Source organism: Aulonocara sp. 'chitande type north' Nkhata Bay, linkage group LG2, assembly GCF_057382095.1.
Source record: "Aulonocara sp. 'chitande type north' Nkhata Bay isolate Kocher_YH1m ecotype deep benthic linkage group LG2, A_spYH_male_GT1.1, whole genome shotgun sequence".
In the NCBI taxonomy this organism is placed as follows: Eukaryota; Metazoa; Chordata; class Actinopteri; order Cichliformes; family Cichlidae; genus Aulonocara; species Aulonocara sp. 'chitande type north' Nkhata Bay.
The window spans coordinates 3,606,807-3,732,901 of NC_141345.1; the positions used below are offsets into that span (position 1 = coordinate 3,606,807).

Here is a 126,095-nt window from a genome sequence, read left to right on the forward strand (position 1 = left end):
AAAACTACACATTTACTTATTTTAACATTTTGGCACAGGTGAGACATTTTAACCCTCACATCAATAATAAAGACATGATAAATAACTGAAAAGGCAAAGGAATGCTTGACTTCAAAGGAACGAATTGGCCACACCTGTCATTTGAAGCGACTACTTTCAGCATTTTGTATATTTGGAAAGACTTTCCCTCTCACTTGATGAAAGTTGATGAAACAGTCATTTTACTTGATTACCATCGTCCAGGCACACGTTAGCAAACAGTGTATGGCCTCAGATACACCATTTAGGAGTAGCATTTAAACCTTGTGCCTAAAATTCTGTAGTTCCCCCTTGTGATATCAAAACAAGTTCTCAAGCCAATCCTGAATCATTTTTGCCATGCAGCAATGAGCATTATGGGGTTTAAAGAGGCTCCTGCCTTTGGGGAACGCCAGTGAAACTCAAGGGATTTGTATGGGATCTGCAGTTTTCTATGAATATGTCACACTAACATTTCCATGAAAGCAGAAAACGGACTTTTCTAGCAGAACATCATCCACAGTCATGCTGCCTTGGGTCACTTGTTTCCTTCCCATAGTGCATTTTGCTGCATCTCTTCCACAGATAAATGCACATGGCTGTCAGGATGATGTCAAAGAAAATGTGATACAGCCATGGTCCGTAGTCTAGTGATGACGTTTGTGTACCATTTAAAAGCATTTTCAGAGCAAGACAGGGGTCAGCCTGAGTACTCTGGCTAGACTGTTGCTTCATAGATATGCTTGTACCGCCATTTGCTCCCCATACGCATTAATGAGCCCATGACCCTTCCGCTGTCTGTATTTAACCACTTTTTGTAGGTACTGACCAAACTCTGAACCCCCTCTTTTGTGTGTTAAGATATATCAACCTCATGCACCAGCTTTATCAATTTATTTATTTATTTATTTATTTAGGACAGTGCATGTTAATGAACATAAATGTAAAAAAAAAATTACATGAATGTAAACATACCAGATTATAGCCAAGGGCTAATTTCCATCTGTTTCCATCAATCATGTTTGGCTTTGCTTTTCAGTGACATCTGGTAAAATGGAAAAACACTAGAATCATTAAGATGGTCATTTTGATTCTTTTGGCATTTTAAAATTATGTAATTCTGTTAGAAAAAAACGCTATCATGTATTTTGTGACTTTTCCTAAATGGGTTTATTCGTCATCTGGTGAATTTTTGGTCTGTGTGGGTTACAAAGAAAAAATGACAACGATTTGATGACAGTCATTTTGACCTTCATAGAAATTGATGTAAAAAGCTCTGCTCAGCCGTCACAGCAAGCCTGGTTGCTGAGCAACACGTATAGTTTAAACAAATTTAGAAATGAAGGCCACTATATCATGACCCATAGCTAGCTTGATGTCATTGATAGATAAATATATAAAGGGCTAGAGTTAGATAATGGACAAAAAATTATTACAGGGCTGAATGGGTCTGGGATGGTCGGGGAAAAGTCGAGCAGAATGGAAAATCGGAAAGCGGACAGGTTGCTGTCTGTACAAAGCAGTGGGGAACCTTAGTTCAACCAAGCACAGTACAGACTGTGGGAAACTAATCGAAAGCAAGTAAAGGGTGAAATCCAGAGCAGACCGACTGAATCAGGCCTCAGAAGCAGAGCTAAGAAGGTGAATGGCTGAAGACTGGGATGGAGCAGAGTGGATGAGGGATGACAGAGGCCATCAGTCTGGTGATGCTGAGGCACTGATGTACAGTGGGAAAAACCTTCGCTCTTCTAATTTTATAATAATTTTTAAAAATGTGTCCCTTATTTTGTTGTTGCAAACTATAATGTAAGTTTTAAAATGTGGTCAATGACCTATTCAGTCTGTTTCACAGTGAAATTCAAATGTATGTTTTTTGTTGTAAGTCCTGTGATCTCATTTGTATGTGATACAAACACACCGCAACAACGTGATGGTATACATGCTACTAAACTGATGGAACTCATCATTATACCATGGTGTTAGTGTGTGTAGCCATTTACCTGACCATTTGCCAGGTTTCAAAACTGGCGTGTTTGATTCTTGCAAAGGTGTTGCTCTCATGACTTATTCAGTAACATCGCTCCCCGGCCAATCAGTGGCATGCAGGCTGTAGATGTCACATTCTCGGCTCAACTCAGGTCACTTGGAACACCAGCCAAGTAGATACTAAAAAGTACCTGGTACCAGGTACTACCGCCTAATTTAAAACCATAAAAACTGAGCGTGGTCAAGCTGAGCCAAACAGGTACTAGTAGAAAGAGGCCTCAAGTGGCAACACCTCAACAGGTACCAAAGTATTTATATTTAAATAAATAAATACAGTAAAACAGTAATGAAAGGGAAAAGACTAGTAGTTTATTTCATGTGAGCAATTTTGCAAGACCAAGTTACTGTGTTTGCATTGCAGGATCAGTTGTCAGATATAAGATGCTAACCCTAAACCTACAACCCTTAAAAATCTAACCCAACCCTTAATTCCCTGATGTAACCCTATCCCTAAAGCCAGAACTTCTATAGGCAAACAGTAAATATCTCTATTTATATTTTACAATTAAATTGATTTTTTCCCTCTCAGTTTTAGCTAGAATACCATATGGAAACTTTACAAATTTATTACAATTTATTGTTTGATAGCGCTGAAGTTTGGTTATGCGTTTTGGCAAAGCTGTGTGTGTCTTAATTCATTCTGCAAACAAATACATCCACTTTATTATAATACTGTTACAAGGAACAAAAGTGACTCATGCACAAAACTCAGTACTTTACAAATCACTTGCAAAAACAAACACTGCATTCAAAACAATGTTATCTCTTTCAAGAAGAAAACACATAAGAGTAGACATGTCTAAGAACACCAGTGTTGTTAATAGAAAATACTATGATGAGCAAAAAACAAGACTGCTAACCTTATCAGCAGGCCTTTAATATCTTGCTGTAGCCTGTGGTAAACTTGTTTCATATTTAAGTGATAGAACATATTATTTATTCCAGAAATGTCAGCAAAGAAGTTGGTTATGTAAAACATCATTTATATAGCGATGAGTGAAATTTATAAAAACTCCATCTACATCATCTCATTACAATGTAGCCACAGAATCCCACAGAATCACAGGTAATTCTTTTCCTGGCCAAGCAGTGATGAAAGTATTGCCTGATGTAACAAATCCAGCCTTTGTATGCTTCAGTAGTTAAATCCCCTCATGAGTCTTCATTGTTTGTAGGAGTGGTATGCACTCATGGGGATTGTTCCTTCCAGCAGAATGCTGAAAACTTACACTCAAAAGATTTGATAAATTGCACACATGCTATTGAATGAAATACAGGACAATGTGCATATCCGATGGACCAGTTATATAGTAGAACAAGCTGGGAAAGAGTTTATATCATGTAACGTAGTTAAAGAACATGGGCTATCACAGTAGCTAGGCTAAGAAGAGAGAGCAAAAAGAGAGCAAAATTATGGCTTCATGTTGAGAATGACCACCACAGATGTGATGTTTCCTTTGAGAGTGTTGATGGAGAACTATAGAGATTAGTGCCAGGGATGACGTGTGACAGAAGGATAGCAGCAAGGCGGGAGGAAATGGGGAAGACTATGTAGAAGGTTCATGGATGTAGTGAAGTAGGATATGCAGAGGGTTCACGTGACAGAAGAGAATGATAGAGATAGGGTGAAAGGGAGGCAGATGTCCTACTGTGGTGACCAAAGGGAGCAGCTAAAAGAAGAAGAGGTCTGAGTATGTGCATAACTATTCACTATCTAAGTTCGTCATTTATAATAAGTCACACTGTTGACAAGACAAATCAAAATAAAATAATCAGTCAGAGTGATAGTGTGAAAGCTATTTCCACAGTAGTACACCACTTGTATAAACAGAGACAGTCACTTAGCGAGAAAAGAATAATATGACACAGAAAGCACAACAAAGCTGCAATTGGAGGGAGGGAGAAAGTGATCGTGCATAAGAGATAAGAGCAGGAGATAGCAGAGAAGAGAGCCATGAGAGAAACTGAGAAGGCATTGTGACTATGTGAAAAGGGGGGAGGGAAACAGTGTAGAATATTGAGGGATGAAAGAGCTCAAAATAAATGGGTTGGAAAGACTCTCATTGTAATTTTTTGGATCAACAGTACTAATAATCCAGGCATCATGACTGGACCAAGCTTAAGTATGGGCTAGCTATTACTCACAGTTACTAAAAAGTGTAACTGTTACATCCTGTTTTAGTAATTTCCAATCATTAAAGTGAGCAGTTTACCTTTAAGTTTGGGTTTTGATGTGATAACTTTAACCAAAATATTAAAAACATCAGGGATATATCCAAAATCAAGTAAGTATTGCCAATGTAAGAAGGGAAAGAGAATTCAGTGGAAAAATCTGTTGATGAAAATCATCAGCAGTAAGAAGGCACTACTTGAAAACTGAGAACTACTTTTTCTTTCTTGAAAGGTCATAGCTGTAATGAGAGTCATACTGAGTTAGTATTCTCTTTCATATCTATAGATGTGTTTGTTTTCCTTTCTTAATGTTCTTAATCTTTTTGGTGGACACATCTAATACCAGTACAGGGATTAAGATGGTACAGATACAGCAGATTTTTTTCTGAGTTGGGAAACCAGCAACATCCTTGCTGCCTTTACAGAATTGTTTTGATTCTTATGGCCAGCCTGTGATTAAAAAAAGAGGATAACCTTAGATGTAGCTTTATATTTGCCCGTTTTTCACTGTAAACTTCCTTTCACTCTTTTATGTTCCCCCTCAGCTTTCATGTCTTTAAATCCTCACACCATTCTCCTGCCATATATTTGATGTCAAAACCACGAATTTGCAAGGATATAATATGCAGAAGAAGAAATAGATTTCTGTCTTTTTTTTTCTTAGCCTATTCCACCAACATGATAAGGGCAGCAGTATTGATTAAATCCCTGACCTCGTCTTGTGCATGTCAGTCCTACAGGATATTAAAGCTGCACTTTTATTTTTGACTAGGACACGCATCATAGATGGCATCTTCAGCATCTTCTGTTTTAGTCTTGTTGTTTACCACTGATAAATGTTCAGTGTGATATCAAAACATTATGACACATTTCATGTGTCCTCACTCTGTAATTTTTCTCAGATATTCTGAAAATATCCGCTCACATCTGTCTGATCAGGCATCTTACAGTTAGATTAGATTAGTTGTCATTACTTTTTGCTTTTTTTTATTTATTATTCCTTATGTCTCATATATCATTTGATAAACGTGTTCCATGGTAATAGAAGTAATGGAGGACCAACAAAAACATCCTCACACAGCTGTTTACCAAATGCTGTGCTATTAAGTAGCAGAATAGAGGAAGAATACATTTATGCTGCAGGTTTAATGCATATTGGATGCAGCTGCTCCCTGCATGCCAATTCTTAGTCTCTTATTATTGCTGGGCTGCATTATAAAAGAGGTGAGTGCTGCTTGCCTGACTCGCTCACTCCTAGTTACATAACACCTGACCTCATCCACTGCAGTGAGGCAAGAGCTGGGATTCCCTCCTGCACGTGGAAATAAGCAGTGGGGAGAAAGGAGTGAGACAGAGAGGAGGAAGGGGGAAAACCATGTTGCATAAAGAAAATAAGGGTGGTCACTGATGCAAGGAGAATGTAACAGAAAGGTTTACTCACATCCCTTCAAAATGCAGATTAAATGTCATCATCCTAAATGGATTCTGTTAACTAAAACAACACCAAGAAATGAGTAATAGTTGATTCTTGACTCTAATGGACATCTTTAATATACTTTGTTCAGTATGAGTGACTGACCGTGGAAATTCAATAATAAGAAGGGGTGATTCACAGTGATGGAGATGACAAAGTGAGTAGTTAACCATGGGAATAGTGAGCCAAGTGTTTCCTATGGTCCTGAGGGCTCAGCTTGGCTTTCTATGATCGGTTTGATTGATGTGTGTTTCATTGTACTGAAGCAACTCCAGCTGGAACAGGTAAAGAAGTAGTGACAGAAAAAATTGGAAGATTGTTTTTGTTTTTCAAATGTACCACAGTTGCATAACACCTCATGCCAGTTATTTGGACAGCTATTGAATGAATCCAATTAAACAAAACAACAAACAAACAAAATTGACTTTAAGACAGAAAAATAATTGATGATGTAAGAATGGATAAAATTTATTTATATAGCAATCTGGTTGCAAAGTGTTCCAGAGACTTACACAGAGCCCCAAAGACAGCAATATCTGTTGGATATAACACAGGAAGAGTTTTAATTGCATACTATGTTCACATGGACCTCACAAAAATGTTTCAGCATGTCCCATATTCATGAAATGTTCACACATTTTTTTTTTTAAGAAAATGATGTAACATCTTTTTTCTTTGGCATGGTGTGGAGGAGAGTGCCTGAAAAGACAAAAGACAGTGAGGACATGACCTCGGATAGTGGTTGCTATTTGAACTTGCAATATCAAAGTGGATGAAATGTTTCTGATCCACTTCTCATACATAAGTTCTCAAACAACTAACATGTGTTGTTTTTCCCATGCAACGGTAAACTCTCACAACAATCAGACAATAAAAGAAAAGCAGGAATAAAAATATAGCTGGTCTTTTATCCATTACGTCCCCTGTTGTGATATAGTCAATGCTGGGTTTCTTATTCAAAAAGATACTGTATCACATGTCACTTGTTACATTTCTTAAAAGTGATGCAGTGCATTACTTATTTATGTTACTTGTTGAAGAAAGTAATTTGTTACATTACTCATTACTTTCTCGTTCCTCCGTAAAATCATCTCAAATGCATTGTTACAGAATTACTAGTTAACAATGAAAACCTTAGGCTACTGTTGCACACCGACACAAATCTCTATCTGGATAAGGACATGCATACAATCTTTCTTTTAGTGTTTATTTAGGAACACAAAGCCGACAACACAAAGCAAAACAGCCCAAAGAGACTTTAAAGTGATCAGCGCAGTGTTTCTACTTTAGAAACGTGAAACAAAAGTAAACAATGTGAAGCGTAATGTGTAATGTGATGACAATAATGTGTTGCTTTGTAACATGTTACATCCAGCATCCATCTTTTTTAATTGTTTAATACTGTGCACAATTTAAAAGATGTATATTATCACACCTTTTGAGAATCATTTTGTCTAATGTACATAAAAATAGGCCTTCTAAAGATTGTCTAATGTATATAAAATCAGACCTTCAAAAGATGGTATTATACATTTTATGTTAATTAGCTGCACAAAAAGATGATCTAACATCTTTGACAAGAAACATCAGGCTTTGGTGTCAGTTCCTCAGTTTAAAGAGGAAGAGCTTCATGCCAGATAACATTTTCCACTGACATTTAATTATCCTTCAGGGAGAAATGCATTTTTAATGAGCTGGAGATAGAAGCTGTCTCTAGACTTTAACCTTAATAGACAAAGAGACAAAACAGCCACAAGGAAATACTGTAATTTATTTTAATTTTTGCTGGTTTTGTGCAAAAATGACACCAGGCATTTAGTGATCACATCCTAATCACATGCAACAACAAGAAGATCATGTGGATTAATTGCTAAACTAGTGTTTCCTTATGTGTATTGACCTTATGTGGGTTTCCTGTCCCTTTTTTATTTGTTCCATTTCCACTTTTTTTTTTACTTTAACTTAACTTTAACTAATTCTCAAATCACTTCAAAGAGCGCTCTTATAATATCTTAAAGCTGAGAATATAAAATCACATTAATGAGGACTTTGTCAAACCTTAAGAAGTGAAATGTACCACCTTTATTCACAGCTTATATAAAGTTATCTTTTGTGCATGTGTTGCTGTATTTTTATCCCCTTCAGACTTAATCCAGTTTTCCTTGTGCCTTGAGAATAGGTATGCCAGAAACCTGTACTCTGTTGTTGCAGCTGCATGTAGAGCACGCTTTAAACTAAATTCAAATTTCCGTGTTTCAAATGTTCCAAAATGCCATTCACTGCCAGTTTTAAATAAGCTATAGAAGTAACGGTATCAACTCCCATTTATATAAGCATTTCACATTTTACTGATGACTCAAAGCACTTTCCATGTGGTGTTTTATTCTATATGCTTTAAGCCTTCATCTACTTCAACTCAATGGACAATTGAGAATCATCAGTGAATTTAACATGCATGTCTTTGGACTGGAGGAGGAAGCTGAAGTACCCAGAGAGAGCCCATGCAAGCACAGGGAAGGATCCATGGAGTATATCACTGTGAGGTGGCGGTCCAATACTGCTGTGAAACTAACCTGGCCAGCATTAAAAAAAAGACAAAAATTATGTTAATGCTGACTATAATTAAAATAAAACTACGCTATTACACATTTTCAAATTGAAATTTAAATTCCCATGCTGCGATAAACACTTTAAAAACACAAATACTTACATTTTGTGACCAGCTGGCATGACCAAAACAAGGACATAACCCCAGCAGTACATGGGAAGTTGGCAAACATTGGTGCCTCCAGTTTTCTTCCTATTATAGAACTAAACAGGTATTTTGCTAGCTGGTGCATTTACCTCTTGGAACAAACATTCACACCCACACATGTATGCACATATAATATGGTGTGACTGTGTGGCAGGCCAAACATTGTTTCTCCTTACATTGTCCCTAATTCACATCCAAAGCTGCTCAGTGTTACTAACTGGATATTATTCATGAAATAATGGATTGTTCTCTTTGTCTGGATTATGGTTATGTTAATCTGACTTTCCTGACTGAGACTGAAATATGTGACTCTTGTTGGTGGGTTAAATCGCTTTGGAGCTTTTCTGATGCTACATTGACCATCTTTTTTTCTCTCTTTAGTCTAATTGCTCATAATGTATTATGCAGTCTTTGACATACAGGTGGACTGCGTGCAAAACATAAACCCAGTGCAAATGATGCCAGGTAAAACATCCAGAAGGTCATGATGTACAGCAGACAGATGTGCAAATTAATACACCATTACTGGATTTTACAAACATTGCTTAGATGGGACAAAGGGTTTTAAAAAATGGATTTTCCATCAGCTTTTGTGTAATTTGGCATACTGTGTGGTCTAATTCTGTTATCTAATTATGAAAAAATGCATTATGCTGTAACTAAAAGCTTAGATGATGACGCAATTTCCCTGTTTGCTAGCCTTGAAAGTAGCAACACAGTTTTTCGGTAATACTCGGTAGGTGTGGTTGTTTCCAAGGTTATTTAAGAACTTGCCAGAATTGCTCTGGTAACTAAGATCATCCTATTAGCTTTCTGTTCATGTAATTCCAGATTAACTCAGGTCAGTTACCTACTGTAAGATATTAAGGGTTTGAATACAAATCGAAAAAGCTGCCTGCCTTTCTTTCTTTCTTTCTTTCTTTCTTTCTTTCTTTCTTTCTTTCTTTCTTTCTTTCTTTCTTTCTTTCTTTCTTTCTTCCTTTCTTTCTTTCTTTCTTTCTTTCTTTCTTTCTTTCTTTTGCACTTGATCTCTGCATTTGATTTAATTGAACAATGACCATGATGTGGATTTATTGACTTTATTAAAACCAAAAAAATGGTTCAACATATTTAAGAAGTGTGACGGGAAAAGAGAAAGCCCCACCAAGGCGTTACAACTGTCTGCTGATGTCAGTGTACTAGACACCAAAACTGGGGAATATTACTTTTAAGGAGTTATGTTTTCTATCTAATTTGGCATTCAGCATAACTACTGTAAATCGTCAGCACTCTGTAGGAACTATGACCCATAATATTAGACCAGAAAAGAAGAAACAAATCAGATGATCCTCTATGTACAACCACTCGGTGATGGTGGGAAGGAAAAACTCCCCTTTTACAGGAAGAAACGCTGACTGAATCTGCTACCATTGACTGGAGGTGCATTCATCCAACCAACTTACTTTTACCATTTTCCAGCTCCTATCTCCATAAACAATCCATATTAAATAAAATTAAGAAGAAGACGCTACACAATACCAACACTGTACCTTTAATGGTGATGTCTGCAGCTATTTGTAGTGGGTGTTCTCAGCGTACATTCTGTGGGCAGTGTGTCTTTTTTGTCTTTTCTATCCCTGGTGCTCTGATACGGTGGTAGCACTGATAAGCCGAGGTGTAAGACACTTTCTGCTGAGGGTAAAATGTTGAGAATGAAGTTGTTGCTTTTCCTGTGCCTACCAGGGCACATGGGGAGGATGATGGAAGAGAGGTTTTCAGAGGGACAAAATAACAGCTAACTCTATTTGGATTCTCTGCTCTCAAAGGGCACTGAGGTGCTGAGGGCCTGGCAGGTTTGGCACATTGAGGATTAGCAGCAATGCGTTCCATTCGATTTAATTCCTCGACCTGACACTTTTTCCTTGTATGAGCTGAAGGCCTGCAGAATGTTAGTCAGCTTATGTTTCTAACTGTTGCCACCTGATAAACACTTTTTGGGTTTTGTTTTGTTTTTCATGTGAAAGCTCAGGCATATACATGCCAGGACTATACAGTGTTTTTACAATGACTAAACCCAAGTGTCAATCATTTCTGCTGTTTTTCCTCAGAAGGTCTTATGCACAACTTTCTTTCTTCATGCTAGCAGATGTATTTTTTTATCTGTTACTTTTTTTTCCCCACTCCAGCCTCTTTCGTCCTTAATATCGCCAGGGTTTGGAGCTATATAGCTTAGCATTATTCAAGTGTGTTATCTGCAGTTTGCTTCTTAATTTGTTTTGGTTTAGTCTGCTCTCAGGAATTTCAACTTGTTAAAAAATAAATAAATAAATAAAGGTTAGCGTGAAAATAGACCACTTCGTAACAAAGCACAACTTCCATTTACCCATTTCATCTGCAAATAATTGTACTGAGTAAACAATTCGTAAATTGTCCACAGCAAAATGACAAACAGAGAACGAGGAGCTGCAGCTGTCCCTCGTGGGAGGTTTCTCCACCAGCGAGTCAATTAAATTCAGTTGTCTGTGCTGCACTTAACTCATTTTGCTGTAAGTAACACCGTGTGCAGAATGTAAGGAGAAAAAAAAGAACTTTGATAATACGAGTAATTTCATGTGTTGGCTTCCTGACTGGGTAGAATTTTTTTCCCCCACCCAATAAACGAGCCGCCACACGTATTCTTTAGTAACCTTGGTTACAAAGGAAAGTCTAATCGCAATGGATAAAACTGGTAAATCTAAAGATCGATGCATATCTTCTATATGTTTTGTAGGGTTTTCATGGCTATTTTGAAGTACTAATGAGTAGTAACCAGTAATATGCACTTTAATAACAAATAGCATTAAAAGAACAAGTGTGGCCCTGCCATTAGTTTTTTATGAAGCACATTATAGTGACATTCATTTAATTTCTGTTTGGGTAACTAATGTTTGCCTGAGAATTAAAACTGAGCGACAGCACAATAGTGATGGAAATGACAAAGACCAACAGAAACGAGAGACTGGGTGAGAAAAAGGAAGCCAGTCAGCCTGTGGTGGAAGTGATAAAGGGTAATGAGTTATAGCATTCACAGGTACATGGTGATCACATATATCACAGCTCCGTCAGCTCTGGCTGATTCGTGACAGAATATTTCTGCCTGATCTCACTCACAATCTCAAATGATTATACACTGAAGTGGCAATGGCTTTGCTTGAAGTCTATATGTGTGTGGCTGTGTTTGAATTAGACACTCTGTTTTGGGGGGGCTCCATGCAGACTTATCAGTCTATCCAAGTGAAAATAAGAGTAACTGGTCTGCGAAGGAGAGAAAGAGAGAAAGTGGCTTCTTTTCAGATCAACATCTCTGAACAAAGCCGGAAGCCTCCGTTAATGAATTGGACTGTCCCATACTAATGAATGGAGTCTAGAGATGGGCAAAGGAAATGAAGGGAGTAGGGGGATGTCAAACTACATGAACGATGAAGTCGCTCATATCAGGGCCCATATTACAGAAGCCTATTAGTCCTCCTGTCTCTGATGGCAATGGGCGTAATGAGGTAGTCTCCAAAGACCAGATTGATGCCTGTTTTAACACTCACACTCCAAGGATGATGAGAGAGCTTATTCTGAAGATGAACAATGGGCTGTGATAACCAGAAAAAGTCTTGTTTGCTCCTGGAGTGTTGTATAATTACAGAACTTAAACTTTATCCCAGAGTATGAATTTCTTTAAGTTCATTTTTAAAATCTTGACATGCGACATTGCAATCAGAGGAATGTGACCCTATGTTAAGCAAGATGCCATTTCTCATATTGAGAGGTTTTATCATATTACAAATAAACTTGGTAGGTTAACACACTGTAATGCCGTCATTTGGAGTATTCTTCCCTAACTTAGTTTTCTCAACTGCCTTAGGTGATTATCCCAGCAACCCTGCGACCCTGTTAAGGATAAGTGGAAGAGAATGGATAGATGGATATTTTATTGTTATTAATATTAAGTAAAGACTTTTTGAATCATTTTTACTATGACCAACTCATATTTAGCTCCTTGGAAAAAGGCAAACGCATTATTGCTTACATAATAATTTTACTCAGCTAAACCAGCACTTATTCAGGCAACAGGAAAGGTTACAGCTGTGAAGCGATTTCCAAATACCCAGTCTTCTACCACATTGAAAAGATATTGATTTTTTTTGATAGAATAAGCCCTTTAGGCCTGTGTAACACTCAGAGGCAATTAAAGGCTTTTTCCACCTAGGTATGACACATTGATGTTCACAGACAAGAAAGATGCCAGGAATTAGTTTATGTTCAAGAGTTTCTCAAGGGTGAATGTATTTCTGGGTACAATAAAACACAGATTTATTGTTTAATTGTAACAATCTAGTGTTCTGTATGACTGCAATAGCTAATGAGTGTAATAAATGAAGTAAACGACTGAACAAAGAAGAGGACTGACACATTTTAAAAGTATATCTTAATATAAATATTTTATTCAGTGCATTTTTGTGTATACAACAAATAATAAACAACTGGAAGTTATCAGCCAGCCACAATGTCTGCCTGTATATGTTGTTTCATCAGAGTATCTGTCTGGTAGTTTGGAACACATGATCCAACATGGGTTAATACACATAGCCTACATCATGCAGCTCTAGACCAGAATTTCCCTGCCTTCTCCCATGCAACAGATAGGTTCACCTAATAAAGACCACCTCCAGAGGAAACCAAGAAAAGAAAGTCTCCCAGAAGCATGTACCAGAAGGAAGTTATGTAGCTGAAGGGAAGCGTACATAGCCCACAAAAGGGTCCTTTTTGTACATATGTGTTTGTACATGCCCAGTGCAAGAAAGGGAAGATGTTCATTTTTGTATGACTTTATCTTTTTTTTTCTTCACTTTTACAAATATGACGTGTCCTATAAAATGTTAAGCCACCTAAAAGTCCACAGTATTTTTTTTAAATATAGAAAATATTGTCACCACAATAAGTTACTCAAACACATAACAAGCATCCTGGGAAGGGTCATTCACCATCCTATGGTGAAGTGTATCAGTCAATAGAAGTCGACAAAAAAGGATGGTTGGGGTTTCGAAGTATGACACAAGCACAAAGGGAGGAACCGATTACGAGGACAAGAGCTAGAGACATTGTGACACTGTGGTAACAGAAGGGAATGGGGACACAGGATAGTCGTTTCATACCTCAGTCATCGAGTGTATCATCAAAAAGCACGTCAAGCACGCTGCCAACTCCAAAGTGGTTAAAATCACTTCCTTTGTCTTTCTTTTTTCTTTTTTCACAAACCTTTGCTTTCTCTCATCAAAAATGTACAATAAAAAAACAAAAAGATCCAGCTTTGCTTTTATACTGACTTGGCTTTCAGCGGCTTAAAGGGACACTCTTTTTCTGTCTTTGGTTTGCTGGAACCATTTTTCATTAATGAACAAAGATGCAAATGCTTAACGATGGCAAGGGAAGAGAACAAGAAGGAACATAATCAGTTATTAAACAAAATCTCACAGCTAATTCAGAAAATTAGCAAAAACTAAGGTGCAGCTGTGGCATCTCCAAATTTTTAAAAAAATAAAATAAAGGAAAAGGTAAAACTGCAAGAGAGCCACACTGCCCCTTATATCTCAGGTCAGTTGTACATAGGCTTCATTTTCCCATGCTAGAGAGCTCAGTCTCTGAGCGTGTGCACTAGGACGCAGGAGAGCTACCATCTGGCTGGCCACAGTCTCAGTAGCACTAGGCTGTACCATACCAGGGAGTTTATAGGCTTTGTATTCACAGAAGCATGGATGAGACAGAGATCAGGGCTTGTACGGTACCACTGCAACCTTGTAGACCAGCACCATTACTGACTGCCCTGAACACCTGCATGTCTAACTTCCCGTCCCTGTCTAACAGATACACGTGGGCTTGGTGTCTGCATGAAGAAAACTTACTGTGCACAGTAAAGTAATTACCAAAATAAGATAAAAATGAGCTAACTGGTATGCAATCATCACAAAAATAGAGTGTCTAAGGTCGTCAATAAACCTCAAGCCCAAAAATAACGTTTTAATCAGTTCCTTAATTCCAGAATGATCTATGTGCTGTTAAGTTTCTTACTGTTGATACTGTTTTGATGATGACCGACCAGGATGATAGGTGCTTTTGATTGACGGTGTCTGGTTGTTTATGTGTGATTTGTTGTCCTAGCTAGTCCTGAACCGCTGATCGGAGAAACAAGTCTGCTTGGATTCATGCTCTGCTAGAGGTAAGGTTTCACGGTTCGGCCCCAGGCCTGGGTTGGGCTACCAGGCTACGTTGATTCGTTCTGGCTCACAGCTTTCCCTCCATTGAGTACTGCTGAGGCACTCCGACTCTTGGTGGGTGTGCCACTGCCAGAGCGGGAGAACTCTGTCAAGTCGTGGAGAGATGGCTCTCTGTACATTGCAACTGTGAAAACACAAGAAAAATGCAAATCAGGCAAACTGACATGTTTTAACAATATTAGTGAAAGAGGCAGTGTTTTGTCCACTGGTTAAATGTCTGTTTAACCAGTTGTAACCATTATATTTCCAGATCAAAATACTGCCGAATATAGTAATTTCATGAGATGTTATCTGTCTCACTTGTCACCATCCTGGATTACATCATCCATTACGGCAATTAGCCTAAAAAAGGAGAGCTACCACAGCTGAATTACTGTCTCAGGCAGTAATAGGTGGCAGCTAGGGAGGATAGCAAAGTTTAATTGTTTAGTCAGCTTATTAATCAGATCATAAGCTATAATTACTCCTATCACCAGAAATACAAAACTTGTCTTTTTTCATTACTTTCAAACATAAATATCATCATGTACCCAGGAAAAAAACAGATAATATCTATGTATAACATGTTATTGTTGCTGTGCTGTTTGTTTTCTGTGATCTCACCATAGTTGTTCTTGCTTGACAATTGTTTTTGCACTATTTTAGCACATAAACATTAAAATTTGATAAATAAAGAGATTTACATTTTAAAAACCTGTGTCAGTTGATTAATGGTTCAAAATTAGCTCAGTATCGCTAAGAGACCATCCTTCTGCACACACATAAAACTACCTGCTATATTATTGTTTAAATGACAAAATAATTATTTGTCTTAGTCTTTTCTATGCATTAAAAACCTGTTCATCTAATATTTTGTGACGTTATGGAAGATTGCTCTCAGCTTATCTGTCCAAGTACTTTTTGGCACCACGTTATAGTTCCCTCCAAACTGCTGAATCAAGTAGACCCTCTTGGTGCTGAAGTAAAAAGAAAAATCTTATATTCACAGCATGACATTATAAATTCAAGAGTTGCTAGTGCTTCAGCTTTGCTGTGTGTGCAGCACTGGTCCAGTCTGCATTTAACAGCACCTTTTTCAGGAGAAATATCAGTAATCTGAGGTTCATAGTCTTTGGTTTCAGGATGTTGTCAACATCCTTCTGCCTAGCATGCTATTTGATGTTCATTCCTCAGGGAGTTTGTGGCTGAAACAGCAAACCCAGTCCTTCAGACACTTTACTTAGTCCAGCATTTTTTGTGTCAGCGGCAATCCAGTGCCCATCCTTGTATAAAAACATAAATCATTGGGAGGATTCGGTTGGGAAACTGCTGATTGGTTCCAGTCTTGTTTGTAACAGCAGGCTATTCTGTTATTACAGTGATAAGTGGCTGACCTCAACATTACGGTACTAGATCATTGCTATCCTCAACACCTCTGCTATTTTATGTATTTAAACCCAGAACTAACCATATTGTCATTTTTCACATTTCTCCAAACAAATCACCTAGTAGATGCTACTCCACATAAAAGCAGGTGTTTGCTTCATGTATCAGGAGTTTTTGGGAGAGTTTTAAGAGGCTTTTCCACTTGGACTTGAAATGACACGAGCTAAACTCGCTACATCCAGAGGAACACAGTATGAGAGGCTGTAGGCTGAGGCTCACAGAGTGCAACCAGAAGAGCAGTGAGTAATGTCTGAAAGAGATGTCATCGCCAGTGTTGAGACAGATTCTTAATTGGTGCCCTGTAACACTTCTCCCTCTGAATGATTTCAGAGGGAATGATTCTCCAGTGCAAAGTTATTTCCAATCAACTCGCTACATCTGAAATTCAAATGAAGATTTAATAAATATTGTGCACTACAGGATACTTTAAAGTTTGTACACAAGAAGGAGTATTACAATAGTGTCTCATATTATATTTGCTATTGAAAAAAAGAAAAAAAAAAACTATATTTCCTCTCCAAGTTAAAATGCAGCCACAGTCGATAGTTTTCGGTATCAGTTACAATTACTGTGTCACATAGCCTCGATCTATCCTCGTTATTCAATTCTTCTCTTTCTCTGTATTTGTCTGTCAGCATAAAGCAAGCCAGTCATTCACCAGCTGTTTCTCTTCAGTGTGTTTGAGACCCTCTGGATGGCCTGTTAAATGAAGGTGAAAAGCTATTATCGTGATCTCAGAGGGCAAATATGGGTTCTTAATAAGATGCTGGCTGGGGGAGCTTCCCTAAAGACACAAGAACCAACGATTCAGCAAATAGAAGAAATGAAAAAATTAACTCTAAACTGGAATATAAAGCACTCTACCGCAGCTGAAATACTGAAGAAAATTCCTCATATACTACTAAGGTATTCTTTTGTGTTAAGATGATGTTTTATGATTTGGTTCTTTATTGCCATTAAAAACGTAATATTTTAGGGGGGGATTTAACGTGGGTGAGTGGCAGATTTGACCCCAGGCATCTGCAATAGCCCTAGAGCTTATAGGTCACCTGCTTAACCCAGTAAGGTACACCAGCACCCGAGCGATGGCCAACTTGATGCTGTCTATGATTGCATAATAACAATAACAACTTCCTCAAAGCAAGCAAATGCACACTTATATTGCCAATATCTTCGACTTTAAGAGGTGTGCATAACAGCTGAGTCCTTATAAAAAATCTTCCTCATTCAGTCACTTTTGTCAGTTATTTGCAAAGTTTACATTGTGTGACAATCAAATTGTTCGAAGTGAAGAATACGGCCAGCGAAAGTACGTTCCAAGGACATGCACTTGGATAATTAAGCAGAGTTTAAGAGCCAAACAAACTTTCACACGACTGTATTCTGACAGAGACAATGTTTAGCAGGTGAAAAAGGACAATTTGAAACATTTTGTCTTGTTGCTGTTGCTAGCTATTATTACTGGACAAAAACATTTTTGTAAAGTGTCAGGTTGTCTACAAAAATAAAAATGAAAAATGAAAAATGAAAAATGTCAAAGCAGAATCCCAATTTGGCTGAAAACACAGAAAAATGAAATTTTCAGTCAAAGTCAAGCTTCAACATTCCAACCAGCTTCTTGGTCGTTTGCTTTCAACTGTGTACTCAGCTGAAGTGAAAATAAACTGAACTGTGAAAATTTCTACTTTACAGGAACAAAGACCTGCTATTACATCAGAATATGCCAATAACTGTGTTTCATGTGCAACCATCTGATGTGCCACAATCTCAAACGTGAAATTTGAGCTGCAAAGCAAAGATGGGTTCAAGACTAAGCACAACAATCTATCTCTTCTCCAGTTCTACAAACTATGTATGAATATGAACAATTTCCCCATTTTGAGGAGGTGGTTCTGAACCAATCTGAACCAAGTTCAAGCTGCAATTATCATCATCAGTACTACCATCACACTTCAGACACCCACCCAAAAAAAGGTTGGTCCAGCCACTGCATTTCAGAGACTAGTGTGAAATACAATATGTGGGGAATATCTGGCTTTTGAAGAATGTTACAAAAATTTAAATGCCTCTTAATAGGAAAAAAGACTACCATTGATTTAATATTCAATCTTAACATAATTTTAAAAATTATAAACATAATTTTTTTCCAAAACAGCCAGTGTAAAGCCAACCACGTACCGCATTTAATGCAATATAATGCTAACGTATTAATGTAAGTTTGACATGCTGCCATGTTTATGACATTTTTATGAGTTATGTTGGTAAAATTAATGTTAAGCTGTCACAGCAATTTCTCAAATGACTGCAATTTTGTTTTAAAAATTCACAACTGCATCAGTGACACTTAATAACAGGAGCTGTAAACATTCAGCGAGACTCCCTCATACTCAAGACTCGTGTCATAGTTTTGGCACATCCTTAAAAGTAAATTTTTATATTTAAACTTGATTATCTAAATTCAGATCATTATTTTAAAGCTCAAAAATACAGAACCAGATGACAGGATCTAAACTGCACTTAACAGTCAACAATATAAAGAAACTGCCCTCTGCATTGTTTTGAGTATTTTGCACTGCAAGCCTTTGATTTCTTACTGAGACAAAAAATGAAGACCAGGGTGTTTTTCTTTTGTCTCACTAAAAAGAAAACAGTCTCTCTCTCTTTGTCTATCCCTCTCTCTTCTTTCTGAAAGGTAAATCTGTGTCTTGTCAAAGATGAAAGGACTGTGGCCTGTTTCCTCTGTTGCTCACGGCCACATTACCACATACATATTCTTTATGGGTGGGGTTCTCAGTGAATTTACAGTCCTGCATGGGGACTGCTAGTGAAAAGTGTCAGCCTCGCTCCGCATTGTGCCTGCAATGGAGTGTGACCAGCTTGAGGAAGCTATTGAATAGGTTAATGTAAAATTCTCTGAAGAAAATGCTTAGTGTAAAGGAGCCATATAGAAAACAATGCACTTAGTTTTTAGCCAATAATATCTACAAAAAGGTCTAAAATATAAATAAAATGAAAATGGGCTAATTGAATGGGAAAACTGATACCTTTTTGAAAAGCAACCATTTTGCAAAGTAGTGTTGTGTGTACATACTTGATTATATGCCAGTATTCTCTCTCTATTATTTCTGTTACTTGTCAGTATTTTTCATTTTCAGGGAAGACTACAGTAATAATAGCTACTGTTACCTCTTACACTTTTGAATATAAGCAATTAGAACATTAATGCAACCAGGTATGGATAATACATTCCACAAACTAGTTCCTATCATATAACAGATATATTCTGAACCTTAGTAAAAAGTAAAAGCTCTGGAAAGGCCTACCTTTTAGAGGTTTGGGAAGAAAGTGGGCTGCTGGCTTGTTCTTCTTGACATGATTCCCCTTCATGATTTCTCCTTCCTTGTTCAGACCGAGGTACCAGCCCCTGCCCGACTGCTGCTGCCGGTATATCATGGAGGAGTATGTCACATAATAGTTCTCGAACACTGACTCCTTGAATTTGCACTCCGGTGTAAAGTGTTCCTGTCAGAGGATGAAGACAATCAGATATACAGGTAGTTGGACAGTAGTCTACGAGATCTAACGTTAATTTAAACTATATCTATAAATGGAAGCAGATGAAATAAATAGTTAATTACTTGATAGTGAAACCTAATCATGCTACATGTGCTGCAAGTTCGACAAGAACTGTATCTTAAGTTTCAAGCGTCTGCTTTAATGTGCCATGATAATCTTCTAAAATCTATCCGTTCCATTTACTGTAGTGAAGAATGTAGCATAGATAACAGTGATATGACAGATATAGAAGAGTATTAATAAAACATACAGGCAGATTGAATACTATATTCTTATTTGGTCCTAGCTGTTAAATATGTATGAGAAGATCATTATCTTTCTGAGTTAGGGAACTTTATGTGTACTTGAAGTTGCACATGCATCTTTTAAGGTTTTTTGAATACTTCTTTTCTCTGTCACTGATCTACTGGGTGTGGCAGTTTTGAAGTTCATCTTCTGGACTCCATACTGTGCAAGAGTTCATATGCCCTTTGAGTTAGGTTTAGTATCTAGCACTTGTATGGGTTTTTCTCATTATTGCTACAACAGCATCACTGAGGCTTATTTCCCCTGAGACAAGTGCCTATGTGTGCGTGCATGTGTGTGTGTGTGTGTGTGTATGTGTGTGTGTGTTGGTGGTGGTGGTGGGGGTATGTGCTTAGCTGAATGTTTGCAGTGTTTGTGGAGCTGCTTGGATGGTAAGCACAGAAAACAGTGTCTAATCTGTTAGGAGACAATTTCCCTTGAGAGAGATCAAGGGACAGTGCGTAAGACTGTGCATAAGGCAAGTAGGGCAAGTCACTGGTGATTGTTCCCGCTTTAGAGTTTTCTTCTTTGGACACTTTGAAAATGGAAGTACATAAAGTGCATGCAAACACCAGCATGTGCACAGTTAGTCATATGTAGAATAACCAGTAAAAAATAAGGATGCCTCTCACAGATTAGAGTTAGACTCAGTCTTAATCCAAGTTTAAAAAAAACCCAAAACATGACAGGTGAAAGTGATGACGTGTCTCCAAGGCCAGCAACCCAGTGTGAGAGCATGACAAACAACATGTCACTACCAGACACAGTCATCTGCAACAGCGTATCTTTTTTTTTTTTAACAGTTCAACAGTGTCACTTTTGTGAGCAGTAACAGGACTTCAAAAGGCGGAATGTCATGTGTGATGGTTTGGTTTGAAGCGTGTATACAAGACAGTTAAAGCACACAAAAGACTGGAATTTGTTGAACTTGTTAAAACAGCTCTACCACACCACACTGAGCCTTTTGTCACACAAAGCCTCAGAAGTTACTCAAGACATAAAATCTACACCTAGCTACAGTAACTGAGAACCAAGCTCATTTATCACCCCCTCTCACTGATTTAGCCTTCACAGACCATGCATCAAAAATCTCTAAAAGAAGCAGAGTGAAAGTGAAAGAAAGATGATGACACATCACCTTAATAAGATGTATCCAGTAAGCTCAGACCTAGTTCTCAGTTTTGCTTCAGCATCATGAGTACCAAAATTCTACTGATAGATCAATGTTTCCACTACCATTGCAATAAGAGACAGACTCTTTTTTGCATATCTTATGTAATTTACAGTCACACTAGTCTCTCTCCTTGCCTCCATTCTGGGCTTTTCCGACTTTGTGTCTATGTGTGTGTCTTTCTACCATGGGTCGAACTACCCAATTACCAGAGTTACTAATAATCTTGTATTCAAATGCGTGAAAACATATTAAAGGCTTTTTTTTGCTTTGTATATTATCACAATCATCTAGCTTTCAAAAATAAAAATTAGAGTGTAAGATCTTCAGTCATGTCCGTGCAGCTGTAGGCGGGCCTATAAGTTTAAGCAGTTATGTAAGTGGCTTCAGTGTGTTCTTACTGGATACCCAAAGATCATGCTTTATTTTTAAAAGAGCTAGAAACTCCACATCAGGAGGTTTGAGGTTTGAGGGGTGGTTACAGAGCAAGTCACAGGTTTTTCAGTCTAAAGACTGGAGTTTGCTTCCTGATTTTTGCAGTTTATCCATTTTTTCTTTCCAATTTTTTTTTTTTTTTTTACCACTTGTTATAATTATTCCTTCTTAGCATTGCATTGGAACCTACTATAAGAAAATATGTTTGCATGTTTTTAAGTTAAAATATGCCCCCTTGTGATGCAAAGGGTCCTTTTCCATGCATCTTTTAGGTTGGAAACCTCTCTCTCACTACTTAAGACCAGTGTGTCAGGACACAGATGAAAATGTCACCCTGTGCATAATTTTGAGATACCAGAAGTTTTGACAAATCAGCATTTAAGGCCTCAAGGAGGAGAAAAAAAACAGCATATCTCAATTGCAGCAGCCTCCTTCAGCAGGACAGTCACTCAATGAACTACAAAAACTACTTTGAACACAGAGCACAATGATCCATGGGTTGAAGTAGAACAAGCCTGAGCTGGCAATCCATTAGCAGGGGCACAAGGGGCAACATACATAATATGCTGGTGGTTTTAATGTTGTGGCTGACCAGTGTAGAAAGACTAAGCAGCAGACATCTCAGTTATGCACGAGCAGCAATTGGAACCAGAACAATAAGCTACTCTGAAGCCAAGAGTTCTGTTCTACCTTTAATAACGAGCCCATGTGGGTTTGGCTCATTACTCTCCTCCTGGAGAAGAATAAGTCCGAGTCTATTGATAAACAGACAGATACAGACACACGCACAGTTAGAGCCAGGATGGAGGAGAGGCTATTGGCCATTACAACTGTATCTGAACCGATCTCTGGACAGAAGCCTCGCTCAAACTGACGCAAAGAGGGGCCAAAATGGCAGGGGATCCCCATTTCTATTCTAACAAGACTGTGATAGACAGAAACATTCAGACTCTTTGGAGTTTGCTCCAGTAGCATTTTCTTCAGTCAATAGCATGCTGATTGTTCACTAAAACCAATCTCCCAGTGAAAAAATAAGAAAATCTTGCATCACTTTAATCACGACTCGACTGCTAGACGAAGCAGGGGGAAATCACTTTAAAAATAGAAAGCAGCCTTGTCATCTCTCTCAAAGCATTTCTCTATGGTGGATTGGCTAAATAGACCTTTAATGATTCCATAGCGCTGCATGGCCTTTTCAATGTGCAGCTATGAAAAGTCATTTTCCTAATGCTTCACAGCTGGCAACCTTACTTGGAAAAAGTTCAGAAAAGCTGTTTCACAGATACCAGAAATGGCTGAAGTAAATCAGATGAAGTAAGTCTCCCGTGTGTTTGATATAACCTGGACAACTACCCCTGCTGTGCTAGTACATCACCTTGTTCCTAATAATGAAGCCTGGAACTGTTAATAAATTTTTTACATTTAATACAAATGGAAAAAAAAAATCTGTCCTTGTCTATTCATATATTCCTTCTAAAGAAGCTTTGTAAAGGATGCTTTTATTTAACTTTATAGACCCTCTTTGTATTAGCATGCTCTTTGACATGCCTGGTAGGCAGAATAGAGATGGAGAATTAAAGGTTATCTTTTCACGATTTATTATCATGAAAAGAGTCCCTTTTTATTCACACATTTTTAAAAAATATTTCCCTGTTCATTAATTACACATTGAATTGTATGATTTGTGGTTCACAGGTTGGCTACCCATATATTCTATGTTATAAAAAAGATGTCATACTAGTAATTCTTAGTTAGTAATTGAATTTTTTTGTGTAGTTTTTTTTATCATTATTAAAACTTCACAGCGTTCATACTTAGGTTTATTAAATTTTGCATTTTGAAAACGACAAATGAGCTCTCATTTCAGCAGTCACAAGCTTATCCAAATGTAGTCTTATAAACAAAAGGCTTTTATTGTCAAATAATATTGCATACAGAGAACCGTCTGCTGTTTTACAACAGCTGAAGGCATGGTAGTATTGCCTGAGCACGGTCTAATAACTGCCTGTAGGAGGGAGACATTTAAAAGCTGATGAAGTGTTAAACATACTGTGCTAAAGGATGTTTCCTTGTCATTTTAAAAAATACATTGACATGCATGGAAAGACCCACAATCTCCATCTGGGGAACCTGCACACACACACACACACACACACACACACACACACACACACACACACACACACACACAATTAAACAAATCAAAAGTGGTATGGGTAACCGTTAAATGAGTATTCCATTAGCAAAGCAATCATGTCAAGAAACACTGTCAGTTACGATGCACTCTTAAATTGTTTGCTTCAGGGGAGCAATTGCAGCCCAGTAATGTTTTTCTGATCCAATCAGCTGGAGGAGAAATACTAGCATAATGGAACTGATCTCCTCTGTAAATATACTGGCTGGATTTCGACGAGACAAGACAAGCCAAATCAATGCTATGTGCGTATTCAGCTGCCATATCAAAACAAAAATGACACCAATTATACCAGTGCATTCAGAACTGAGTGTTGTTCTTTGCAGACACATTAATTCACAGTGACTGACTGGGCAGTGGAGGCAAATCTTACTAAAACTGTTTTTTCACTGCCAGTGAAACTGGACTAAAAGGGTTTTTTCTGGGGTTTTTTTTTAACTTTAGCTAAAGAAGAAGAACATACTGCCAGTGGTGTTCAGTTGTTTGGGGATAAATTGAGATTTTTAATCTAGTGGAAAAGACCCTTGCAAATACCAAACACAAACAGGCACACCCACACAGGGTACACATTTAATTTACAAGCACAAGCACATACACACAGCACAAAGTAGTTAATGACACAGCTCAATGGAGTGAAACCATACAGCAGTGGCTATTTACCAAAGGTATTGTGCTTGCTAAATAGCTGAAAAGGCGAGCGCCAACCACATATCAAACAGGAGTGCACTAAAACACAAATACATAATGTACAAGGACATAATACACTTCTTTGATACCCTTCTATCTGTAATTTTATTTGCTGTGCAGTGCTAGTTCTGAAGAGCGTTCATGGGATATTTTCTGTAATTACAATTTACAGATGACTCTTGAGTGCCCCACATGCTGACAGCTTGTATTTGTGATTGCTGACACAAACCTCACAGGCAGTAGATTGTCATGAAAAGTGAGAAAAGATTTTTTTTTACTACAAACACATGTTTTGGTTACATTTTAAAGAATAAAACATGCCCTTTAATGGCCTCTGAAGAAAAATATTCTGAGTTAAAATGCATTTCTAAACATAAACTAAAATAGTAAGTGAGACTTCAAAAAGAACCTTTTTCTTTTCCAACCCACTCTTCTGATGATCTGTCCTTTAACTTTTGTATTTTTTGGCACTTTTTAAATGAGCATGCAGGACTTCACAGAATGTATGACCATTGTATAGATTTAAATGTCAGGTATTTTAGCCTATAAACTTCAGTAGTTGCCTGATAAATATCTTCACCCCAAGAGCCCTGAACTCTCCATTTTACACGTATGCTCACACACAGCAGTCTAGACGAGACTCAACTGGAGCCATAGTGACTCACACTAATTCAAATTTGACCCACCAGAAAATTAATAACACCACTTCTAAGGCACCTCGTGAGATATGTGCACACACCTTAGCTCAGCATCTAAAAACATGCTTGCAGATCTGAAACTATATCAGCAAGGATTGTTTTATCCATATTAAAAAGCAGTGAGTTGGTAACTGCATGTTTTTGTTGATTCTTTTAGATTATACCTACAACAGTTATTCCTTGTTAATAATATTAGTCGAATTCTAATGCTAAACATGCTTCATTAATTCTGACAAAGGAGAGAAGCAAACAGAAAAATAGAGGATAGTAAAGTAAATTACATATTAATTGGATCTTCCTCTCCCACACGTTAACACTGATAGATGAATATATTTTCACTGGTGCATTCTGTCTCACCCACACATGTGCATTCTTTTTTCTCACTTTTCATTTCTCTCACACTACCTTTTTCTTGGTGTATGTCTCCTGCTCCTAAATGTACGGAACACGTCGTAATGTATGATCAAATACACAGGGAGGCAAAGCAGTCTATGCTCCAAAAGGTATTCACTTATTGGGATCAAAGGAAATGCAGAGCACTGGTTGAATCTAAAAATGCATATACATTTATAATAAATGACAAAATAATATTAGTGTCTAAAATGTAATCTGTAATCTGCCTATATATGAATTTCGGGAATCCCCTTTGTTTTATTACAAACGTGTTTCCACACTTATTTATGCACAAACCAATGAATGCAGAATAACTATATAACTATATCTATAATATAGCAGCACCACTCAATTCCCAACCCAGAGCACATTATCTGCTGTTCCACTGTTGATTAGGATTCTCCCTACAATAACTGACTCCTGGCTTAATGTGTGGCTAGAAGCCAACACTTTACCAGAGCAGCTATCCCAACAACACAAATACTAATTGTTGGCTTTCCATTCACTTCAGTTTCATTTCTAATTTAGCTGAAATAGAAAACTCAACAACCCAATACTTATCTGCATTCATACAATTTAAAAAAGAACAAAAAACAAAACAAAAAACTACTCTATTTGATCTGAGCTCTTTTATATCTCTTTATATCTATTACATATAAAACAGCATATGTAAAATACTGTTTTAGCATTTTGCCCTGGGATTCCCTCATTGGATAGAAACTGAGCTTTCAATATGGTGATCCAGATACTTGTTTCCCTAAAAGATGTAAATATATATAACTCACATCATCCCACAACATCTTTTTCACTTATAACACTGATCATGCCGCCAGACTCAGCCAGAATCTCACCAGGATGAGAAACAAATGGGGTAAAATTACATTACACACCATCTAGTGTTGTAATGACTCATTATCTATGCAGATGTCTTACCAGTGGAAAGTTCTTAGTGTGATTATATAGACTTTGAATTGGATTTTGAGTTCAACAAGAAGGCATCAGTCAAACATTTCAGGAAACCTGGTCAGAAAGTTTGGAATAAATGAATATCATCTGCATAGAAGTGACAGAACCAGAAGTACCACCGTCAAATAGTCTATTTTGTAAACGGGTTTTAAAATGTTATTTCAAATTCACAACAGAGTTGTTGCAATCAAATACAACACATGTAACCAAGACTGAAATGTAAAAAAAAATGCATACTATGCCAATCTAAGGCAATAGATTGAGAGTGTTTGCTAGCGCTGTCCTTAGAAAACGTCGTTTTTACCGTTTCTTGCCGCTGTAAACGCCACAGTTTTGTTCAGAAAAAGTTGAAATGGAGATTCTGGGTCGCTGCATCTTGTTGCTGTGTCATCTTAAATCAGTCGTGTGATTTTGACACGCCGGCGCGTCCATCGACCCCAGAGGGTTCATTTTCATATAACAACTATTGTTATGTTTTTAATTTTCAGTCTGTTTTTTGAGGTCATTATTTTTATGCTAACATTATTTTTTAATGCAGACACTTTCTCCTCAGTGATGTTTTTTTCCCTTCAACTTCTGTTAATGTTTTGGCATGTAGGAAAGGTGTTAATAGAAGGGGATAGCCAGAGCACAATTTCCATATAATCTGCATAAAATTTGCATAAATCAGAGTGATTGTCACTCTTCCTGTCTGACGTCTGCCTAAAGCACGGATATATTCAAGCCTACAAACTGATGGAATGGTAAGAAAATATTTTAATAGATAAAGTGAGTATCTCAGAGACTTTCAGTAAAGACTGAAGGCTGTTGAAACTTTCTCACTTGACTGTAGATTTTTTTAAAAGGTCATATTCATATCATCTCAAATGAGTTTAAGTCTTTGCTAGAGCTGCTGGTTTGAATCTAACTGTTTTTTTGCAATGCCACCTCTGCAACAGGCCAATCATTTTGTTTTAATACATATAAATTGACTGGGTTATAGTTTACTTTTAATTTGCCAGCTAGCATTATTGCTTGCTTGGTCGTGGCTCAGGCAGTAGAGCAGGTCATTTACTAATTATAAAGTTGGTGCTTTAATCCATGGCTGCTCCAGTCTGTATGCCAAAGTATTCCTGGGCAACATACTGAACCTTGATTCGTCAAAGCATGAATGTGTGTGAATGTTACATAGAAAGCACTTAGGCATAGAAACAAATGACTGAACTGTTGAATGAAACATGTATTATAAAGTACCTTAAGTGCTCAAGTAGAATAGCAAAGCACTATATAAGAACCAGTTTATTTACTGTATGTACACATACTAAATTCTGCCTTACTGGATGTTGAACCTGCCAGATATTTTACATGTTTGTAAGACATTGTATAGCAGCAGTAATACTGGCCTCTAAGAGGGATATCAAAGGCTTATCTGCCTTTTACTATGGGTTAATTAGCAAACATAATTGAGTTAATGTTAGTTAATGCTCAAGTGGATCTCTGTAAAATGTGCATATGTTTATTAGTCAAGCAAACTTTACGCCTGATCCATTTTATTTTAGGGGGAAAAACTGCAAAGACAAACAGACACACTTGCAGCTTGGAAGTTCCACATGAATTCATAGTAGCAATTGCTTTGTCAGGGAGCCAAAGGCTTAAGGCTGATATCGGCTTAAGAAGAATGTCCCAGTATGTCGTAAACAGCATGCAAACTATCCCTGGATTGCCAAACTTTCTTCAGTCCCTCCCACCACCACTTAACCTTCACACCAAAGCACCAGCAAATCTTTGTTCAGTACCAAAAAGAAACTTCCAGAGCTGCAAAATAAAGCCAACACAAAAGTGGAAAAACCTGGAGTTTAGTTTCTCCAAATGGTAATCAGACTCCACAGACTTTCATGTTGAAATGTCCAGCTTAGCAGCGCTGAAGAATTATATTTACGTCAGGTACAGAAGACATTTTTGGCTCTGTGGATAGTTTCCTTTTTCATGGGATGATCATTAAAGTGGACTTATCTGTGTGCTGTTAGTGGCTTTAGGATCATTTTAATGGATTATGTGACTTATGTCATGGCTTTTGTTTTGGTACAGTCAACTAAAAAGTTTATGTCTTAGTTTTGGTGAGTGAAATTTCAGTATTTTGTTACTTTAGTTTGTTACTTGGCAACAATTAGCTGATATGTCTGACTATGCATTGTAGCCATACAGTAATGATTGCAACTTGCTAACCAAGATAGCAAACAATAAATGATAAATTTGCATTCCACTTTTCATCCGTCCAAGTTCACTTGTGGCTCCAAAAAATCAACAGAGGCCAAAATATTAATCACGATGGTGTGTGTGAAGTACAAAACCAGCGAGTGACTGTGGCTACATATTTTATGCTGCTCAGTCCTTTTCAATATTTTCTTTTCACATTTAAGGTTTTAGCTCTATTGCCAATTTCAAATTTAAAGTAATGGTGTCAGCTCCATATAAACCTATTTATTAAGTGGTGCTTGTGTGTGTGAAAGAGTACATTCAGGCCAGAGACAGAGTGGCCAGGAGGTTTGATCGTCTTCTTTGTTCATCTCATTATTTTCAAAATGTGTAACAGATAATTTGTCAGCAGCAACTGCAGAGTAAAAAGTCACAAGATCATTAGGTTTGTTGTTTCCAAGCTAGATGCCATTAATTATTTGGGAGACCTTTTACCATAAAGAACAATTCTTAGTAATTTGATTATGAAGACATTCTGTCTACAAGGAATGTGTACATGGAAGCCCTCTGGGTGCACATCTAACCAGCCTGTCAGTCTTCTTAGTGGCACCTGCCACTGAGAGGTAGTACGGTGGTGGCATTTGCAAAAAAAAAAAAAAAAAAAACCCACTAACAGGGGTAGGCAAACAACTGAATGATGCACTTTTTCACTGCTAAACCTGCTTACACACTCCTTGAACTCCTTATTCATGTTAAATTACATCATTTTTTGTTTCGTTTTGTTGTGTTTTTCTTTTTAGTCAGGCTTAGTATGATGTGTCTTACCGATGTGTACAGGAAGCCCTCACTGTTCATAGCCAGATAGAGTTTGGTCTGCACCCCCTGGATGGCCACAACTCGTAGCCCCACTGGAATAAGGTTGAACATGGCTAGAAAGAGATTGGACAAGAGAAACAAATGATAACAAATTTATTCTGCAAACAGTGCACTTATGTTAAACAATATATATGGTAAATAACAAAAAATGTCAATGTAAACCAATTACAATATTGTTTTATGATTTTATTGTTTCACTGATATTACAGCAGCAATGTCATCTAACAGTAAATGGGGTTACTATGGCCACAAGTGCAGGAGGACATGTCATGCTGTTTTTAGTAACTGTAGTCAAAGCACAGTCAGTACAGCAAAATGCAATCATTGAGAATCATTGAAGAATCCACTGGTAACGGTAACAAAGAAAGCAACCATATGTTTATTGTTTTAGCTCTTGTGTTGCTAATTCTGCATTCACATCTAAGAAAGAAAAAGAAAACCTTGCATAACTTTGGATGCATAGACCACATACAAACACACACACACACACATATATAAAAACCTGTCTATGACCGGAGGGCTGAAAGCAAATTGTGAGGTTGACAGAGCCAGCGGCAGCCCGGCTGCTGTGTAGTATATCTCTACCTAATTAGTGTTAGCCTGTATAGTGTGTGTGTGTGTGTGTGTGTGTGTGTGTGTGTGTGTGTGTGTGTGTGTGTGTGTGTGTGTGTGTGTGTGTGCGCACACGTGTAGATTTCATAAGTTGCTGGCACTGAACACCGCAGGCTGACTAGAGGAAAGCACATGAATGTCCACCTGAGAGTCTCCATGCTTGCTTCTGTTCCCAAAAAAGGAAACTTCTCGCCTATTGTACTGACTATTGTTGGACACACTCCCAAATTCCACTGCCACTGCTGTGGGTTGTTGTTGTAACATTTGATGGTACTAAATAAAGCAAGTAAAGTCCATAGAAAAATAATGTTTCTCTTAAATTTCCCCTTTTGAGTGTCAAGCGTTTATGTTATCACATTATAAGAACTTTTCGATTTAGACACACGAGAAGACAAAGTAAACTTCTGTCAGTTGAGCTGTGAGTCAGTGTGCTTCCTTACTATAGATCCTCTTGTCAGCCACTTAGTAGATCTGTAAAGTCCTTAGAGCAAAGCACACTATATGGGTTTTATGATAGGCTATTTCTTTTGCTCTTAATAAAAAAAAACCCTACTGACTCCCTTCTCTCTGGGTTTTTTATTATATACAATGCTCAAAGGCATGTGTGATATATTTACTTTGTACTGCATTTTCAGGTCATTTCTGGTCCTGTGAAAAGCCCCAGAACCAGTCACTCTCTAGTTCTGTCTCTTTCTTATCTCTCTACTCCTTCTCTTCTTTTAATCCATATTTTTGTTTCCATCTTCAGTCGCCACATGAAGTATTCTTCCGAAAATACACTCTTGTCTGTTCTAATATCCTTATTGACATGTTTCAAATCATCTATCCCAGCTATCCTTCTGCTTAATGCTAATGAATTTTGTTTATGCATGGTGGATGCTCTCCCATGCATCCACAATTTTCAGAGACATTCTTAGGTGCTTGTGTAGTTGAGTCAGTGCAGAGTAAAAAGTCACAAGCCCATTAGGCTTGTTGTTTCTGAGCTTGGAGCCATTAATCAGGAGACATTTACCATAATCTTCAGTAATTTGATTATGAAGACATTCCGTCAACAATGATTGTGTACATGCAAGACCTTTGGGTGCACATCCAACCATCCTGTCAGTCTTCTTAGTGACGCCTGCCACTGAGAAGCACTGCAATGGTGACATTTGGAAAGAAAAACACTAGCAGGGCCATTGTTAGGCAAACAGCTGAATTATGCATGACTCGTTCACTCTTGGACCTGCTCACATACTTGTCTATTATAATATCTGTTATGACATGTTTCAAATAATCCATCCCATGAGTGTATTTTCCAGCCATTTAAAATGACACATGAATTAGATGGTGACTTGGCTAATCAAAAGTAATATATGAGAGCTGCTTATATTCTTAAAGTACTTTGGTAAAGTCTAGTTTATAATGTCCATATTATACAACAGTTATCATACTTTTTCTCTAATCTATTCATTATATAATCAGACCTTCTGTTTATTTCTCCTAACAACTCTAACTCTTGCTCACTGCTGCTGAATGCTGCATTTGTATGGTAGATTTTCTTTCATGCAATTCTCAGTGAGATTTGTAGTATATTTAAGTCAAATTGTTAATTAACTTGTCTGGCTAAAGATGCATCCCCTCTCAAACAGAAATGAAGACCGTCATCATTAATGCAGCTTTCAAAAAGATGGCACTAAAAATCATAACGCTCTATATTGAAGACGTAAAAATTACAGTCTGGTGCATGTTGATGTTTTATACAGCTCAAACGTAGGACCTACCACAGAGTTTCTGCAGTATTTTTAGGTGTACTCTAACTTATGCATTTAAGCTGATAAATATGATTGCCAAATATATATTTGGTGATTTTGGACCTCTGTAATTGTATTTGGACCTGTGTAATTCAATTTTGCATCGACTATTCCTTGTCTGTAATTTTGACCTGATTTGATGGCTCCTTTTCTCTAAAACCTCTTGCTGTTCTTGTCTTTGTAATTGCACCCTTCTCACTGCATCATTCCACTGAGTTTTCTGCCACGATACTCCCACCAAGATGCGCACGTACGCATCTGCACTCTACTTCATTTCAGAAGGATTACCAGCTGGTTTACTGATGGGGATTTTCGAGAGGTGAAACTCAATTACTTCTTGGATCCTAGAAACACCTGAGCACACTGGAGAGGATGATAGGTCTACCACCCACTCACAGACCTTTCCTGCTGCACAGAGGAATATGGAGTAAGAAGGGCGAGGAGGCCTGAGGGATAGTTTTCACAATTGCTTGCAAGCTGTCTAAGTTCCACGTACTAACAGCCATGAAGTCACAGAACAGTCAAATTTTAAATACTTTCTTTTACTCATTCTGGGAGCAACATGACAGCAATTAGAGTAGCCTGAATATGACAATATGACAAAGTATTGAAGCTTAAAAGGAAGCTGCGGTGACAACAGTGTAAGGCACTTCTGTGGTGAGATTAGTGTTGAACTAGTGACTCGTTGGTTGAGGAAAGTGGGTTACTTAAAAAAAACCAAAAGACTGAATTAGATAAATAATAAATAAGATTCTTGTGATGTGATTTGACTATGTACGACATAACTGATGTGTTACCCATTAGGAGCCGTGCCAATTAGTTTGCCCTTTGGGATTTAGAGTATCTAAAATTATGGATTCAAACATCTAAATCTATTTACAAAAATGAGGTATGAATGCCTCAAGATTGACAATAGTGTGTATGCTGAACCGTAAAATGCCCTCCTTCTTTCCTCCCCAAAAATGAGTTGTCTCATTGTAGTGCTTGATTTTCCTACTAGGTTTTCTTAGTTGTGATACAACACAAGAAAATATCTGATACTGTATAATATTGGAGGAAAAATCCATATTATTCTGTGAGACGTGTATGTCTTATTTGTGCCACTGGTTTAACAGCCACACTTGGTCTTCTAAACAAGTGGAAGTAGCAAACATCAAATCTTTGTTTGTTTTTTGGTTTGATTTTTGTTTTGTATTGTTTTGTTTTTTCTGTGTATCTGTGTGTGTGTGTACACATTTAAGAAGGTCCTCTCCCACCATCACAAGACACCAGTAGCTCCAAGAGGACTGTGCTCTCCGTCACCATGGAGACAAGCGCACCCAGCGCCTAACAACGCTATTTTTGGAGCAGTGCAAAGAGCTTCACTCTTTTTCCTTTTCCTATTCAGCAGCAATCTTTTTTTTTTTTCCTCAAAACTATTTTAGTCCCATAATGCAGGTCAGTTGTTGCATAAGTTAATAAAAATGAGACCATCCAGATATTATGGGTGGGGTGGTCTGTGTAAGAAGTGAAGTGCAACATTTTGTGGGTGCATGTTTGTTTAAAACGTTTCATAAGCTTTGCTTATACTACTGTACGGTGTGCTCTGTGTATTATGGAACTTGATATTCTTATATTTAACCCTTGTGTGGTGTTCGTATTTTTGTTACTCAGCCAGTGTTCATGGGTCTGGTGGACCCGCTAGAGTTTTGGCTTTCCAAATTAACACTATCAAACAATTTTATGTTAAATTACTCAACAGATGTTTACTTCATCCCAATTACAAGACATATGAACAGCAAACATGGTTAATTTTTTCCCTTTACCTTTGTTAGATCACATTTATGAATTAATGTGCTTCTCGTTTTTCTTTTATATAAAATATTATAAATAAATCAGTTATAATCAAGTGGAGTGAGTGGAAAGACACAACACATTTACACGTGAAAAAATAATTAATTGTTTAATTTTTCTTTTGAAAAAAACTGAACACGGGTCTCACAGACCCGAACACCATACAAGGGTTAAGAAACAAACTTCACAGGACATTATAAGGTATTGCTCTGCTTAGAAAACATCCTACATCCACAGAGTTGCTATTTATATGTAGGAGACACCAAGGGACTCAATGAATACTAATTCAAAGGCCTCAGTAGTGTTTACATCCACTTAATGGTGAGATTACACAGCACTGAACAAATCCTGTTTCACAGAATACTGTGCACACTTTTCCCACATTGTTAGATGTTATTTTCACTCAGCAGCTATTTTATAATTTTAATCTTTCAGGGATATGTAGTAGTGCTCATTGCACCATCTAATTAAAAGTTGGTCAGTGTCTGTTGTATTGTTACGAGACAACTGCCTGTGCTATTCCACTTCCATTGATCTCTTTAATCAATTGGAAAACAAAGAGCTAGTGGGTGTGTGGCAACGAAAGGAATGCATCCACACATAGTGTAAGGCAAAACTAGATCTCATGACAGAGGCAGTGTGTAGGTGTGAAAAGCCAGTTATGACTTGTGTTCAGTTTGGAAAAGGATGATTTTGATTAGATCAAATTAAACAGGGTCACTACTTCACCGCTTAGTTTGTATACTTGCAAACATGTATACAAACTTAATATTTTCTATGTAATAAGAAATATTTAATGGCAAAAAAAATCAAGATCCATTTTGAACAGTTTAAAATGCTGCTCTCTATTAGAGTTAAAAGAAATTCAGCATTTAAAGTCAAGGTCAAGGTCAGATTTATTTATATAGCACATTTCCAACAGCCGATGCTGCACAAAGTGCTTAACAATAACAATAAAATTAAAAACTACAGTGTAATACAATAATAACAATAGAAACAATAAAATAGAAGAATTGAAACAATACTAACTAATTCAGATAAATCCAAAATGCTTGGGTCATAATGTGTTAAAAGCCAGAGCGTAAAAGTGTGTCTTTAGTAAAGATTTAAATTGCTCAAGAGTTTGAGCAGATCTAATATTAAAGGGGAGACTATTCCAAAGTCTGGGACCTGCCACAGAGAAGGATCTATCACCACGAGATTTGAGGTTAGTCCGTGGAATGGACAACAATAGTTTTGAACTAGATCTCGTGGGTTTTCCTGGAGCATAGGCAGAGAGGAGCTCTGACAAGTAGGGGGGGGCTCGGGCGTTGAGTGACTTAAAAACAAAAAGTAAGAGTTTAAATTGGATCCTGTAGGGGACAGGGAGCCAGTGTAAGGAGGCTAAAATTGGGGTTATATGCTCTCTCCGTTTGGTACCGGTTAGCAGGCGAGCAGCAGCATTCTGAACCATCTGAAGGCGATGGATGGTGGCATGATCTAGGCCATAATACAATGAATTGCAGTAGTCCAATCTGCAAGTAAGAAAAAGGTGGATGATACGCTCGAAGACGTCAGCCGGAAGGTATGGCTTTATCCTGGCTAGCTGTCTTAGCTGAAAAAAACAGGACTGAACTACTGCACTCACCTGCTTGTTCAATTTAAAAGAACCATCAATGTAAACTCCGAGGTTTTTTACATGTGTTTTACAATACGAGGAGAGGGTACCCAACGTGCTGTCGATATGATTGAAATTGCCAAAAATGACAACCTCAGTTTTGTTTTCGTTTAGCTGTAAAAAATTTAATGATAACCACTGTTTAACGTCGTCAAGGCAGCGTAATAAGAGCTGCGGTTGATCTGATCCTGATTTTAAAGGTAGATAAATCTGTAGATCATCCGCAAAGCAATGAAATGAAATGCTGTACCGCGAGAAGATGGAGCCCAATGGCAGCAAATAGAGTGCGAAGAGGGCGGGACCCAAAATAGAGCCTTGAGGAACGCCGTATTTAAGAGGAGCTAATTTGGAGTTGTGGGGGCCCATATTGACATAAAAGAACCTTTCTGTCAAGTAGGAGCGAAACCACTGAAGGGCAGATCCTTCAGATCCTTCAAGCCTAAGAAACCCACAAATAAGGAGAAAAAATATATATATCAGCTCTCCTATAGCAGTTTAAGGAACATGGGCTTTATGACAAACCTGAAACAGTCTTGACACACTGCAAGATGAATATAAGTGGTGTAACCTCAATTATAGTACATAGTATAGCACAGTGCTGATAAAAGGTAAAGTGGGTGCATGATTGAAAAATAAGTGGAATCCATACACCAGTACAATGGAGTGAAACTTACTGTAACCATTGTCCTCCTCCTTTGTTCCATCAATGGTTCCATCTGCCTGCAACTGCAGGTGGAAACCTTGTCGACTGTAGAGTTTCGTCACAATCCCCTTCAGCTGGGGCTCTGTGGAAGAAGAGAGCAGAGAGGAGGACACAAGGATGAAACCACAGAGTACAAGGTGGAAGATAAAGTCGTTCGTAGGTTTGTAATGGGACATACTGCCGCTTGCATTGTACTCTTTCCAACAGCTTTTCAGCTATTAAAACCACAAATAAAAGAAAACAAAATAAATCATTTGAGTCGACAGGTAATTAATGAGGCTGAGTGGCACACGTGATGGGAGATTTAAAAAAAGGAGAAATAGTCACAAATGAATGTGATGTTGTGAGACACCTGTCAGTCAAACAAATGCAACCAAAATGAGCAAAAACATGCTGGAAGGAGTATATTAACTTACTTTGCTCTCACCTTCTCGTGAAAAGGAATTAGAGACTACTGTAATTATGTCTTTCTAGACAGCATTAGAGACAGATTCTGGCCTCAGTTAGAGAAGCTGCAGTCAGACACGTTCAACTGACCATTTAAATGGTAAACTATTTAAAAGGTATTTAAATGGCAAACTATTAAGAGCTACAGTTATATCAAATTGTGTTGTGTCAACATTTTAAAAAGCATTATTTCTGTCTTTCGTCTGCAAAATCTAAGGGCCAGTAGCTTGACAACAGAGATGAGATCAAAGATGGACAAGAGTATCCAAATAAGAAATTGGTTCTGAGGGCATGAAGTGATTTAAAATGGCTGAAATTATGCAAGTAACCCCTCTTTCTCAATCCATGTTTCTTGTCAGTCTCTACTCCATCAGACCTGCCCAACAGATGGACAGCTACAAAAGTAAAAAGGAATGCTAATAAAAAATCTAAACTTCAATGAAAAATGGTATATTAAATGCTCTCAAAATGTTTGAGGCACACTTTAAGAGACAAATAGCACCGCAAATTACAGCGCATAATATTTCTGTCTAATTTTGCATGGTAAGGAAAGCGTTAGAGTTCTGAAATATCTGTTGAAAGCCTTGTGTTCTTTTGACCGTGTTCATCAAAAGTATGGTCTTAAAAAAATGATAGTTTTAAATATTAAATCTGTTTTGCCTGTCTGAGTTACATTAGTGTCTGATAAGTGCTAAGTGCTCTTCAGTCTTTGGTTACTGTCCCAAGTGGAGTGTCCTTTACTGTTGTTAACCACACCATTCAGCTGTCCTATCATCTCATCCATCTTTCAGTGCTGTGATCACCAGCCTTACTAAGGTTGCTTTCGCTGCGCCAGGGTTTATTCAGTCTATAGAGTGGGGATAGCGTAATAATTGTGGTATAAAACTTTGCACAAAGACATAAAGGAGCCTAAATGCATTAGCTCTACAGCCGCATGTACATATAATGTATTTCCTTAAAGATGAGGCACCATATACCTGCCAAAAAGACAACACCCATTGCTTTCCCTACAGGATAACTGGAAATTGGATGTTAGAAAGATGCACAAACTGCAGGATAGTCAAAGTGTTATATAACCGCATGTCTTAACTTTCAGGTGAATTATACACAGAATTACAACAACAACAACTTGAAAATGAGTGAATTGGATAGAATAAAGTGGGAAGAAAATACAGAGATGAACGTTGTAAGGCTATAGGGTCATACCCACAAACATAAGGAGACTGTTTGCAAGATGTGATGCCACTGCAATAATGCAAGAAATTGCAGCCACTTTGGACTTGGATTTACATCTCACAGTAGAACTACATACCTAAAATACAGGAAATTCTTAAAAATACTGTATCTGCCAATGCTTTTATTCCTGCTGGATAAGTTTCAACAACAAAGCATTTGGCAACAGCATGCAGGAAATATTATTTGGAGCTAATTGTGAGGTTTGCTTAAAATTCTAAATGAAAGTTGGGACCTGCTTATTTAAATGTGTGCATCTGAAGTTTAATATTAATCTGTTTTTAAGTTCTGCCATCCTGGAAACCAAATATTATATCCATTTTGGAAACTAAAAAGAGTGAAATTTATATTACTTTTGATGGAGTGATTATCCAGATTAATTGGAACAGTAAATCTTATTAATTTGTGACAGTGAAGTCTTATGTGATTGATCACCTAAGCCTTTTTTACATCTAGTTCAGTAGATAGGCAACGAGCGATTGGTTTGATTTATTATTTGAGATGCAAGGCGACTTCTGTGTTGATACACTTGATAAGCATGCCTTTCAATCTTGCACCAACTTTTTCATCCATCTTTTCCGAGAAAGTGAGCGTTACATAGTAAATATCTTTTTTAACTGCAAAAAATGGCACTCGTAATAAGAAAGGTGATGATCAGAGTGATCAAAAATGTGAGAGCCTGATGAAATTGGAACAACAGACCTGGTCGTCTCCTTCGCCTTTTCTTGGAACCAAAGAGTTTGACTCGTGAAAAAACGTTCAGTCGACTTGGTTTTTCACAGCTTCCTTTGGTTTTACTGGGGCTGCTAACGCAACGGCAGGCATTAGACTTCTCCCGCTCCCTCGCCTGCCTTTTCTGCCTTATGAGGGAGCTGGCAATCGCTGCCGCCATAGCCAGTTTGGCAGCTCTCTGGGGGAAAAACTTCCTGAGAAACGGGGAAGATATCACCCCCTTTGAATCCAAGAGATTGAGGGGAAATGTCCAGAATCCGATGCAACAACAACAACGATGTGTTAAATATGGGCTACTATAGAGCTTTCAAAGTGCACTCTAGTGAAAATGGAATAGTCCCAGGGGTGCAGCGAAGATGGCTAGATGATGTCCACATGGATCATTTTGATCATTAATTTAGTCGCTTTTCAGAAACTGTCCGTTGTAGCCTCGAGAAAAAAGTGAAACGTAACGAAAAGGATAAAAAACAAACGTTCCATCCGAAGCTGTACAAAGACTTTGGTCTCACAGCACATTGCATCTTCTTCCGAATGTATCATTTTCTCGGTATCACAACAAATGCGCACAAATACAGTTTGGTGAGCAGTTTTCCGCTAAACTACATGGTCGCACACATGGTAGTCGTGAATGAAGCTCGCTGCGTAGTCATAGGATGGAAACACCTGTTTGCAGACGCCTGGGGAGTGTGCAGTGCTCGTTATCTGATTTCCCTAATCTCTTGCTGTAGCTGCTACTGTTAAGAAAAAACAACAACAACAACGAGAAAAACAAGGAAAGGAAAAAGGATTCAGACCGCTTTCGCAGATGATGTAAACGAATAACAACAGAGATCTCATTGTTTTTCTCTTTTTTGTTGAATCGAAGCAAGACAAGGTAACAGCAGGAGCTCCCTCATTCTGGGTCAGTATCCGAGACCGGCTCAACCACAAACTCAGCTGATCTACCGAGAGCATCCCACCTACAACCAAGAGAATGAGCAGTGGGGAGGAGGGAGAGGACGGGGAGTCTAACTGGTGAGACACAAACCAAGTCAGTGTGCACACTCACACACGTTTGACTTAAAGTAGTGATAATTCATATTAGGAGAAAGGTACGTAGACGTGTGGAGGCGGAAAGTCCAGAGAGAAAGCGAAAGAGAGCGAGAGAGAGAGAGAGAGAGAGAGAGAGAGAGAGAGAGAGAGAGAGAACGAGTAGATGAAGAGAGAGAGAGAGAGAGAGCATATTAGAGACCTTTCTGGTTTCACTTGACAGAAGTGAACAGAAAGTTACTCAAAAACTACCAATATAACTCATTTTCCCCTATGGAAATATGAGAAAACAGCATGTGAAAAATAAATCCCGTATTTTAAACTGAGGAGAGAACGAACTCCCAGCCACATACTACTTGAATTATATGCATTTTATACATTTAAAGTTGTAGTATTATTAAATATTTGTTATTTCCAATGCCCACCTAAAGGTGCAGATGACTGTAAAGAATAAAACCGTCAACTGTTCAGTTAATGTAAAATGAAAATAATGTATTAAGACCCAACCAACAAAATGACAGTAGATTAACCATCAGCATGTATCCTTAAAATGTCATAAATCCTCACTTAACACTAAACATCAAATTGAACAAATTGAAATCACCCCAATCTAAAACCCTTTCCACCAACATCGTGGTGAAATTTTCATTTCTTAATGTTACAGGAGCTACAGGTGAATTATGAATTGACTTTATGAAAATCGAAACTTAGTGTCAAACGTAGTGTCAGAAAAAAAAACCGTAGTCTGGAATCTAAAGCTGAAAACAACTTGCCACGGTTTTGTTGTTTTCAAGCCTGACTTACAGCGTCCGTTGCTTTACTGAGAATATTTAACAGACTAACCAATGCTGCCATCTAGAGTTCTCAAGAAAATATTTTTTTAAGTAATTAATATTTTATTTATATCCACTGCTTTATAAATGAGACCAGTAGGCCTAACACACGTCAAGTTTATAACTAGCGTTGAATAAATATGAGTTTGCGCATAACTAAGTGTAAAATCTGGGGAAGTAGAAGTGCAATAAAATCAACTGAAAGGCATTTAGAATTAAGCTCGACAGAGTATAACCCCTTTTTTTCATAATTCTGAAAATAACTCGCTTAAAAATACCACATTTGAAAAAAGTTTGTTCAAACAAGATAAAATCAGTGAAGCACATAAGCGAAGATGAGATCCCCAGACCTTTTTATGTGTGTGTTGTTGTTGTTTTTGGAGCGATCTCCACTTCAGCACCATGGACAGCAACTTAAATGCAGTAGGATACAAATAAATGGACCAAATAGACCAGACGACAAAACACAATAATCGACTTTACTAGAAACTCTTTTACAAAAAAAGAGAGAAATAAATACGAGTTTAGTCCCAATAATTAAAGATAATTGCTTTTTCTTTTCCTTTTTTCAAAGCAGCATAAATTCTAAAACAAAATAAACAGCCTACCTGAAACTGATTTTCTCAAGGGAAAAGTCATATTTTCTCAACAGCGTAGCCAAAGCAGTGACTTGGATACTTGCAGTCCTTGGGTGGTGAAGTGAAGGCGAGTAGACGATATATTCAGCAAAGTTCAAACCATTGTCAGACAACTGTCAGAGGCGTAGTGAAAGAAAAAGCATCGAGGCGTGGCCACCAACAGGAAGATCGTTATAGGACATTAGCGACAGGCCATTATGACTTCTAAAAAGCTCATTAAAGATTAATTTAGAGGTCTTTTTTGTGCGCCAAAAACGTACGTGTATTCAATGTATTGCTCCGCTCGGAGGGGAAGTCGGACGAGCGGGGAGCAGATTGAAGACAAATGAACAAAAAAACGCAGGCGAAGCTTGTACTTCCTTCTTGGGGCAGTGCAGACTGTTCTCATATTACAAAGAAATGTGTAAAATGATCCGATAATGCATTGACTAAACCTGTTATACAGGCCTGTCTACTTTCGACGGAAAAATATCGATAAGCATTCAGCAGAGACAACAGTACACATTAGACAAAGTGTATTTTGTCCGTATTTGCACTCAGTTCCTTGAAACTGTTCCTTTCTCAAAATGCCCAGTAACACTGAGGCTGACCAAATATAAGATGGGATTGTTATTCATTATTGCAGTATACATTTCTCTCAGTGCAAACCACGAAGCATGCTCTATTGGTTTAATTATACCATTTAATTTGGGTCAAAGTACAGCAAAATACAGTGAAAAGGGACTTGATCGCGAACGGGCCTAAAACCGAGAGCAGAGTGACGAGAACTACAACCTGAGTGATGAGGGCAGTGTACCCTGACTGACCATGTGCGCTTTCTTAACACTAGATGGAGCAAGTGGCCAGGCTATGGGGCAATCAATGCACCCGAAAGGGAAAAACCTACATTTGTCTTTGTAAGTGATTTTAAATTTAGTATACAGTAATAGAGAAACACTTAAGCTCTAATCTAAACTTAAATCCATAATGTAATAAGATGGAGTATGTCTATACTATTATACCAGACATGCCCCCATATTTTAAGGGCCAGTAATTGTCTCCTTTTTCTCCTTAAGGCATAGTTACATTTAAAATCAACACACTACAACTGACTTATACTGTTGTTGTTGTTACAAACAATATGGAATATTGTAAGATTACACCTTTAGCTACTACAGATTATTTAGTTAAATGAAATACCTAACACCAACATGGCGAAACAAACAAATCATCAAGGTCAAGAGTGCAAAAAAATGAAAAAAATCATAGTAAGTCTTCCCTAATGAAATTCATATATAAATAGATTTCAGGGGTTTTGTGGGCCCTGAATCAGAAAATATACATTTACTGGGAGGTGGAGTGAAACAATTATAACCGTGTTACATTACAGTGGTCTGCTAGAAAAGCTTGGATACCATAATTCACATGGATATTAGTGAGTTTGACACGTACCACCCACTAGAACATTCGTGCACACTAAGCACACCCACCATGATAAAAGCACTCCCAGACAGGAACAGCCTCTCCCAACTGGAAAATGTGCCATCACACTACAAAAATAGCTCTGAAGCGACTTGAGGAATTGATCCAGCCTCCAAACCCCCCAGATCCCAACTTAGTCTGGACGTTTCTGAACAAGATGGATTCACAGGGGCACCACCTTGCAACCTAGAGAGCCCAAAGAATCTGATGTGTCCTAGGCCCAAAAACCACTGTAAACCCACAACCCTGTGTCCACGTCCGATTGATTGAGAATTGTTTGAGAAAAAGAAGGAAAACTTGCACAATACATATTAGGTAATCACTTTGATTGCTTTGATAGATAACTGTAAATTGTTCGCACTCAGTTACAATATACTGATTTACAAGAGAGGGGCTCAAATGGGGTGAGAGTTGAAAATATTTAATTTTTCCATTCACCATCTTCAATGTGCTTCATAGATAGCTCAATATAATGGTCTAGAAACAAAACTAACCTTTAACCTCGCATGTTCTAACAGTATAGGACTGCTAACAAAATATAATTATAATATTAACATATTATATCAGTAACAAATACCCTTTAGAGGGTCATTATCTGTATAGCAGTTTGCACCATAATGTATGCTAGCTGTAGGGGACATTTTCACTGTGATTAATATCGCAATGCAAAACCAAATATTGGCTGTTGTAATCAATTCTGCATACTTTTCATATTTCCTTTCATTTCCTTCCTCCTCACTTGAAAGGCTAAGCTTTTTAAACAACAGAATTACAGATACAGACAAGAAATATTTTACGTTGAAAATGTGAATTAACATACTGTAGCTATGCTGTGGTTGTCAAGAAGCATTTTGTGATTTTTATCTTTACTTTACTTACTTTACTTTGTAATACTGTACGCAACAAAGGACTAACTAAATAATGAAGCAACTAGTTAAGCTGATCGGACTTGGCATGGTCTGTGACTCTTGCAAGTTAAATAGGAGTAGTTTATAAGTGAAACGTTACAATATACTGTATGTTTAGGAGATTTGCTGAATATTAATATGCACAGTATTGTACATGCCATAAAAACAACTCAATCACAGTGGGAAAGGGGAATATTAAAACTCTGTCCAATCTTATTTATACAATGCAGCATACATTACCCACATCTGGTACTATCCAAAGCCTCTAATTCTGCCCATGGGTAAACACAGAACAGCAGCTTTCACCAATAATCTCACGTTTTGCGTCAGTTGTCCTACTATTGATAAAGCCAGACCATCACTCAAGCAAACAGTGTTGCAAATCTGGAGATGACTGGATTTATCACTGACAGTTAGCAAGACAGAGTGAGGTGATGAGAGTCGAGCTGCTGTGTACAAGCACACGAGATACAAAGAAGGTCCCTCTTGCTGTAGTGCTTATCTTTGTAGCAGCCCTTCTATGAAGGAAAGGTGGGATTGGGTGTGGGGATGTGCAGTGGCACAATAAACAATGCTAACAATAAAATAAAGTTATATTTTATAATGCTTCTTTAAATCTTGAATCCATCATTTTTGTTTGAGAAGATATTTCAGAATAAAACATACCTCTACTCCACTTTTGTCTTTGTATACTGTATATATATAAATATTTTTTTTGTAGGACAAAAGTGCAATATAGCTGTACTGTGCTCATTTGAAGTCTTGCTCTCATGAATTATGCTGTCATAAAATCAACAGATTGGCGATAACACAGCAATCTCTGGCTTTTGTCCAAATGCAAAATCTGTTCCTTTCTCAACAACAGAAAGAAACAGAGTGACCTCTGTAAACAACACCTATAGACACAGTAAATAAGACAAGTCAGTAAAACACAAGGGCACACACAAACACAGAAGCTGTCTGTCTGTGTATGTGTTTGGATGCTCGTGTAGCAGTATGCCCTGGGTACATTAATTATTGTAGTGCCCCAGAATGCCAGTCTACTGTAACCTCCCTGGGGCACCTTGCCTCTGCTTTGCCCACACACATGCATTCATACACAAAGGAAGACTGAGAAAATAGCTTAAAATAGCTAAAAACATACAACTTTGATAGTATCTGTCACAACTGTAGTAATGCAGAGTCTATAGGGTAGTCTGCCTGCACCAGAATCTTAGAACAGAAAACATACAGCATACTTTTTCCCCATTTCCTTTAATTTTCTGTAATATACGTAAATGTTTACATTAATATCTAGATTATCTTTACTTATATTTAAACTATAAAAGATGTTTAAAAGCCAGGACTTGGGGGGGGGGGGGGGGGGGGGGGGCAAGAATGTTTGTCCTGTGTATACATGTAACTGTCCAGCAACCACAAAAGAAACCCAAAGGGTCACCCTAGTGCTCCATCATCTCTGGCAAAAAAGGGTTAAACATCAGAGGAAAACTAGAAGATAGCGTGTGTATTCCCAAGGTTGAGTGCTGTGTTAACCTTTATATTATTAAATATCACCCAACAATTAAAGCTATCTCAGCTTTTTAATAACCCAAGGCTGTCATGATAACACCTAGCTCTTAATCATTTTTTCAAATTGTGAAAGAAAATTGGCCTCCAAGGGCAAACACTGAAAAAACTACAGCGGTTAACCTTGCCAGTGGTGTTTAATAGTGGGCAAAGTTGCATGGTACGATGTGCTACTGACTGTATAAAGATATTTAATGTCAAAGTAAATTGTTATCTTCACGCACCATTTCAAATGGCAATAAGAGGATATTTAACCTTTTTGTACAGCGCGAGGGGATTAAGTGAAACATTATAAGGGAGACAGGAACAGTCTCATAAGCTCAGAGGGTTGCTGCTCTAATCATTTAGCTCTTTGGCAACATTCTCCTGGCTTTCTGCTCTTTGCGTGCGTGTGGGTAACAGTCACTCCACTCCAACAGCAGCTTGCAGCATGCTAGGCCACCAGTGCCATAGTGATACCACGCATTGCCATGGAGACCGCACATACGTAATAGGGTGTGTGTGTGTGTGTGTGTGTGTGTGTGCCTGTGTGTGAAAGAGAGACAGTGAGAGAGAGAATGGGGGTTGGGTTTTACAGAAAACTATCATTCACTCAATGTTTCAGTAGAGCATGGTTCTACAAGTCAGTCATGGGTGACTGGCAGACCCATAGCAATAATCGCGTGATCTCTCCAACTCTTTCTGAACCAGAGGGCTGTGCTCACTGTATGAAACCAAGGAGTCGGTAGACTGAAACTAGAGGACAATCTATTATTCCTTCCCGTGGATGATTCAGGATCATGTCTAAAGCCCCACCATGGGAACCAATATCTATTTTTTCACAAGCTTATATGCTAAAACATTTCCACAGTGGCTGTAATGCCTAAACAGCTGATGCAATTTGAAAAAGTTTGCACCTCCGTTAGAATTATTAAAATGGTGTCGTAGTCCAAATATTTATAGACCCAAGCGCCTTTTTCACTGTCTTTAAGTAATTTACATTAATTGACAAGGTATGTTTGCTTTTAGTTGGAGTGAAAATACGATAAAATATATATTTTTAAACATCTAAAAGGCATTAAGAAGATCATCTCTGAGCTTTTTCCAAGTCTGCTTCTCATTAAATCACCAGTTCCATCTCCACCTCTCTTTTAAATGCTAAAGCTAATTAGGAACAGACGGAATGCCTGGCATTTGTCAGCTAACCTCTCCCCTTTTGTACAACAACCATCTTCAAAGTCTTTATCTGCTGATTAGCACTGCCATATTTCCTCTCACACAGATGACTACTAAGCTTTTTTGTACCCAAGTGACAGGAAAATAATTCTAATTCATATATCAATGGAAGCTAAATATGGCAGTGAGACATAGGACCTGAGCACTCTGCCAGACACTTTGTGCCTGTTTGTTTGATAGCAATACAGATAGATGTGGAGATTCACTCCTGGGTAATTGCCATCATTTAGATGTTTATTTGCATTCTGAAAATTTGCAGCTAAACGTGAGGAATAAAATTAGACAAAGATTGTAATTGTGATTTTCAAATAATATGACATTGATATTTGTGATGTTATTTAATTAAGTATTTAACTTATATTAACTATTGAATATAACAAATGCTGCCATTGTGATGGTACAAACAGCACAGAGATTAGGCCATCTTTCTGCTTTTTACTGAGTGTTTAACTCATTTAGTTGTCTGATTTGTAGAGAAGAAATATTATATTTTTAGAGTCAATTACAGCCTTTCATTCAAATTAGGAAGGATGCAATGCTTAAGTTTTTAAAAATAAAATGACTGACCTTGAGGTGTATAATACGTCCCGATTAAAAATCCTCTTCAGTGTGTGACAGTTTATATGTTTGTTTAGACATAACATGTCCTTTACAGATGTTTGATATACTTCACAAAAAAAAAACACAGAATAATACAAAGAATACACTGTTGGATCTGTTTCTCTGACTGTAGCTGTCACTTGTTAATTTACATTTAGACAAATTAACAAGTGACAGCTTTCGCTGGGAGCATACTCAGGGCTTTCATGTTCTCTGACCTTTGCTCCTATTGTGCCTCAAAATGTGAGCACATGCCTCTGTTCCAGTCTGAGCATATGTGTGTACAATATGTGTGTAAAGGTTCCTAGGCTGTAATGATGTGGCAAAATCTCTGTCATGGTGTAAGAAATAGCAGCATCCTGCTCTGGATGACTAATGGGGCAAATGTTCCCTCATTATTTCAGCACATATATAAATATGAAACGATTAGCTAAAGAGACTACCAGTTTTCTTGTCCTCTTACCCTTACTTCTTTTCGGACTTCAAAGATGAGGATGATTGCTGATGATTTGCTAAAAAATCTCCAAGTCACAGACCCTGAAGACCTTAGAGTTAAATCATGCCAATAAAAAAACTCATTAACCAGCTCTGGCATGCCTTATTTGACCCTCAAGGTGCTCTAAGCAGGTTTGCAGAAAAGTAGGATGTATGAAAAATGTAAATTGAAATGTAGCATCTATGTTTTACGCTGGCACATATTTGTGCAGTGTATGTAGATGAGTCATGCATTGCATGACCCTGCAGTTTTCAGGTCCCACGTGAATTATGGCTGAATCATAACTAACTCTGCCGGAGGCAAAGGAGAGGTTCTTAAAAGCTTCAGTGACAGATTGCTGTGCACGGAGTCCTAAGCAATGTGACTGTGAATGTTAAAACTGCAGAAACTGTTCTTACAAAAATAAAGCTATAATACAATAATCATTTAATAAACTGCACTCAGGTCAGGTTATATGAAATAAAGTTTAGCTCCAGAGGAATGTGGAGGACCAAGTTCATAGCAAATCACAGGCTTAGATTAATATAAAATACCATATATTATTTTTAAGTCTTTTTTTTCTTTCATTAATACTTAACTCCACATTGCTTTTCAGTTGGCCATTTAAGGCAGGGTACTAGGAAGAAAAGATTATACACCATGATTTAGATGTGCATCAACTTGAATATACTTCTAGCTGGCCAAAACTAATAGGAGTCTCTAAATGCCTGTTATCAGAACAAAGTCCAGCATCTGTCCTTGCCAGCATCACAACAGGAGTTAGCTGGAGGAGGGAATCAAGTGCAGGAGATGCTCCCTTGCCAAAACGGATGGTTGAACAGTCACATGGGTGAATCATAGCTAGATAAGTCAGTCGAAGCCCTTGGGCAATATCCATCATGATGAGACAGCTACGAGAAGATGGAAAGAAAATAAATGACTAAAACACTTTGATTTTCTTTCAGCTAATCTCCCCTTCAGTACCCTGAAAATGGGCTCCTGTCAAAGTGAAGAGGGACATCTGGTATCAAACATGGGATATGCAATATTAGTGGCTTCACTCGTCTTCTAAAGTGATGGGTAAGCCACCGTACTGTACATACATGATATTTCCCAAATAAGCAAAATTGCACATTACATAAAGTGACTTATAGAGCATGAGATTTACAGCTTTCATACTACATGTTGGATGAACATAAATATATCATTAACTGCTATTTCTATGGAACAGTGACCATGGTGCTCATTGAGATATGAAACCAACCAAGACGTTTTTTAGCCGATCAATAGAGAGTAGCGCGTGTCTGAAAGAGGATATAGAGAACTCGAGGATGTATGTTGCAGAGTTTCTGAAAGTTTGTATAAAAAGCTTCATGCTAATTATACCCCATCAAGTAGGAGCAGTCTTCGTCCCAGAATACTGTAAGTGAAGTGATGTTGTCCTACATAGTTTTTTCTCCAGTACGACACATCAAGGATGAGTATGGAGTGTGATTAAAAGCATCATCTCAGACACCGGCTGGCTTAAACTGTCTGCTTACTGATGGAGACACAAAGAAAAGCTCAGAGTCTGGCAGAGCTCAAGGTCATGCTTCCTTCTTTTAAGAGTTGCTAACTTTAGACACATTTATTTTCTTGAAGGATGGGCTCTGTCTAAAAACAGATGATGAAAGCAAAAACATTTCTATTGATTAAGCTAAAACTACACTTACACCTAATATCGTGTCGCGATTTGTAAATTAAAAGATTAACTCTTACTTGAGATAAAAATGTTTTCTTGTCTTGTGTTTTTTAATAAGGAAGAACACTGATAATTGTCTGTATCTTTGTCATTTTGTGGCAACTTGTCTCTGTTTTTATAAGTTTGAGTTTTATTTTGTAACTGTGTTTTGTGTTTATACGTCCCTCTTTTCTTTTGCTTCCTTCACAGCTCTGTGTATACCATTTTCAATGTACACTCCCACCTTCTTTGCACTTTTTTTCCAGAAGTTATTAAGGAACTCTTTTATTTCACTATCTGTCAATTTGCCTGCAAGGAGATTTTTTAGCATTAATCAGGTCTCTGTCCTTAGAAAACCCCACTAACTGGCATCAAGAATAACTGAACATTATGCAATGAGGTCAAATGTGCAGTGCAGCGAACTGGATGTGAACAATATGAAGCTCAATTTAGTCTGGCCACGCACTCTGGGTTTCTAATGCACCTGATACATGTCCTCATGAAAGGTCTTGGTTTTTCATTTCCCTGGGGGGAAGCTGCGGTGCAGTGGCGTGTCATGAAACCTCATTAAGGTTCATAGACAGGAAAGATCAAAAGAATGGCTCTTGTCGTGCATACAGTAAGTGATGAGTGGTTGTACTGTATATGGCATCCCAATTATTATTAAAATTATGATAGTGTTTACAAAAGATCCGAATGTATGTGAACATGCCAGTGTGATTGCACGGTGTCAGATTAGGATGGATTTTTTCAGTTTACTTAAAAGTGTTAGAAGGAACAGATTGACTAAGCTGAAAATGACATGACAGGGGACATGAGTCAACTGATGGAAGTGGGTGGGTAAATAGGTCATGTTCCCTATCCAACACAGAGTCTCTCAGCTTTCAGTTCCATACCCCCATTCCTGTTAGTGAAGTTAGCACATAGAAAAATCAATGTAAGCATAATGAAAATGAATGGCAGTGGGCTAGTGTTTGACATATACTGGTGGGAGGAACCCTACACAGAAAAGATGGAACAAAACAAAACACTAAAGCAGCAGTGGTGCTCTGTGGTCTGAAGCAGGCATATATCAAAGAACAGAATTAGATTTGGAGAATCATACCAAAGTCTTCAGACAAGATTTTTTACATTACATGCTGAGTGGTCAAGTAAGGAGTTTTTAGCAACCTTTAAACCTGAACAAAAGTGTCAAAATAAAGCAGATTTAAGGGTGATAGCATGTTTTTTAAGTGTGAATTGTTCTAAAGAATCAGAAAAAATGTGTTAAATAATAAAGGACAAACTTATGTGTGCTAAAGCTACACTAATAATTAGCTGTTCACAATTTTTCCCAAAGTATTGTTTTCTAAGAACTATAAATTAGACTATTTGGTAGCAATGACATGCTGGCCTGACTTCACTCAACATGCTCTTATATTAATAAGAAGTCTCTTAGTACTGCTGAATCATATTTGTAGCACAGACCATGGGGAAAAGGCCACTGGAGAATCTTAGCATGACCTGCGACATGCACCATCATCCTGGGTCAATGTGTGTGTTTGCAACTGAGGAGATAACATCAGGAGATTATAACATATTAACCAACGCTTTGGCAGTCGTAGCAGATTAGGGAAGGGATGTTTTGTTGGACTGGCCTGATGTGGTGATGGTTTATGTGTGATGTTCAGTGCTGCTGATGGACTGCCTCACTGTCTATGTGATTGCTACCCATTACATCATTCTGTGGCCTGTGACATCCTACTCACACACATCAATAGGGACAAGCAAAGCGTACACTCATCATACCTACTATTCATCATACACAGAAGAAGCACTCGTGTTATTACAATACACGAGCGGTGCCTCTCAGTTGATTTGGCTGCAAACAGTGCCCACTTGTACACAAAAAAACTAGCCGATTGGATATTTATCAATGTACTACCAACCTGCGTTAATGCAAACAGTTACAGCTTTTGCTACTCCTGTTCAGATACAGAAAAAACAGGCGGTGAGAGAGTGGTGAGGTCATGTCCCACTTCCTGCATTAACAAAAAGTAATGTAAGCTATTATTAGTGGAGGAGCACTGAATCTTTATTAACCTCATTCACATACGATGAATGACTAAGCCCTCTGCAAATAGTAAACAAAAGTGGATGGATTCTAGTTGAATAATGGAAGGTAAAACGGTACTAAGTTTTAACATTTCCTTCTTTCCTTTTTTGTAATTCTAAAAACTGGTACTGTTTGTACTGTAGATGCTGGATGGGAGGGCTCAACTTGTGTGCAACACAGCTTGCAAAACAATTGTAGAAATCCTGGGAGGCAGATGCTGTGCTGTATGTGGTTCTGGGAGCGGGGGGAGGTAAGGCAAAATGCAGCTGGCGGGTCAATGAAGCAACAGCAGAATGCACTAAGGCTCGGAGAAGGCTTTGGGGGGATATGGCAGAAGTCTGCACTGGGTTGCCTCAGCAAGACAAAGCTTGGTTGACCAGTCTGTCTTTGATGTCTGCACATATGTATTTGCATGCACATCTGAATCCTGCATTATTTGGTCAGCATTTGACAGCTGAGGTTAAGCACATCCAAAGAGATTCAACATCTCTGTGCTGCTGTTTATTCAGTCCAATGCACTGACCTGTCCCTCTTGGTGACTTACATGCCTACTGGAAAATTAGATTTCAGGCTTCAATAATGACTTCACAGCATACTGATGTAAGATACCTGACAGAGGTTATGTGCTTGTATGTAGGAGCAATGGGGGGGGTGACAAGCTTGAATGACATAGGAGCACTACACTCTGCTGAAACATGTTGAAGGCTACTGGTTTGTATAGCAAGGCCTTCAAGTTACCTACATTTCTGAGTTTATTTTATAAAGACACACCACATAATTAAGAAGCACTGAACATCTTAAACCTGAAGTAGCATGCAACCACTAAATCTATAGATATCTACAAGTCTAGGATACCAATGTGAACACCCAGTTTGATGCAGTATCATGATTAAATCGATGATTTGACAATTTAAGCCTTTTTTTTTTAAACTACAGCTGGTTCCTCAAAACTCTGGAGGAGATAGTCATATCTACACTGTGCTGACTTGGAATTAAAATGTCAACTGTGGAATGCTCTAAACACTTTCCAGACATAAACTCCACTGAAAAGAAGGTAAACAAACAACCTGTCTCAGATTTGTGCAGCACCCCAAAATACAACAAAAGAAATTGTGAAATGGGGGTTGCATTAAATGCTTAAGTCTCAGTTCCCTATAATCCCTTTTGATTAAATGTTCTTAAACGTCAGCTTACAGCACCAACTTTTCTGCAACATTTGGCAATATCACTACACATAGTACACCCTCTGTATGTGAAGGACAGCAAAACTTTTCTAGTCCTTAATCTGGTTTTGTCTGCCTCAACGGAATTGCCAAGTCATCTTAGGGGGATGGCAGGCGACATGATGGGAACAATTGGGTGTCTGTATGAATCTTACCCAATATTAGCCTTGGATGGCAAGCTGGCACATTACTTGGTACCCCTGAGAGTAAACACTCAAGGGTTTTACATAACCCCGCCAGCTCCCAAGATGACCCTCCAACCGTCTCTACTTGTCTATTGTTCTTTCAGTCTCAGCTGTTGCAATGTTTCAGCACTTGTAGTGTAGTGCTTCTGCAGATTAGATTAGATCAGAAGGTCTTAGGAGCTTTTAGTGTCTTTAATGGTAATCACACTTTTTTTGACAGTCATCAGTTTGCCACAACTGATGATTTCTGATAAATATATTTTAAAATGATTTCACTCTGTAAATACCGATCAGATCCTTCAGAAAGAAAAAGCATCCAACCTCAGTTTATTTAGTTATTATTCAGTATTCAGCTGAGTGTCTGAACTCAGCAGTAAAACCTGTCTAATACTAGACCTTTAAAACATATATGTTTATATGCATATTTTTAAGCATATAAACATAATATTAAATAACATGCTTAAAAAAAGCACATTTGGTTATCAGACACTTGAAATCAAAGGTTAAAAGGGGTTGGAACAATCTGGACAATCTGGCACATTCAGTTAATGAGCAATTAAATCTGGAGGCAGGTTAATGCATGTTACTGTCACATGAATACTGCAGCCTGGCATTCTTTCCCGTGATGGCATGGGGATATGCTCTATTACCAAGAAAATAATGACATCCCACAGCATGGGGTCACCCTCAACACATCCGCTTTCTCTCCTTATCCCTCTCAAGCGATCATGGTGCAGATGTGATTTAAGTTGCGATTGTAGTACTAATGTACTCATGTTATGAGTGTAATTTGTTTTTGTTTTGCAGTTACAACAGTAACTAACTATATATAAAACTACAGCTAACGTTTATAATTTACTGTATATAATTTCTACATACCAATAATAGAATGTAGAAAAACTTGCTGAAGCCAGAGTCAATGAGGGCTAAATAACACCACAGAAAATTAGTGAACTTGTTGCTGTGGGTGCAAAAGGAAAAAAGAAAAAAGCTACAACTGTAGGTAAAAGGAGAAGGTTTAAACACTAATTTTTTGTTTTTTGTCTCACATCTAGGAGGATACAGGTAATTTAACTTTTGTTTTAGCTCTAAGAGTAAACACAAAGAAAAAATGGACACAATAAGGACGGTTGGGCAGTCTCTACCAGTGAATCCCTGTGCTATGACTTGGCAAGGGGAACAAGCTATTGAATAACTAGCAGTGCCATGCTGCAGTGCTGGCAGAGGACCAAATACAGTATAGTGTGCAGTGTATTGATTTTGACTGGTATTGTTTGAGGTTATTATGTAGTGGCAGAAAAATTGTAAAATAAAAGCAAAAAAAAGAACAAAAAAACACGATTTCCATCCAGGCTCCATTTAGAATATATGTATTGTCCATTTGAGTATTTTGCTTCAGATTCCAATGTGGGATTTAAATTTAATCTCAGCTGCTATCAATAACAACAACGCTTTCAAAGATGCAAGGCTCTCAAACTGTTATAGCTTATTTTCTCATAATTATCTAAAAAAATATAAAAAAAAGGAAAAGGAAAACAATTTAAGGCGCATTAAGAAAATCGACCCCTGCACTGTTTGTTTTGGCAAGAGCAACTTATTTTTTAATTCACAAATCACCAACTGCCAGTTTTTAAATATATATTATTAGCATAGCAAGGCACTGTAAACTGAAGAAGCGATGATCTGTATAAAGTGCAATGTTTACCAATACAAGAAGGAAGAGAATGAACTTGTGTCGTATAGAGGCACAGTTTTTCAGTTGTAGTTGTAGATAAGGTCACAACAGCATCACAGAAGCAGCCTGTTATACTACTTAAAAACAGAATGTTTTTGAACTGTTAATATATTACATCCACTGAACATCTTCTCCTTCTCTCCAATAAGTGACACTAATTTGTGTATATCTGTAATCTCCATCCTGGCAGCTGTCAGAAGCTAATTTGCTCGCTTCTCATTAATGTGGTGCTGACTCAGCAGCGTGCCTCATTGCCCCCATTAAATAGCTTAATGCTTGTTTACTCTGAGAAAGATGTACACACTGCTTGTGTCACAGTTACTTTAACGTGACTCCTCTAGTGTGTGGTTTAGACTCAGATTGTAGTCAAACATGAACTTTAGTGAATAAAACAAAGTCCATTAATGACATAAGCTGGGATATTAGTGTCAAGCTGGGTGAAGAAGTCAGGCAGTGATGGGAACTACTGACTTCATTAGACCGACTAATGTGTGCCGGGCAATAAACAGACGTGAGAAATTAAAACAGACCGTTTCTGCTGTCCTTGGACTGCATGAAATAAACAACTAGTATTTGTCAATTAATTACGATTTAGCATCTTTTATTTGCCAAACCTCACTTTAATTTACACAATATGAAAAAAAAAATCATATACTGACTAAAATAAAGCCTTTTCTCACAAAAGTATGTTGCTCTTATCCACTTTTTCTTCTAGTCTCTGTTAGAATTCTCTGCAATCAACAGGGAGCAGCTTTGCTGAAATGCTACTGTACATATAATGTACAGTGTTCCATTTGATGTGTGCCCTATAGTTATCACATACTCTGTTTGATTTAAATCTAGCCTTAGACGTTTCTAATTTATTTAATAGAGTTTCTGTTTGTAAGGGAGGTTGTGGGTGACATGCATCTCCTCCCGTTGCATGCACAGCACAAATTTTGATTAACTATATGACATGATGTATATTTAAACTGTGTACTGAACTGTATATCCACTCATGTCAAAGCAATTTACTGTATCTCTAAACAGAATGGCCCCGGTTATTTGCTGTCTTATTTCACTCTGTGTGGATATTGCCATGAGGAGAGAAACTGAGGCGTGCAGGGGAGAGAGAAATGTTAATTAAATAGACAATGATGGAATGTAATAAGCCTGGCAACTTGACTTTTCTGCATTGGTCTCCTGAGTAATTTCTTGTTAATGTTGCAATGAACTCCCGCTCCTGCTGATTGTTTATGCTTTCAGCTTAAGCTTCAAAGGTGCCAGAAATTAATGCTACATTAATATTTCTGCCAAAATCAGAGAAACATTTCCATGAACATACGTACTATTTTTAGGTATATGACTTTGAAACCCATTTGGAGAGTAAAAACATAAATGTGACCATTTTATTTCTAGGTTTGTATGTCTGTAAGATTTAAGTCTAAGGCCATGGTTCTCAGCCCAAAAAAAGTGTGGAGCACCAGCTATGGGTTAGGAGTGAGTTGCTGCCCCAAATGGTGGAATTTAAGTATCTCTGGGTCTTGTTCATGTTTGAGGGTCGCATGTAGATTGGTGTGGCGTCACTGTACCAGTCTGCTGTGGTGAAGATAGAGCTGAGTGTGAAACATAGGCTGTTAATTTACTAGTCAATCTATACCAGCATATGTGGTTGAAACCCCAATGACACCTCTCTGGACTCATAGAAAGACGAATGTAACTATTTTATCCACGTAGAATAAAAGTTTTATCAGACTTACAAAGTGAGAAATATTCATCAGATAATTGCAAAGAGAAAGGTAATTGCATTTGTCCTGGAAAAAGTAGAAATTTATTCTAAGGCACAAATTTTCTCTTACTAGAAAGTTTAATTATAATATTTAGGTGATGCTGAAGTCCTCAAACTGACCTTGAAAGCACACTTTGGTTTTGACTTCTCCTCGTATACCACAGGTGATGTGGAGGTTTTGTCTAAGTGGCCAGAATGGGAAGTACTACTGTACTTAGTAGAATTTTTAAGTATCGGTACTTTACTTGAGTATATATTTTTCTGGCAACTTTTTACTTTTACTTCCTACATTTTAAAACAAATATCTGTACTTTCTACTCCTTACATTTTCAGAACAGGCCCGTTACTTTTGGTTGAACAGTATCATTTATAACGTTAAAGTGGGCAGGAAGGAGTAGAGGTGCCCGTAAGTTGTGTTTGCGGTACTTCAGCATCTAGCTAGCTCTACAGAAGGAGAGGAAATATCAAGTGAGCAACATTTTTTTAAAGTGTCAGGTAATTTTATATTCAACAGTTCTATCAGCTCAACAAACATCAGCAAACACATAAGCTGTTTGTGCAGTTTGTCACACAGTGTGTTGCTAGCTAAAAGTCCAGCTACTGTATTTTCTAGGGAGAGAAAAGAAAGAGAACTTCACTCAGAGATGGAGAAAGACGCTGGGAGACAGACGGGACAGGAGAGGAAGAAGAGAGGTTTTATTTAAAGATAAGGATCACTCAGGGACACTTGATAAACTGCAAATTCAAAGCTTGCATGTAATGTCATCATTTTGCTCAGATGTATCTATCTATGTATGATGTGGTCTAATATTAGAGATGGACCGATCCGATATTACGTATCGGTATCGGTCCGATACTGACCTAAATTACTGGATCGGATATCGGAGAAAAATAAAAATTGTAATCCGATCCATTAAATATCACGAAAGCACCTCACAAAACTTGCAACACGCCTTAACTCGCCTCAGAACGTCGGAGCAGTATGCATCACGTGATACAGCAGCTGTGGCATGCGGGACCTGTCGGTGGTCTGGATAGCATTTGGAGCTTCGCTAGCAACCTGGCATTTCATCTCCGACAAAGTTATCCCCGAGAGAAGTAAAGCAAGTGTGTAAGTCCATCTCTGAATGTTTGTAAAGCATTCCCACGTTAAGCTTAACGAGCGACTGCCTCTCGCTCTCCGGCTGCTACTTCAATCGTGAAACTGCTAATGATCAGCTGATCAGCTTTTCTGTCGTGAGTCTCTCTTGTTTGTTTTTGGTCCACTTTGCGCCAGAAAGAGCAAACCAGCGGCTGAACAACAGCAGCACGTTTAAGCTTGATAAGCTGTTGTTACAATTTATTTAATATTACTTTCTACACCAGGATCTTTTTCTACATAGCTGACGGCTGGTAACTGTGCAGGGGCGGATCTAGCAAAGTTTAGCCAGGGGGGCCGATAGGGCATTAACTGGGAAAAGGGGGCACAAAGACATACTTTTCTTTCTTATTCTCATTTAAAATGTCTAGCTTTTAATAAATAATTATCTGACACCCAAAGTTTTAATTTGATGTAAAATGAATAGAAGTCAATTACTGTATATAGTGACTATTAAGTCTAATATATATACCCTAGTAAGCTATAGTACATTTTCCTTTGGGAAGGTACCATCTGTGCAGTCTGCAATTTTGTTGAAGAAAGATGTTGAATCTATTTAATATTTCTTGAAAAATAATTGATTTCTGTGCATTTTTTTTCACACTGCATCAAATTAAGGTTGATTACGTTGATTAAGCATCATGAGGTGGAGCGTGAGGGGTGGTTCCCTATTTTTTATTTATTTATTTTTGTTGTTGCTGGGAGTTGGAACCCTATTAGTTAGGTTGCTTAATATTTACGCTAAGTACTCTTTAAAATACCAGAATAGGGAGGATGGTGTAGGTCTAAGTTTATTAGATTGATCAGTATTGCTGAACTATGAAATATTTTTTTTGTATACAGGTATAACAGAATAGCTTTAGTGTAGTTGTTGTTTTAAACTTGAGTATGAACTTGCAGACTTGCAAAATGCAGCAAGATATTTTAAAAAACAGTTTTGTTGATTAAAAAACACTATATCGGATTCATATCGGTATCGGCAGATATCCAAATTTATGATATCGGTATCGGTATCGGACATAAAAAAGTGGTATCGTGCCATCTCTATCTAATATATTATATATTTTCATTTTGTGAGACATCCTGCAAATTAAACTAAGTATACTAAATGTTTTTTAAATGTTGCATGAAAATTCTGGTTAGATTTGTGCAGAATAAACAGGTTTGCTTGCTTTAAAGCACTGTGTGTGACTGGTGCACAGTGGCTGTGGTTCTCAGAGTCACATTTAGGTTATATCAAGTGTAGTGGAGATGAATTTGCATTTAAGATGAGAGTGCTTAGATTAATTCGCTGAATTTCAACTTTATACCAGCTGTTTATGGTCTAGTATAAAGATAGTATAAAGACCATACTGTCAGTGTAGAGGATGGAAATCAGCCACGATGGCACTGAAACATCTGCGTACATCTTGTTAAATTCAGTTGTGTAAATCCACAAAGAGCAGCCGTTCAGCTGATCCTGTGCACTAAGAAAACCTAGTGAGGCTCACATTAGAAATGACTGTGAATTGTAATTCTTTTCCCTATGCTGAGCCACTACACAGATCCTAGCATTCCCCCAATCTGCTGAAACCCTGGCTGTTCTCATTTTACTGTTTAGGTGTGGAGGCAAAAGAAAAAAGTTTGTTTTTTTTAAATTACCTTTTACTGCATGTGACCTACATAACAGATTAGAATCCGAATTTAGATTAGAATAATATTTGTATTCTCATACACTAATAATATTTTATTATTACATTAATATAGCACATGGTCTCACTGTCGTTACCCACGTGAGCATTCAAGTCTCCCAGCCGGAAAAGAGTGGAGTGCCCACTCCGGGTCGGGGATGAGTTCCTGCCCCAAGTGGAGGAGTTCAAGTATCTCGGGGTCTTGTTCGCGAGTGATGGGAGAAGGGAGCCGGAGATCGACAGACGGATTGGTGCTGCGGCTGCAGTGATGCGGACGCTGCACCGGTCCGTCGTGATGAAGAGGGAGCTGGGTGTAAAAGCGAAGCTCTCAATTTACCGGTCGATCTACGTCCCTACCCTCACCTATGGCCACAAGCTGTGGGTAGTGACCGAAAGAACGAGATCGCGGATACAAGCGGCAGAAATGAGCTTCCTCCGAAGGGTGGCTGGCCTCTCCCTTAGAGATAGGGTGAGAAGTTCGGCCATCCAGGAGGGGCTCAGAGTAGAGCTGCTGCTGCTCCACATCGAAAGGAGCCAGCTGAGGTGGTTCGGGCATTTGACAAGGATGTGTCCTGGGCGAAGTGTTCGGGGCATGTCCCACCGGGAGGAGGCCCCGGGGCAGACCCAAGACACGCTGGAGAGATTATATCTTTCGGCTGGCCTGGGAACGCCTTGGTGTTCCCCCGGATAAGCTGGAGGAGGTGGCTGGGGAGAGGGAGGTCTGGGCTTCTATGCTTAGGCTGCTGCCCCCGCGACCCGGCCTCGGTTAAGTGGAAGAAGATGGATGGATGGATGGATGGATATAGCACAAGGTTCAAAAACGGTTACTAGGGGCTACTTTTTTCTTTCTTACTTTGAGTACATTTCAGAGCTGGTACTTTTTTACTTTAACTTGAGTAAAGAAGTTTCCTCTATTATTGGAGTATATTTTAACAATAATATCTGTACTTGTAGTTAAGAAAAGAAAGTCTGTACTTTTGCCACCTCTGTAAGTGGCAATACCTATCATTCTGAATCAGAATCAGAGAAACATTATTAATCCCTCTGGTACACAACTGTGATGATATCACTGTTTGTATGCAACACAAGGCATGAAGTGGGTGGCTTGACTGCGGGCCCATTATACCCACCGTTATGGTGGCATATGCCAAAAGTAACATCACATATGCTGGTGCAAGCTCTGCTTAGGCGTATTTCGGCTGGTCATGAACTTCTCGATTTTTGTAACGTTGTACACATGACACAGCTAGCTTGGTGACCACAATCATGTAAGTTTTTAAAAATAAAATTCTAATAATGTCAATGCAGAATCTCATAAATGTTCAGATTATACAGAGGGAAATCCTACTGCAAGTAGAAAAGATAAGATGAAGAAGAGATGTGTTCATGATGTGTTCGTTTCCTTCGTTTCACCTCTTTTATTGGTATACCACTGCTGATGTAGAGGTTTGGTTTTATTGCCTATCATTTAGGAGAAAACTGTAACAACTCTGGTGTACCCTCGATACCATTATAATTTATGACGGGGCTGTGATGATGTCATATTTAGTTCATGACACAAGCAGACCCTATTTGGGCCCATTACAGAGAGGGCAAGGAGCTTGGTCATTCGGGTGAGGTTTAGAGTAGAGCCACTGCTCCTCCACATCAAAACGAGCAAATTAAGGTGATTGGAGCATCTTACTAAATGCGTTTCAGGCATGTCCTACCAGTAGGAGGCCTCTGCATAACAACTCTTGAGTGGCTTTAATTTGCACTCTTTTTATTGTCTGATCAAAATGACTAAAAAATTGAAGTTTGTATAGCAGTTGTACTTACATCTGGATAAGGCTAAAAGCACATAAGAGAAACATAAGACTAAAAGTACACAGTAGGACTTTCATAAAATTCAAAATACAAATTTCTCCCCTTACATATGATCAGAGAGGTTAGGTAAATGCAGAAGAGCATGCAGTGCTGATATGACACTGACGCTTTTCTGCTACCCTGCGCTCTCCAGGTACCAAATCGCATTATCATACACATGATTTATTCATGCATAGTCTATTTATGCATCAACTTGGAATTATTGCCTTTATGCGGAAAGACAGACTGCAAAGGACAGAGAGAAAATTAGACAAGCTGCTACTGTGGAATGAGTGCATCTAATGGTTGCATGTTTGGTCTTGTTGATATTGCAGTAATGTGCAGGCCGCAGTGGGATCCCCCAACAGACTGTGCTATTATCAGCAGCAAAAGTAACCCCCTGAAATGTAATTGCAACTTTGTGGTGATTCACCATCATGCATAAGTGGGAAATAAATGGTGCTACTACTTACTCCTCTGGCATTTCTGTTTTCATTTCCTTGGCAGCAGATTAAATATTTGTCAGTACAGTAGAAACACATTAGGTAGTAGCATAAATGTTGCACAGGTCCTGGTCCCCAATGTGTCAGCATTACAAGTTCAGCGACAGCTGTGATTGGTTCAAGATATCAAGCTGTTGTGAAAAGAATGAAAATAAAAGGCCTAACGGGATGGAAATCTGCGACTACAAACAGGCAGTTACTCTTTGTATCCAGCATGGCTACAGCTTTTACAGAATGGCACCAGTGGCAGCCTTGCTTTCTGTGTAAGGTTCTTTGTGGGTGACTCTGTGCCCATTATAATTAAAAAAGAAACAATTTGCACAAACACAAAGAGAAAATCCTAGAAAAATTAGGTTTTCTTACGTAATTCTTTGGCTAAAAGTTGTGTATAGGTATAAGTCTATAAGTTGACAATGACTAAGCTTTTTGAGAGAACAAGGACTGTGGATATTGTCCCTCATCACTTCGTCTAAAAATTGATTTAGAAGGACTCTCCCAATAACCACAATTTAAAAACATTATTCATCTATACCATAACTTATTCAAGTTCCTCGTGTGCATTTGAATGCGAATATGTGTGACACCTAAAATGTCTATGTGTGTGAGAGACAGAAAAAGAGAACAAGAGACAGGGATACATATGATAAAGACAAGTTTGTGAAATGGGTATCTCAAAAGTGACAGCATGTGACATTTCTTTCTGCAACACAGTCACATTTCTACGTCAGTTAGCATTTTAAAACTCCTGCAATTTAAAGTCAGCCAATGTGAAAGAACATCTTGTGTCTGAAATGGACAGGAAAGCATAATTCAGCTGGAAATACTTCTACAGCTTATTAAGTATGTCACACGCAAATACTATATATATATGATTTAAGCACTTTACTTCCCAGATTGCCTTAGAAAGTTGTCTGTCTGTGTATATATCATATAGCCTCAAACTATAAAGACAAAGTCTTGCAGTACTTTGAATTATGGATGGATATTTACACAGATCTGCTCCTCAGGCACCATCTTTTGTTTCTACTGTGGAGACACAGAACAGAGCTAAAGAGAAAAACAGAAGCAGAAAACAATGATTTGAGTATAAAGAGAAAAAGATGGTTACACAGACTGAGTCAAGGAGAGTTTGGATAATACAGAGAACAAACTCTTTGACAGCAGGCGACCCACACAGGCCTGAGAATGTCACACATGTCTCTGGACGTGTAAAGCTAATATACTGGTCCCACTTCAGCCACTTCAGTGTAGTTCTGGGATATGCATCAGAGGAATTGGATTGACTTTCTTAAAGCCTAGGTAATTAATGGATCTTGCTGTTCATACTTCTTCAAAGCAAGTGTCACTGTTCACAGTTCAACAATCTACTCCTGCTGGCACAAAAGAAGTCTTGTTTTTACTACTTATTGTGATAGTTTTTATTTACTGTCACTGATGTAGTTTAACCATAGAGGGAAAAATGTAACAAACTGCAACAGCCTGGACTGCTGTCCACTGTGACTTACAAAGTCTGTTAGACACAGAGCTAAGTATTCTAGAAGCTAGAGTCCATGAAAATCATTAATAAGCAACACAAAGCAGTTGAAATGCTGTTGCCATGGTAACAGTGTGACGGGACTGACTTTCTTGCCCAGATTTCTCAGAACGCATAAACTTACATTAAATGCCGTCTTTTCAACGAATGTAAAAGCTAATTTGTTGCCATTCTACCAAAAAATATAAAACATCTTTGTTTTGTTTCTTAATGTGGGAGTTTGTGCTTTTGCAAAGATTTTCAGGAGACAATTACATATTCTTTATAATCTGTGTATCTGTCTACACGGCCTGTTCCATAGATCAGTTTAATAACACAGTTTCCATTCACATCATGCATCAGCATAAATGACATCCTCATGAACAGCTTACGTAAGAGCTGTAGTCTCCCCTCCTTCCTTTGTAAATTCAGTCACGTCCAACTGGAGCTGCAGACAAACTGAATAATACATCTGTAATTCTCCAGCCAGACCTCTGTTAGTATACCACTACTTTATCTCTCTCACCCTCACTTTCTTTCCTCACAAGGATAAGAACGTGTGTGCAAGTCCTTCAGTGAGTAAAGAGAACGTTATCAACAGGTCAACTAATATGACAGGTCCAGAAACTCTGTGCCAAACATGACATTTAAATACAGCAGAATATAGACCAGCACACTGTAGACAACATGTGTGAGAGAGTTCATCTCTTACCAATCACGATGTCTGTAAAGGAAAGCAATTTCTACAATCGTAATACCATACAGAAGGTTGAATGATAAATGAGGTAGCCAAAGAACCTGAATGCCAGAAAGAGCAAGGTGCAGTGACATGCTAGGAGCAGAAAGTTTTTATTTTGTTTTTTATTTTTCTTATACATGGACTTCTCTTAACAAATTCTGCGTACTTGTACTATATGCAGGTATATTTTCTCCCCATAGCTGCATACAGCAAGTATTGAAGCAGGAAAATGAAACATGGAGGAAATGTAAAACAAAATAATGTTAGGCAGGGAGAGAAGGAAGGAAGCAATGGTAGGCTGCAAAAACCAAGACCACTGAACCACAGGCAGAAGCATAGGAAACACGGGAAGGAAGGAGAGGGAGGAGGGGTTTGCTGACTTGACAGTCTGTGGATGAGTAGATCACTCTTTAGTCATGGATATGAAACATAATCTTCACAGCCTTGTGTTGTTTTGTTTTGCTTTATTGGGCCAGTTTAAGTGGAAGCACATACTGAAATCGCCTAGTCATTGAACTCATTAGGGCAGCAGCTGCCTCCATCTATAACCCCTTTTCTTTTTGCACTTTGTTTTGGTCTGTGCATGCGCCTCAGGGTGGCAATGACCGAGTTAATGGTTTGGGGTAGGGAGGGGTGGACAGGAGCTACAGATGCTATGCTCCTCAGTCCAACATAACGGGTATGCAGGCAGACACACATACGCTCACACAAACACGCACTAAACTGGACGAGGCCCAGGGAGAGACGCCGTCCTACAAGTTCTCTGCTAGCGAATATCCCCTCAGCACTGGGTCGTCTAATATGCCCAACACGCACACTTGCACGCACGCCTTCGTGCACAAACACACACATGCAGAAGCGCACCAGATGCTCTCTAAAAATGGAACAGAAATTTTGAAAAAAAACTTCGTTTGGAGGGACAGAATATGAAGAGGGGGTGAGATGAGAGTGGCCGAAAGAAGCGAGGAGCATCAGCAAATCAAAACAAGGAGGGGTGCAAACAAACCTTCGGGTTCTGCGTTCTCTTTGTGGGCGACTTGCTTCAGTGGGCAGCAGAAGATTTCGTGACACTTAGCACGAAAGGGGGACCCTTTACTCCTTATATCCGCAGAGTGGATGGAATCCTGCCGTAACATAATGTACTCCTGGGTACCTGGGGCAGCGTCATCCTGGACTGCGGTGTGCCATAACAGAATGAACTGGGGTTAGAAACCACATAAAAACAAAAGAAAACAACAACAACAGCAAAAACACAAGCAAATAAAAAGGCATTAGCAACAGCAACAGCATTAAATAACGGTACTAAAATGCATACTGACAGGCAGAGCAGGGAGAGAGAGTACAGGAGGATAAAAGAGAATAAGAAAGAAATAGACAGGCTCAGATAAAGAACACTAAGATCACAAAAATAACTCAAATAACAGACAGACAAATAAACAACAGTGGGGGTTGTGTTATATATATCCTTAGTCTCTGAAAAGGAAAAGTGTTAAAATAACACAAAGAAAAGATAAGGGGACCAAGAACAGTTCAATGTTCAAACTCAGTGTTATGGCAGGTTTTTAGCAGGCACTGGACCAGCACTTAAATGAGGTGATTGGGGTTGGGAGAATAATATTAAGTTGTGGACAAGCCAAAGCAGGCAAACGTGCAGTCTGCTACAGTATATATGAAGCAAGCATCCCAGAATCTTAAGGCCCCTTTCTGACAACATATCCACCCCATTTATTTTGAGTAGGCAAGCAAATGCAAGGCCATGCACAACCCCCCAGATCACACTGGGTGGCCACATTTGCTTTCATGAAATCATGCTTGGGACAAGTGACATTAAGGAGAGTTTTTATAACTTGACTCTGCATGTCTCTATAGGATTTCTGGGGTCTTGTGAAGATCCTTGTGTTTCTGATTCGGTCTGGACTGGGCCTAATGCATCCGTCCTCTTTCAGGCACAATGCATGGGCTTTAATCATTGACCTATTTTCTCTCTGTTGATGGATTAGCTACAAGCAAACCAGTCCAAATAAATTGTATCTTTTTATCCTAATGGATTTCAGTGTCATGCCTCTCTCTGACACACTTATTATTAAATGAAAATGACAAAAGAGAAGGCCATTAATCATCTGCCTCCACTGAACCACAAATAGGAGTAATACCCTGTTCATCTATGACATGTGTGACCAACATAATTATCTTCCATTTGCAGAAAAATGACATTATGAATAATTCCAAGGTTTTACATATAACTCATGACTCATTTTCCCTCACATTCAACTGATGATCTGATATTAAATCTTTTTGTATTGCATGTAAACTTCAGTCAGCCTCATCCAGAGGGCTAATCCATGAATTGATAAATACAAACTCAGATGTACAAACACGTACACAGACCCTCAGCACACATTGATGTGGATGCACTGTACTTTAACACCTAGTATGTCAAGGTACATACACACCTCACACATATCTTGAAAAAACATCTTGTACTCTTGTTTTGACTGTTTAATAAAACTCTAAGATTAAAAAACAAACAGCATGAAAAAGTATATAAGCAGCACATGGCCTTACTTAATGTTTTTAACTAGTCTTCAAGATAACCTATAAGTTACTGAACACTGTGTTGTAGAGATGAAATGTTCTTCATCTAGTCTATGTGCTGCACACCAGCAACAAATCAACAATCCCAAACATATAGCTAGACTAAAAAAGGAAAAGGAGTCAGAGCCCTGAACGTCATAGACATCTGTGATTACAAGAATCAACACGAGGCACCCAATGCCCTTACAGCCAAAGAAAGCTGTTGCAAGTTCTTTATGATGCTGAAGAACAACCAACCTTCCAAGTAAAAACTATGCAGGTGTACATGGACTTTACTACTTTAAAGATCATGGGTGGGTCCATAAAATATTAATTTGAGTTTATTCTCACTCACTCATTCTTTTAACTCATATTTTTATACTTTGTTTGAAGTCACTTGGAAAAGAAAAGTTAAATATAAGCTAGATTTTTTTTTAAATGTCCTAAAGCATCTTCACTTTTAGTCACTAAAATGTTTTCAGAGTGTGCTGTATTGTTATTAATGTACTCATAAATTGTTTGACTTTCCTGAACTGTTGATTATGGTGGGGTTTAATGGAAACAGTGGACTCTGTATAGGAGCAATATGTCTATCAGCAAATGGCAATCAGTGTGTGATTATAGTTCAAAAATCCAACTTAGGCAACATTATGACTATGATTAAGATTGTTGTTGTTAATGTTAATAATTATAATTGTTATTATTAAAATTATATATATAAAAAAAAACACCCAGCATGCCCCTGCGGGCGGTTTATCCTTCAAGCTCGGGTCCTCTACCAGAGGCCTGGGAGCTTGAGGGTCCTGCGCAGTATCTTAGCTGTTCCCAGGACTGCGCTCTTCTGGACAGAGATCTCCGATGTTTTTCCCGGGATCTGCTGGAGCCACTCGCCTAGCTTGGGAGTCACCGCACCTAATGCTCCGATTACCACGGGGACCACCGTTACCTTCACCCTCCACATCCTCTCGAGCTCTTCTCTGAGCCCTTGGTATTTCTCCAGCTTCTCGTGTTCCTTCTTCCTGATATTGCTGTCATTCGGAACCGCTACATCGATCACTACGGCCGTCTTCTTCTGTTTGTCTACCACCACTATGTCCGGTTGGTTAGCCACCACCATTTTGTCCGTCTGTATCTGGAAGTCCCACAGGATCTTAGCTCGGTCATTCTCCACCACCCTTGGGGGCATCTCCCATTTTGACCTCGGGACTTCCAGGTTATACTCGGCACAGATGTTCCTGTACACTATGCCGGCCACTTGGTTATGGCGTTCCATGTATGCCTTGCCTGCTAGCATCTTGCATCCTGCTGTTATGTGCTGGATTGTCTCTGGGGCATCTTTACACAGCCAGCACCTGGGGTCTTGCCTGGTGTGATAGACCCCAGCCTCTATGGATCTTGTACTCAGAGCTTGTTCTTGTGCTGCCATGATTAGTGCCTCTGTGCTGTCTTTCAGTCCAGCTTTGTCCAGCCACTGGTAGGATTTCTGGATATCAGCCACCTCCTCTATCTGCCGGTGGTACATACCGTGCAGGGGCCTGTCCTTCCATGATGGTTCCTCGTTTCCCTCCTCTTTCTTGGGTTTCTGCTGCCTGAGGTATTCACTGAGCACTCGGTCAGTTGGGGCCATCTTCCCAATGTATTCTTGGATGTTCCTTGTCTCATCCTGGACTGTGGTGCTGGCACTCACCAGTCCCCGGCCCCCTTCCTTCCGCTTAGCGTACAGCCTCAGGGTGCTGGACTTGGGGTGAAACCCTCCATGCATGGTCAGGAGCTTTCATATATATATATATATATATATATATATATATATATATATATATATATATATATATATATATATATATACATAGTGCGGTGACTCCCAAGCTAGGCGAGTGGCTCCAGCAGATCCCGGGAACAACATCGGAGATCTCTGTCCAGAAGAGCGCAGTCCTGGGAACAGCTAAGATACTGCGCAGGACCCTCAAGCTCCCAGGCCTCTGGTAGAGGACAGGAGCTTGAAGGATAAACTGCCCGCAGGGGCGTGCTGGGTGTTTTATATATATATATATATATATATATATATATATATAATTGTAACAGAGGAATTATGACTTGATAATAGTTACACCAAGACTCCAATCACAGTGGAAAAAGCCAGCTTATTAGACTAAATAAACAACCTTTTAGCAAGACCAGAGTCCTAAACAATGACCATAAACTCTAAAGTTAGTACAGAACGTCCCTTGCTTGGCACAGTATGTGTCTCCTCACATATTTAATAGATAGATACGCAGAGCATATATTCAATTTTCCACACCTGGAACAATCAGTTATCACATAAATTGTGTCCTGCACAACTCAGCGGCATGTTTGCTCCTCTTTGATGCTCTCAGATAACCTTTCTCCAGTAGTTCAACTCAGCAAAAAATATATTTATATATACCGGTAACTTTTCATATAAATAAGTAGCTCAGACTGATTCAAATAGCAACACAAAACAATGCCAGAAAGGAGTCAGTCAAGAGAATATTCAAATATTCGCTCCATCTTTTAGCAGTTTTCTCCCTGTCCCATGTTTGCTTTGTATTCTTCACAAGAAAACTAAACATAGACTCTTTCGCCATTATTATAATTATTCCAAAGCTCGATAGAGTTAAGCTGTAAACCATTTACTACATATTTAATCCTTTATATCATTTTTACTAAATATACCTTTCTGAGGTCACTGCTGATGTAGAAAATGGGAACGGGTGTAAAAGACAGGGAGAAAAGACTCTTGAGAACTACAACAAATGTCTAATTACAGCCAGCAATTATTAATGAGCCAGCTAACTGTTGGCTCATTAGAGGTAATAAAAAAGAGTGACGATGGGGCTAAGAGGACGACTGCAAAGGAGGGGGTAGGCACTATGTTTTACAGCTTTCATCCTCTCCCCGGCCTTGATGAAGAACGCATATTTGGGAATGAAGGACGCATGATGGATGATACAGCGAGGCTTGGTACCTCACTCTCCATCAGGACAGCCACTCACAGACAGAGTGAAATGTCAGCCAGGTTCGTGATAGTCCGTGATCTATAGACACCAGTGCTGCCGCACTGGACCTCCAGCAAACTGCAATAGATATTCCTGCCCCTCTGACAGGAATAAATCTAACAGTAAGGAGAAATACTTACAAATAAAGTGCAGGGCAGTGCAGGATATATCTTGCTTTGGTTAGTTGAACATCTATTTAACACCCCCTACCATTAGGTCATGTGTGCAACAGTACAGTAGATGTGCTGCGTATTTATAGTATGTAGAATAAAGTAAGTAAGGCACAATAACAATGTTGTGCTCATTTTCATATTTGGGTTTATCTATGTTACTGTGGGACAAAGGAGCAGGCTTAATATGAACAGGTATTATTGTTCACATGCTCAAACTTCCATCTGCCATGTTCAAATGAGGTTCAAGGACAACCAACTGATGTAGTGTCAGATCTAGAGAAATGGCTTTGACTTCCATAGGTGCACTGGTAATTTGCACCAGTTACTCAAGTCATGGCTTGTATCCATCACGAAGGCGACGCACATGCATCACGTGCTTGACAAATAGCATACTCACTAAATTAGAATCAAAATTAAGCACAGAAAACGGGTCTGTAGCCTGAGGTTTGTGTTTCAAAAATAGCCTGGCCTCAATGTAGTTTTACAAGAAGCAGAATCTAGCACATTGTCTTCTGGGATGCTTTTGGTTCAGCGTGGCTCATTCTCAAGAAAGAATAGTTTTATTTTGGTTGTAAGTCACCTTGCAGGCAGCAGAGAAAGTAAGTCGAGTTGAACTGGAGGTTTTCTTTGAAACGCAGAATGAGCTTGCATTTTTATTCCTGCTCTATCATGCCTCTGAACTGTCACACTCACTTTTTCTTTGTCTCTTTTTCTTTTGCTTCTTTTTTTTTTTTTACATAACCAGCAACTTTATGGAGTGGTAGTTTTAAATACCATAAGCTCATCTAATAGATAACCTTTCTAATTACTATGAATCTGATCCAGCCAGAAAAACACTAGCAGCCTTATTTTGTTTTATCTTTCTATATCTATAATAAACCCTAACCAAGGTTTCTGCATTGCTTAGCCTTCATTATGTCTAATAGCTGTTATATTTTATAGATGAATTAAACTTTTAAATTGTGGCTTTAGCGTATGGAGAAATGTAAAATATTGTGTATGTTTTCAGATAATTTGTCATGCTCCAGTAGTATTATAGTATATTAAAACTTATGTCAGAATCCAATTCCATTAGTAGAAAGAAAGCACAACTTGTAAAGGACCACAGAGCAATTACTCAAATGCAACATGATATGGCCATAGCTCCGGTCATGCTCCCCCAGCAAAAGCAATCCATTTACACCAATATGTACCATGTATAGAAGCTATGAGTCTGCCTCAAAGGGGCGGCAGACATCGTGTCCTATTTATTCATCTAGAAATGAGTAGGTGTTGAAATATTGTGTCTTTTCTCAAACAATAAGCTTCAAAACAATGTGGAAAAAACAGGAAGTCTTGGTCCACTGAACTAAGGCGCAACAGAACAAGGAATTTAAGACGTTGCCATGAGGAGAAAAAGGTATGGCCAAAGGAGGACAATGAGTAGAAGCTTCTGACCAACTCTTCTAGTATGAGCCCAATCGACTGAGTTACTTTTGGTGGCTTTAATAGGTTACTAAAAAGAAAAGCCTTTTTAAAACTGCTGTAGTAACATGCAGAACACTTGTTTCTCTTCTTCTAAAATTGCATCAGTGGTCTTAGAACATAATTTGTGACCCCTGTTGAGGTGTCTTAGCAAGTTACTGTAGGAGTTACTGTGGTAGAGCGCTATCAGAAGTTCTCATAGGATTTTCTGCTTGCAAATTAGTGAAATAAAGGTGTATTTCTGAACAGCGTGGCATTGAAAATAATAGGGTTCAGTATAACAGACTTCCAATGTAGGGATCCCTTAATAATAAGAAGTATAAAAGCTATCATTTATATTTAAAAATGTAAATATTGGTATATGTAATGATAGACAGTATAATATACATAATAGCACCATAACCAATAGCACCAATAGTTATCCCGCTGGCACTCAAACAGTGCAGTATTGCACCTACCATAATACTACCTACTACGCAAGTGAATAAGGAAGAATAAGAATAACTAGCAGGGGTTGACAAAGTTTTTGTCAAAGAAAAAAATAATGGATATTTATGAGAAGTCTAGAAAGATCATTGTAAACCTAAGTGCTTGGTTATTCTTAACCTTACTATAAAACGTGCCCTGAGAGTAATTTTTTACATGTAATTTCACCTTTTTTGACACTTTTTTTCTCACCTTTTGCTCTAATGTGCTACTTTGCATGTATGCACACAAGCATTTATAGACGCACAGATGAACATGTAAAATGTTTCATCTCCCTCCCCGTCATGCATTCAAATATTTCTGGGTTCAAACACGCACTCATGCTGAGAGAGATTAATGTTAAAGATCCATTTCACCGCAATTAACAGCTGACGAGAGCAAACTGGATCATAAAGTCTATACTACTGCCTGCTGATTAATAGGCCTTTGACTGCGGGATGACTGAAACATTGTGGGAGGTGGTTCAAGGGTAATAGGATCAACAAAGCCTGAGAGGTAAGTGACTCCAAGTAGCTTATGATATATCTCATGTCAAATCCACTTCAAAGTCACATACGATTTATACTTTCTTTTCACATCAACCCCACGCTCGCTGTAGAACATTACGAATAACGTTACACCGATCGAAAGAACATGTAGCTTGTCCATCACACTATATGGCTTGCCGGTGTTTAAAAGCATATACTTTGATGTGCAGTCATCTTCCCATGGGGATTTTAATAGGAAACATCTGTCTTTTAAGCATAAGACGATTAGCACAGTGTCAACTATCTCCTCCAAAAGCCCTTGGATTTGAAGAAATTAACCAGGCATTGACATGGTAAGAGTGGATATTAAAACATAAAATACATAAAATCTTCATAATCAATTCTGGAAAAACAGACAGTCAATCTTGTTGCAAGATTTAAAAAAATTAAAAAATAAATGTTTTGGTTACATTTTTGATGACATTAAGCTGCCTGTGAAGCTTGTAATTGATTAATTTTCTGGAAGTGGCCGATTGCAGCCTTTTTGTTTTATTAACCAGTTCAGAATGTGATATAATAAAATTACTCCTTAGCCTAAAAAAGAAATTCAAACAGTTGCTGCTTTCAAATGACATGGCAAGTTCATTAATGCACTGCAGAAGTCTGTAGCAGCTGTTTGACTGCTCTTGGCTCCAAGCGGAGCATTTGTTGCTTTTTGATGAAAAAACATGTGATATAGCTATGAATGGGTGAACAGAAAGATGCCACTCGTGTTAATGGATCGATGCACTTAATTAAAGTGGGCAATTGTTCTTCAAAAGCACACCATGTGGTGCACAGAGAGCAAAGGGAGAAAAAAATAAGTAGCATGTAAAACACTTTGCAAAAGCCATAAATGTGTCCTTGAGAGGTCCAGTGGTATTTGTGGCCTTAGATGCTCAATACAAAAAAATGAGAAATTGCTTGCTGCCAACAGAGCACTGTCATCTAGTGAGTTGGATAGAAGGAGGTAATCTCAGTGTGAGACCTGCAGCTGAGTGCAAGAGAAAGAGCGAATCCATGCTGTTGGCCCATGAAGCCAAGTATCATTGTCTGGAGCATAGTAGTTATAGATCTCCTGTAGTCAGTCGGTTTAATCTGACGAGAAAACAATAATTAAAACATTCAAAAGCTGTAAACTAGCATCAGTATTTGACATAATCAATTATTTAAACCCACTAAGTTTGTCATTTCTTGTTGTCCAATAGTATTATATAATGGCATGCAGTGCACCTGCCTTCTAGGTAGCAGTGGCAGCAGTCATCCAATAACTAACTGCACTAACTAATGTCTGAGTTCATGGTTGACTAAGTGCAAATGGCAATCTCACATTCTATATTACACATTACTATAAGTTAGTATGAGGTCATCGGGTCTTGGGTCAGTGTTAAGTAAACTCTACCTCAAACTACATAGAGGTAAAGAGCAAAGTAGACAAAGTACTGAGCGGTTCAAACACTATATCACTAAATTCAAAGTTAAAATTTGAGAAGTTGTGTAACTGGATGTGAGTACCATATAATCATATCACCACTAAGCCTTCACAGGTTGTGACAAGACTCTTTATTAATTACTGCACTGAAATAGTCCTTGAACCAAGCCTTTCCGCCAAGAACACAGTCTCTGGCAGAGCAAATATGGAGGGCAGCATCTTCCTGTGCCTTCTGCCAACCAGATCAGATCCCAGATGGGCATCAAAACCTATCGTACTTTAGTTTATTAATGCACATTTACAGCCTTCACTGTTGTTAGAGGAGGAAAGGTAGCAGAGGGAGAGGGGGCGGAGAAGGAAAGTGGAGGAGTAAAGCCATTTGCACAGTTTTAAAGAACAAGAGTACGAGGTGGAGAAGAGAAAATCAGGGTGACCTTATTAGTGTGAGTCTATTTACTGAATTTCTGCAGCAAACATGCTGAAGAGTCTTCAAGTCTTTTATGACAGATCAGTATTTTTTAAAAAATAACAGCTCCAGGGATGGAAATGAGAAATGTTAGATTTAAAGTTGAAGTGGTCAAGAAAAATGCCTCTCTCCATATCGCTTTGCAGAGATTTGGAAGAGAAAGAAGTCACTGAATACTTTATAGGACCTATATTTTTTAAAGACTAAAACTATGTAAACTATGTAAATATAAAACTCAACAAACTTAGATAAATATTTTAATTTGTGTTTATTAATTTAAAAATAAAGTACTGTTAAATTATCACAGCTGTGGCAACCAAACACTTTAATTAACAAACACCTCAGACACTACAGAATTAAATGTTAAAAGAGTAGTGAAACACACTTGTTTTACAGGGTTTTTTGTTTGGTTTTTGTTGGGGGGGTTTTCCAGCCAAGTGTTGTTCACTCTGCAAAAGTGAACATTACAAAAAAATTACAGAAAATGTGTTTTTGTTAACCTCATTGTGTTGTGACGGTGTTGTTAAGAGCTGCAATAAACACTGTTCCATATGTCTTCTTTGATTAATATGCTCTATAAAAGTCCTGCAGTGTGTGTTAATAATGTGTGGGTATTGAGGGGGAGTTTATGAGGAAATGAAATTCAAATAAAAAGTTATGAGCCTCTGGTGAGACCTGGAGATTTATACTGCAATCCATGGTTTTTAAAGCCACGTCTGGTATTATTCCTTGTAGGAGCTTTAATTATATATTCACGATAGTTTTTTAAGTAAACATGCTGTAGATATGAATATGAAGGATAAATAAAACTGGGTAAAATTTGGAGAACATGTGAAGCGGGACAACTTCTACCAAATTAATTTTTTTAAAAGCACGGGGATCAGTTAATAGCTTCTTTTAGGACAATATCAGGTAATATAGCTAACCCTTTCTGCTATATTAACATGTAATTAACATACTGTCAAATTCTAAATTGACCCAAGAGTCCCAGCTTGCTTGCCCTTGATGTAGGATTACATAAAGGATCCAAAATCCAGACATTCAGAGAGAAGAGATTTAGGAACAGCTAATCCCAAAATCTGAATCATGAAATATATGTGATTGATTTTTGGTGCCTCTGATTCCTCATGCTGTATTTTGGAAGGTTCAGAGGTAGTTTTTTTTAACTGTATCATTTTTAAAAAAAAGATATTTGTTATGTTTTATGAAAAAAACTAAAGCAGTAGACTGCCAAAAAAAAGGGCAAAACAAAGTTCTGTCTCAACTGTCTGATGATCTGAACTGGAACAAATCAGGTTATTCCAGAACAGTATGGTGCAAGAGTAACAGGAGGCCTTAAAATAAGGGAAACTTGATCTTCTATTGGCTTGTATGCTTTGCATTAGTATTTACTCAGTGTCAGTAATTTTCAGATATTTGATATTGTTTTACCCCTAACACTGATCAGCAAAACCAATTTCTATTTTTTTTTTTTGATGAAGATGGTAATTTTTTCAAAATTTATTATAATATAGAAAATAGATAAAGACTATATGTAATAGATACAGTTATGCTTACCAAGATGGTAAATGTAAAAGGTAAATGTAGAGAATATAATGTACCACTTTGGAAAGTTTGTCCTAGAAATTAGATTATGTATTTGCAGATCCATTAATTTCTCATTGTATTATTAGAATATGAATTGAACTACATATTCCAGTTCTTGTCATGTGACAATTGACAAATCCTGTTCATTCGCAGCTGTTACACACCCTCAACCTTTCCTACTACATAAGCCAACATCACAGCTGCTGAACCATCATGTGCTCAACACACTCTCCCAAACACACCCAGCTACATTCTCAAATGTTCAACCAGTAGAAAATGGCACATGGGGACATTTAAAGTGGTGTTGGTAGCAGTCATCAGTCATAGTATTGCCAAAATAGTTCATATGATGTTCAGCACATCCCTAGATGCCATATTCACACAGAAAAAGAATGTTTCTTTTCTGGTGCTTTGCTCCTGTATAACAGTGTCTGCATTTGTGAAATCACAATTATTTGAATTTTTGTCTGTTGTTTTGACACTTTAATAACCGTTTAAAGTAAAACACAGATCCACCTTTTTTTTCCTCTTTTCATCTGTTTTATACCAAGTCTTAGTCCCCAGCATAATACGTCAGTGGGAAATGGTGACTGCCTCACTTTGTCTCCCTGTCTAAATCCTACACAAGCTCTGACGATGGTCTGCCAGCACAGTGAAAAAAAACCTACCTCTTCTGAGGCCTCTGTCACTTTGAAGAAATCAAACTGGAGCTGTAGCACGTAACACCCACGTCACAGCACGACAGCGCCGACAACAATTTCATTCCGGCTGTTTATGGTGAGCTCATTGTCTCTGGTCATCTTGGCTCTCGTGTTTCTCACAGCTGACTGACTCAAATGTGATTGTGTACGTTGAACAAGCCTGCATACCGCAGTTTGCATGGGAGGGAGTATCTGGGAAGTCCATCTGCCCAAAGGGCCTAGGGGCATGTGAAGACTATGCTTGTGTGTGTATTTTTATATTCATGTTTTACCTTTATGAGCCAGGACAGTTACGGAAAGTGAGGACATTCCTGCTATTCCTCTGTTTGAACTATCAAAAGCCCATTTCACAGATAAGTCAGAGTTAGGGCTTTACACATAATACGTTTATGTGTGATAATAAAATGTGCTATATAAGCAAAACTGCCACTGCTAATTGGAGGGCATTTTAACCCATTGTTAGATCGTTGCTAAATAAGAACCTACAGGGGTCTAATATTTACTTGGATGCCAAATCCTTGTGGTGTAGGACTTTACAAGAGAACACATACATCATACTAAGATGTAGATATAGTTCCAAGACATAATCGAGACTCGACAATAGCTAAAATTATTAGCCACCATTTCTTACTGACATCTACTGATATCTTATGCTGGGTACTAAGGCTTGGTACACAGATGGAAAGTATCTAAGTATTTTTTTGAAAGTGACTTTCTATTGGCTGCTAGGGCTTTTTATGTGTTTGTTTGGCGACCGCCTTTCAAAGACCCTCAAAATTCAAGTTGTTCTTTATCTGTGGTGCTCTCTTCATGTTTTTTGATCTTATCATTTGAAGTTATCATATGGTAGTTGATATTGAATATATTTTTCATACAGTCCCCCGCCAAGAATTTTTTAAAGTGCCCATCTTTTTACAGTTTCAAGGACAACTTCCAAGATGTTTCCGTGAAACGGGCTACCTGGTGCATTAAGTTACTGTAGTTTTATGTCACAGCTTGAAAACCTTGTTTTGCATAAAGCTAAATAAAGTTGACTATTTATGGTTCAAATATTTTGCCAGTTTAACTACAGAGAGAACTTTTTGGGTGGGTTTCCAAGCAGGTGTGGCAATGTCTCTCTAATTTATCAGCATATCTTGTGTTACAAGGAGGGTGGTTGAATCTAAAACTTTAAAAGAAAGCAAATGTTTGAAATGAAAGACAGTGTGATAAATAAACTATGTCTACAAAGTGCTGCAGCTGAGTGCAGTTCTGGTTCTGACTTCTTACCAGGTTGACATTCTGAGTCTGTGCGTGTGTTTTTGTGTGCGTGTTTGGAAAGGATAGGATGGGCATCAGATGACGCAACAGTACCAGCATTTTATGACTACACAGAAGCCATTACAAAGTTGAAGAGTACAGCGGAGAGAGAGGGAGAGAAAGAGGGATGAGTGTAGGATTTAGCTTCACACCAAGACATAAATTATGCATTCGGGCCATCCAGACATGTAGTTGTGTATCTTTTATGAATGCCTTACAGAGGCAAAGCAAGTTTAGCTAACATTTCAGTGCTACACATTAAGTGAGAGAGAGAGTGAGCGAGAGTGGTAGATGTAAAAGGGGCATTGGGGGGGGGGGGTATTTTAGCAGTAACGTCTGACACAACCTATGATAAAAGCTGTCATCCGAGAGCAGTGCAGCAAAAAAGGTTCATTCCATCCGTCTTATGTGGGCACTGCACTTGAAGGATTTAAAAAAGTGATACATGGAGTAGAGTTCTCCCACTCTCGCAGTTTGATCCCAAGTGAGCGTTTTATAGGAATTGCATCCAGTCATAAACAAACAGGGCAAATGGCACCATCTGTGCAAACTGGATGAGGGGGTTATCATTTTAAGTCCTGCAGATAGTGACCATTAAAAAACAGGACCACTATAAAAGACCACACTTTTTCATCAAGTGTCATCTCCTTTGATCTTAAAGAAAAGATACATGTGTGTCAGCATGTAACCAACTATAAGTCCAGGTGTAGTTGTACTGCCAGTAGTAGTAAATATAAGTGGAAAAACTGTGCACATGTGCGCGTCCAATGCTGAGTGAAGCTCCAGGCTAGGTTTACTATCTAGTGTTTACAGAGAGCCTGATCAGAGGGATTACAATTACACAGGAACTGCTTAAGACAGCTGCTTTACTCAGTGTTATCAAGCCACCCACACTCACCATACGCTGACACCTAACAACACGCACAAGTGGTAAATGGAAATCTACACCCTTCCTGGTATTTATGAGCACTTAAAACAGTAACAGGTGACGATCTGGGGTGCTGGTAGATTTATTGACAACATTTCTCCAGGGATTACTGGCATCCGGACATATCAAACAACAGGCAAGTAACATAGCATCAGAAAATACCTTTGTTTTTCAGTCTGTATGTCATACTGCAATTTCTTGTAACTATTCAATTTTAAGGCACTAATAGTGAGCATCATTCACAAGTATGTATGAATAGTGTAGACTTAAACAGAGACAAAAGACATGGGTTTTGCCAGTTTGACAGTGTTTACTGGGATTGGAAATGAAGACAGAAATAGCTTAAGCCAAATCAGATCAGTTCTCATACTTATTTATTTATTTATTTATTTTACAGAAACATTTTTTACAGTCACTCCAACTTGTTATATATTTGAACAATGAGAGACATCTGTCTTAATCTTGCTCATCATTTGCCCTAGGCTAGGTAGCCTACCTAAACACTCTCAAAACACTCGCTTACTGAAATACATCAATTCAGCCCAAAAATCAAATAACTTTTTTTTTGTTGCTCTATTTAAAATGTGACAATTTGGTTTCTAACAAATGTGGTTCAGCTCAACACCTCCCAAGAAAATCAAATACACTAGATTTAGTCTGATCTGCCTCAAAATAAGCTTTTCTCCAGTGTGACAGAATGAAATAAAACTACATCATAGCAGTTATCCAGCAACTATTTTTAACACAACACAAAAAGCTGCCAGATTATTTAGTGATATCATGTGAGACTAAATGTCAGCTCCAGGGAGGGGAAAGAAAGCACCAGTTGTTGGTCATCTCCATGATGTTAAAGTGCTTCTGTAACTGAAAACCACTGGTTAGCCTGCCACACTTTTCCAGAACATTCTACACTGCAGGGTTTGAGGAATAACTGGTGAGCCTCACTAAAATGCTCCAGCTTCATTTTTTATATGCTTTCATTCATTTCATTCAGACATTCACCCACTGATAGATTCCTGTTGCCTGAATGGATTGCTGAAAATAAAGTACCTGGCCCATGCCTGCATCCTCTTCCTCCTGTAAAGAGAGATTACTGTGTTCTTCCCTCATTAATGGTGCCACAGCTGTTTGATTTTTGTGTATTTAAACAGCCAGCACTGATGAGCAGGCACCAAGGCCACAAAACAGTAAACCTGCTTACAGCATTGCAGATAATTGCTATGACAACATCCACAGTGGATAAGACATAGAGCGGCTGGAATAGAAACAAAGCAAATGTTTGCAATGTTCGATCAAATGAGGCAGTTTTTCCCATGAGATATGGGCTACAGTATGGTCGATACTTGTTTAATGAGGAACTATTGTATCAATTAGGCACTAATTACTCCATTATAGCTCTTGTGACTTTATAGTTGGGTAGTTTGTTAGTGGGATTCATCCAACAATTAATGCCATGGTGCCATGATTCAAATGCTGCTGACACTGTTCACAAGAGCAAAGTGTATATGTTCTTGTCTGTGCTGTTAACTTCACTTTTGTACACTGAACTTAAGTACAAGGCATGTTTGTCAGCTACATCAGCTATACTGTTATACATATACAGCAGAGGCTGTTTGCAGCAGTGATGGTATACTTTGATTTAATTTCTTATTTTAGTTACAATATGCTGTATTTTTATATTTTAATTATTTAAATGTCATTTGTATTAAACCTATCCCTAAAATGTTGCCCAGAAGTGCAGCTTTCCTATTTAAAAAAAAAAAGAAATGCATTTTTCTTTAAAATGATGCCTCTGATCATATATCATAATTGTCATGTGATGACAATTATGAGCATTCTTGACAGTTTCATAGGTCAGTTTGTACTAACAGTGCTGCCCTTTAGTCCTAACAGAAAGCCAAGTAAAACACTAGAAACAAATGCCACACCACTGACCAATGAAAATGGCACTGAGAAAGATTCTTGATGCAGCATCCCTTCCCTCATGTTATTATAGTTGTATTGCCACAGCTACAGGCAAGATGTCATATTCAGCTGAGATGAAGAGATACTAAGAATAAACCCAGTATGCTCGGTGCTTGATAATAATATTAAAATCAAAAACACACGCACACGCATCAGGAGTGCAGGATTTGAAATTACGCACCACGGCAAACTATCACAGTGATCAGTAAAGCTACAGATTTTGTTTTGAATCACACCCAAAATTTGACTGCATCCATGACAATTTACGCAGATCATTGAAAGTCATTATCAGCTCCAGCTCCTGCGCTATCAGTGTCTGTCTTTCTAAAGACATCGAGCTCAGTCTTCATGGTAGCATACAAAGGTATTGTGAAATAAATGGTTTAGATTTTCTTTATTATGCTGTGTAACTGCTAATAAGGATGGTTTTCAAAGCAGTAACCAAATAATGTAAATTATGTATTTTGAGGAAATGATTTTGATTCTTTGAGTAAAAAAATGAAAAAAGTGCCAGTCACACCTAATTTATCTGAAATATACTTAATGAGGCTCTACATGTGCTTATACTGCATTTCTATTATAGCTGCAATGATAGAGCTATACATTTTTTTTGTTATTGGGTATACTTGTGTTGTTTTTGTACAATAGTAAATTAAATATTTGTAAGTTTTAGGCTGTTATTAGGACACAAGAAGACATTTGATGGCATTTTATACTCTACAATATTATGATTGTTCTATTTTCAGCCTTATGTTCATTTCTCTGTGCTTCAAAGCCTCTCTAAGACAACCATAATCCTACATATTTATGCAGCCTGTATTCCTGATAACAAGTCAACCAAAAATGCAAGATCAGTGGCGCACTTCTTCTATATATTAATAATACAGCCAACAATTAAGAGCATAATTTCTCTGTAATTTAATTAAATTTCGATGCATTATAATTTATATTAGAATGTAATTGTATTTGCCTAAAAGCTACATGTAGTGTGCCTACCTACTTCATGGTAGGGACTTCATGTTCTGCTTTACCAACTTACAAAAAAATAAATACTATCAAAATTTGCAGGCCTTATAATAGTACAGGTAACATTATAATGATAGAGCTAAAGTTAAGCAACTGGCACACACCCCAAACACCCCAGTGCACTCACAGTGTGACATAGGGAAATATTGTTTGTTTTTCCACAAAATTACCAAGAAAGTACACAGTAATTAAAATTACTTCCTGTAAAATACCATGAATTTAGGCACTACTTTAAATGAGTTTTGGACTTCCTAAATATAATCATAAAGTATTTTTTCTTCTTTCCTATAAAATACATGAAGTTATGCCCTACTTATACAGGTAAAATTACTTACGCACTAACTAAAATTCTCCATGCAATTCTTAAAGTTATTTACATAATAATTTGTGTTTCTTTTCCTGTAAAATAATGGAAGTTATGAACTACCTAAAATTACTTATTAATGATTTCTTTGTTTCCTGTCTAAACCTGGCGTGTTGACCCTGATGAAGGCCACAGGCTGAAACGCGTTGGTCGATTATTAAAGTTGTTCATCTTCCCTCAAGTGTTGCTGGAGTTCCTGCATTGTAAACCTGGCGTGTTACCCAATTGTTATAGTGTACCTGTTTTTCAGTATTTGCAGGAAAATGTGTTATAATATAAATATAATAGCATTTAATTACAGGAGGATTACACCCTTAGTCATTAGTTGTATTATAAAGTATCACTATTTTTTTTTCATTATGATACATAAGATATTTGGAAACTTTAGACTTCAGCAATGCCGCAGAAAATAAGTTTAAATCCCTTTAGACACATTACATACAGTTAGACCCAAACAGAACAGCATTTTAGATGCTTTCTGATTCCACAACTTATCAACAGGATTTTTAAACAAGGGTAAAAAGACCAGGTGCTCTTTTTAAATACAATAGCTCTCTGCCAGCAATCTGGAGTCATGGATCTGTCAGATTGTTTTGAGTACAGGTTTTCATTAAACTGTTGTATGCTGCTGTTTCCTATCTGATGTTGATAAGGGCTCTGACATAAAGTCACAGCCCTTTTTAATGTCAGAGCAGCAGACCTAATCCAGCAAACATGAACATGCTACCACTGGCATCAGTACTGAGGCGCTTACAACAGTACACATCATTCTCACAGACTTACAACTGATGCTTTCCCCACAGTCTATCAGGTCTAAATCTAATGCAGACTGGATATGCCTTTGTCCTTCATGTGACCTAACCACAAACACTCCATTATGGCTTGACACTATAAATCCCAGAGGGACTCTGGTTCAGTACATAAAGCACCTTTGCTCCAGCACAATTCCCTTAATTGAACTTTTTCATGTTACTCTGATTACCATGGTATGTCAAAAAGCTATTAGGGTAAAGTAGCCATTGCACACACTCAGCTTTTACTGTACTTCTAATTCTATCTAGTATGAACTGTCAGTCGCTGTGTCTTTAAACTGTAAAAAAAAATGCATGTATGACATGTAGCATATAGCACAGTAAAATTTGGCAGCAAAGTTGAGTGATAATGGTTAGGAACTCCAATCACTAAAGTGAGCAGCAGTGCTTTTCCGTGACCTTTCTTGCTGCTAGCTTGATTTTCACCAGCCACAGAGGATTGTGTATAAAAGGGAAGAAATGATGAAAGATCTCTTTCAGGGTAGAGGCGATCTAATTTGAAAGAGGCCGACAGATGCAGAGTAGTATAGCCACAGACTATACGCATACTACAGTTTAAGACACAACAACCGGCTAATATGTATATGGACTATAAAAAGACACACAGATTGCTCTTATGGGAAAAACGTTTGACGGTTATACAATAATCTGGAAGGTGATCATTGTATAATAATGTTCAATAGTCACCTTACTTTTCAATTTAAATACCAACAGTAGATTCAGATTTTAAGAGCATGCTTAAATTTTTCGTAAGCAGATGATTGTTGGTAATAAAAAAACGAAAGAAATATAGAATAGCAGCGTCTGTGAACCCGATGACCTGACTACCTTCTTGAAAATTTATAGAACGCACTTCTGCACCTCTCCACCTGTCACACGTCGGTACCTTCAGAGCTCATCCACAAATACTAACACTTCAAATACTTTAGCAGTAATCAGCACCACATCCACAATCATTCTCTTCATTCTTGGCCTGCCTTCAGCCTACTCAGTGACCTGCCCCCTGACCTCTGCCATAAACAGGTGTGATGACAGGCTGTAGGAGCAAAGCTGTGAACGTGGCACAAAGTTAAACGCATGACGACAGCTTAGCAACCAGTGAGTGTTTTAAAATAACTCGTGTTTTTGGCCCAGCAAAATAACTTGATAATACTTTAACCAAAAATACTGTGGACTGTTGCACTTAGACTTTTAAGAGAAACATTTAGGAAAATGCTGATTACTGCAGTTTGAAACCTGACTTTATTTTAATCACCGTCACTGATGAGTATTTTGAAATACCTCAATGATGTCATACTTTGAGACCAGCATATGTGTCACATGTGGTCAAACATTTGTAGATCCTTTAATGGATTCCGATCTGCAACATTAATAATTGCAAATGCCTCGCCAAACTTAAACTTCTCTGCGAGAAGTGTAACTTCTGCAGGACACGAGTGAGTAATAGGTTTTACTGCTGTGCCAACTGGGGTCCTAAAAGTCATAATCATTTTATTATTATTAATGGAAACACTTTATTTGAATACAACATTTGGCTCTTACAGTGTAGTAAAAAGCAACTTTACATTTTTAAACGTATTCCAGTGTAACTGTAGATATAACTTTTAGGGCAAATAAAATATTAATTTTCTCTATCTTTGGCAACAACTGTAAACAGTGAACACACACAGCTCCAAGTGTCCAAAGGATCAGGGGAATACAGTCCAGAGCAGCCCAGTTTCACAGTATTTTTTTTTAACTGGTCCCATTGTATTTACTGGTATGAATGAGAATACACACACTGCAGCATATACTGCATGTGTTTGACACAGAGACAGTGGATGCCAATCACCTATTTACAGACAAGCGTGCTGTGTTACCATACTTAGAAAACACATAGAGGAGCCTATAGCCTATATTATGACCTAGATGGGAGAAAGAGGGGCAGTGAGAAGACTTAAACACTCTTCTCTGTCTGCTGTCTCAGTGGAAGTGTAGAATTTTCCTTCTCCGACACACTTAGCAACTTAATGAGGGCTTGTAGATATTGTGCTGTGGAAAAAGTATTTACCCCCTTCCCAATTTTGTACTTTTTTTGCATATTTGTTACATGTACATGTTTCATACTCAAACAAATTTTATTACTAGACACAGATAATCCAAGTAAATACAATGTGCAGGTTTTAAATTATGATTTCATTTATTAAGAGGAAAAAAAACTGGCTAAACCTACCTGGCCCTGTGTGACCCTGCCCCTCATTGTTAAGTCAATAATCACCTCATCGAGAAATTGCTTAAATAGAACCTGAATGACAAAGTGAAAGCTCTCAAAAAGCAACAAATCATGCCACGAGAAATAAAGTCGGTGACATCTATCAGTCAGGAAAGGGTTACAAATCTATTTCTACAGCTTTGGGACTACAGCAAACCATCAAGAGAGCTATTTTACACAAATGGATAAAACTTGGAACAGTGGTTAACCTTCCCAGGAGTGGCCAGCCTACTAAATGTTCTCCAAGAGCACTGACAAGTCATCCGGGAGATCGCAAAGATCCCACAACATCTAAAGAAATGCAATCCTCACGTGTTTCAATTAAGCTTCGTGCTCATGACTCAACATAACAAACAGACAAAAATGGCATCCACAGAAAAGTTTCAAGGTAAAGACCATTGATGATCAACAAAATAAACATTGAAGTTTTTGAAAGGTTTACATCCTATTACATCTGGAGTAAAGCTAATACAGCATTTTAAAAAAGAGAGCATCATACCAACAGTCAAACATAGTAGTGCTGCTTTGATGGTCCAGGGCTGCTTTACACTTGAGTTTCAGTTTGTGTTTTTGTATGTGTTTCCTTATACACGTGTGAGAAACAGAGTGGCACGTTCATCCCCCTTCAGCTGTCATCGCCACCATGACTACCTTACCAGTCACACAAGCCACAGGCCAAAAGCCTACTCATTAAAGTTAACTGGCTAACACGTGAGCCAGTGATTTAACAAAATGAAGGGCTTCACAGGAAACTGGTTGCTGCACTCAGCTCTTTTATGAAATGGGCTGAGCTGTACAAATTTCTGAGTAGCGGGGGTGATAACTGTCATAAAACGTAAAGGCAAAGTCCTCTGGAAGAACTTTTGCTTTGTAAAGTTAAAATGACCAGTGTGAGCTTAAATGGCCTGAGTAACTGGGATGGTCTGATCTGGTGTAATCTGGGCCGGGTTGTTCTGGGTCTGTCTGTTGACTGTCCCCTGCTCAGCTCTGCCAGTCTGTACCCAGAGGGCCTGTTATTTTGGGAGCTCAGCTGAGAAGAGATGACAACATCATGGACTGCTTAAGCTGCTTACATTTCCTCAAGCACTCCCAATGCACCCTGGGATCTACACTCTTGTGTTGCTACACTTACTGTTGCTCCACAAGCATTGAGTGTATGTGAGCAGGCACTGTGTTGCATTCTCAACCAAAAACCGTTCAAATCTTAACAGTTACACAGGAAGAAAAGTCCTGTTAAAAGTGATAAAGAATGATGTGCAGAGAAACATGTTGGAAGACCAAGCAATATGCAAGACATAAGAATAAGTAAAGTTTAGGATGGAAGAGACTGAAGACAGGTGGGGTTGAAGTGACGCAGAAGTGGTATGATGTAAGGTGTGCATTTGTGTTTGTAAAGGAGTTCCAGATATCAGACATAGATTAGCAATGAACGAGAGCTTAAGTTATCCATGATTTAGGAGCTTTTTTCCATAAGATGTGCAGGATTTACTATAAATGATTTCAATTAATTTACATTTTTGTATTATTAATGAAAAACTCTTATTAGATGCTTATTGCAGACTGCTTATTGGATGAACCCTAGCTGATAAGGTCTTTACTATGTAATCAAGAATCCTGTAGCTTTAAGCAATTTTATGTGATTTGTGTGTAATGACTCTTATACAGCACGGCTGCTCTCGTTTGGGTAAAATCTGTTTAAGTACTGTTTTTGATATCCTATGGGCTAGACAGAGGGGAGGTAATAGGTAAACGGGGTTCAGGCCATGAACTGTCAGAGAGCTGATATTTTAACAGCAAACATAATTCCTGTGTGCCTGGCTCAGGACTTCTCAGCTATTATTGCTCACCCTGCACTCAAACATCCAGCTCTCATCCAACGGCACAGACAAACCACCATAAAACTTCTGGCCCAGGATATTACAAGCTCATTGGCCTGGAGAGTGACATAAAATTTAATGACATGCAGTGTAAGTGTCGCTGAGGAAAGAAGAGGAGGAGTTAAACAGTATGTTACACAGAGTTCAGTGTTAACAGAGTAAGTTGGAGTGGCAGGGATAGAAGGGGAAAGAGACAGGCAAAAGGATTTAAACCTACATGTGACAAAAGCAGTCTACAAGTGCATCACTTTAATTTTAGACTGGGCTTAAGAGTTTTAAATATTTATTGAAACCTACTTGTTTTACAGTGGGGTTTTTTAAAGGTCCATATTACTTAGCTAAAATGAGATCTACTGTGTTTTTTGTTTGTTTGGGGTTTTTTTTTTCTTTAAATCGTTTTTATTTCAGTTCTGGAAAGTAACCGCCATTTCTAAGTTGCAGCATTACTGTACAATAGATGCAGACCTTTATTTACAATTATCTCTGTTTTAGGGTGGCATGATGGTTCAGTGGCTGACACTGTCAGCTCACAAAAATAAGGTCCTAAATTTGAAGCCAGTTTGGATGTTTTCCCTGTGTCTGTGTCGACTCTCTTGCGGTTCTCTGGCTTTCTCCCACAATCCAAAGACATATACGGGGCTAGGTTAGGGAGCCTACATTTCTTATAGGTGTGAGTGTAGATGGTTGTCTGTCTCTATGTGTTAGCCCTGCAGACTGGCGACATGTCCACTTCTGAAGACTATCATCAGAATACAAGTAAATGAGGCAGTCAACCCTACTCAAACTCAAGGCTTGATTTTACCTGTGTGTTTTACATGTGTTTAATCCTGATCAGTTTGTGAATACTGTAGGTAGGAATGTTTGTTAACTTCCCTAGGTGCAAAGGGTTAAATTGGAGGGCAGATAGATGGCAAGATCAGTCACAGATTATCTGTCCAGACATTCATCACCAATCAGACTGCTGCTGGTGCAGACAGCTTCCTACTCCACGGCATGCTTCAAAGTAGGAGAGACAGAAAGCGAGAAAGCCTCCAGCTAGAAGAGTCACACGAAGTAACCTCACAAGACCGCATACATGGGCCTCTAGCATGCAAACTTTGAGCATACTTATATTAGCAGTCACGCAGCTTGTACAGAAAGGGTAAACCACCATATGGTGCTACTCACATGCAAACATAATTTAATCTTGTGCCTTATGTTGGTTTTCTTCTGCATTCCTTCATAACTACGTTTATAATTTACTGCTTTTAAACTGGAACTCATTTCAAAAAGTCTGTTTCTCACCCTGTGCTGCTTGGCTTCATTTCTGGGAAACTGAGAAATGATGCTGTGCCTAGATTATTTTGCATGTTTACAAACTGTCACTTAATTGATGCTAAAATATTCACACTACACAACATGCATTGATATAATATGCATACAGACATTGACAGAATCTCCTCATATGATTATAGAGTCTGACATGCACGCTGCCCCACGGTATTCTCTGTAATGTCTGCAAACCAAGCTTAAATTACTTGTCTTGCTCCAAGTTGTGTATTAGATGACATGAAGGAACATGAGACCTCTCAACAGTCTCAACATTGCTCAGATACAGCAGATGGTGAAGTAATTATTTCTATACTGGCTTACACAACCTCTGCCTCCAAGGGTTTGCTTTTACATACTCTGAAGTAAGGGTTCAATCTCTAAGCTTTCAAAATAAAAGCTGGAACCTCAGTTTTCACCATCCCCATCTGTAGGAAATAAACTTGGTGTGCACACAGGCCAATAAACTATAACAAAAGCTGACAAAAATTTATTGTATCTGGCCATGATCAGTGTTCTTAACAGCTCCCTGCAGACTTGTAAGTTGGCAGGATGCAGTTTCACCTTTATGAAAAACTGCAAATAAAGCAACATTCAGTGTATTAAATTCAAAGTTCAAAGTGTGAACAAAATTATAAAAACATACACTGCTTTAATGAATGTCTGCCATTGTCGGGTCATTTTTCTTCCACCTTTCTGTTTTCCGTGACTCTTCAATCAGTAGACAGGGTGCCATGACACAACTACTTATTAGTAAGAAGCAGTGGGCAGGCAGAGATCGCTTTGCAAAGACAAACAACTTAATTAGTGGCGGCACAGCTTTAATAAGTTCAGCTCAAAATAGTTTGGAAAAGCTGGTGAAAAAACAGCACTGTAATTATGACTGTGCTTTGATTCCCAATTTATAGGGGAGGCCACAATTACTGTGTTTGTGGAGCTTTCCGTGTATTGTTGGTATTCTCCTGAATGTGTGGTCAACAAGTGTGTGTGATGTAAGAACTCACTGTTAAGAAGTTTTCAGTTATGTGAAGCTCATCTGTCTGGGAAAAGCCAGAACAAGCCTGCAAATGTAAAGTCCTTTCCGCAAAGAACACTTGGATTTTATCTTCTTGTGGCACACCCAAAATGCATGGCCACTTTTGTGTTAATCATTTAATTTAATTTATTTAATTTGTTTATCAGTTATTTTCTGTGGCTATTAATATCCAAAATGACTTTGACAACATGACCAACCTAACCAGTGCATTATTTTGTCACATAAACTGTATAGAAGGTACAAAGAAATGGAGCAACACCCCAGGTGGAACTATTATTCCAAGACAGGTGCAACCCGGTTGCTTTAGGGGGATGGACTTCCGCCCACGAGTCAGATGCAAGCTGAGAGGCAAACCGAGTGCACTGTCTTCATTGCTCCTGAACTTTACCTGTGTTTGCAGGTTGGTACCTGGTAAAGAAATACTACCACTGTTTGTACATAACAATGTTTTATCTCCATGTTAACTTGTGAAGAAGTAGAACAGTACCTGTAACACTTATGGGCACTGCCGCGCGGTCGACTCGCATCAGTGTGAGACAGCAGCGTCAGGCTGCGCAGGCCGCTAGCAGAAACGGCGCGGTAATGTTTTGTATTGTGGGTCGTTAGCGCCCAGAGCATTGTCTTGTAGGAAGGTCATTCATATCGATTTATTTTCTTTTCATTATGAAGGTTGGTACTCCCGCACACTTTACTATTTTATATAAACCTTTGATACAAAGATGTTTTATTGTTAAGTGTCATTGAGGTTTGAAAAGTATATAGCTGTTTAATATGTGAGTGTTAATGACATGTGAAGTAGAAAGAAGTTGTCCATGTTATGCAAAAGTGAATTTCATCCTCAGTGTGCTGTAAATGTGTGTCTAATTCTGCTCAATTTCAGTATTCAGAATCTGTACAGTCGTATATTGCTGTAAATTCATTGTAGATTACAGTGGCTTCCAACTGCTTAAGTAAGAGCAGGTGTGTACTTTTGTTTTGCTTAGACTGAGCGATCGCATGAAGTACATGTAAAATAGTGGAACGTGTAGAGTGTGAATTCATTTATTTTTCTACTTGTGACTTTGGGGAAATGGACAGATATGGACACTGGGACTGAAAAAGTCATGCACACGTGGATATTGTTAATGCTGTTCATGTTTGTTGAAACTTGAATAAGAGATGCAAGCTGAGAGGCAAACCGAGTGCACTGTCTTCATTGCTCCTGTGTTTGCAGGGATTTCTTCTTTGTTATTGTGGCACCATTCCTGGGGCCCGTAACAAATTGTGGGGGCTCGTCCGGGATCCACTTCCTGTTGAGTCTTCTAAGGAAGAGGGTCCAGAGATACTAGAACCAGAAAGTCAACGTGAGATGGCATCGCTGTAGCTGAGACGACAGCTGGTGGGTGTCCACAAAGAGAAGTCAAGATCTGTACGAGGGTCTTCACTCCACCAACGGAACTGCACCTCTGTGTCTCATTAGTCGAAGCTCATCATGGCAGCAGCGCGCAAGGAGCTGGTTTGGAGCATCAAAAAGAACTTGTATAAGCTTTCAGGTGCAGAAGCCTATCAGCTCGCAAGGGACCTGGTCACAGACAGCCAGAGTAGTGAATTAGAGTCCACTGATGAAGAAGGTTGTGTGGATTGCATTATCAACTATATGCAGTCAGATGCTTTGTTAAATTCTGAGGATGAGGGAATGAGTCAGTTGCTGGTGCTAAATGATCTTGTATGCAGTATGGTTGAAAATCGTGGCCTATTGAACACTGCTAATGGGGTGGCGCAGCCACTGGAGTCACCAGTTGTTAGTGCTAAGACAGTCGAGCGCACTACAGTGACACATGCTACCTTAGGCCAGTTACCACCAGTTACTAACACTCAACAGCATACCACCCCCTTACTTTCCATCCCCAGAGAGCCTACAACATCACAGCAGACTGACTTTGGTGCACAGGCTTGCACCACCAATCTGAGTCCAACCCAGCCTAGAATCATAAATGATGAGCGGGGTGGAGAGCCACAGCATTTTAGAAATGCAAGTAACACACATCCTAGTGGGGCACACAGTATAGGTGACCCAGTAACACATGCAGCAATACCTCACCCCTCATCACATGTAACCACTGAGAGAATGGTTTCCTTAAAGGACCTCTCTTACCTCCAACGGAGGGAATTTAAGGTACATGGTGGCCAGATTGGGGACCACAATGCTGACATAACTTATAGCAGCATGTGTAAACAGATAGATGAAGGCATTAGAGAGGGTTTCACAGAGACTGAGGTTCTCCGGGCTGTACTGAGAATTGTAAAGCCAGGTGTCTTCAAGGATATGCTCATCAACAAAGATGAAATCACTGTGAATGAACTCAAGGGCTTTCTCAGATCACACCTGGGTGAAAAGGCCAGCACTGAATTGTTCCAAGAGCTTATGTGTGCAAGACAGAGTGAACAAGAAACCCCACAACAGTTCTTGTACCGCATGATTGGACTCAAACAGAAGATCCTGTTCCAATCAAAACAGGTCAGTACAGACATTCGTTATGAACCCAAAACTATTCAGGAAGTCTTTCTTCACAGTATCCACCAAGGCCTGGGCACAAAACATACTGACATCAGACAGCAACTAAGGCCACTCCTTTCAAACAGCAACGTCACTGATGAGGAGATTCTCAGACAGGTTATGAAGATGATTAGCGATGAAAATGAACACCAGCGTAGGTTAGGTCATGCCCCCCGTCAAAAAACAACACATACACATAGTGTCCAGGGGCCTGTTCTTCGTACGTCGCTTACTACATCCAAGATCAAATGACACATCCAAGACCAAACCATCGCGCTAACCGTGAGCTCGCTAATCCGGTTCCCCGAACACACCTGCTGTTGACGATTAGTACAGCTGGACGCAGTAATGTGACATCACTGGGTGTCGTAAAAGGGGCTACGCATCGATAGTAGAAACATTGATCGGCAACCCGCTGATTGGTCGGCGAAAATGTCGAAGGGGCGTGCACGGTATTTTCCGGCAGCAGAGCAAGAACTCTTGAGTGCGGGATTTCAGGAGTTTCAGAGTTTAATTAAAACGCAAGAGAACACTGCAAAGGCTGCAAAAGCAAGGAGAGAGGGGCTGGCAGAAAGTTGCTGACAAATCAAACTCGTAGGTAATTTAATAATAATAATAATAATGGATTGGGTTTATATAGCGCTTTCCAAGGCACCCAAAGCGCTGTACGATACCACTATTCATTCACTCCCACATTCACACACTGGTGGAGGCAGCTACGGTTGTAGCCAGGCTGCCATATCGCGCCATCGGCCCCTCTGGCCAACACCAGTAGGCGGTAGGGTAGATCTATCATATGACACTATATTGTCCAATATCATATGGCATTATATTATATTATAATATGTTATATTATATCCCCTTTCACATTAGAGCCACAACAGGACCCACAAGAACATGGGAACAAGTAAAAGTGGAATACAGGAGTATTCTACAGAATGGTAATATTTATCTCTTAGATTGCTTTTCGTCTCTTGGCAAGGTAATACTGGCCTGTAATACTCTGTTAGTTTGTTCATAACAGCAACCAAGAAAAGGGCAGAGGAAAAAAAGACAGGTGGTGGTCCTGCACCCCCTCGTCAACAAGTTGGTTAAGTAAATAATACCCTCACGGGAATATCGATATCTCTCAATGAGCACACTGTCGCGCTGAGCTAAAGGATCCTGTCTATCCCGCAATATACGCTGAATTCTGAGGACTCTCCTTATCAATCTTGCACCTTCCGCAATGGCTTGGTCGCGTATACGGACAGGACATGGCTGCGACAGGCTTCCCAAATCCACCTTCGCTTTTATAGCCGTGGTCTCTCATCTTGATTACACGAAGTAATTTACAATTACTACTCTGAAATATGAATTACATCTGTAATAATCACATACATGTAATAGAATGTTAATAGTACATTTCCCTTTTTTAGGAAATGACCTGTATGTATCTGTGTGACATCAATAAAAGGATCAAGTGCTGCATTATCTTTAGTTACATTGATGTTATTTATTTATGGTGAAACAGTGGTGGAATATCGCTGTTGCTTTCGTATAAATGAAGCGGACATACCTGCGTGGCCGCGATCTAATCCTGTTTACATAAAGTAAACCTGCTCCCGAGCAGGTTTACGCTTACGGCTCTGTTGCTATGACAGCAAGTCCCGGATGAGCTTCGGGGAACCGAACGATCCAGGATCACGCGAAATCGTCAACAATCTAATCCAGCTAACTTACTTAGCGAGGTACGAAGAACAGGCCCCAGGTGGAAGGAGGGGATGTGAGTGCAAACAGTGGGGATAATGATGCGATCCAACAGCTTAGTGCACAAGTAGAGGCTTTGACTAACATGGTTGCGACTTTAATGGGCCAACAAGCGGCAGCTATTCATACAACCCAATCAAAGACTGCACCTTTCCAAACGCCAGGCCAGGACCAATTCCATGGCACCCAACCTCTTGTTAACCAGGCACTCACTCCTCCACCAAGTCAACCTTCAGCTGCAAGGAGAGGTAAAATACCCAGCTGCACCAAATGTATGCAGCAAGGCTCAGAAAACTGTAATCACTGCTTTGTGTGTGGGGATGCCGGGCATAGGGCAATTGGCTGTTTAAAACGAACCAACCAGCCGGGAAACGGGAGCCGGTCTCTGTTGAGGGACAGACAGAGACCATCCCAAATCCCCAGTCCCACTCAGTAATGCCCACTAGCAAACTGAGACGTCTGAAGGGAAAGGGAAAAAAACGCCGCAAAGAAGAAAGCCAGCCCTCCCCACTGAAAAGCCAAGCAGTTACTGACAGTACAGCCCAAACAGTGCCATTGATTGGTAAAAAGAGCCTACTAAATTGTTTTGTCAACGGCTATGCTGTGACAGTACTATTTAATACTGGCTCACAAGTGAGCATCATTGATAGATCCTGGAAGGAGACGTTCATTCCCCAATATGCAGTGAGGCCCTTACAAGAACTTCTTGATCCTGGGGAAAGCCTTGACCTGTGTGCAGCAAATGGACAGCCAATCCCATATGATGGGTGGGTGGAGCTAACAGTTAATCTCCCGGGGAACACCGATCCCAACCTTACAATGGAAGTACCCTTCCTAATCAGCCAGCTCCCCCTCCCCCAGCCACTACTGGGAGCCAATGTCCTCCAAGGGATGATTAATAGTCATAAGTGTGATGCAGATGCACACACTATGATCCTCAGCCTTCTCCGCAAAGCCCTAGGAGTGGAGGAAGAACAGGCAAGAGCCATGGTCAACTTTATCAATCTGCAGAAAGAGTCAAACCACAGTATAACCACCATTAGGGTAGGGAAGGAAAATGTTTATATTCCACCTGGTAAAACGGTAAATGTGCGATGTAAAGTACCATCTACCTTTGACATTTCCAACCCTGTTGTCCTGTATGAGCCACTAGAGGATAGCGCCACGCTAGAGCAGCTGAGTGTGGGGGAAGGATTGTTGGAAATCAGTAACACCAAACAACCATTTGTTAGAGTGCCAATTTCCAACCACACAAACCAAGTAATCACTCTGCCAAAGAGGTCCCAACTTGGCTCCATCCAACATGTTGCCAAAGTTCTGGAGCCAGGCGAACAGGACGTTGGAGATGGGGGTCCAACACAAGCTTGTGTATTGAAGGCTGAAGTTAATGTGGCCTCTCCTGGCACTTCCCCTGCTGACCTGTGGCGACCACCGGTTGACCTCAGTCACCTTAGTTCAGAACAGCAGAGAATAGTCGAGAAAATGTTGAATGAGGAATCAGCTGCTTTTGCACGGGACGGCAGTGACATTGGATGTATACCCTCTCTCCAAATGTCAGTTAGACTCAAAGATGACACCCCAGTCCAAAAGGCTTATGCGTCAGTCCCAAAGCCATTGTACAGGGAGGTTAAAGAATATATACAGGAGCTGCTTGTGAAGGGGTGGATTGTAAAATCACACTCGCCATATCCTGCCCCTATTGTTTGTGTGAGAAAGAAAGACGGATCATTGCGCCTGTGCATTGATTACCGGCTTCTCAACAAAAAGACTGTGCCAGATCGGCACCCCCTCCCCCGCATACAGGACCTGATTGACTCACTCGGAGGCTACAGGTGGTTTTCCATCCTAGATCAGGGCAAGTGGATCTGAAACGGATGAGGAGGCACCTTGTTACTGGCTGCGGGTACCCAGAGAATCATTAAGGACCAATCGGGACATTCCTAATCAGGTCCCAGTGAGCGGGTCATTGGTTAGTCCTGAGACACCTGGTGACATGCAGGGTGGCGATGCTCCTATGGGATCAGAGTTTGACCGAGTGAGTGTAGGAGAGATGGAGCAGGAGAGAGAGAATGACATTTCGCCCCCTGTGGAGGAACCAGAGTTTGGCGAAGAGCAGCTGGCGCCCCAGACCAATGACTCCAGTGAAAACACTCAAGGGTCTCAACCTGAACCTCAGCCCGTACTAAGGAGATCTACAAGGCAGAGGAGACCTGGCCAGATACTGACCTATTCTTCCCTTGGCCAGCCAACGTATCAGCCACGTCTTGCTGTTAGTTCTGTGGGTGTACAGCCAGTGTTCTATATGCACCAGTGTCCACAATCGTACTGGCATTCAGTCCAACCCATCCATATTATGCCTGGTGTACACTCCGCTGTCACTTACCCGATCTGCTGCTGAGTTTAAGACGGGCATAGGACCTTGGGTACATATAGTGTTGGGTATTCAGAAAATGTAGAAAATCATTGCACACCCATATGTATTTGTAATTTGTGAGTATATTGAGTGAAGAGTTAAAGTTTGATTCAGAGTTAATGGAAGTTTACACTGTTAATTGCAAGTGTCGGGAGCCACTTTTGGTTTGTAGGGGAGTGTGTGGCACACCCAAAATGCATGGCCACTTTTGTGTTAATCATTTAATTTAATTTATTTAATTTGTTTATCAGTTATTTTCTGTGGCTATTAATATCCAAAATGACTGACAACATGACCAACCTAACCAGTGCATTATTTTGTCACATAAACTGTATAGAAGGTACAAAGAAATGGAGCAACACCCCAGGTGGAACTATTATTCCAAGACAGGTGCAACCCGGTTGCTTTAGGGGGATGGACTTCCGCCCACGAGTCAGATGCAAGCTGAGAGGCAAACCGAGTGCACTGTCTTCATTGCTCCTGAACTTTACCTGTGTTTGCAGGTTGGTACCTGGTAAAGAAATACTACCACTGTTTGTACATAACAATGTTTTATCTCCATGTTAACTTGTGAAGAAGTAGAACAGTACCTGTAACACTTATGGGCACTGCCGCGCGGTCGACTCGCATCAGTGTGAGACAGCAGCGTCAGGCTGCGCAGGCCGCTAGCAGAAACGGCGCGGTAATGTTTTGTATTGTGGGTCGTTAGCGCCCAGAGCATTGTCTTGTAGGAAGGTCATTCATATCGATTTATTTTCTTTTCATTATGAAGGTTGGTACTCCCGCACACTTTACTATTTTATATAAAGCTTATGATACAAAGATGTTTTATTGTTAAGTGTCATTGAGGTTTGAAAAGTATATAGCTGTTTAATATGTGAGTGTTAATGACATGTGAAGTAGAAAGAAGTTGTCCATGTTATGCAAAAGTGAATTTCATCCTCAGTGTGCTGTAAATGTGTGTCTAATTCTGCTCAATTTCAGTATTCAGAATCTGTACAGTCGTATATTGCTGTAAATTCATTGTAGATTACAGTGGCTTCCAACTGCTTAAGTAAGAGCAGGTGTGTACTTTTGTTTTGCTTAGACTGAGCGATCGCATGAAGTACATGTAAAATAGTGGAACGTGTAGAGTGTGAATTCATTTATTTTTCTACTTGTGACTTTGGGGAAATGGACAGATATGGACACTGGGACTGAAAAAGTCATGCACACGTGGATATTGTTAATGCTGTTCATGTTTGTTGAAACTTGAATAAGAGATGCAAGCTGAGAGGCAAACCGAGTGCACTGTCTTCATTGCTCCTGAACTTTACCTGTGTTTGCAGGGATTTCTTCTTTGTTATTGTGGCACCATTCCTGGGGCCCGTAAGAAATCCCTGCAAACACAGGTAAAGTTCAGGAGCAATGAAGACAGTGCACTCGGTTTGCCTCTCAGCTTGCATCTGACTCGTGGGTGGAAGTCCATCCCCCTAAAGCAACCGGGTTGCACCTGTCTTGGAATAATAGTTCCACCTGGGGTGTTGCTCCATTTCTTTGTACCTTCTATACAGTTTATGTGACAAAATAATGCACTGGTTAGGTTGGTCATGTTGTCAAAGTCATTTTGGATATTAATAGCCACAGAAAATAACTGATAAACAAATTAAATAAATTAAATTAAATGATTAACACAAAAGTGGCCATGCATTTTGGGTGTGCCACATTCTTCAGTGTGCAAGACTAAAGTTAGAATTGTGGTCCTCAATTTCATCCCGGTAAAGTCTACAACGTAGTCGTCTACGTCATTTTTTGCACTGTATTACGCTCGTGTGCTCGTGTATCTGCCCTGCTCTGCCAGCACGACAGAAACTGAGCTGATCATGTTGAAATTGGAGCTAATAAATAATGAACAACTGAAATGCAGGAAAAAAAAGGACTTCAGAACAGACTGAATCTATACATAGATTGTATGAAGCATGAAAATGAGAAAACATACTCTACATTGGGAGAACATTTCATATTGCATTAGCATTATCAGCAAGCTAAATACAATAGCAGCCTATTGGATTTTAATAGAGGTACCCCAGCCATGTGATAATTAATCCACTGCACTGTGTTTACGCTGCATAATACTACCATGTCTCATGTTGCACGTCATGCTACAGTGTAGTATAAGCATGTGTGTGTATTTCTGTGTGTGTTCACATTCCATCTGTAAGGTGTATTGAAAGAATTTTGCTTTGCCTTCAGTACACACTCAGCTTTTTATCTGTCTAAAAATGTGCTACAAAGAAGAGCAAATAGAGAGATGATTAAATAAAACACTTCTGCACTGCTACACAGCTGCTCACACATGCAAATATATACGCATCCCACTAGGGTTTTTAGTCTTATTCAGAGCAGGATGAGAAGTGCCGGAGCAGCAGTCATCAACTGCACAACGATAAATTCCACTTTTTTCATCATTCAACTCTCTCTTCGGTATAAACTGTGGATCGCTAGGGCCAGGTTTAGGCAGGGCAAATTTGCACCGCTTCCTTTATTCAATTTGTGCTACCAATCTGTGGGTAATTTGTGCTTTATTATTAAGGTAATGGCTAATTACTCAATAAGGGACTGGGACTCCCTTCCAACATTGCAGTTCAGTGGCAAGAGAAAGATTATAAAGGTTCAAAAGTCTTTATAAACATTACAGTTTATAAGCAAATAAATATGTGGAAAAAAATCATATAATTTCAGGAGATAAAGTTGCATTGGATTATGAAGGTAAGTTGTGTCATAGAGATTTTTAAGCTAAGTTTCTCTTACTGTGTATTTTGGGTACAGTATACACAACTCTGCAAAACAACATGGTTCTATTAAATTTAATGAAAAAACTGCTGAGCTAAGTTGCCTGTCACAGCGATTAGCATGCTGGATTGGACTCTGGCAGGGGTCAGGTCACTTGATGCAGCAGGGTTGGTGGTTATTACAGAGTAGGCAGCTTGATTAGCCTGCAGGGTAAAGACCAGATACTTCCAAGTATGTGTTTGTGCTTGTGTTTGTGTGTGTGTATGTGTGTGCGTGCATGCACGTGTGTAAATGTGGATTGTATGAGTAGGTGGGTACTATTGTTTTGCCAAGGCCAAGACAGGATGGCAACCCAGAGCCAAAGACAAGAAACCGGTAGAGCAACTCAACAACAAAACTGAGCAGCCATCTGTGCCTCTGAGCTTTGAAGCATAAATTGTTGAGAATCAACCCACCCACTCACACAAGCACAACCTATACACGTCTATACTATGTAAAATTAGATAACATATTCATCAGAGAGAAACTGGATTTGTAGAGCATGTTGTGTGCATCATGCCTGAACATTTCACAATTTGTGAGGGAACGAAATCATAATGTAAGACCCATGAATGAACAAAAGAGTTAATGGATTCAGCTGAAAACCATTTTTACAGTTGCTACTATAATTAAACATTTGCTTTGTCAATGCATTACAGCCCTGTACATCTGTAACAAAAACATACATGTTCATTAACAGAAAGTCCTTATATTTCATTCAACAATAACTGCCAACAGTTGTGTTTTTGTTTTGTTTTGTTTTTAAGATTAAAAAAAGCAAGAAACAATAATAATGGCAATCATTTTTAGTGACCTGACAGACAAAAATATTACTTTTATATTATTTTTTGGTTTTCTAGTGTCTCACAGCTGAGAAGCCATGCAAGTGCTTTTTTTAATGGGTGTGATGATTTTAGCGAAAGTGTGAGGACTGCCTCCACACAGTGTTAACAACACATTCTGTTCCTCCTACCAAATAAGCCCACAGGGTTCAAGTACAGTCTCTGAACAGACACACCAACATACACAATGCATCAAATCAGAAGCATGGGAGACAATCAGATTTATTTATATCATTCACAAGGCTCATCTCAGCACTTGATACCAAAAGACAGAATGAAATGTATAAATCACTTTTTTTAAGTGATTTGTTTGTTTTTATTGGTAGCATGATGTAATCCTGTGGAACTAGGATCATGTGTGAATCTACAAATGTTCTTGTTTCTCAATATTTCCATCCACGGTGGACCTCAAAAGTTTTACCAATTTTGCTTTCAGCGCTGACTTAATTTTTCATGGCATAGATTCATCCACAGATTCATCCATAGGTGCTGATGGAAACATTCCTCAGAAATTTTTGTCCATATTGACATGAAAACATGACACATTTGCTCTAAATTTGCACATTTGCACTCATGATGCAAATCTCCCATTCCATGACATCCCAGAGGTGTACCACTGGATTGAGATTTTGTAACTGTGGGGAGCCATTGGAGTACACTGATTTTAATGTCATGAAATTGTTACACTGTGGTCATAAAGGGACGGACATGGTCAGCAACAATACTCAGGTAGGCTGTCAAATTTAAACAGTGCTCAAACTGGTAATAAGGAATCCAAAGTGTACCAAGAAAATATTCTCCAAACCATTTTATCATCGCCGTGAGCATAACCCACTGATACAAGGCAGAACTACTTCAGATTCAATATGGTGCACGAAAAGGGATGCTCTTCTGCACACCTTGGTTGTAACAGATGGTTATTTGAGTTGCTGTTGACTTCCTACAGTCTTAAAGCAGTCTGTTCATTCTCCTCTGTCATCAACAAGCCATTTTTGCCTAGAGAACTTCCGTCACTGGATATTTTTGTCTTTTTTGCACCATCTTCTGTAATCCTTAGAAATGTTCGTGTGGAAAATTCCCAGTAGATGAACAGTTTCTGAAATTCTCAGAGTAGCCCATCTGGCACCAACAACCACGCCCATTAAGTCATTTAAAGTCACTTAAATCACCTTTATTCCCCATGTTGATGCTTTTTTTTTCCAGCAGGTTGTCTTTACCAGAAAAGCTCAGAGTTACTGCCATGCGATTTGCAGATTAGATATTTGTGTTAACAAATGGTTGAACAGTTGTGCCTAATAAAGTAACCGTGAGAGAGTATGTGAATGTTTTCATGTCCCCTGAATGCATTTTTTTTATCATCAGCAATTTTTATTTCATTTTAAACTTCAATAACAGAACTGAAAAAATAAATACATAAATAAATAATTTAAAAAAAATAAAAAAACAAAGGGAGATTATCCTATTCTTTCTTTGCACACCAATCCCCACACCACCACTCTCTCATTACTCCTCTGTCCATCAAGTTACAGAAAGCCAGCTTGTAAAGGGAGACCAAATACAATCATATTGATGCAATTTATCTAATAAACCATAATTCACTTTTTCGTAAGATGCCAACTCTCTGAATTCATTTTTGTCTTCTTTTTTTTTAGCGATGCTAGCACTAGAGCTGATATTTGAGTATTGATCATTTTAATCATTATTAGTATTAGAGTTCAAGGGGATTTCTTCCAATTTTTTATTTTGTCCAAATCTAGATTTCAACGTATAAAGAAATCTGTAAAATTGGAACCTGTGAAAGTCTCCAATTTTATACCTTATTTACCTTATTTATCAGCATGGAAGATAATGTTTTCTTTTAAAATGCACATATAGTGAACAAAGCAAAGATTTATTTAGCAAAAGTATCAATAGATGTAAAATTCCTCTTCAGAAAAAGTAAGCACATCCTCAGCTTTTGAAGCCAGTTCAGCCTCATCCACCAGGAAATGGTCCTTTTGAAAGGGTTTGCTACTCTTCCTTCCAAAATGTTTTCAGTTCAGTTTAAGATGTTTGAGCTTTTGCTTGCATGTGCTGCTCTCTTTCAAATATCCTACAGTTCAGCAGAATTCAGATCTTTGACTACCCATTCCATAACTCTTCATTTCTTCTTCTTGAGCCATCCCTGGGTGGATTTGCTAGTGGTGCTTAGGATCAAAGGTATACTTACAGTTTAAGCACTTTTTTGATATGATGTGAAATTCACAGTTAAATCACGTAATGTTCCCCAGTCGCCAAGTCAGCAAAGCAACTCCAAATACTACCATTTCAAAGCAACTATGTCACTGATTCATCTGTCCAGAGCACATTCTTATTGTAAATAATCTTTCCTGTTTGTAAAACCTCTTTACAATTAAAGATGTATCCAATTTGACACCATCAGTTGTGACAACTGCCTACAGATGAGAAGACATTTTTGAGTTATGGCAGACTTTTTTCATCAAAATGTATGTTCTTGTATTTATACAAGTTGGCAGTCGTGTGAAACACTAATAATCTCGCGAGCATCCACAACCAGTTTTTTCCCTGAAGTTCTCGTGGAGCAGCTTAGGTCTTGGTAGATGACATCACACACTTTAACAGCACAAAAAACACCTGATGACATGGAGTTAAATAAGTCTCCCTAATCATTAGCACCTACTCTGAATCCTGTGACACTAACATTTCTATATTTGAATAATATAGACTAAAGAATGATGTAGACTACTCTTACTTTTCCATGAAATACATCAGCTTTTTCTCTCATTGAAATTCTAATTGATTCTGTGTCACATTTTCAGGTAATTTTTTTTAAATGTTTACTTGCTCAAATGTGTCCGAAAAGCCAACAGTCTTCTACACAGGCTGTATATCGATCTGTATGTGCATAGTATAATACACAGAATACTATCACAATACAAACATGAAAGAAAATCACATTAAATCTACATCATAAACTGACGCCAGATGCTGTCAATTCTGATTTACAGAGTATAGCCGAACAGAGAAAGCCCTGCAAAATCCTAAGATAACTCTGGCAGACCAGACATAAAAAGCATTAACACACACACACACACTTGTACCATGTGAAAACAAGAGCTATTTCTGACTCTGCTGTTTGGGGATTTCAGTTTATTTCCTGCTCTGTCAAACATGTTCTAAATGTTGGTGCGAGAGTCACGTCTTTGTTCTATAAGACCAGGGGAAACAAGTGACCACTTGATTACACAGCACAGCAAACACATGACATAAAGGTCAGGAACACAAAGGAGTGGGTACACAACTGCAGAGCATTGTGCAGGACACATTGGTGTTCTCATCGGCTCTTCTGAAACTATACACATCTATTACTGATTAGAAATATAAAATTAAATAAAACTGGAATCAGCTTTATTTTAGGTGACATTGCTACTATAAGATATTGCGCAAGGTCCCCCAGTAACCAAAGGAACTGAAGCAATTTAACATTGTCTTTGTCCTAATTTTCCACTGTAACCTTTAAGCAAAGCTGAAATATTTTGGCATTATTGCACGTAACCTTTTCATCTCGCCTACAGCACTGTTCATCTTCTTTATGCTGGCCAGTTCTCCTGTTATGTATTACTGTTAGATCACTGACTGCCATCTCTCTCTCTCTCTCTCTCTCCCGCTGTCTCTCTCTCTTAACTCTCCATCTCTTTTGTCTTTCTCTATCTCAGTGCTGCAGTGTAGGCAGAGACTTGTCTCCTCTAATTACATTGAAAACGATGTGATCATTCAGTACAGAGAATCTCTAATGACATCTGGCAAAACAAAGAAAAAAGTTTTAAGGCAGGAAACTGAATCACACTGCCGCCTGGCTAAATGTCCATTGACTATGAGGTTAACGGTGGGGAAACTGTAGCACCACGGTGTTTGCTTTCAAGCAGTTTTAACCGTTTCCACATTATCAAGTATCCAATCCTAACGCAGCTTGTACAAAAGTTTCTGGTAGGGTAGTACTTAAAGTGCTATGGTTTGTGTCAGGAATGCCTGGAAAAGACTGTGTTAAGACTGGCCCTCGTGTTTCCAGTGAGACTTCGTGTTACTCTTACAGAATGGATCTCGTTCCCCTTGCTTTCAAACCTCCATCCACCCTTTTCTGTGCTGAAGGTCAATCACAACAATTATAAGGGTTGATATGATGACTAGCATCTCTGACATTCCTCTGTTGATCAGTGCTATTTCACATCATCTCTGTTTTGTTTTGTTTCTTTCTCTGATTAGTAGCTGAGCTGTCCAGTAACATCCCAGGGACATGCGGCCTATGCCTTTAATAAACCCTGAAGAAGATTTCAACTGAACTGAGAAGATGAAAACTATTTTGCATTTGTCTGTCAATGCCAGACTAACTTCAGGGCAGTTTATCAGAAGATGTTCTGGCTGTGGCTTTTTTTTCTGGTAAGTACTGGAAAAAATGTGATTCACAATTAAGAGTAAAAGTTGCCCATTAAACTGTAAAGTTTTCCTTCTTATGTTATATGATTTTATCGGGCTATTAGCGTGATGATGATTTCATGCGGAGAGGGCATTCTACCACTCTGGTTGGTCAGTGTTGTGCTAGTTTTAACTGGTTTTCACTATATAATCCTGGGCAACATAATCTATGAAGAGCTCGGGAGCTAAACCTTACATATACTTTTGAATTGTTAGAAGCACTAATAAAATGTTATTCAAATTACAAATTTATTTAAAAAAAAACAATAGGGGGCACTAATTTACTGTTGCCTTTCCCTTTTCATTTTATAATGAGCTGTGTATCAGCATGCATTTTTCTTTGTCTGGGTCACAGCATGCACATTTGCAGCGCTGCGTTCAGTGCATGTAAGCAAGCCACCTCGATATCCTCCACCCATGACTGACGACTTCCATGCTTATTGGGGCTTTGTTGCCGTGGCAGCGTCTCATTATGTAAATGATGTCTCCCTGATGAAAAGGAGGCAGGCGCAGCCGTGATGTTCACTGCTCCAGACTGTGTAAAATTGGCTTCAGGGACCAGTGAAGGAGCATTGCTATATTTAGCAGTCATCTTAACAATGTCTTTCTTCTTTCTTCTTTCTCACATCTTTGAAACAGAAGGCCCACTCACATTTAACACTTGTGTCATCTTTTTCACACAGTGAGTACTAAAATATTACTCCAAATGCACATAAAGGCACATTACCAACATTTCAGTGGCTGTGGCATTTACGTCTTCAAGGCTTAATATGTTGTATTTCTAAATTCTTGAAAGTTCTTTCTGTTGAATAGTTTCCTAAGAATGTATTATCCTTCCTTTCTCTGCCATATATCATCACTGTCATGACCCAAGCTCAAAGGGTTTTATTCCAGCCCAATAAAAATGATCCTTTTAATGTTATAGCCAGTTTTTAAAATAGACAAAATATGTGCTGCTATTGAATTAGATGCCAGAAACATATTTTAATAAAGTAGGGTTAGGGATACCAAAAGCTTGGACAAGCTTTCAGCATCAAAGTCTGACTCTTTGAGAAAAAAATTTTTAAGGAAACTGTGTAAATGAATAAATAATTCTTGTTGTAGAATGAAATTGCAAAGGATTTGGAAATTTCATCATCTAGGCGCCATAATATGATTTAAAGATTTCAGAGAAATCTCTGTGCGCAAGGGATCAGGCAGAAAATCAAATACTGAACGCTTGTGATCTTCGGGCCCTTACATGGCACCACATTAAAAACAGATGCTATCTTATAGTAGAAAATACTGTATAAGCTCATGAACACTTTAGATCATACTTCATAAAAAATGCTTTTGTCTTTCCCAATCTAACAATATATTGGATCAGTTAAGTATTACCCTTGTGCTTCCAACACTGATATGTTTTTCTCATAGACATCCAGTGAACTGCTAAGGTAGATCACTGATGCAAGCTGAAGTGTGGCCCTGCCTGTAACTTGCGTGTGAAACAGCTGCAGGACTGGAGGAGAGCAAGAAGCTGGTAATCCTTTAAACTATTCTCTGCACGTTTTGCAGAGGAGATGGTGGTCTGCTGCTTTGGAGTCTTCCGGTTGAATTCACTCTACAGAGACTACAGCCTTGTCCGGCATTAAGAGACTGTCAATCACTAATCTGCATTCTGTTCAAACCTGAGGCAATCATTTGCCCTTACCATAAGCACTGCTGGCCAGTTAGATGCTGTTTCCCAGACCTGCTCAGCCTGTAGATCCTGTTTATTACCACTGGTTCATCCTTATCTTGTCCCTTTCCTACCTCGGCTTAATCCCCTTTATAATTATCATCAACTTTAATTAGTTAATGTGCAGAGCAACTATTAATCCTGAGCATCATTTCAAATACAGAAACCAAGGCCATGAAACCTTTGAACGTGACATGATGTTAAAGCATTAACAGAAACATTTCAGTGCTGTCACTCTGAGCCGAAAATGTCCCCTTTTGAATCTTTATTTCACAATAACTTTATGTGACACTGTTCCCGTCCCACTAGGCTCCATGGATGACAGGACACATGGTTTCTATGGTAACCTTGGGATGCTGTAATTGCTTCTGTGACCTCTTTCTGCCCTCAAAACATCCAATAGCTCCTCATTCATTGTCTGTTGTAGTAAGTACAGTATTTACAGTTAAAAATATGTTGCTAAAATGTGCTTAATGTAATTAACAATGTCTATACTTAGAAGCACAAATTGCTCAGCAATAAAAGATCCACTTGGTTCCATATGTTTGGGGATAATTGGAAAGAACATCTGTGGTAAAGCTTCTGCAGAACTGCACGTGTTGCATACCCTCCACAAACTGTATGTGAGCCCAAGGTGGCGTGAAGGCTTTCCACACAAATGAGTCACTCCTGCCACATGCTCAGTTGAACAGATGAACGCTTTCCTTCATCTCAGTCGGGCTAACAGCACTAGAGCTGCGCTGAGTCAATTAACAATCAGAGCTGGATTTTCTCACACCTGGCAACAGTATTATATGAGAAGGACATAATTCTGTTTACCATTTGTCATCTCTAGATGATGAGCATAAAAAAGAAACTAAGCAATGCCATTTAAACATGCTTTCATTATAACAGCAGCGGAAAGGAGACCAGAAAATGATTCAATTTTCTGCTGATTTTATCTTTGTTAAATTTAGCAGATAATAGACCACTGGGAAAAATGTTCTTCTTCCCTCATTAAATCCCTGAGCTAACATGAAGGTGGCTAACCTCAACTTGGCTTACTGACATGAGCAGCTATAGGAAAGTGTAAGTAGGTCCAATAATCTGAAGCTCACACTTGCATAAAAGTGGTTTATCTCGTACTTTTTAAGTAAGCAAAACACAGCAATCCCAATCTGAAATATTTCTGTTCTTTCCTTATTGAGAGAGATTTTTATTTTGTTATCAGCCAGTTTGACACACACAACCACAATTATGGGGGATTATCTTTAGATGGGATTAACTGCTGTAGCACGGAGTGCATTTCTGAAAGTTAAACTGCAGTAATCTAAAATCCACAGGTAGTGAATAATCCCAAACCTACTGTCAGACTTTTAGTACACACAGTCATTTTTGATGAAATGATTCAAGTAAGATTACTATCATGAACCATGTTAGCATTAGCAGGCCATAGTCAGATCTGAAGAGGACTTTGGAAAAGAACATGTTGTTGTTGTGTTAAAACGCACTCGTTTTGTGCAGAAGTCAAAAATACGAAATGGCAAAAAACATTAATTTTGATATTTTATCTGTTCGCGTTCTGTGACAAGGAAGTCAGTAACTTCTTTTTGTGTATTCCATTTAATTTCCATCTACTGTGCTGGTATAATGGCACTACCTTAATAACTGGAATAAAAACTACCTTGAACATCATAAGAACCCTTTAGATCCCGGATCCTCATACAAATTCTTACTCATCCCAGTTCCTGTGCCAATTCATGCACACCCCATGTACTGTATATTGAGCCTTATTTTTCATCCCATATATTTACATGAGTTAGTTGTTAGCAAACTGTCAGAATTTTCAGCTCTGGACACATACTTACTCCTGAACCTAATTTGGGGGGATAATGTTAATTACAAGACCATGTTGAGTAACTTTTATTGGAAGAATTGGAAGTTAATACAATGAACATAATATTCAAAAAAATGTTATTATCATTGTTAAAAAAAACAAACATGGCCTATTATTTTTGAGATTAGATTAACAGATAATCGCATGCTTGCTAAACAGCTGTGATATTCAGCAAAGAGCATTCATGGCCTTTTTTAAGTAATAAGGATTAAATGTCTTTAGCCCCTCTTAGTCACAATATTTATGGAGGAAGCCAAATGACATGTGTAAATTAACAACCAGGTATTTCAAAGTATAAAACTGCAAAGATTAGTTGAAAAATGAAAAGTGCAGTATAAACTATAGGGGCACTTTAAAACCTTTCTATCGGCCATATGCTTCTACAGTCTGAAAATACTCATGTGATCTTTTCTGAAATGGCAAGAGGTTCACAGGAAGAGCCAGGCAGAGCAGGAAGCAGCGTAATTGTCATTTGGGACCTTTTTTCACTCATCGTTTAAGCACAAAAAACTATTTCAGGTACTATGTTCCAACCCCGTGAGCTTATTACATGAGCTTATTTACATGAGTTTATTCACACGGCTGGTAGTGGTCACTTAACTTTAAAATTTAGTACTAGGTCAGCTTACACAGCTTACACAAACAACCTGCGGGTTTGTTTTCTGAGGGAGGCCAGCCTCTCACAAAAGCCTCACCTCAGAAGACACGCAGCTCTGTGGATTACCAGCAGCAGGCAGACTAATGCACCCGCAGTGAAGCATTTAGAGATTTTAGGGGCAGAACATTTCTGGCAGCAATGACGTAAAACATAGCATAGTTTCCATTTCAAAGTTGAGAAATTAATACGATTAAAATGTCTTCATCCTAAACACATACGTTCAGATGTATTTCACTGCTAAATGATCAATACATAACCATTTCCAACAATGCAGCTGTCATGCTGAACCAAAACACACCTTTCATGTGAAAGAAAAAAACATCCTAGGAACTCTAATGAATCACGCACCAGAAACCAGTCACAGGGGACCCTGAGTCAGAAACCCAAGCTTAGGAGCACACAATTCAGCAATGGAAAGTGGCAGATCACTGATGCCACTCGGAGATCTGAGTGGCATTAGACTCCGCTCAGGAGGTGAGCCAGTTTCCTTGAGGTCGTGTAGCCGGATCTGCGTCAGTACAAGTAAAGCATCTGACAGTGCAGAACCACGCACTTTCACACATTAACACTTGTCACTAACTTCAAAGTTGGGACAAAGTTGGGACAGAGTATGGTACAGACTTGTAGTGTAATGAAGAACATAACCTGTTTGGATTGACATAGAAAAGAAAAGACAATCTATAATCTGTTCATTCATGTTACCAGATCCTGACATACTCTGACAAGATTAGAATATCCAAACACTTCAATATCAAGGGAATGTTAAGCTACTTAAACTTCACAATTTTGGTAGGACAGTCACTAAAAAGGACATAAACTGGGGGAAAAGATTCATTTTGTGTTGATACAGTATGCTGAATAAATATTATGAATCTGAGCCAGACAAATGTGAGAAAATCCTGTGAGTTTACAATGTTGAAACTTTGTTTGGAGTCATTTTTCACCCTGGCGTGACTTTTGTTCGACCCCTGCATGTCAAACTATTAACTACAAGTTGATCTCACAAATGCCAATCCTGTCACTGCATGCTGTGTCTTATTTTTGTTAAAACATCCCGAGAGAGTTCACAACAGTACGGGTGCTGAAGGCATTTAATAGAGTCTTAATGATTAAAGTAGTGGATCCTCCCTTCACCACATATTGTTCAAAGGAGATTCTTGAAGAGCCTCATTAGATTAAAAGAAGTTAATGACACTGTAGACAGTATTTGGTTTTGCTGATGAGACCAGAGCAGGTGTCAGTGTTGTGGAGGATAGAGTTGCCTGCACTGTGATTAATGAAGCAGCTCCAAACTGTTCTCTGCATATCTATTGATTCATTTCTGTGGCTGGCGCTGAGCTGAATTAATCTCCCTGCAAATATGCAAGACTTATGTCTTCTTCTGCACTTTGTCCTGCAGTCTGAGGCAGACATGAATCGACTGGATGACACTCATAGCCAAAGAGGGGGTTTATCAATGCACTGCGCTAGGATCAAGTCTGAGGAAAGTAACAGAAGCACAAAGTTGTTGTTTTTTTCAGAAATATGGAATCTTTAACTGATTATAATGATAAATTAGCAAAATGATGATAAAAAGCAATCAGAGAAATGTACGTTAAATTGGACCATAAAGTAAAACACATACGGTGCAAATGTTTGTATAACCAATGGAGAGTTAATCATCTCAACAGTTAATGCATATGCACGAGAGTTATCTGAGAGAGGCTTCAAGCCCTGGAAAGTTATAAAGCCGAGCGAGTGTATACGTCATGCTTTGACACATCACTTTGTCCGCACAACTAAGCTTCAGAAGGACAAGGAGAAACTAACACAACGTGATTCACTGGTGTTGATACTGGTACTCTACACAGAGCCATGTTTCTCTCTTTCAGTCTATGCATGTTTTCTGTTTTCACATGCTTTGCTAACAAAATAAATCCCTGAGGGAGTCGGAGAGAGAAAACAGTGCCCTGTCACAAAACTGAGTCACCAAGAAAACACCCTGTAACAAAAAGTGACTTTCTTACTGAGTGGCAGCTTGAATAGCATGTCTTTGTGGTATGACTACTACTAGGACCCCCACAGAGAACATTACTTGTACTTTTCAGGATTTAAATCTGTCTGTAGATGCAAAAACGAGATGCTCATGCTCGACCCCTCTTTTTTTTTTTTTTTTTCTAACCAAATAATGTTTTTGTAAAGATGTAAGCATTCAGAAAACTACAACTGCAAAAGACATACTACTAAAATAAAATTAAAATATGCCATCATAGGTAATTTAAGCAGCTTGGCAAGAGAGATTCTTTTTTCAAATTAAGAAAAAAGGGGGTATCACTCTGTTAAAAAAAAGCAGGGCAGTGAGAAGCTTCTGCAGTCCAACAGCTTGCAGGGTGAAAAAGGAGCTGTGGAGATGGCAGGTGGTTCCGGCTTTAATGGACTGTTTCCCTGAAATAATTTGTGGGACAGGTGGTTGCCAACATTGGCAGGGTCGGTGGTGATTTTCCCCATGCGGTTCTCGGCTCTTGTGCAATTCAAGTCTCTGATGGAGGGCAGCTGGTACCAAATGACCCTCTCAGCAATTCACAGTCTACTGTCCTCCCCCGAGCCCCTTCTATTTTTTTCCTCTCACATGAAAGCACGTCAGCTACACCACATTTGTGTGTTTTTCTGTAAATTTATAAAAGGAGACAAGCCTTAGTGAACACTCATAGTTAAGTTGAAGATGTTTTGCTGTCATCTGATAGTTTTGGCGATAGCGCTTCCAGAGAGCGTGCCATTGATTTCCAGTGGGAGACAAGAACAAAAGCTCCCGTGGAGGTTAATCTTGAAATCAATTAAAGCATGTTTTACTCACTGCACATTCAGCAAAAAAACTGATAAGCTTCCCTTACTGGTGTTTTATTTTAGATGCAGAAGTTAGTTGTCAAGCATCTTATACTATAAACATTAAAAAGACATACTATAGACATACTAGACATAATATGGATCTAAAGGTTATATAATATCAAAAGAATATCTATTTTTCCATTATATGTTTTGTTAAATGCATCAACAAATTAACCACGGAGGTTGAGAAGTAGAGTGGTTTAACAACAAATGCACCATGACACCAAATCTTTCCTTCTGTGCCCTCATCCAGGAAAGCAGCTTTGGATGAGGTATGCTCAATAGCTCACTAGGCAGTAATACTTTATTAATGCCTATTAATAAAGATTAAATGTTAATAAAAACTGTAATATTCTGTAGTACCCTGATTAGGATGCATCTGTACCATATATAGTAACACCAAAAGTCAGGTAGCAGTGTTGCCAAAATAAGCCAATAAGTTCATTGATTTGTTGTAAGCACTTCAAGCGGAGTCAGAACACGATAGTAGGAAGATTCAATTGCATTTCTATACTGTAAGTAAACAGGAAGACTGTTATGGGCACGCTGCCACGGTGTGAGTGTTGGGTATTTTATTCTGTCACTAAACCTGGGAAACAGCCGTTTTTACTGGTTGCAATTAAGAGTTATTTTTTAAGTTATTTTATTTTAATACCCAGATATTTACTGACGCGAAAAGTCCTGTCCTCTCTGGTGTGTGGTTTTTTTAAAATCTTTTAATAGAAAACTGAGCACGAGGACAAAGACGCAGTAACGTGTGTGACGGTGCGTAAGCTGTCCCGCACATCAGGACGGAACGGTTGCGATTAGTCCCTCTAGGTTTCTTTGGCAACCTGTCTCCATTCTGTCTCCATGGCAATGCCAAGGCAGTTTACTTCCTTTTTTCTCAGGGATACGGAGCCTCTTTGTTACGCCACAGGTCATAAACTCGAGCTACGAGACCGAGAGGGCTCCGCGCGTCGTGGCAGTGCAGATGTGACGAGAGTGTGCGGCTCAGTGTACGAGCGAGAAACACAAAGGGACCTTTCAACAGGATGCCAGTGACACAATAGGATGCCACCACCATCGCTACACTGGTTATACTGGTTAGCTTATTAACATCCTGTAACACACACCCTGTAACATATTGCCTTTGCTAAATCATCTGCGTTTCTGACGATCACCAAGTCAAGGCAAGAAACGCATGTGATCTCAAACTCAAAACATCGTGCAGCGTATAGGCCTGCAATAGCATATCTCAAAGAGCAATATCCACATGCATCGTGCTGGGAATGGTGAACCATCCAGTGGTTGGTATTGTTTTCAGTCAAACCTCAAAGGGTGATTTGAGCACCATGCAGGGAATGAATGAGCGCATGGTCGCGTTTAAACCTGTGATTTGGGGATAAAGCAAGCTGTGCAAGCCAAGGCTCTTCTCTTACCCTTGGAAGCATCCTTGTCTTCTTTAGGCTTCGCCACTTTTCCGCTCATAGATCCCAGTTTGGATGTGTAATTCCCGAATTAGATAAGAATCGAAATCCCCTTAATTGCTGACAGTCCTCAATGAAATCCTGACCGGAGATTCCAAGTGATGAGATAAGGCTTCTGTAAAGAGAAATATTCATCAAAATTGCATTTTCTCTCATAACACAACAGCTGCGTTTGGTGTTACAGCAGGGCCAAAGAACGTAACAATGGAGCTTCTCGTGCTGCAAGGTGTTTCTCAATTGGGTATCAATGAAAACATTCAACTATTGATAGACACACTCACACGCCACACGACAAAGACCTCATGTAGTTTCAATAAACACAAAGAAGCAGCCTATACGCATGCCTATCTTCGTATAGCCTTTCCAGTGATTTAACACCGCGCTTTAACCTACCTTATCTCCTCCACGTTTTCTGCTACATCAATGCACATTGATGAAAGGAAACGTCCCCACTATGAATCCCGTTATGTTGCATACGAAAAATCACGACCTACTCTATTGTGACAAGGGAGACGAGCAAAAAGCTGCGAAATGGAGCGCACTTTTGCTCCCCACAGGTCTTCAGTCAAGAAAAATTCAAGTGAATAATACACTGAGCTGTAGTGTCTAACAAACCCCGAGAGTAATCCCATCCAGTGTGGCTTTTGGCGACCAGGTTTTCTTGTCTGAGGCTTTCACGGTCGAGCTCTGCTCCTCTAAACACTCGGCAGATAGAATCAACAGGATACACAACGTGAGAGCGCTCTACCAGTTACAGCGCCCGTTCACACAGTGGACAATTGTTTTTTGACCCGCGTATGACGGCTGTGGTGAAAACGAGCTGCTCGATCCATGAATGCAGTCAGCATGTGAGCTGTGATGTCGATGCGGAGAAGAATTAAAGCAGGAGGTTGTGCTGCATGGCGCGCACCATCTTGCTGTTGCTCTCATTCAGTTGCCTTTGCAGAGCTATGCGTTATCCCATTCACATCCGAGATGCGCATTTTCTAAATATATATTCGGAGGTCTTTCCTTTGACTTGATTAAATATGCATTTGGAAGTCAGTAAGTGGCTGGAGGATAACACATAAAAATAAAAACCGCAGTAAATTCTTGTTATGCTTTCTTACATACCTGCAGCTTTATCATTTTACAGTTTACATAACCTCATTAGTTAATAAGATATTTGTTGCATATGACTAATACGATGGTGTTATGTAAAACAAGCTCCGATGGATCGGACTCTTAACTGAGAACATAACCCACCTAGTTAAGACTGGATAGTGGAACGTATCAGTTTGTTTTAGTTTCATGAACACTTCTCAGGTCCTTGAAAGTTTTTCAGGTCCTTGAAAGGACACATCCAGTTCTACAGCAGTGTTTTGAGAGTGCCAACCACATTAAGTCCTTTCCCCCTTCTGGCACCAGATGAGCATTTTTTTTCCAGATGCCACCTCACATTCCTGTTACATAATCACAAGGTGAAGTTTATCACATAGGTGTCTTTTACACCGGAGAAGCTAATGTCGCAGTCCCACCACTGTTTTGAAATGCGTTTTGTCCCCATACCGCACAGATTTTTACAGGTGCAATTGGTTCAGATAAATAAAGATGAATTGTTTGAGAAATGCTTGCAAGTTTACACATTTAAAAAACATGCAATACAGTTTCAATGTAGATAAACAAATAGTATACTGAGTAACTCGTTTGAGTGTGACGTGATTCACTGTGGGTCATGACAAATCGATTGTGGGAGTGAGGAATACCTCAATTTCAGTGCACTCACTGTAAAATGCATGCAATAAAGAGTTAACTATAATTATCTTTTTGTAAGTGTTCAGAGACTATCAGACTAATGAATAAAGCCATTTATTAATATTACTGCAACATATTAATGCAGTAATATGTTATATAAGTGTCCTTACCTTGTGAAACTTGTAAAGATGAAGCCTAAAAGCTTCACTTGAAGTCACGTTAAACTGTTCAGTTTCAACTGAGCCATATCAACAGCAAAACATATTGATTTCCATTTTTAAGGACACTATAATCTTTTTAATTAGGGGTGCTATTTTTTAGATTCTGTTCAAAAGTCTTTCAATCCATGTCCAGTTTTTAGCAGGCTCTATGTCACAACCCCTGGTCATGCAGAGCTGTAGCATGCAGTGGCAGCAAAGGGAAAAAGACCCCTAGGTTAAGGGTTACACGCCATATGGTTGCTATTTTTAGAAGAAACTGGAACCACTTCGAACTTTCTTCACATCCGCAGATCTTGCTGAGACATTTGAGACATACTGGGACCTGTCTCGGTGAGTTACTTTCCCTTAAAACAGTCCAGTCATTGCATTGTTTTTTAAATTGCACTCTACTGAGTTGAGTTTAGTTATATTTCTGACACAGGATTTAAAGAAAGTGAACCCCAGTTAAGCTAAATCATAATCTTTTAAATACTTTTTTAGACAGAGGATGGTTATTAAAACATGATATGCATCAAGCAGCCATAACATATTTTGTAGGTTCCCCCAGTGCTGCAAAAACACCTATCACCTGGAAACAGAACCTCTGTGGGTTTCCAGGGGAATCCTTTTGAGTCTTGTGGATTACAGGATGGGGTCTCGATGCATAAAACACAGATGTATGCCTATATTTTTATATCTTTAGATTGTATTGACAGTGGTGATGCTACAGAATCCTTGCTATGAAGTTATGAAAAAATATAGACAGATTAATTATAGAGCTTCAGTTTAGTGATTTTTTTGTAGATTTTTTTCATAAAAACCATGTTTTTCACAGCATAGTCACTGATGAATGTGGCTGTACTTTGATGAGCTACATGAAAAGTCTGCTAATTAAGATTGCTTTAAAATATCTACTCTACCACAAGTCATTCATTTATATATAAACTATACCGAACAAGGGTCCGGAAGGTGTGTTCAGGTGGTGTGCATATGTTTTAAATTCCACATACATGCAGAAAAAAAGCAACTGAATGTTGGTTTGCTTTCCTTTGTATCATTTTGAGTACTTGAGTATATATATACTCAAGTACTCAAAATGATACAAAGGAATGATTATAAGGTAGAACACTGACTCCCCACCTGGATACTAGAGTGGGGTGTAGAGAGTGATGGTAAATGTCAGTGGCTTGTGTTCCCGCTGTGTGCGTGGCCTGTGGCCCCTTTTGACCTTTCCAGCAGGGCGTCACACTGTAGTGGTACATCCATTCCCAATCTGTTTAAAGCAAAGCCAGGGACCCTGTTCAATATGGTGCACACAAACTCCTGACTCACACTCTATAACCTCTGACGTCAGTTAGAGGTCATAGAGTACCAAGCTGTATCCACCCATTCTACAGAATAACCCTGAATTTCTTTTTTTCCCCCACTGATTGTAATATTTGTGGTAGAAAATCCCCTCAGATTTCATGCTGTGCCACACTCATGCAGACACGCTCAGTAAGCTGATTGATTTCATTCACTGGTGATGTGTTGAGAGCTTTGAATGCAAAAGTAGTAATAGTACAGTTTTAGTATTTAGTATTAGTATTTATTTATTTATTGTCATTGTCAAGAAAGTACTAAATTTGCACCAATATATGAAAAAGCATCCTGATTAGAGGGATTTCAATCCTGATTGGTTGATCCTGATCCTAGAGAGCTCCAACACATGAATAGAAAGGTTTGGTCAAGGGATAAAGGTTATCACACATTACAACTTGGTATTGATTATCACTGACCTGGAGGTAAACAAAAGCAAACTGAAGCCCCACCCCCTCTACGCCACAGTATAAGATGGATCCCTTCATTGTACATATGCAGAAACAGCACTGAGGCCTGTACTGTTCTCTTGCTTTACATCAGATATATACTAACAAGAATATGCTAAATGGTGATTCTGAATATTCTGAACACATCCCTGCAGGTCTTTGTCTGTTTTCTTGCATCACTGAGCACTTAAATGTACTTTCTTACTAATGAGAAGCTTTGCAACCTTACTTTACGATCTAATTTTTGGCAGATTTTTATGCTGATACAGTCTCTGTCTTTTTTTTTTTAATGCCAGATTAATACGTAAGCATCACCATCTTTAAACATGAGTTTTCCACCCCGTTTACTGAAGCATCTCCAATAGATGAGAATGCCGGTCACTTCAGACTTCTTATCAAAATGGTAACTACTTGATCTTGATTTATCCATGTTCCAACAACAAAACCTCTTTCGTGGTCACTTAGGTCTTTTTCTCTTCCCATCCTAATGTAAAATCCAAATCAAATCAGCCTGCTCAGCATTTTCTTATGCTCGGCACTAGGCAAAATTGGACTTTAACTGCTTAGCTGTAGCGTGGAGGGAGTGGGCAGAAGCCTATGCAATCACTCTGGTTCTCCAGTCAGTTATAAAGCCTTTTCCTTTAATTTGTCACATGTAAACATCAGGCAGTTTTAGTAATTTGTTGGTAATTTGCATGAGATTTACTTTTAAAGTGAAACAAGAACAATTATCTCAACTTTAAGAACAATTATCATTCCTAAAGATAAATACAAATAGCATACACACACATACACTACCCTTATTATCTTTTCCTACAGTAAACTATAGAATACCAGTGCAGTTTATTCAGCAGAGGAAGGCTTACTGTGGACTGGATTGTATGTTGCTACTCTTGTGATATTAGGTGGTTAATTGTTATTTCTATAAGTGTTATGTAAGATGATAAGATGACTCGGTATTCCAGAGAAAGATAAATCATTCAAAGCAGCACAATGGCATTTGGTGAAGAGATTGCATGTTCTGTCTTTGTTTGAGTGGGCATCTTTTGGATGGTTTCTTCCAATATTTGTGGAATGCAACATTTGCGTTGTCAGATTTGTGAAAAGCTTGTCTTTTTTTTACACCAACTACTTTGATTTCCTATGCCGGTAATGAAATAATACAGTACTATGTGAAAAGTCTTGAACCAGTCCTCATTTCTTTATGTTTTGCTAGGAAAAGGGGAAATCTTTGGGAAATCTGTTTCTTAAGGACATCACTGTCACATACTGTTCATCTGCTGTAGATGTAGAAAATTCTGAGGACACCCTGCACACCACACTGAGAGATGCCATTATAGTTTTTAGCAGATACGTCTGTGGGAATCACCTTGTTGGTACAAAAGTACGACTTGATCGCGTTATTTTTGGCATTGTTTTGTTTTGGGGTTTTTTGTCAATTTGACTAAAGAAATGGAATCAAATGATGTGTTGTTGTGGCAGGCATCTGGTAACAAAGTGCCTAAAGATACAACTTGAAACTGTATTTTTTTTCTAAGTTGCCTGTATTGACACAACACTAGCCCATCCCTTGAGTTAGGTGCCCAATTAAAGCTTGAATGAGTCAAAGGTCAGTGTTACGTGGCTTAACAGGGGGAAAAAAACATTCTTCTAAAAATGTTCAGTTATAAGGACTGAACATGAGTTGATACTAGTGCTTCTACTACTACTGTCAGCAATTCTTGTTTTGTGCTGTATTTTGCGTCTTAGTTTTAAGTGACTGGTCATTATTAAGTATTTTTTTTCATGGTTTTGGGGGACACAGTCTGTTTCTTTGCTCAGTGTGTGTTATTCATGGCAGGTAAAATCAATTTCCATTTACATGGACCAGCCAAACAACCCATCTGGACTCTGAGCTGGTTTATAAACCAGTTCCATCAAAAACCAGCAGTGAACAAGCTGCTTGATTTGCTGCTTGCCTGTACTTAACATCACCCAAGGTTATACTTGTGGAGGAGTCAGTACGGGTGTTATAAGGATCAGTCCCAAAAGATCATTCTTTAGGACAGGCAGTGAGGTGGAGGGTGATTAATGCTCCAGTATTGTGCAGCTGGGTTAGTCATCTTCCCCCGATTGTAGGTGTTAGCCTGATTCAAGATGAGTGTGGCTGATAAGGTAATAAGCCTGGTGCTGTAACAGGGGTGCTGGTGACAATGTATGTTGTGTAATATGAATGGGATTTAACAAACACTAACTTCTAACAGTTCAAATGCGCCCAAACTTTTAGAGATCACTACATCTTGTAATATTTCATGTTATCAGTGAATTGCAGGTGGACTGCTTATAGAATAATGGAGTAGTTTGGGATTTCTTTCAGTGAATTTAAGACCGGAGGATTCTAAAAAGAGATTTCATTTTAGTAGAGCAAATGATGTCATGCAGCAGAGGTCAGTGTCATCAAGGAAAGCAACTTCCATAATCATATTTTGATTGTCAAGTGAATATAATGAATAATAATGCAGCAGAGAAGCAAATGCAGGATAATAAAATCCAAGGACTGAAAATGAAACTAAAGGTGGTACTAGTCTTTGTCCATTTGTGTGTATGTGCCCATACAGTTTGCACATAAAAGTGATGGATTTCATTATAGGACTGCTGCACACGCTCGTTTATCTCTGACTCCCAAAGAGCTCCAGCACACTTACCTCAGTTCCAAAGGTCAAGATGGGGACAGCGAGTTATTTCAAAACCAAAGAGGTCAGGGTTAAAAGATGAGAAATGATGTCATATTTCTTCTACATCACACACTACATAATTGACTCGGCCACTCGCCGGATTGCATTTTTACAGTATATCTCCCATGTCACAGAGTCACAGTATATTTCAGCTGTTGGCCATGTGACCTGCGTGGAATTGGTGCAGCTGACACACATAGAGCCTTCATGTCTGTATTTGCAGGTGAATAATTATCAGCTGTTCTTTGCTTAAAGAAAAAAAAAGATTACAGATGCAAAAACTGATGCAATCAACTATCAGTTCGACCCACTTCTGCCTCATTGGCTCTGTGCAGTTTAGCTTTCTGCAAATTCTCTTCTTGACATTCATCAGGAAAACCATCATCTTCATGGACACTTTCTGACCAGGAGGGATAGGAGCTCCACTTTTAGTAACAGTGGCTGAACATCCCTGAGCCAAGAGCGTCTGTCAGCTTGGCTGAATCACAGCAGTAGATTTGAGCTCTGATTTCCAGGGAACTCTGAATTTTACAGTGTTTCTGGGCCACTGTTGGGAAACAAGTGAGCCGTGGTTAAATGTCAACCTTTGGTAGAGCTTATTTTTTCCTCAGATTATTTCATAGGATGATGAAGGGATGGTTTCATAATGAAGTCATCAGTTATATATTATTATCAACAACTATAATTCATTTGTAGACTGCGTGCAACTACTTTTTCTTACATTTACTTCTTTATTACTATTTTTTTAATGGATGTATTTTGTATTTTACTCAGGAGGATTTTATCAAAAAGGCTTTCAACAGTTTAGGACTATTACACTATGAGTGGTGTTATAATCCTATAAATCCTATGAATAAAAAGACAGTTGTTAAAATGTCACTGTGTTTGCCTTAGTGGGTAGTAGTCCTGTGTGTGCAGGCATGTGGGATAATGGCCATGAAACATTAGGCTCTTAAATTACAGAAATGATTAACAGAGCAAGGCTCTCTGAAATATCACATTAATGTCAATGCGTTTATCAGAAGGAGGGGCTGACAGGGTGGGGCGGCTAGTGTGTGCTTCTTTGTACAGTTCCCTGTTGATATAACTGTAAACACTAACAAGACTGGAGTGCTGTGTGAAATGCCCTTTAACACAATTCTCCTTGCAGTCCTTGAGCATCTAGTGATGTTAATGTAAAATATGTCTCTAATAGTACAATACAGCCGCAAAGATTCAACACCTAAACCATTATCATAATATTAGACACAGTTTCAGATATGTAAACAACCAAGAGTTAAATTTGTCTTCTTTCTAGAGACTGTTTAAGCATTTCGGTCTGGAAGTATTTGGTAAGTAATACAGTTTTGCAGCTTTGCCTCTGTATGCCAAAACTGTGGATTTCAAATCAACCAGCCAAGATGTAGCTGAAGTGCAAACTTGCAGATTCAGTTCAAGGGGTTTTATAAACATTTTGAATGAACTATTTAGGAATTACTGCCATTTTTATATATAGGTCCAATTTTAAGACCTTCAAAAGTAGATGGACATAGAAGCAGCAGGTTAACAGCCCTTGTTATTCCATGGCAAAACGATAAAATGACACTCCCGACTTGACCTCTGTAAGCACTTTCCTGATAAGTTTATGCTATCACACACTCATTTTTGCCCATGTTGAGTTAAAAAATTAAGTCTGTTTTGTAAATCTTCACACATGTTTCAGAATGGAGGATTATCTTTGAAGCCACTGGCTAATGAGTTGTCAGTCATATGCAAACAAGAGATGCCTTTATGAACAAACGAAGGACAACATCTGAAAGAGCTTGCACAGTTCTGGAAAATAGTTTTTGTGTTTTGTTTTGTTTTTTTCATTTGTTTCCAGGAGGCAGTGAGCCTAGCTATAAACAGAGAAAATATTAACCTGAGTAGCACAAAGTAGCTGTTTCCCTACTTTCAGTCTTTATGCTAAGCTAAGCTATTATGCACGGCCTCTTGGACTAAAATAAACCACCTTTGTCTCCACTTGGTATGCAGGGATCACTTTAGAAACACACACTGTTTGTTTAGGCTCCAATTTTTGTTCAGTACTTCAACAGCAGCTCTTTTTCTTCTCATTGGTCTAATTATACAAAATTGTCTCAGAGGAGAAAACGTGATCATAAACTAACCGAGACAGAGTGTTTTAGCTTCACTGTAGGTCACATTACACAAGAGTTGATCCTCTGTTTCTTATACAGTCATATAGGTACAAGTGTTATATATGACATAAAATTTTAATTTGCTATTGGAATGAATTTGAAGTGCGTGTGCGTGTGGGGGGGGGATATTTCTTTTAAATATGCGCTCACATTAGTATAACTTTAACATGAATAAGGTGTGTCCTGAAGAAGCCCTGAGCTCATGTTGTCTCACTGTAACAACTGGAAGAAATGAGTGATCTAAATAAAACATAACTCCTTCTGCTGTACCCCAGGGCATTTTCATATCATTAACATTGCATCACTGAAATGTCACGCTGTACCAACAATTTATTTTTGCACATAATGTTTCACAAACACTAATCAGTAGAAAACATGGAGTCTAATGAGTAGAAGCAAGGTCACCGTGAGGGTGAGTTTCTGCAAAGGTTAGACGGGACAAGCACAGTAGGTCCTGATTAAGACAGTCAGTGATGTCTTGACGACGAAATCCACCTTTTTGTGGGTTTTTCAGACGATCATCAACCAGATTGCAGCTCACGATCACGCAGCATCAACTGTTTGTTTACTTTTTTTCACATTTAAAAAGTAAACAACTAAAAAGTTCTGTTCAAAAAGTTTATGTTGGATCTTTTAAAAAATATTTTGGTGGTTTGGTTATCCTTTTTTACTTTCATCCAGATAATTGATTCAGTCACCACTGCATATTTAACGTACGGATCTTCCAAAATCCTGCTGCTTTTGTTTGAGCTGCACAAACATTCAGGTTGAAAACAACAGAAAAAGGTTTTACCGAAACAAAAGATAAGCCCTCAGCAAACGACAGCTTCTCCCTGGTGAAAGACTGCGGTCTAGGCTGCCTGATCTCCTGTGCTGCCCAGGAGATACTGTACAGAAACAATCAATAGCACTGAGCAAGCATCAGAGTTTTTATTATCTGCAAGGCCCTGACTCGATCCCCCACTGTAGTGACTGATCTAATTGGAGCCGACACAGACTCCCATGCTGTGTGGTGCTGCCAAAGAATGAGAGAAGACAGAGATGTCAGAAAGATCTTCATAAATCAATAGTTAGTCACAGGCAATTTTATTTCCTTCCATCCATTCATACATCCACTCCGTCCATTTAAAACAGTGTTGTTATGCTGCTTTACACACAAGTCATCACCTAAGTTGTAACATTTAAAACCATTGTTTCTATTTTCTCCTGCTCATTCTATAGTAAGCCTTGTCAATTGCCTGCAGCCATTCTGCTATTACACTAGAGTGAGACACTATGTGGAAAGAATGCCATTGGGGATATCATGCCCAAAGACTGTTCACAAAGCTCAGCAACAGACTCGCATTTAGATGCATGACTCAGTGGGGGAAGTTCAGGTGTTAATGTTTTGGACTGAAGTTGGAATACCTATCAGTAACATTCACTCAGGAAAAGTCTGGTGACTGTTGGTTCAAGCGGTCAAACTCTGGTGTGATCGAACCACTTTACTCACACACTCCTGCAGAAAAAAAAATCGAGAAGCTCTTGTATTGAGTAGACAGTGTTAATTACTCAGGTGTGAATTATTCATCCTCTCAACGATTCTGTGAAATATAAATGCCCTCAGTCGATAGTTGCCAACACTTGAGAAGATTGCAGACTCCCTGTGGGGGGATTCCAGAGCCAGTGATGGTTTTTGCATCTTTTATGCCAGACCACAAAATGACACTAGAGTTAAAACTTCAGCTGGCACGGTGAATCAGCACCCTTGACTGCACGCCATGACTGCATCATCTTGATTATTCTTTGAAAATATTGAATGATTATGAAAGGTGTGAGCACAAGTGGTAAAGATCCAATACTGCACAATATTTAGAGGTTTTGACTAACACTGAAATAGAAAACTTTGAGAGATTTTGAAGAGCTTTGAGTATCTTCTCTCTGAGTTAAGTGCATGTTTGGGGATCTGAAAGAGCCGTCACTAATTCAAGTTCAAACGCTAAAATTCACCATTGGTAACAACAGGTATTTAAAGGCCAAAACTCCCATTTCATCCACTAGAGCAGGGGGGTCTCGAACCTAAACTCTGGAGCTGTATGCATCTTATTTGCTTTGTGGAGCTTTGACAAAAAACTAGATGAATATGGATGATGGTAATAAACAGTCATTTATTTATAATCTCTATAAGTTATATTCTCATACATAGTCATTTCATCTCAAATATTCAGATTTTCTTTGGCTTCTCTGTCCTGGTGTTGTTGGCTCGTGCCATTTGAAACAAAAACAAAAAAACCTTTTAAAAACACACTTCATACATTCAGTAAACTAAACGTAATAAACAGGGCTAGCAACAGCCAGAGAAGATGAACATTTAGATGAGATATGAATTTATAGACCTGTGACTGACTGAATGATTTAGATTTTTATGGTGTATTTGTATTATCTGTGAGATGTTTTGGGTTGTATGGCTGCTATCTTGACCATGTCTCTGCTGTAAAAGAGATTGAGAGCCCAGTGGGACTTCCTGGTAAAATTAAGTAATAATTTAAAGAATCCTCATAGTCTGACATTAAAAGCATATTAGGTGAGAAAGTAAAAACAAGTTGTGATGGAAAAAAGTTTTTGATCATTAGAAATATGATGAAATGCTAAGAAACGTGATAAAGACGGACGAGTATTAATAGATCTGTGAAAGTGCGTCTTCAAAGCTTAACGCGGTATTTGTTGTCTGGCTCACATAGTAACAGCTTTTATTGTCCATAGAGTCACAGCATTTCCATTAAAACCGTTTTCTTGACTACTCTTCAACTAGGAGTTGGAAAAATCTTACTAGGAAAATTAGAAACATGTTCAAACATACACGGAAATACAGTATATAAGGCAAAAAACATAGTTTGTAAACATTTGATTCGCTTGAATATATAGTAAATATTTATTTTGACCACCTTTTTTCTTAAATGTAGCCTGAAGTCTTCAACAAGCTTTCTTATCATTTCTTTAAGTAGACTTTGGGAAGAGTTTTCCAGGCTTCTTGAAGAACACTCAAGGCTTTTCTTCAGATATTGGCTTTTTTCAGTTCTGTATTACAATGATCCCACAATACTTCAATATATAATTATATTGAGGTCTTGGCTCTGTGGAGGCCAATCCATGACTGATAATGTTCCACTGTGTGTGTTTTTACTGCAGTTGGAGTGTGTTTCAGATAATGAAGCAAAGGTTTTTGCAAATAAGATGCTTTCCACACTATGCTGCATTATTAGCCTGCCATAATCACATCAGTATAAATTTCTATGAGATAAAAAAAAAAAGTGTCATATTGTGATATCATTTTTGCAGCCTTTACATTTCCGAGTATCCACAACAACAAGAGAAGCCCAGGCATGTCTGAGAGCAAGAGCCATACATCAGCCTCCAATAACAATTTAATATTTAAATCAGCTTCAACAACTTCTGACAAAGCACAGTACTTTGCAAAAGTGTTGTTCCCCTAAAAGTGGAAAGAATAAGCTTTCACCACTTGAAGCAAAAATACTCCTTCAAGTACAACCTAGCAACAAAAGACTAGATACTATCAGCTGGTGACGTGTGGTGGACAATTGATAACATAATTTTTCCATAACAGTCCAAGGTTCTCATGTGACCCCTTGGGAAAATGAATTGTCTGCCTCTTCTATGTGAGTTATTAGTTCACATTTGGGTTGCACATCAATAGCTGCTAGTATCTAAGATTTATCCTGGTGCAGTTACATGGTGGAAAAGCAGCACTTATATCTGATTTATACTTTGTCACTATTATTGTACAGGGTGCGCCATTTATGTGGATACACTGTAATAACATGGGAATGGTTGGTGATATTAAAGTCCTGTTTGTGGCACATTAGTATATGTGAGGGGGCAAACTCCTCAAGATGGGTGGTGACCATGGTGGCCATCTTGGATACAACTTTTGTTTTTTCAATAGGAAAAGGGCCATGTGACACATCAAACCTATTGGTAATGTCACAAGAAAAACAATGGTGTGCTTGGTTTCAACTAGAGATGGACCGATCTGATATTAAGTATCAGTATCGGTCTGATACTGACCTAAATTACTGGATCGGATATCGGAGAGAAATAAAAACTGTAATCCGATCCATTAAATATCAAAAAAGCACCTCACAAAACTTGCGACACGGCATAACTCGGCTCATAACCGTAGCACGTCGGAGCACTATGCATCACGTGATAGAGCGCTGTAGCATGGATCGGCGGTCTGGTTGAGTATTTGGAGCCTTGCTACCAAACCAGCATTTCATCTCGGAGAAAGCTATTGCAGAGAGAAGTAAAGCAAATGTGTAAGTTCATCTCTGAATGTTTGTAAAGCATTCCAGTGTTAAGCTTAACAACCGATATATGGAGCGACTGCCTCTATCTACCTCCCCTCCCTCTGCTACTTCAATCGTGAAACTGATTAATGATCAGCTGATCGGCTTTTCTGTCGCGAGTCCGTCTCTCTTGTTTGTTTTTGGCCCACTTTGCACCAGAAAGAGGAAACCAGCGGCTGAACAACAGCAGCACGTTTAAGCTTGATAATCTGTTGTTAGAATTTATTTAATATTACTTTCTACACCAGGATCCTTTTCTATGTAGCTGACGGCTGGTAACTGTGCAGGGGCGGATCTAGCAAAGTTTAGCCAGGGGGGCCGATAGGGCATGAACAGGGAAAAGGGGGCAAAGACATACTTTTCTTTCTTATTCTCATTTAAAATGAGTTATTGGTTGGTTATACAATATATTGGTTATACATTAGTTAGGTTGCTTACTCTTTAAAATACCAGAATAGGGAGGATGGAGTAGGTTTAAGTTTATTAGATTGATCAGTATTGCTGAACTATGAAATATTTTGGGTGCAGTGTAGTTTTTTGCATACAGGTATAACAGAATAGCTTTAGTGTTTTTTTTTTTAACTTGAGTTTGAACTTATACAAAATGCAGTAAGATATTAAAAAAAAAACAGTTTTATTGATTAAAAAACACACTATATCGGATTCATATCGGTATCAGCCGATATCCAAATTTATGATATTGGTATCGGACATAAAAAAGTGGTATAGTGCCATCTCTAGTTTCAACGTAACTTTATTTTTTCATGAGTTATTTACAAGTTTCTGACCACTTATAAAATGTGTTCAATGTGCTGCCCATTGTGTTGCATTGTCAATGCAACCCTCTTCTCCCACTCTTCACACACTGATAGCAACACCGCAGGAGAAATGCCAGCACAGGCATCCAGTATCCGTAGTGTCAGGTGCTGCACATCT

The 126,095-nt window shown here is 38.7% G+C and overlaps 2 protein-coding genes across 8 annotated transcripts; one reads left to right on the forward strand and one right to left on the reverse strand.

Moving 5' to 3' along the window:
- Positions 1-12,897: 12,897 nt before the first annotated feature.
- On the reverse strand, positions 12,898-113,124 carry fgf13a (fibroblast growth factor 13a). 4 transcript variants are annotated; one of them, XM_086302432.1, is made up of 7 exons: positions 112,574-113,123; positions 112,133-112,295; positions 64,506-64,673; positions 36,200-36,310; positions 29,580-29,683; positions 19,498-19,696; positions 12,901-14,873 (listed from the first exon to the last, which is right to left on the reverse strand). In XM_086302432.1, the coding sequence occupies exons 2-7, from the start codon at positions 112,179-112,181 to the stop codon at positions 14,737-14,739; spliced, it is 768 nt and encodes a 255-aa protein (XP_086158558.1). In that variant the 5' UTR covers positions 112,182-112,295; positions 112,574-113,123; the 3' UTR covers positions 12,901-14,736. The 4 variants fall into 4 exon arrangements, with proteins under 4 accessions (XP_086158565.1, XP_086158558.1, XP_086158573.1 ...); XM_086302447.1 differs by lacking the exon at positions 64,506-64,673 and having other exon boundaries at positions 112,574-113,124; XM_086302439.1 differs by lacking the exons at positions 64,506-64,673; positions 112,133-112,295; positions 112,574-113,123 and adding an exon at positions 38,611-39,648 and having other exon boundaries at positions 12,898-14,873.
- Positions 78,093-108,118, forward strand: LOC147337242 (uncharacterized). 4 transcript variants are annotated; one of them, XR_015130563.1, is made up of 4 exons: positions 78,093-78,268; positions 103,386-103,559; positions 104,235-104,277; positions 105,009-108,118. XR_015130563.1 is itself a non-coding variant. In XM_086302412.1 (2 exons), exon 2 carries the CDS (start codon positions 90,243-90,245, stop codon positions 91,557-91,559), a length of 1,317 nt encoding a protein of 438 aa, XP_086158538.1. In that variant the 5' UTR covers positions 78,093-78,268; positions 89,985-90,242; the 3' UTR covers positions 91,560-93,063. The 4 variants fall into 4 exon arrangements, 2 of the variants coding, with proteins under 2 accessions (XP_086158538.1, XP_086158544.1); XR_015130565.1 differs by having other exon boundaries at positions 104,238-104,277; XM_086302412.1 differs by lacking the exons at positions 103,386-103,559; positions 104,235-104,277; positions 105,009-108,118 and adding an exon at positions 89,985-93,063.
- Positions 113,125-126,095: the final 12,971 nt, after the last annotated feature.

Bases quoted from the DNA above. Each gene is read 5' to 3' on its own strand.
- LOC147337242 (XM_086302412.1), top strand. From the start codon at position 90,243: ATGGCAGCAGCGCGCAAGGAGCTGGTTTGGAGCATCAAAAAGAACTTG.
- fgf13a (XM_086302432.1), bottom strand. From the start codon at position 112,181: ATGAGCGGAAAAGTGGCGAAGCCTAAAGAAGACAAGGATGCTTCCAAG. The intron at 36,311-64,505 runs GTTTGTTTGCAC...CTTCTTCCACAG, and splicing joins AGAGAACGCAGAACCCGAAG to AGCCCCAGCTGAAGGGGATT. The intron at 14,874-19,497 runs GTAGGCCTTTCC...GTGTTTTCACAG, and splicing joins TCTTCCCAAACCTCTAAAAG to TTGCAATGTACAGAGAGCCA.